The sequence below is a fragment of the Furipterus horrens genome, unplaced genomic scaffold (genome assembly GCF_987537825.1).
Source record: "Furipterus horrens unplaced genomic scaffold, mFurHor1.1.pri manual_scaffold_11, whole genome shotgun sequence".
Taxonomy (NCBI): domain Eukaryota; kingdom Metazoa; phylum Chordata; class Mammalia; order Chiroptera; family Furipteridae; genus Furipterus; species Furipterus horrens.
The window spans coordinates 81,932,027-82,070,051 of NW_028327181.1; the positions used below are offsets into that span (position 1 = coordinate 81,932,027).

The 138,025-nt window shown below is 49.4% G+C and overlaps 4 protein-coding genes and 1 pseudogene across 11 annotated transcripts; 1 reads left to right on the forward strand and 4 right to left on the reverse strand.

Moving 5' to 3' along the window:
- Positions 1–18,093: 18,093 nt before the first annotated feature.
- On the forward strand, positions 18,094–44,499 carry FMNL1 (formin like 1). 8 transcript variants are annotated; one of them, XM_090292613.1, is made up of 28 exons: positions 18,094–18,550; positions 26,931–27,014; positions 28,443–28,556; positions 29,246–29,319; positions 29,695–29,778; positions 30,144–30,281; positions 30,575–30,592; positions 32,069–32,177; positions 32,768–32,844; positions 33,073–33,166; positions 34,301–34,375; positions 34,683–34,793; positions 37,259–37,408; positions 37,955–38,056; positions 38,215–38,467; positions 38,725–39,009; positions 39,186–39,310; positions 40,187–40,389; positions 40,820–41,054; positions 41,221–41,289; positions 41,930–42,010; positions 42,094–42,223; positions 42,381–42,544; positions 42,814–42,915; positions 43,064–43,159; positions 43,412–43,532; positions 43,692–43,790; positions 44,049–44,111. In XM_090292613.1, exons 1-27 carry the CDS (start codon positions 18,422–18,424, stop codon positions 43,781–43,783), a joined length of 3,315 nt encoding a protein of 1,104 aa, XP_090148739.1. In that variant the 5' UTR covers positions 18,094–18,421; the 3' UTR covers positions 43,784–43,790; positions 44,049–44,111. The 8 variants fall into 8 exon arrangements, with proteins under 8 accessions (XP_090148739.1, XP_090148737.1, XP_090148738.1 ...); XM_090292611.1 differs by lacking the exon at positions 43,692–43,790 and having other exon boundaries at positions 44,049–44,499; XM_090292612.1 differs by lacking the exon at positions 43,692–43,790 and having other exon boundaries at positions 38,728–39,009; positions 44,049–44,499.
- Positions 44,500–44,555: 56 nt separating this feature from the next.
- LOC149998602 (uncharacterized) lies at positions 44,556–48,663 on the reverse strand. Its single transcript, XM_090292620.1, has 5 exons — positions 47,133–48,663; positions 46,161–46,304; positions 45,710–45,781; positions 44,859–45,626; positions 44,556–44,692 (listed from the first exon to the last, which is right to left on the reverse strand). Exons 2-5 carry the CDS (start codon positions 46,249–46,251, stop codon positions 44,556–44,558), a joined length of 1,068 nt encoding a protein of 355 aa, XP_090148746.1. The 5' UTR covers positions 46,252–46,304; positions 47,133–48,663.
- A 1,302-nt stretch (positions 48,664–49,965) lies between these two features.
- On the reverse strand, positions 49,966–55,255 carry SPATA32 (spermatogenesis associated 32). Its single transcript, XM_090257566.1, has 3 exons — positions 55,157–55,255; positions 51,348–51,533; positions 49,966–50,965 (listed from the first exon to the last, which is right to left on the reverse strand). The coding sequence occupies exons 1-3, from the start codon at positions 55,253–55,255 to the stop codon at positions 49,970–49,972; spliced, it is 1,281 nt and encodes a 426-aa protein (XP_090113692.1). The 3' UTR covers positions 49,966–49,969.
- A 2,075-nt stretch (positions 55,256–57,330) lies between these two features.
- LOC149998604 (zinc finger CCHC-type and RNA-binding motif-containing protein 1 pseudogene) lies at positions 57,331–57,823 on the reverse strand (annotated as a pseudogene).
- A 2,009-nt stretch (positions 57,824–59,832) lies between these two features.
- On the reverse strand, positions 59,833–100,395 carry MAP3K14 (mitogen-activated protein kinase kinase kinase 14). The gene is made up of 16 exons (XM_090291140.1): positions 100,294–100,395; positions 77,930–78,205; positions 76,653–76,722; positions 74,959–75,169; positions 74,239–74,856; positions 73,196–73,333; positions 68,258–68,387; positions 67,900–68,031; positions 67,300–67,404; positions 65,853–66,016; positions 65,205–65,355; positions 63,608–63,982; positions 63,316–63,422; positions 62,718–62,862; positions 61,797–61,897; positions 59,833–61,458 (listed from the first exon to the last, which is right to left on the reverse strand). The coding sequence occupies exons 2-16, from the start codon at positions 78,183–78,185 to the stop codon at positions 61,294–61,296; spliced, it is 2,868 nt and encodes a 955-aa protein (XP_090147266.1). The 5' UTR covers positions 78,186–78,205; positions 100,294–100,395; the 3' UTR covers positions 59,833–61,293.
- Between the last annotated feature and the right edge of the window lie 37,630 nt (positions 100,396–138,025).

The following is a 138,025-nucleotide window of genomic DNA, read 5'->3' on the forward strand; positions in this document are numbered from 1 at the left end:
GCATGTGAGAGATTTCTAGATGTTACCTAATTTGATATCCTATCTTTAGGCCAGGTTAAATATCTTTCTAAAGTTGTACTCTGTCTCATATTCTATAACCATTATTTATTTATTTATTTATTTATTTATTTATTTATTTTTTAGAGAGAGGGGAAGGGGGGGGAAATAAGAGAAACATTGATGTGCAAGAGACATTGAGAGAAACACGGATCGATTGCCTCTTGCACACCCCCAACTGGGGACCTGGCCCGAAACCCAGGCACGTGCCCTGACTGGGAATCCAACAGGTGACACTTTAGTACGCAAGCCGGTGCTCAATCCCCTGAACCACACCAGCCAGGACTCTATAACCATTTTTAAGTGTACAAATAAACGGCATTAGGTACAGTCACATTGTTGTGTAACAATTATCATCATCTATCTTCAGAACCCTTTTCTTTTCATCTTCCCAAACTGAGACTCTGTACCCATTAAACAATAATTTCCCATTCTCCCTCCCCCCAGTCCCTGGCTGCTACCATTCTTCTTTTCCAGAAGCCTTTTGATATAATTGCATCCCTGCTGCTTTCCATCCGGCTGGAGTCCAGGTTCCCTCTCTTTGCAGAAATCCTTTGTCCAATAAACTATTGCTTCTCAACTTGACTGCCTATTGGAATAACCTAGGGAAAGATTTTTAAAGTTCTGATGTCTGGATGTCACCCCCAGAAGTTCTGATTTAATTCTTCTGGGGTGCAGCCTGGGCACTGGAATTTTCAAGGCTCCCCAAGGGATGCTCCTGTGCAGCCAGGGCTGAGAACACAAGTTCTAACAGTTCCGAATGTTCTCTCTGCCCAGCATGTGTGATCCAGAGCCCCACACGTGGGGTGCCTCTCCTCTGCCCACATCCCTAAGAGGACTTTCAGATGGCACGCCCTCTTAGTGTGCAGCTGCCAGACAGGGAGTCAGGGTGTTTGAGGAGCCTTGGTAGCCAGACTAGGGGATGGACAAAGCCCAGGTTTAAGAGGAAGGAAGAATTTCCACCAATCAGCTGAGAATCAACGCATCTCTGAAGACTCCTGACCTCCATCACTGGTTATACCAGGGCCCATGAGGAAGGGCAGGAGGTGAGACCAGAGGAATGCTGAGGGCATTTTGGAATTCTGTGTGGCAAAGAGCTGTTGCTTCATTACCACAGCAGTACCACCACCCGCACCCAGTGTGTGTGTGATGATGACTTCTACCCATCTGGGCAGGGGGCCTCCGGCTACTGGCATCTTCCTGTGTGCAAGTGCTTCGTGTGAGCCTACCACGTGTTTCAGAATCAAATGCTATTTTTCTTCCCTTTGGCGTGCCTTCTTGATGGTTCCCATTTCTTCTTGCCCACCCAGTGTGGCGGAAGGAAGGGAGGAGGCTGCTTGGAGGCTAGGGCAGGGAGAGTGCTCCAGAGCCATCTGGGCTTCTCTGGTGTAGTGATTAAGAGCACAGGTTCTGGCATTGGGCTACCCAGGTTCAAATCCTGCCTGCTTTATTCTGCCCACTGCTGTTCCCCACACACCGCAGAGCAGGACAGGCACCTTCCCCATTGTCTGCCTGGACACACATACCCTCCATCATTGGTGAATATGCCATATCTCAGTGGGATCACCCACAGCACCATTTCCTCATCCAACAGATACTTAGTGGGTGTATTAGTCTTCTAACGCTGCCATAATGAAGTACCATGGACTGGGTTGCTTGGAAATGATTGTTTCACAATTCTGGAGGCCAGGAATCTGAAATCAAAGTGTGGGCAGGGCCATGTTTCCTCTGAAACCAATAGGGGTAGGAGCCTTCCTTGCCTCTCTTAGCTTCTGGTGGTTTGCTGACAATCTTTGGCATTTCTTAGCTTATAGGGGCATCACTGCAATTCTCTACCTTCCTTCTCTGTGTGTTTGTTTCCATGTCAAATTTGCTCTTTTTATAAGGACACTAGTCCTATTTGATTAGAACCCACCCTAATAACCTTACTTTAACTTGATTACCTACACAAAGACCCTATTTCCAATAAGGTTACACTCTGAGGTGCTGGCGGTTAGGACTTCAACATATCTTTTTTGTTGAGGGGGATACAGTTTGATCCAGAACACTGGGTGTCCACGCTGTGTCTGGCACACTTCTAGGCACTGGAGGTATCACAGTGAGCTCAACAGACACAACCTCTGCCTTCATGGAGCCTACTCTCTCTTGTGGTCTTATAACCTGCAGCTTCTTGTTTAACAGTAACTCTTGTTTATGAATCACTCTGAGCTTTTATTCACATGAGTTTGTTTGGATGATATGATGAGCTCCCCATTTCACAGAGAGGGAGACTGGGTTTTGGAGAACTGATGTGACTTGCTCAAGGTCATGTGACTAATGGGTAATAAAACAAGTAATAACAATATTCAGTACTCGCTAGATACCAACGAGGGCAAGCTTCTCACACTTCATCTCATTTGATCTCCACAAGCATTTTTCAGGATGAGGACATTGAAGTAAGTTGCCCAATGTCTTGAGGCTAATAAAACATTGCACTGGGACTTGAACCTAGATGGCCCAGCTTCAACGTCTCTGCTCTGAGCAACCACCATATAGCTTAGTGCAGGTAGATAGAATATTGTGCCTTTTTTTGCTACTCTTCGCTCTACACCTGCAAGTCCAACCTGATCACTCAGTGGGTCCTCCAGGCCTAGCAAAGAGCCACCCCTTCTACTTTGTCCAACGTCTCTGAAGCTCCTTCTTATTTCCTTCTTTCTTCCTGTCCCTCTCACTCTGGACAGAGTTTCTTTTTCAAGTGTTCAATTTATTCTATAATATTATAGATATAAAACAAGCACCCATGTTCCCACGACTCAGTTTAAGAAAAACAATACTTATTATTGTTGAAGCCCCAGCATCATATCACTCCCCAATTGCATTTCACAACCACCCTAGAGGGACACCAGATTGTGACAATCATTTCCATGAATCTTTAGAAACACAAAGTTGCTTTTGACTGACAGTAAGGAATTTTTGAGCTTGATTTAAAAAACAAAAATTTATTGTTTGATTTGAGAGAGAGAGTGAGAGAGAGAGAGAGACCTTAATTTGTTATTCCACTTATTTATGCATTCATTGGTTGCTTCTTGTCTGTTGAACCTGCAACCTTGGCGTATGGGGGTGACACTAATCAGCTGAGCTACCTGGCCAGACCTGAGCTTGATTCTTGACAAAGAAACATAGCAGGAGCCGGGGATCAAGGTGGAGGAGTATCTTGAACTGAATCTATTTTGAAAATATATGTGATAAAATATTTCAGACAACAGAAAGGCATATAGAATAGTGAGATGAACTGTCTGCTTAAGAAAGAAAACATTAAAAATATTCCCCAGGATTTTCCTCCCTGATCACATCCTCACAGTGGAACCACCCACCTGAATTTGGGGCTTAACATTTTGAGATGGATCTAGGGGGAGGAGCAGGGATTTGGAATCAGGTGGAGGTGGGAAAAGGTGTAACTAGCAGAGAACATCAGGGCAAAGAGTCAGAGGAATCAGTTTGGGCAGAGCGTATTGGGCATTTCCAGTAAGGTTACATTCTGATGTATTGGGGGTTAGGACTTCAACGTACCTTTTTGTTGAGGGGGATACAGTTCGATCCAGAACGCTGGGTGTCCATGCTGTGTCTGGCACACTTCTAGGCACTGGGGGTATCACAGTGAGCTCAATAGACGCAGTCTCTGCCCTCATGGAGCCTGCTCTCTCTTGTAGTCTTTTAACCTGTAGCTTCTTATTTAGTAGTAAATCTTGTTTATGAATCACTCTGAGCTCTCATTCACATGAGTTTATTTGGATGATAACCTGGGGACCTGTGGGGAAGGTGAGAGGGGGGAGTTTAGGGTTGTAGATAAGTGGCCAGCCCTGCTCCTCAGTTATCTTTTGTCACCCGAGCAACACAGTGGGTGGCACAAATGGACTTTATTCAATATTAAATTGATATATGAGTGAACGGTTTAATTGATTTCAGCCTTCCTTGGTGGGGGTGGGGTACTGGCAGCAAGAGGAATAGAAAGTCTGAACAAGAGTGTTTTTGAAGAGAATCGTCTTTTTATTATCACACATAGAGAGGACTTGTTTTAATTTTTTTTTTAATTTATTAATTTTAGAGAGAAAGAGAGGAGAGAGGGAGAGAGAGAGAGACACTGATTTGTTGTTCCACTTATTTATGCACTCATTGGTTGATTCTTGTATGTGCCCTGACTGGGGATGGAATCCATAACCTTGGTGTATCGGGACAATGCTCTAACCAACTGAGCTACTTGGCCAGGGCTGAGACCTTGCTTTAATGTGTGTCATTAAGAATGAGAATCTGCTTGGCAGACAGGTGTGAGATGATGGGATGGATGGCCAGAGGGCTTCTCCCAGCTTCAGCCACCACCAGTGTCATTCACCAAAGTCACTGGCTCTGATTGGACGTATGCCAATAATCAGCTTCCCACAGAAGCAGGACCAATTTTTCCTCCTTAAAATCAATTCTCAGCCCTGGCTGGTGTGGCTCAGTGGATTGAGTGCCGGCCTGCAAACCGAGAGGTCACTGGTTTGATTCCCAGTCAGAGCACATGCCTGGGTTGTGGGCCAGGTCCCCACTCCAGTTAAGGGCGTGTGAGAAGCACATCAACGTTTCTCTCACTCTCTTTCTCCTTCCTTCCCTTCTCTCAAAGATAAATACATAAATAAAAATCTTAAAAAACAAACAAACAATCCCTAAAGCCTATGTGTCCCCTCATGTGTGTTCATTATTTGGCTAACTCTGCTTACGGTTGCAGGGGCAGCCCCTCGTTTGCATGCCTAGAAGCCCCTTTCAGAGCTGGGCATGCTTCCCTGGGTTTGAGCGGTGAGAAGAGCATTTCGCAGAGGCTGCATTCCATGTGGGGCCTAACAGACAGATAAAAGACATCTACAATTAGTGGCATCTCTTTGCAAAGAATTAATGGGCTGAAGGCTGTTTATTCTCTTGCACCAAATATGCCCTGCAATCCTGTTTGACCAAACCTGGGCTTTTCTGTCCCAGGAAGTGTAAAAGTACACTAATAGAAGAAAGAAAAATGAATTGAGCCATTATAGAAATATATCTTAAGGGGTTTTGGATAAAGAGCAACTTATTAAAACATTTTGACAGTATGGTTCATAGAAATTTAGGCCACTACATTCTGAATTTGCAGAGTTCTATTTAATGAAATAATTTTGCTTCTTCTCTGTGCCTTGTAATTTAGCTCAGTTACAGAGAGATAGAGTGAGGCTGGGGCTTTCATTATTGCTACCCCTTCCCAGCTGTCCCAACCAAAGGTGGGGAGCAGTGTGTGTGGCATGCCCTGGACTTGGGATTGGCATGGGAAGACCTAACATTGAACCCTGGCTCTGCTGTCTTTACTGGCAGAGCGATCTTTTTACTCACCACACATTTGTTGAGTACCAGGCACTAGGCTGGTGCTGGAAAGGCAAAAACGAAAGATCCAATTTCCCTCCTCTCCCCCATTTAAAAAGGAAAAAGATCTTATGTATTTATTTTTAGAGAGAGGGGAAAGGAGGAAAAAAGAGAAGGGAAGAAACATAGATAGACACAGATTTATTGGTTGATTCTTGTACTCACCCACCCCGATTGGGCACTGACTGAACCAGCAACCCAGGCATGTGCCCTGACTGGGAATCGAACCCATGGCCTTTGGTTTTGTGGAAGGACATCCAACCAACTGAGCCACACTGGTCAGGGCTCATTTTTTGTTTTTAATGCTGAAATATGTCAGGCAATCAGAAAAGCATAAAGTATACAAAATAATAAAATGAACACCTATGATAAGAGCCAGCTGGATTAAGAAATAAAGCTAGAAAAACATTTGAAGTCCCTGTGCATACTTCAGTTCCTTCTCTCCCATTAAAATGAAAATCTCTGCAGCAAGGTCTATCATCCCCCTGCATGCCTGTTATCTCTACTACCTTAGGTATAAAGGTAGTGATAGGCACTTTTAAAATTTCTATGAGCCCTGGCTAGTGTGGTTCAGTGGATTGTGTGCCAGCCTGCAAACCAAAGGGTCACCAGTTCAATTCCCAGTCAAAGCACATGCCTGGGGTTGCGGGCCAAGTCCCCAGTTGGGGGTGTGTGAGAGGCAAACACACATTGATATTTGTCTCCATCTCTTTCTCCCTCCCTTCCCCTCTCTCTGAAAATAAATAAATAAAATCTTCAAAAAGATAAGTTAAATTTCTATGAATCATAGGAATCAAACCTTTTAACAACTTGCTCTTTACTCAAAAACATTTTAGGATTTAGTTATTGATACAAGTAGTTCGATTCACCTGGCTTTTTTATATTAGTGTAACCTTTTAATTGAAGCATAATATTTATATAAACAAGTGCATAAAATCATAAATGTGCAGCTTAGTGAATTTTCACAAATTCAACACACCTATGTAACCACACCCAACAAAGCAACAGAACACTTCCATCACCCCAGAATTTCCTGAGCCTTGCAGTGGTAGTTCATTCTTTTTCATTGCTCTATATACGAGTATTCATTGCATTAATGTATGAGTATACTTAAATGCATTAATTCTTTCTGCTGCTGCTGGACTTTTCTGATATTTCCAGTTTTGGATTCTTATGGTTAGTGCTGCTATGGAAATCATTTCACATGGCTTTTGGTGCACATGTGTGCACATCCCTCTTGGACATTTATCTAGGAGTGAAATTGTTGGGTCATTCTGTATGCATATATTCAGCTTTAACAGGAACTGCTCAATAGTTTTCCCTCTACGAACCAAATATGAGTTTGCACCACATCCTCGGCCAATACTTAGTTTTGTATTCTTTTTTCATTTCAGCCATTCTGGTGGGGATGAGCTTCCCTTTTTAAAGTTAAATTTACCGTGCTAAGCACTTTATATGCATCTTCTCATTTTACCATCATGTAACCCCATGAGGAGGGTATTGTTGTTAACACTGTTTTACAGATGAGAAAATTAAACTCGAAGAAGTTAAGGCACTTCCTCAAGGCCACATAGTGAGGACTAGAGCAGGGGCCCCAGGCTTCACTGTAATCTTCAGTCCAGTCTGGTGGGAGACCCATGAGGACAATCACTGGAAGCTGGTGAGACAAATACAGTAACTGTGAGGTGCAATGGTGGTCCCAAAGCTGAATGAAACCAGCCCCAATGGATGAGTCAGAAGTCACAGAGAATTGAACTGGATCCTTGGACAGGTCAGCTTAGAGTAACAGCACCCCATCTCCAGTGGTCCTAGTGAGGATTTAAGGTGCTGGCATTAGGTAAAGTTGTGGTACCTTGCACAGAGCTGGTGTTCAGTGAAGGGTTGTTGAAGGAATTAGTGAGCATATAGAAGTGGTAGAACTTCATACAGTTATGGTTCTTCCTGGAACCAGAGGGATGGACAAAATGACCTCTCTAGGACCTCTTCATCCTGAGTCTGTGAGGGCCAGGGGAGAGCTGGAGTAAAGGGCCAGCTCCACCATCCCAGAGAGGGAAGAGCCCCCTGCCCCCACTCCCACCCCCAGCCCACTCTATTGCAGGGGGGCTGTGAGACCAATTCCTTTCTACAGAGGAAGAAATAACGTCAGAGGGCATCTTCCTTCAGCACACTGTCATCTGCACCCTATCTCCATCCTGATCCCAGGACCCAGCAGAAATGACAGGAGTCTGGGAGCGACAGCTCTTGGAGAAGGCCCAGGAAGGCTGGGGATGGGCAGAGGTGTGTGTGTGTGTGTGTGTTTGTTTTGAAGGCCCTATGCAGCTCCAGAGATTTAGAAAAAGGAGGAGGAGGAGGGGAGAGGAGGAGCCAAGGGGGAGGGAAAGAAAAGGGGAGGATTTATTGCTACTCGGACGCTAGGGCCAAGGACTGAAGCCTCTTCCTGCTTTTGCTGTCCCCTCCTCCACCAGACGTTAGGCAAAGGAGTTGCCTTGGGGTATCCAAGGTAGGAGGGGGAGTGCAGGAAAGCTGGGAGTGGCACGCTAGACCGGGGTAAAGATGAGGGAGGATGCTTACTGACCCTGGTGGGCTGGGTTCTGAAAGACAGACACCACACGGGCCAGGCCAACCAGTTCCAGATTCTTCTGAGCCTCGGCCAAGCCTGCCAGACCTGGCTCAACAGCGGCACCTGCTGGCCAGGGCTTTCCCTGCGGGGCGGGGCTCCCCCTCCACCCCAGGACCTCAGCGGGTGAATCACTCCGGCGGCCGCTCCAGCTGCCAGATCAGAAAATGTCGGTGGGCGAGGAATGTCCCCAAGAGGAGGGCCTCGGCCCTTCCGGTCGCCACCTGTTCCCCTAATTTTGCCCTGTACACTCAGGACACCGACCGAGGGTCCGCCCTGGGCCAGTCCGGGGCCACCGCTGGGGGAAAAGAGGAGAAATCAAGGTCCTCAACTTCAGGTGGTTCTTAGTCTGCGTAGAGGTTTTTCTTTCTTTTTTTCTTTTTAAATTTTATCCGGAAAAAGTAGAAGATTACAGAAGAGTTGCAAGAACAATGCAAAGATCCTCCATATACCCCTTACCCAGATTCAACACTTGTTAAAATTTTGTCCCATTTGTGCTCTCATATATATATATATATATATATATATATATATATATATATATATATTTAAATAAACAATATATAAATATTTTTTCCCCTGGTCTGAGGGGATGTGGCAACCATCATGCGCATTTACCCGTAAATACTTAAGTGGGTATTTCCTAAGAACAAGAACATTCTCTTGCATAACCACAGTAGACTTTTCAACTTTGGGGAGTTTAATGTTGATACAACACCTTTACGTAACCTACTGTCCACATCCCAGTTTTATCAATTGACTCAATAAGGGTCCTTTAAGAGTACTTTTTCCTTCTAATGTAGGATTCAGACCAGGATCACACTTTGCATTTAATAATTATGTTTCTTTAGGCTTCTTTAATCTGGAGCAATTTCTCATCTGTTTCATCTTTCATGACTTTTTTCAGAGTAGAGACTCCTTTTATTCTTTTTTATTATTCTTTTTAATTCTTATTCAATGACATTTTTTTCATTGCTTTTAGAGAGAGGAAGAGAGAGAAAGAAACATCCATGCCAGAGAAAGAAACATCTATCGGTTGCCTCCCATAGGCACTCAGACCAGGTATTGAACCCACAACCTAGTCATGTCCCCTGACTGGGAATTAACCCTGCAAACTTTTGGTTACAGGACAACGCTCCAACCAACTGAGCCACACCAGCCAGGGTCTTTCTTAATTCTTTTTAGTGCTCCTGGTTTGGGGTTTCCTGATGTTTCTTTACGCATAGATTCAGGCTACACATCTTTGATGGAAATATTGCATAAGTGATATGTTCTTTTTTTAAATTTTTTTATTTTATAATTTATTTATTTATTTGTTTGTTTATTTTATTTTTAGAGAGAGGGGAAAGGAGAGAGAGAGGGAGAGAAACATCACTGTGTGGTTGCCTCTCACTCGCGCCCCTAACTGGGGACCTTACGTGCAACCTAGTAATGTGCCCTGACTGGGTGGGGATCTAACCAGCGACACTTGGCTCGCAGGCCGAGGATCAAGCCACTGAGCCACAGCAGCCAGGGCTCTGATATTATGTTCTTGGTGTGGAATTCTTCACCTTAAGAGTTCGTGGGACCCTTGAACCTCTAAGGATTAATCCCTGAGTTATCTGTAAAAACTTGAGTCAGATTTTCAACACAGGTTATGAATAGCACCATTAATTATGTGTGTGGTTTCTCTCTGCTGATGGCCAGCTTAGGCTCTGCCTCTCAATTTCTTCCCTTCTCTTCCTCCTGCCACCAAACTTGCCATTGAAATTGAGCAGCTCCTGTTGAAAGCATTATTCTTTTTGAAGGCCACTAGGGATAGCCTAATTGCCCAACTTAATCATCTTCAGCTTCCTTACTCTCTAGACCTCCTCTCAGAGCATGGGACTGGCCCTTCTCCCCAAAACCTCCTGGGGCCAGGCTGCTTTCCCAGTCTCCACCCACCCTCCCTCACCAGCAAATGATTGGATGCTGTCTGGTGCCTGCTGGCTGCTCTGGGAGTCACCTTGCAGGAGATGGTTATCTGGGAAAATCTCCGTGTCCTGGTCTTTCTTGTGCTCTCCCCACACCAGAATGGAGACATCCTCCCAGTATCTGCCCTCAGATGGGGCGGACTTCTCAACATCTCCTCCCTGCACCAACTGAGGAAGGCAGGCCTGAATCTCCACACTCCTGTCTGCACTGGCCTAAGTGGATACCCCTCAGATCCCGGAAATCACAAATGGAGCTGTTTACTTCTCTCAATCTGTGACTCTTCCTTCGTCCTTGTCCCTGTTGTGACCTACCTTCTCTCTGTCACCTGTACTCCAAACATGAGCTGTTTTTCACCTTTTTACATCAAAGCCATGTCTTCCCTTTCAAAGACCTCGCCCTTCTTTCCCTCTGCTTCTCTTTCCTGACCTGTGTTTTGTTTTGAAATCCCTAAGTAGTCTTCAGTTCTTCCCTCTCTTTCTGATGCCCTCAGCTGATCATGTCCCTTCTGCCTCCCTCACGCTGTCAGTCACCAGGCTCAAGTCTCATATACTTTCTTACCATGTTTGCCAGGACCTTGAGGATTGGGCCTGCGAATCCTTCCAGACTTCTACCCTCCTCCTCTAGTCCCACACCCCTCTGCCAGAGTAAGAGGGTAGAATTTATTTATCTTTGTTGGTGTGATTTATAACACCCCCCAGCTGGGGACCTAGCCTGCAGCCCAGGCCTGTGCCCTGAATGGGAATCAAACCAGCAACTTTTCAGTTAACAGGCCGGCATTCAATCTACTGAGCCACACCAGCCAGGGCTGATTTCTAACTTTTAAATATTGAGATTAATTGTAAGTGGGCTCCAGCTGACTTCTGGCCCTGGACCCACAAATGTGAGGAGTAGGGCTGGAGTTAGTTTCTCCCTCCATAGCCCCTGTGGCACCCAGAACCTCCCCTCGGGCCGCCATTCTAGGCTGTGAGCATTTCCCTGCAGGCCTGAGTCTGATTCTTCTCTCTTTCCCCAGTGTCTTGAAAGCTGTTGGCTCACCATAGTTGTTACTACATAGTAAGTGAAGAGGTTCATCTGCTTGCTCAAAGCCTTGCCCTCATCTTGGCTTTTGTCTCAGGGCTTCTAGGTTGGCTGGCTGACCGGCCAGGAAGGAGACCTTTGAAAACTGGCAGTCCCTGGGACAGTAGAGAGAGCTGGGCCCCCAGACCTGGGTTCTTGTCTCTGCTCTGCCATTTTTCTTGACCTTGGACAAGTCACTTAACCTTTCTGAGCCCAGGTTTCCTCATCTGTAAAAAATGGAGTTAATAACACCAACCTCAGCGTGTTATCATGAGGATCAAACTAAACGAGATCCTCTTACGGGCATAATGCCTGGTATTTAGCAGGTCTTCCATAAATGCTCCTTCAGTCAGCATTCATTAAATACCTACTGTGTGCCAGGAGCAATGCTCTGTTTTCCATTGTGAGTGCCCCCTATCACAGAGGATAGGTCTGGGTACTCTCAGGGGCTCCCTCAGCCCACCCTGTCCTCTTAGCTCTGCAGCTCTGGGCACCTGGGAGCCCCATTCAGTTGGTCACTGGCTGGATGAGGGCTCATCTACCCTACTCTGTGTGGGTTTCAGGGCCTTGAAAGGAAAGACCATGTTTTCCACTTCTGGCTGGGTTAGCAGAACTGAGTGAGAAAGACGGTTGGACAGAGATCAACGAAGGTAACAGCTATTGTCTGTGGCCTCTCAGCTCAGCCAGACACCCCAGAGCTTGAGAGGGGATCAAATGCCTCCTTGGCAGAATGTTTAAGGTATTAAGACATCTTAATCTGAAATTTAGATTTAATGTTAACCAAAGAGCTCATTCCTGCCTCCCTCAACTATCCCGTCAAGGTCAAGAAAAGCGAGAGGGCCAGCTTGGGTGTGAATCCCGGCTGTGCCATTTTCTAACTGGGTGACTTGGGTTACCTCATTATTAGCAGCCTCAGTGGCCTCATTAGGAAAATGGGACCTGAACAATCAGCAGCTCACAGGGCTGTGGTTTGTGACTCATCCTTTGGGTTCCCCCTTCCCAGATTATTACCCAAACTCAGTCCTTCAGCCTTTACCCCTTTGACCTCAGAACTGACTACTGCCAAGTGTATCTTACAGACACTCCTCTGAACCCCCCGAGAAGCTTTGGGGCATCTTATCATCATCACCACTTCCACTTTAGGGCACTATCATCATCACCACCACTTCCACTTTAGGGCAGTATGTGATAAGAACTTCATACATAGCACTTTTTAATATTATATTCTAGATATTTTCTAACTTGCATTAGAAATTCTTCATCCCATAAATTTTTTAGACGTGTATTTGACATTTTCAAATGCCTGGGGTTGTCTCTTCTCTTTATGTTGTCTTTTGATGATTAATTTCTAATTTAATTCTATTACTGTCAAATAATGAGGTCTGCATGATTTAAAAAAAATACTGGTTCAAATTTGCCTTATGGTCTGATATGTGGTCACTTTTATAAATATGTGCCTGAAAACAAAAATGTATTTGTCCATTATTGACTAGAGTATTAAAAAGATTCAATTGGATTAATCTTGTCAATTGTACAGTATTGTTTAATTCTTCTATAATGCATCCTGACTGAATTTTTTTGTCTGTTTAAACTTCCAGTTCCAGAGGGAGGTGACTTAAATCTCCCTTTGCATTGGTGGACTTGTCTTTTTTTTCCCACTGTTTCTGCTTTATGATTCTGAAGTCATGTTTTAGGTGCATACAACTGAAGATGCAGTGAAGTATCGTACCATCTCTCTGTGGGTCAGTTTTTTGTTTTTGTTTTTTTAATTTACCCAAGGATATCACCTTCTGGGTGCCCTCAACTTTTGTGAAGGGCAGATTGTCTTCAATCCAACCTCCTACTATCTGAAGACCCAGGTTTTGTCTCATTCCTCTCTGGATTTGTGCATTTGGGAATTTTTCTTTTTCTGCCAGCTCAGCCTTGCACTGAAAAGAACACACACATTTTATCTTTATTTACTTTTCTTTTTTTTTGAGAGAGGGGAAGGGAGGGGGAAAGAGAGGAAGAGAAACATCAACGTGTAAGAGATACATGGATCTGTTGCCTCTCACATGCCCCATCCAGGGACCTGGCCTGCAACTCAGGCATGTGCCCTGACTGGGAATTGAACCAGTGACCCTTTGGTTTGTAGGCCGTAGCTCAATCCACTGAGCCACACCAGCCAGAGCACACATTTTATCTTTTTATCTAGCATTTTTAGCTGCTTTTTATCAGAAGGCTTTCTTTGGAAATAGAGTCCACCTTATTACTAGAAATGAAAGTTTCTGCTAAGCCCTTTACATGAAATTTTATTTACTATTAAAAATAATTCTATGATATCCTATCCCAATTTTTTCAGAATAAGAAAACTGAGGCTCAGAGGCTTTATGACTGGGTTTGGATGCTAGCTCTGACATTTATCAGTTGTGTGGCCTTGGTAAATCAGTCACTCAAGAGGGTCTCTGAGCTGAGAGAGCACAGCAACAAGGTCTGCCTTGCAGGGCTGACATCCAGCTTCAAAGGACATGTGGAAAGTGCCTGCCTCTGCACCTGCTACAGTGTTGGTGCTTGGAAGACTTCAATAGCCATTGCTGTCTACAGGGAAGGGACATATGCCTGGTACTAGGGGCTTGTCCTCTCTTCACTGGAGGTGTTGACAAGGATAGTTCAAGTGTCTGCTTGAGAATTACCTGGGAGACTATAAAAGGCAGTCTTCTTGACCCCACCTCCCATGAGATTCTGATTCTGATGCATGGCCAGGTTTGGATATCTGTGTCACGTAAGGTGTGGTTCATGAAGAACTGTCCATACCATTCCCCTGGGCTGCCCTCTGGTGGGTTACGGAAAGGATGGTGTAGTGGGGTTACTTCCGTCACCTACCACAAGTTGCCAGGAAGAGGGACAGAGCAGCTTTCCTTGGTTAGACAACAAGCAACTTGCTCGTATTTTACTTTAACTTTTGAACAGGTAATCAATGCATATGGTTCAAAAATCAAAATGGTATAGAGAGAAATGCATTGAGAAGTCTTGCTCCCACTGTTGCCTTGTCTGCCCTATTTCCTCAGCGCCTTATAGGCTACCACTTTTATTACCTTCACTATGCAAAGGCAAGCAAATATAAACATTTATTCTTATTTCCACCTCCTTTTTAATGCAAAAGATAACATACTATATAAACTGCTATGCACCATATTTTCTTCAAAATATATCCTGGAGATCTCTCCAAATCACCATATCAGTACCTGAAATTGTCATTTTTTTTTCACAGCTGCATAGTTTTTCATTGTGGGGATATACCATAGTTTATTTAATCCTTCACTGCTCAGTATAGTAGTCACATATGGCTATTTACATTGAATTTAATTACAGTTAATTAAAATTTGAAATTAATTTCCTTATTTGCACTAGCCACATAATGAGTGCTTAGTAGCTACATGTGGCTAGTGGCTACTATATGGAACAGCACAGAGAGAGAGCATTTCCATCATCACAGAAAGTTCTATTGCATTGTTGGTTTCACTGATCCCCTATATCCAGGCAGCTGGCTTGTTTCCAGTCTTTCAGCAATTCAGTGATGATGAGGCCCATCCCTGGGATGCAGGAGGACTGCGTGTCAGCTGTCCTGGGAATGCCAGACCTTCAACCTTAGATGTCGAAATCTGGAGGGCTCCTGTCAGAGCGGGGCTTTTGGGTTGGGGGCCAAGGCTTGACCAGGGTCTGGAAACAAGTGTGGCCCTTAAACACAGGCTTCCTGCTTAAACCTAACCATCTACTCTCCCTCCTCCAGGCCTGCCAAAATGTAGCCCTGTTCGCTTTTACTCAACATTTAAGTCCTGTGCTGAGGCTGCAGGGATGGAAAAGATGACAGAGTCTCTGCCTTGCAGAAAGAAAGAGACAGATCATCACCTGCCTTGTGACAAAGGCTTTCAAAGAGGCCTCACCAAAGATCAAAAGGGCCGTGAATGCCCTGCATTAGTGGGGATGAGGAGAAACAGGCAACTTCACCCATTGTGGGGCGTTGCAAATCAGCGAAAAACTTTTGGGGGGATGATTCCATGAAACTATATCCAAAACTTAAAAGCTCATAACCTTTGATGCAGCAATGTCATATTTATACATTTGTCTTCCAGATACACACCTAAGTGCAAACAAATATATGTACTAAGATATATTCTGCAGGCAACAGGATGTCAGCTAGGAGGGGAATAGTGAAATAAACTGACACACCCATATGATGAGAGACTGTAGATTTTGTAAAGGCAGATATATTTTTAAATGAAAACAACAAGGTTCTATCACTTGTGTCAAACACAGACACATACACACACATATACATACACTGCTTGTATATACCCAAACTATCACTGAAAAGATTCATTAAAACTGTTTTTCTTTTTAACTGTGCACATGTATTACCTTTTTATTTTTAAAGAGGCACCAGCTGAGTAATGGTGAGCAGAAAGTGGGAGGAAGGAGATTCCTGGGGAAACCTGCTCAGTCACCTGAGCTCTGCGTGTACCCAGTGACTGCACAATCTCTGCATTGGAGGTGACAAGGCGACAACAGTCCAGGAATGTCACCCACGCTGTGACTCCATCTTCACCACTGGAAGGCCTCTCCCTATCTTGACTGTAATACTGCCTGTGCCCAGCAGAGGGAAGCACAGACCCACCAAAACATTGGTTCCGAACTTCACCAAGCATCCCTTCTAGGATTTCCTCCTCTGTGGACTGTGATTAGTAAGATATGTTCTGCCAAGCCAACCACATTTCTTAGGTAATGATTGATTAACCGCCCCCCCACCTTTTTGGTAACTCACAGTTCTGATCAGCGCAAGAGACAGACAATATAGGCTTGTTGGGCTGGCTGTTTTCCACACAAGACGTCCTACTTAGCCCAGCCTAATTTCCAGCACACCAGGGGTGAGGGGCGGTTGGCAAGGTCCTGAGCACTCCCAGGTATTGAGGGCACAGGCTGGCAACTATGCATTCAAGCCTCCCGCCCTGCTTGGATTTTCAGCTGCGGGGCACAACTCCTGCCCTTTTCTAGAGGAAGGAAGCATGAACACCTGGCACCATAGGCTTGACTGATGGCAGCCACTGCCCCAGATGTGTTTAGAATCTGCCCCTTGCCAGGCTGTGAGCAGCCCAAGGACAGGGACTCTTCTCATCTGCCACAGAACCTCCAGGAGTGAGCACAGTGCTGGACACACAGCTGGTCCTAAGTAAAAATTTGTTGTTAAATGAAAAGAGACAGCCATTGAGGAGATTAGGGGCTAAGTTCTTTAAAGAGAAAGAAAAGGGGATGAGGTGGGGAAAGAGGTCCTAGCTAATCTCAAGGGCAAGAACCTAAGGGCAAGATTCTGCTCTGTCCTAGGCTAGAGGTGAGGGCAGTGGGTGCAGAATGGATCACCTTCTTAGCATGCCCAAGGAAAATCCTGCTTTGTCTTGCCTTATGGGTCCCTGGCTGGGACAGGAAATAAGTGACTCCCTCTCTCACCCAGCTGAGGTGCTGATGACCTTGGTAGAAGAAAGGTTTACATCCAGGTGACCTAGGGTAAGGTTTGGCTCATTCCAGGGCCCTCCTTAAGATTAGATAGTTAATTTCCCAGCTCCTGTTTAAATTCTTGTCAGATTTATTTAAAAAATGATTTAAATTTGAGGTGGGAGGCAAGAAGGAAGAGGAAGCTATAAGGGGAGGTGACACTTATGGCCGCTGTCCTGTCCTGGAGAAAGTCCAGCGCTCATTAGGGGTCCTCCCTTCTCAATGACTTGGTAGTGCAAGGAGGAACCAATTGGGGATACCCGCAAATTAAATGGGGCATGAGAAGAGCAACTGAAAGAGAAAAGCTTCAAGTTTGGTCTGGAGATTGTGCCCAGATCTGGAGTTCTACACCCCCGAATACTCTCTCATCATCTGGTCCATCCTAAGTGAGAGGAGAGTGGGGCACCAGGTCAGCAGCTCCAAGGCAATGTAGATTTTGAAGGTGAACAGAGAGGAGGCCTGTTTCTGCTTTTTATTAGCTGTGTGCCCTTGGACAAGTCACTTAACCACTCTGAGTCTGTTTCCCCATCTCTAAGATGAGGATATTAATATCTATTATCCATGGTCATAGTCAGGATTAATGAAAGAAGACCTCTTGAAATACTCCTGTAATTGACAGAAATCAGAGATTGTTATTCTCCAAGAGGAGAGGCTACTTTAGGTCCCTGGAGATGGCAGCGTCAAGGAGATTTTTCCCCCCCTCTGCAGTGCCTGCTCCTTTCCCAGCCTGCGTACAAGCTTTAATCCTCCATTCCCAACCCCCACGCTTCTCCTTGAGACTGTCTTGGTGGTCCTCAGATTCTGGAATTCTGCCTTTTTCCATTCTAAAACCACTGGGGATGCCGGCACAGGCGCAGAGTTGGTCCAGGGTGGGACTGGTCGCGGGGGTGGGGGTAGCGTCTTTGCCGGACTGGGTATGCGCCCTGCTTTGGGGTTCTCATTGGCAGATGGTTCCCTCTGGTCCTCAGCTCTTCTCTGGGCTAAACAGAGGAGAGAAACAAGGGGTGGGGGACCTGGAAGGGGGTTCCCACCTTCTCATTCAGGAACCCGAGAGGGGGACCCAGTCCTTGCGTCCCCATGCTGCCCCGTTATGGGTCTCCTAACCGCGGGGGCAGTGACTCACAATTCTCGACTCAGAGGTTTGTCCCCTCGGGCCCCCAGCTATGACACTATTCACCCAGACCCTGCCAATTCCCCGGCTCGGAGCGAGAGAGAGCCTGCGGTTCTAGGACCCGGAGGCGCTGCCTTGCGCGCCACCGCCTCTGCCTAGCCTTGGTAGCCTCCCGCTCCGGCAGGTGAAGCGGCGCCGGCCGCCCCCTCTGCGGCAGGTGAACTGGGTCGGCAACCCCCTCTCCCGCCGCGCCATGGCTGCGGCGGACCCCTGGCCGGCACCCCGCGTCCGCCCCCTCCCTCCAGTCCGCCCCCGTGGGGCTGGGTGCGTAGCGGCGGAGGCGAAACGCGGTTTGCGCGCACGGGGAGTGATAGCAGAAGTTAGAGACTCGCCGAGGGGGGAGCCCGCGCCGCAGCTTCCTGCCCCCGGCCCAGCCCTCTGTCTCTGGCGGCTTGCTGCCTGACTTCCTCCCCCGACCCCGCAGCTCGCTGCCCGACTCCTTGGACGGGGCCGCCAAGATGGGACGCCGCGCCCCGGCCCCAGTGCGCCGCTGAGCCAAGCTCCCGCGTCGCTGAGCCCCCATCACAGCTGCCAGCTGCTGCTCACCTCGACCCCCAGGCCTGGAGCCTTGTCCCCCGCCCCCAGAAAAGCTGGATTTCCTAGGCTTGAGGCGCCTGGCCGGCTGGGTGGGGACCACCATGGGCAACGCGGCCGGCAGCGCGGAACCGCCCGCGGGCTCCGCCGCACCGTCACCCAAGCAGCCCGCGGCACTCAAGCAGCCGATGCCCGCGGCCGGCGAGCTGGAGGAAAGGTTTAACCGGGTCCTGGTGAGTGTGACCTGCCGTGCACAGGGCGCGGGCGGCGGGGGGGCGGGGGGGGAGGGGGCGGCTGGAGCTCGGCACGCGTCCCCGCCCCCGGGGGCTCAGGTACCGCTTGGAGATCTTCGGCCCAGTGGCTGTCTGTCCTCCTCGGGGTGGGACTGACAGTGGCTTCCTTCAGAATGACTTAGCACTCTGCCCCCAAAACTTTCTTCTTTAATCACCCAGTTTCCCTCCCCAAGACACCCCTCTCCCCCAGCGCTCTTGGGTCTAAAGGTATAAGCAAAAATGTCCTGTGAAGAAGTTGGGAGCGGAGCACCGCAAGGGGTTCCCGGGACACCCCTTTCCCCACTGTACACAGGCCCAGACACCAGAAGCGGCTCTGTAGCATCTGCTTGTGTTTCAGGGTCAAAGGTGGAAGGGGTTACATTTCAATTTCCTGGGAGCTGGAGACGGAGTTAAGGTGTTTGGTCCTGATTTGTTGGTGCCTAGGCTGCTGGGAGCTGGGCTGTCAGATCATGCAGAGGGGCTATCTGTGTTTCTAAACCCCTGTAACCCGGAGAGGTTGCCTGTGGGTCCTTATCTTGAGCAGCCCCCTCCTGCCTATTGTAGGGATTAAGGTCAGGAAGGGCGGGGTCAGGGTGGGTTGCTCACTGTGGCTTGGTGTGGAGCAGAAGTCTTGAAGTACCCTACTCTGCCCACTGTCACCTGTCCCCCGGAGGAACTGGTGGGGGGGGTCGGGGGGTGGCTTGGGGACTAGGCCACCGGCGAGGGAGCCATCAGCTCAGGCTGAGCCTAGAGGCAGCCAGGATGTGTTAGGTGGGAGGGGGTTCCAGAGCAAAGTCAGGCTTCCCGAAGACCTGGTGGGAGGCAGAAGTAAGGAGGAAGGGTCACTCATTCTCACTTCCCTTTCCCCACTCCAGCCCTGTCCCAGGCTCCCTTCTCTAACTAATTGCCTGGTGGCCTGTCTACTGTCAGCTCCCTTGCTGGACACTGGCTGACAGGCAAATGAGGCCCAAGGCCGTGCTTTTTCCCAGAGGCACTTCCCAGTCTGAGCAGCTGGCACTGCAGACCTGAGGGTGGGGGCCCGAGAGGCTCAGGCAGCAGAGCAGTGCTGGCTGGCGGCAGCAAGCTCTGTTCTTGTCCTCTCTACCTCCCTGACATCACTTCCCCTCCCCTGGCCATTAGGCCCTACTTGCCAGATCCTCTGCATGGCCCCTCCTAACAGTTCCTGGATTTCTTGGCTGCTGCCCCCTCCCAGGAGGAAGGCTAGGAGGGGTTTGAAGGAGCTGTGGGGTGGGGTCTGGTCTATCCTTGTGAAGGCACTTGCTTGATTAGGGTAGAGGAAAGGACTCTGAGGGACACCTCCCACTAGGCTAGGCCCTGATTACCTTATTCCTCCACTTGCTCCCCCTTCCTCAAACCCATGGCCTGGCAAAGCTGAGTTGAGCTGAGCAGATGGGGAGGGGAGGAGAATGAAGAGAGACAGTGTCTGGGGGCCATCTGGGGAGCCTGAGTTGCTGGTGGATCCCTGAACTTCTGCCAGCCTGATTGGGGGAACCTGAGTCTTCCTTTCCCCCCAAGTATGTGCCTATGGATGGGGATGGGACTGGCTCTCAGGGTGAGGGCAGGCCCCGGTTCCATCTCTGTTACACACTAATGAGGAGGAGCTCTGTGAATAATTCAGACCAGTGGAAAATCCAAAAGTCAAATGGTGAGGTTCTGATGCGTGTGTAGGACTTGATTGCTCTGCTGGCATTTTGGCCTTTGCTCCGATTGGCTGAGTCTGACACTAAATGCCATTGGGAGTCCCTAAGTAGCAGGGTGTGGAGGGTGGAGGCCCCAAGATGGGTCTTAGAGGGTGTCCCAGTGGGGAAAAGGGTGGTGGCCGGGTAGAAATCTAGGGCAGCACCAGCCCAGCCCTCAGGATCCCCAGTGTGTTTACACCTCGCCTTCTTCCTGGGGAGGGATCAGCCTGTCCCTCAGCCTGTAGAGGCAGAATGCATCCAACTCAAGGTCACTTGGCTGATTGCTTGTCTCTTCTCACTCCCCATGCACAGGGGCATGAGTTCCACCATGGGTGACAGCCTTGTTCCTTCCTTGAGGCTGCCCAGGGCTAAAGATTTGGCTAAACCCACAGGCCTGGCAATGAGTATTGCAAGGTATGGCTTCATCTATCTAAGAGGAGAAGAACCTCAGGCTGCTGAGAGTGGTGGGCCATCTCCTTCAGAGACCCCCAGTAAGATTGTCCCATACTGGCATTTAAAAAAAAATAATTTGTTTGTTTACTTATTTATTTTTAGAGAGAGGGGAAAGGAGAAAGAGAGGGAGAGAAACATCACTGTGTGGTTTCCTCTCACTCGTGCCCCCAATTGGGGACCTGACATGCAACCTAGTCATGTGCCCTGACTGGGAATCGAACCAGCGACACTTGGCTCGCAGGCCGACGCAAACCCCCAGTCTTGATGGGAGAAGCACACCCCTCCCCTTGGGATCTAGTCACTTGGCCTCAGGAAACCTCTTCCTTTCACTTAAGCTCAGCCCTTTCATCCCTGGTAGGGAGTAGGATCCTGAAACCCCAAACCACTCCTTGGCTTCTGGCTGTGGGACCCATCTTATGGGTGGGGGAGGGGTGTCGCCACCAGGGCCCACAGCCAGAAAGGAGATGGGGGGCTTGCTCTCCCTTTCCCCATGGGGAGCCTTTCTCCCATGTGGGGGTGGGTGGTGGGGGCTACTTTTTCAAGAAGGCTGTAAGAGAAAGGAGTACCCCTGCTTAAAATGGGGGTGGGGAGAGAGAGCAGGTTGAGCTAGGGTTTCTGGCTGCTGTCTTGGCAACAGAGAAGGAGCAATGGCTGCCCAGCGCCGCGGGCCTGCTGCAATGGTGGGAAACAGCCCGCCAAGCTCTGCACTCCCACCTCTCCTACGCCATGGCCTAGGCTGGGTTCTTCTAGCCCCTTCAGGCCTTCCCCTGCCAGGGCTGGGGTTTGGGATGGCGAGGCACTCCTTCCAGGCCTGCTAGAAGTGCCATGCTTATGGTCAGGCATAGGATATGCCTGGTCTGTCTGGGCAGGGAGGAGCCTGTAACCTTGGGGCAATGGGATCAAGGGAAGGTGCTGAGGATGTTGTGCTTAAGGCCAAGAGTGATGCTGGTGTCCAAGAAGAGGCTGAACCACTTGGAGAAGAATTTGCTGGATGGGCCCTAACACCCAGGAGTGACCTGAGCATGTTCCTAGGTCACAGGCACTGGGCCAGGCTGTGTGGGGAGGTCAGGACAGCCCTAAGCAGGGAGTGGAGGCCAGGATCCTGCTTTCAGCTGGGCCCCTTCCCTGCCAGGGCTGGTGGTAAAGAGCAGAGGTATATACCTCCATTCTGTTGGCCTGTGACAGAGGCGCTGTCTCCTTGGCCAGCTCCCTCCTCTGGACTGGGGCAGATGAAGTATGTGGGCATGTAGCTGTGGGGTCGCTCAGGCCCTGTGCCTACCATCTCTGGGATGTGTGACACAGAGGATCCCAATGGAGTGGTGGCCATGTGGTCAGATGTTGGACTGGGCAGAGGCTTTGGGTTGACATTCCCAGCAGGCAGGGTTGGCACATGCTGACCCTGGAGCCCAGGGATGTGGTAGTCATGATTCACAGTGACATCTGGGGCCAGTTGGCAAAGAGCTGGGTGAGATGGACAGGAGCAGGTGGGGCTGCTGTTGGGGCCACCTCTGCATTTTTCCCAGGAACATGGAGACGTGGAAGGTGGCTTGGGCCTCCTGCATCTGAGAGGGGCAGGCGTTACTGATGGGAAAGGCAGAGGAGCTTTTTGGGCTTTGGAGTCATGAAGCTTAGGGGTTGAATTTTGTCTTTGCCACTCTGAGCCTCGGTTTTCCTCATGTGTGAAAAGAGAATAGTAGTGGTATATGTGACCTTCTAGAACTGTTGAAGGGATTGAGTAGAGTTGCGGGGATTCATAGAGTGTTTAGCACAGTGCCTGACACAGAGCAAGTGCTCAGTAAATACTCTCCACAGTGAGAAAGGGGATGATGATGGAGATGGTCTGGCCCTCTCCATCTTGGAGCCCTTCTCGGTGAAAGAGCCCAGCTCTGCCTCCCTCCTCCCCCCACCCTCATCACCAAGACCAACGAAGGTTGTTGTCTTCAGCCATCGTGGGCCAGGATGCCCTCCCTGCCATCATGCAGGTCAACAACAGTCGGGCCCAGACTGAAAACTGCCTGGTGGCCGGAAACCACGAGAGGGAGGGCCCACCTCTCTTGGAGGGTGGGGCAGCGGTGGTGCTAACGGTAGCTGGTAGCTGTGTGCACATGTGGAGGGGGGAGGGAGGCCTCCACTTCCCTCTGAGAGAGGGTTGCTGTGGGGGGTGTTCCCTAGTGAGTAAGAGCTCAGTGTGGGCAACAACAGGAAGCGTAGGGTGCTGGGTGGCAGGAAGTGGGGCTGGCTGTTCCTGGTTCCTCAGACGGGGGAATGGGGCCAGGCCGTCTGCAGAAGACCCTGGGGGGCCAGCACCCACATTTTTCATAGTCCTCAGTGCTCCTTCTTCAGAGGAAACTGAATCTTCTTACCAGCCTCCCAGCCAGGTCACCTTGAGCAAGCGACTTAACCACTCTGTGCCTCAGTTTCCCATTTGTGAAAGGGAGACTGTAATAGTATTGAATTGTAGGCTTATTGTTGAGGTTTAAATAAGTTAATAGATGTGAAGCACTCAGAATTGAACCTGGCACGGAGTGTTTTGGCAGTATTTATTATTGTTGTTCTTTTCCTGCGAGCCTGGCTTTATGGGTCACCCCTTCTGTCCTGGCTCCCACCCTGCTTGCCCTTGTCCCTGCTGTGGGGACCCTTGAACCCTGATGGGAGAAGCTGTTAGCTTTTGGGGGTTCTCAGTACCTGGTTCTAGGCCTGGGTTACCCCACAACCCTCTCCTGTAAGCCTGGGATTTCTTATAAGAGCCTCAGAAAATCTATATGCCAGAATTTTAAAAAGTGAATAAAACTGATTGTTTTTGGTGATACGCTAAGAGTTCTAAAACCAAGGTTGAGGCCAGATAGATGTGGGTTGGGGGGAGATGGATGGTGAGGTGGGAACTGGGATACAGGGCCACTTCTAGGCCCATCAGACTGTGAACTGCTGCAGAGCTGGTCTGAGACTGGGGATGGTGCCCAGGTTCACGGGCATGTGGGACTTGAAGGGCGGGTCTCAAGGGGAGAGGGTGGGTGGGTGGGTTGGAACTTGTCTCAGCTCAAATGAAAGTGAAACTGGAGGGTGTGGCTGTGTCCTGCGCTAGCCAGAGCCCTTCCAGTCTCAAGGGACACCTCCTGATGTCAACATTGGGAGGGGCATGGTATAAATCTTGCAAAGGGCTGATTTTGGGTGAGCGAGACTCGAGGCCACTCTGGTACTGAGACAGGTAGGGACAGGGAAGGAGGAGACTAATCTCCACATGTTCTAATAGAACTATTGGGACATGAGGTCCTTTTCTTAGCTGTACAGTAGAAGATGAATCCCATCTCCTTCTTCTTCTGACCCAAAGCATTAAGGGCTGCAGGGAAAGGGGGCTGAAGGGTCAGTTCATTCTTGGCCAAGCCTTGGAGACAGACCTGCTTTATCCAGATGTTGTCACTAACTTCTATTCACCAATGATACCTCGCCTTGGCATCACAGATGAACTCCCCTGCACCCCCAGTCTGTGAAATGCCTCTTCATCATGGTGCATCACTAAAGAGCATTATTATTGGACCAGAACACAGCTTCTCATGGGGTATTCCCAGGAGCTCTGTGAGTCCATGAGACAGGAGGGAAGTGTGCCCATTTTATGGAGAAGGAAGCTGAGGCTCAAGGAGTGGGCCCAGAGCTGGGTCTCCCATTTTAGCTACCCCCTCCCCCTCCCCCCTCACAGGGGGCAGATCACACCCACCTGGACTTCCCTATCTGGTCCTGTTCCATTTTAGCTCCGTTAGCGGGACTTCTACTTGTCTCCTAGTGCTCAACCCCACGGTGCTGCCTCCTTACTGAGGGCCCTGGGTCTGGGGTTGGTTCTTGTTTTGCAGGATGGCCTCACCCTACTCAGAGTGCGCGGCATCCACTGGCCCTTCTCCTGCTCCCTAGGGTGCCTGTCTCCTTGGTGGGTACAACCAAAGAACAGCTGCTAATTAGCGCTCAGCACTGTCAGAGCTATTTCTGATTTCCGAGCCTAAATTTAGCCTGACTGTCAGGCTGGATGTGGGCCCTGGGGCCTGAGGAGGCTCAGGTGGGGAAGGGACAAAGGGGCACCCTGTCCTCCACCACTTCTGGGACAGGTGTGCCAGCTCCAGGAGAGGCCTCCCTCTCCCCCTCTGCACTAATAGCCATGGGGCTGTCCTGGACCAAGACGCTGGTTCAGAGTCAGCTTGGGGCTCAAAGCCCACCCAGCTCCCCTCTTACTGGCCTCAGAACCTTGGGCAGGTCCCTGATCTGTGCTTGCACCTGTAAGATGGGAGTGACACCGGTGCTGATGAAGGAGGATGGCAGTCATCTGCGGGCAGGGCTCAGAGCAAAAGCTGGCTCCCACCATTGTTGGGGTCTTATTGTGGTTCGTTGTTGCCTCTCGACGTGCCACTGGGACCATTCTAGGAACCAAACAGGTCCCCAGGGTGGATGAGAGCCCAGAAAGACCCACGTTGGGAAGTGGCTCTCCCCTTGATGGCTCAGCCACCCCCCACACTTCCCCCACTGCCACTTTCCTCTTCTCTGCTTCTGGCTACTGCTCCAGTTTCCCTGTTGTTTCCCTCTCTCCCTGCTTCCTCCTTCCCCCTCAGCCTGCCCTCCCACCTGGCCCTGCCCTACCCTGGGTCTCTGTGCGGTGGGGGTGGATCAGGAGGGACCAGGGAGAGAGAGAGAGAGAGGGAGAAGAGAATGGTACCAGGGAGGCCTCCCTGGCCGGGTAGGACCCTCCCCAAGGCCCCTTCCTGGAGAGCCCCTCCCAAGGTGGCCGGAGCTGTTCTGGCTGTTGTCGGGTTGGGGGAGGTGAGAGACGAGACAGCAGTTTCCTCAGCTGAGACCCACTTTCACAATAGGGGTGAGGAATGACGTACCTCCAGGCCCAGCCGGGCTGGGGCGCTGGTGGAAGGGCAGTCTCACCTCTCCACTGGGGCCCCAGACGGAAAGCTTGGGCAATGGGGGCTGAGCGCACCCAGCTTCCTGTTTGGGGCTGACCAAAGGCAGTGATTTTGGGGATGAGGTCTGGCCAGAGCCCCAGAACAAGGCTCAGCACCCCAGAGAGGAAGCTGGCTGAGGAGCCTCAGGTGGGTGTGGCCCCCTTTGTGCTCCAGCTGTGGCCTCCTCTCAGGGCAGCCTGGGCTGGTGACGGGGGCTTCCTCTCATGTCACCTGAGGAGACTTAGAGCTCCTTGAGGGGAAGAAATGTGTTTTGGGAGTCTGACACATAGTAGACCCTCAGTAAATCTGGGGTTTACTGAATTGGGGTGAATGGGCATCACCTTCTGGGTCTGCTAGGAAGACCTGCTAAGTCCTGGGGGTCTAGGGAGCCAGTTGCTGCCAACACCTAGTGGTTCCACAGCCTGAGGTGGGACCCATGCTCACCCTGTGGGGCAGAAGCTTGACAGGGACACCACTCCCATGTCATGTGTTGTCTGGGGAGGACCCAGGCAGAGCAATGCTGATGATCTGTAGCTCCTGAGGGGAGTCCCAGCCTGGGCCACCAGCACCACAGACCCAGAGTGCTGTCAGCTGTCCCCACGTCCTGTGGCTGGGTGACCTTTCCCTGGAATCCCCCACTTCATCCCCATAGCCATGATGCACCTGCTTGGAACTCCCTGCCCTTCTGACCTCAGCTCCCTAGGCCTGTCTCCACCTCCTCCTTCCAAAAGTGGTGACATGGGGGGAGACTGGAGAGGGATGGGGAAGAAGGCTGCTCTCCACCATTGTTGCAAGATGTTGTCTGGTGTCTGTGAGACACTGGTGTCCTGGGCTGGGATTGTGCACCGTTGGTATCTGGTGGCATGTGGCCACACTTGGGCCTGGCTGCAGATGGCTCCTCTGTTAGCCCTTCACCCAAATGGGAGAAGAGATAATATTCCCTTATTGCACTTGGGAAGGTGAGCCCAGAGGTGCTTGAGGTCCCAAGAAGTTAGGCTGAGAACCTACACTGCTGTCTGCGTGGCAGGTGTGCCGGGGAGGAGGTGGGAGACAGCTTAGGTGCTGCACCTCTGTACCTCAGCTTTCTCCTTGGCTAATGCTACTTATCTCCCAGGGTGAGGGTGATAGGGATTCATGTGTATGACAGACCTACTAGGGAGCTGGCCTCTAGTGGGTTCCCTGAAAATGCCCATGGACCTTTCCCCATCCCATTAGAGCCCCAGGCTCAGGGTCTTTATCTTGTCCTCCCCTTCCCAGAACTGCATGAACTTGCCCCCGGATAAGGTCCAGCTGCTGAGCCAGTATGACAATGAGAAGAAGTGGGAGCTCATCTGTGACCAGGTGGGTACCAGGACCTTTCTGCCATTGGAACTCCCTGCCCTGGCCAGGCTGAGGCTGGCAGGAGAAGGGGCACTTCCCTGCTGCCTGTAGGACTATGACCCTGCCCAGAGGCCAGTACAGTATCTGGGGAGCATGCTGGAATCCCCCTCTCTTGTACATGGGCCTCCCCGGGGACCTTACGAATGCTGAGCAGGGCTGAGTCTGTCCTCTGAAGAGCTGGCAGGGGCTATATCAGACAGTCCAGCTGGGGCTGTGTCACCATCCTCCTTCAGAGCTTCCTGGAGCAGGCTCTGTTGACCCTTCAGCTCTGGGTGGGGGAAGGAAGGGGGTGACCCCAGGGTTGGACATTTTCACTTGACCCCAGGGGAGGTGGGCAGGATCCCTTTCCTCCTTTTACCTTGGGTCCAGAGGAACTGCTATCAACCAGGCAGCCCCCCAAAATCAAACAGTTACCAAGCGGTGGAGCAGGGACTAGAACCCCTGTATCCTGAGGTGCCTGGGCTTGCCATCTGCATGACTCTCTGGCTGCTGGGGCCCTTCCAGCTTTTACGGCTGCTGTCCATGGTAGCAAGAGGACCCCTCCCACTGCTGGGGCACAGCGGGGTCTTGTTGCTGCCCTGATTTAGTGACAGAGGGAGGCAGGCCTGTGGCAGTGGAGGCTAGGGGCGGGGAGTGGGGAGCAGGGAGTCTCCCTTGGGAGCCAGGGCTAGGCCGCTAATGGATGGGAGGAGCTGGCAGGGCAGGAGTCTGGAAGGTGGGGGTAGTAAAAGGGCTGGGCCTTGGGGAGAGGTGGGGAGCTACTACCAGAAGCTTTGAGGCTGTAGGAGGGGTCCCTGCCACTTGGCCTGGTATCTCAGGTTGGGGCTCAAAGGCCTGGGAGAGGTAGGAAGTGGAGAGCTGGGCAGATTTGAGGGGCCTGGTTTGGGAAGGATGGGAGGCCTTTGATGTGCCCCCCCGCCCCCCCTTGTGTGAGTGGCTACTGGAGCACTGGGTGGGGCTGGGGAGTCAGGAGCACAGGAGGTGAGCACACTCACAGGTAATTACCATCCCGGGTGGGTGGATAGCTGTGGTAATGTCCTGGGGAAGGGCCGTAGCTTGCGGAGGACATGGGCTCTCTCACACAGCCCCTCCAAAGTGTTCCTCTTCCCAGTACTCCCAGCTATGGGTTGGGTGTGGGCCAGGGTGGGCAGGCAGGGCATGGGAGGGTGCCACTTACTGGCCTGAGGCCACAGTGGCCAGGAAAGGCTACCCCCCGGGGCCAGGGTCTTTTTAAAGTGGGCTGGATGATTGTTTGGTTGTGCCTTCAGAATTTCCCAGGGGTCTCAAGCAGCCAGGGACCTCAGGTCAAAGCTGAGAATGGGACACTGGGACCTTGGGCTGGTTGTTTTCCCTGGCTGGTTCCCTGTATACCCCCTTCCATCTCCCCAGGAGCGGTTTCAAGTCAAGAATCCCCCTACAGCCTATATCCAGAAGCTGAAGAGCTACCTGGAAACTGGTGGGGTCAGCCGAAAGGTAGCAGCGGATTGGATGTCCAACCTGGGGGTACACGTCTCCCCCTTTTTCTCTGTCCCATTCCCCCTGCACCTTCCAAGCTCTGGAGAGCCAGAGTACCTGTGTGTATGAACTTTCCTGTGGTTGTGTGGGTGCAGGTTGTGAGTGTGTGTGTTCACAGAGGACTGAGAGTGCCCTGGGCAGGCTATTTCACAGCTTCCTCTGCACATCCTGTGTGTGCTTATATGGGCACACATGTGTACTTGTATAGGTGTGTGTGCCCTGTGTGTCTCTGCATGGATGTGCATGTGTGTACTTTTGTGTCCACATATGGATGTGTGTGTGCCCTCGAGTCCAGGTACAGAGTGTGTATGTGTGCCCTGTGCATCTGTATATGTGGGTACCTTATATCTGTGTACCCAGGGTGCTTGTGTCTGGACGTGCATGTGTGTGTGAGTACCTGGGGTGTTCATGTTTGAATGTGTGTGTCCCCAAGTACAGGTATGTGTGTGTATGCTGTATGTCTGTGTATGGGGGTATGTGTGTGTACCCTGAGTGTGCATGGGGGAGTATGTGTAGTCTAAGAATGCTTATTCTGTTGGGCAGGTGTGTGGAGGTGGTGGGGGAGGATGAACGTGAAAGGCCAGTTGTCGGGGGAGGGCTGGCTGCTGCCTCAGGGCTTGGCGGGCCTGTGGGAGGCTGGGCTCCGCCGACCAGACACCTCTGTTCTTGGCCCCCAGTTTAAGAGGCGAGTTCAGGAGTCCACCCAGGTGCTACGGGAGCTGGAGATCTCCCTGAGGACAAACCACATTGGGTGAGCCAGGGCTCAGAGTTCCCTCCAGAGGGCCTGGAGGGGCTCTGCCTCCAGGCAATCCCCGAGGTTTCCCTTGCTAACACCCTGCCCGCCCCTCTCTCCTGGCACAGGCTATGCCTATGGGCCACCTCTGGGGTTGGTGTCCAGGACAGCTTCCCTGCCTCTTCTCCTACCCACCCTGGGTGGAGCCAGGCATGGCTGGGCCCTGGGTCCTGCCTGAACCCCCTAACAACCACAAGCATCGCTGGGTCTGAGACTGGGGCTGCTTGGTGTCTTCCTGTGGGGAGTGCGCCCCAGGGCCCTTGCCTGTTCTGGGTACCCACTCTGGGCAGGGCCTCCTTCCTGGCTGGAACTCAGGGAGCCCTTGCTCTGCAGGTGGGTGCAGGAGTTCCTCAATGAGGAGAACCGCGGCCTGGACGTGCTCCTTGAGTACCTGGCTTTTGCCCAGTGCTCTGTCACGTAAGCCCCCTGCCCTTGCCCTCATGCTGCTCCATCCCTGTACCTTGCCACTCCTCTGGTCACTTCCACACAGTGCAGCCAAAGCCTACCCTGAAACCTGCATGTGGCCTCCAACGATGCCTCTTCCTGAAGGCCTGCCGTGAATAGGGAGGGATGTATCTTGGGGTGGCCAGCTGGGACATGGTCTTACTCTTCTGTTCCACCATTCCCTCTCCCTCTACTATGCCCAGCATAGTGTCAAGAACACAGCTTCCTCCATCTACCCCCTATTTCTCTCCTGTAGAACTCTTTCTCCTCTCAGTTCTCCCCACTCCTCTCTTAAGTACCCCGGCAGTGTTGGCCTTGAACCCCATTCTGACCCCCAGGTATGACATGGAGAGCACAGACAATGGCGCCCCCAGCTCAGAGAAGAGCAGGCCCCTGGAGCAGTCCGTGGAAGATCTCAGCAAGGGCTCCCCCCCATCCTTGGCACCACAGCCCAAGAGTCGTCACCTGACCATCAAGTATGTGGGCCTCATGGTGGGGTGATGGGGAGAATGGAAAAATCACCCCCAGACTGCTGCACCCAGCCAGCCTCACACTGTTCCCTTGAGGATGGGGGGGAGGGGTAGCCTAGCATTGGGGATCAGAGAGTAAGGGGCTCAAACAGAGCTTGGGACATGGCAGTGTTAAGCCTTCAGGGGTGGGCACTTAGAGGGTGGAGTCTGGGTGGGTCTGGAATAAGGAAGGGGTTTCTGGGTCAATGGGACCCCTCTTTTACTCATCCAACCCCCATTTTCTTCCATGTGGCTTCCAGGTGTCCCCCTTCTCCCCGGTATGTAACTGCCTGGGGGCAGGTGCATGCCTGGTGGTCTCCTGGGTGGTGGGGTGAGGCGGGGTGAGGCCTTTGACCAATGCATCTGGGTTTTGCTGTTGGGAATTGTCATCCCACCCTAAGTTAGGGCATCCTGTTGGGAGGTGGGGAGAGGGAAGGAGATGGCCTTGGAGTTTCATGTGGATGCTCAGCTTTCTCCCTTCCTACTTTGGGTCTAGGGGACTAACTTCATATTAAGACCCAAATGCTCACAACGTGTTTCTTCATTCATTCATTCATTCATTGAACTTTTTTTTTTTTTAACATTTACTACGTATCAGGCATACTGATTACCCTGTCCTTGGGACTCTTTGGTCAAGTAGGGGACAGTGAGTGACAAGATGTCATGGAGGTGTGACTGGGAGCTCCGAAAAGAGAGGCGGCCATGGCCTGGGGCACCAGGAAAGCTTCCCAGAAGAGATGGCACTGGAACTATGTCTTATGATATGGACTTTACAATCAGTGATGGGGACAGGGAAGGGCACTCCAGGCAGAAGGAACAGCATGAGCAAAGACTCAGAGGCATAGTTGAGCAATGATGAGAGAAGGGTGATGTGGCAGGCAGAGGGAGTACATGGGGTCTCACAGTGTTGTTGGATGTGTGATAGAACTGTCAAGGGGACCTGATGTGGAAGTCACAATTGGCAAGTTCTGCAACAGTGAAAAAAATCACATTTTTTAGGAAAGAGTTATCAAGCATACGTATAGCACTTACTATGTGCCAGGCACTGTTCTGAGCTCATATCATAGTCCCAACAACCCTATCTGGGAGGTGCTATTATTATCATTCTTGTTTTAAAAATGAGGAAACTGAGGCACAGGGAGATTAAGAAACTTGCCCAGTAAGTGGTGAGCTGGGATTTGAAGCAAGGCAGTCTGATATCAGAGCCAGACTCAAGATGGAAGATAAGCCCATGTGGCCGGAAGCGCCACCTTGTGGAGATCATTTCCGTGGCGGTTTCCAAGTTTTGACTATCTTCTTTCTTTCCTTTTTCTTTTTTTTTTTTTTTAAAGATTTTATTTATTCATTTTTAGAGAGCAGAAGGGAGGGAGAAAGAGAGGGAGAGAAACACCAATGTGCAAGAGATAGGGAATCGAACCAGCGACCTTTCAGTTTGCAGATCGGCACTCAATGCACTGAGCCACACCAGCCAGGGCTGACTCTTTTCTTATAGGCTCTCCATCCCCACAGCACAGTAACCCTTCTGAATGCCAAGTTGCCGTTAATGGTTTTTGTTTTCCTTACCCCCTCCTCACATCCTCCTCAGCATGCCAGGCCCCAGGCCTAGGGACTGAGGACGCCTTTCTGCCCTTAGCCAGCCTCTTTGGTTTGGTAGTGTGCCCCCCTATTGTCCCAGAGGCCATCTGAGTGGTGGGGGGACTGGGAAGCTGGGTTTGGGACTCTGACCCCTGCTGCCTCCTCCACGCCCCACCCAGGTTGACCCCAGCCCACAGCAGGAAGACCCTGCGGAATTCCCGCATCGTCAGCCAGAAGGATGACGTCCACGTCTGCATTATGTGCTTGCGTGCCATCATGAACTACCAGGTTGGTCAGCCAGGCCAGTTCTCACCAGGGCCTGCCTAAGCTGCTGAGGTTCTAGGACAACTGTGTCCTCACCCTGCCCCCCACTGGAGACCCTGGGGGTCTGGGCTGTTGGCTCAGGGTCCTGAGGCTGACAGTCTTGAGGGGAAGCCCGGATTTCTGTCCCTTCCTGGTCAGGTCCCCTGGAATATCCTAGACGTGACTGGGAGCATGGGAATGCCTCACGTGGGGACTTAGGCATACCCATCAAGAAAGGCTGGACACCAGGCCCATGGGGAAAACAGCTCTGGGTTATTTCATTTGGAGGGGTGATTAGCAAAGCGAGTCCCCCCTCATGCAGCCAGACTTTGAGGACTCACTGTGTGCAGGTGCTGAGTCCTGACACTGACTTTTGAAAGACAAAGGTATTTAAAAAGTGGGACCAGGCTTTGGCTGCCACAGAAAAGGTTGTGGGCAGATATACAGAACTTCCTAATTTGAGGGCAGTTAGAGACCAGAATGGTATGGCACTGGCAATCCCAGAAGGTCGGGCAGGAGGGTGCTGGCAGCTCTGGGGGTCTGTCTGGAGTTGCTGACCTCTTCCGTCTCCCCAGTCTGGCTTCAGCCTCGTCATGAACCACCCAGCCTGTGTCAATGAGATTGCTCTGAGTCTCAACAACAAGAACCCCAGGTGAGGTCCAGGCCCCCAACCTTCCTCTATATATAGACTCTCCTGCTACTTAACCCCTTGCCTCCTATATAAACCCCCCACTGCCCTCCCCGCCCCTTTCTCAGGACTGCTGCTCAGGCTCATTCCACCCCACCCATCAGCTTCCCTGTCTGCCATGTGCCAGGCCCCTGCACACCTTTGCTGTGGGGCCTGCTGTTCTTACAGGACAACCTGCCCTTTCCTCCCCAGAACCAAGGCTCTGGTGCTGGAGCTGCTGGCAGCTGTGTGCCTGGTGCGAGGAGGACACGACATCATTCTTGCAGCCTTTGACAACTTCAAGGAGGTACTGCAGGCCCCCACCAAAAGATGTACTTGTCTCCTAGTGTTGCTTAGGCCCTTGATGCTGGCAGTTGTGGCCTCTGCTGGGGGCAGCTGGGGATGTTGGGTGGACATTTGGGGAACACAGGGTAGGGACAATCTGGGATGGGATGGGGAAGCTCTGAAGGGAAGGTGCAGATTCATATAGGGGCACTGCCTGGGGTGACAGGGACAATTATGGACATCTGCTGAACCTCTGACCCTCAGCCTTGTCAGATCTAAATTGGACTTGACCTATACATCTCAGAGTTGCTGCCTCTGGTTAACTGGCTCACAAGAAGTGAATGCTTGAGAATATGATGCAGAAGGCAGCACAGAGCATTCATTCTTTAATGGATATTTTTTGAGCACCTACTGTGTGCCAAACATTGAGTGGGCACATGAGATACATTGGTGATCAGTGGACAAAAGAAATAAGGCAGGGACCCCCGGCCAGTTTGACTCAGTTGGTTGGGAGTTGTCCTGCAAACCGAAAGGTTGCCGGTTCAATTCTAGTTTTGGGGCACAAGCCTGGGTTGCAGTTAGGGCACATGGGGAAGGCAACTGATAGATGATGTTTCTCTTTCTCACACTGATATTTCTTTCCCTCTCTTTCTTCCTCCCTTCCCCTCTATAAAATCAAAAATTAAAATAACATTTAAAAAAACTTTGAAAAAAAAAGAAATAAGGCAGGGAAAGACGGATAATGAACAACTTAATAAATTAGCAAATTACATGTTAGAATGATAAATGCTATGGAGACAAAGTCAGGGCTGCCATTGGGGGAGGGGTAACTGGTTGCAGGGTGGTCACAGAAGCCTCAATGAGAAGGTGGAATTTGAGCAAAGCTGTGAGGGAAGTGAGGGACTTGGTGTGAAGGCTGTCTCAAGTGAAAGCACATCAGCAAGTGCAAATGTCCCGAGGCGGGAATGAGCCAGAGTGGAGTAAGTGAGGGGGAGGGTTGTGAGAGATTGAGAGGAAGTGGAGGTTTTGAACAGAAGAGTGACCTGGCCTTAAATTTAACTTGAGAGGAGCCTATAGAGGCACAAGGGTGGCAGCTGGAAGGTGGCTTAGGAGGTGTGCCACTGGGTCCTCAGTGACAGCCATTCTCCTCACCCAGGTGTGTGGGGAGCAGCACCGCTTTGAAAAACTGATGGAATATTTCCGGAATGAAGACAGCAACATTGACTTCATGGTGAGCTCAGAAGCCTAGCCTGGGCTGGGCCACTCTTGGGTGCAAGGTGCAGCCAGGGGCTTTGAGTATCTGCCCCTGCAAAGTATAATGATGGTTGGTTGGTGGGGGAGGGGGAGGTGTCGAGATGGAGAGGCTGGAGGGAGGACACGGGGTGGGGAGGGGGAGAAATATGGGTAGGGACCAAGCTGGGACAGTGGAGTGAGAAACGTGCAGAAGGAGGAAGACTTGGGAGGTAAGTGGAGGCAGAAGGCACTGAGAACCTCCCACCCAGAGGATCATAGATCTGCTCATGTCTCCCATCCCCCAGGTGGCCTGCATGCAATTCATCAACATTGTGGTACACTCAGTGGAGAACATGAACTTCCGTGTCTTCCTACAGTATGAGTTTACCCATCTAGGCCTGGACATGTACTTGGAGGTGAGCCCTGCACTCTCCCCCAGACTTAACCGTTTGTAGAGTATTGCTCAAATGGCTGGCAGCATGGGTGTTGGGGTCAGGCAGATGTGGGTTCAAATGCTGGCTCTGCCACTTCCTAGCCCATGTGACTTTGGATAGGTCTCTTCTCTCTGAGTCTCAATTTTCCCATCTGCAAAATAGGAGAATCTTAGAGATAATAATGATTCTCAATAGGATGGTATCTGCCACATAATAGGCATCCAGCCCTGGAGCCTGCCACAAGAACAGACTCTAGGTGGCCCTCGGTCTGGCTCTGGGAGCACATAATGGGGAGTGCAGAGATACCAGGCAAAAGTGAGAGCTGGCTCACACTGGATGAGCCCAGGTCATGGAGGAGTCAGTCCTTTGGCCCTGGGGAAGGTGGACAGAAGGGCTTGGTTCTTCCTGGCCTGAGCAGAGAAGCTACAGCTTTCTACTCTAATACCTTTGGGAAGCTTCCTAGAGAAGCAGAGCCTTTGGGATTGGATTGATTTTATTTTATTTTTTACATTTTAAAAGTTATTGTTATTCTATTACAGCTGTCCCAATTTCCCCTCTTTGTTCTCCTCCGCCCAGCCCACGCTCTGCTCCCACAGTCAATCTCCACACTGCTGTCCATGCCCATGGGCCATTCATATGTGTTTTTTGACTGATCTCTTCCTCTTCTTTCCACCATTATTCCCCTCCCCCTTCCCGTCTGGCAGCTATCAGTCTGTTCCTTGTCTCCATGTCTCTGGTTCTATTTTCCTTATTAGTTTGTCTTGTTCATTAGATTCCTCTTATAAGTGAGATCATATGGTGTTTATCTTTCATCAACTGGCTTATTTCACTTAGCATAATAGTCTCCAGTTCCAACCACGCTGTCACAAAAGGTAGGAGTTCCTTTTTTCTTTCTGCTGCATAGTATTCCATTGTGTGAATGTACCACAGTTGTTTAATCCACTCATTTACTGATGGGCACTTCGGCTGCTTCCAGTACTTGGCTATTGTAAATAGTGCTATGAACATAGGGGTGCATAAATTCTTTTGAATTGGTGTTTTGGGCTTTTTAGGGTATACAGTATTCCCTCACTTATTGCGGGTATTACGTTCTAAACGACCCCCCGCCCCCGCAATAGGTGAAAATCTGCGAAGTAGGAACCTTACATTTATTTTAGTATTTATATATATTTTAAGGCTTTATAAACCCTTATCACACACTTATAAACCATTCCCAGTCCCTTATTAACCTTTCCCACTCCCTTATTAACCTTTTCCACACTTTTATAAACACTACTTATGTTCTTAAACATATTCTACACTCTTAAACCTACGTAACTTTAACAACATACATATACAGTACTGCAAAATCCCGCAATATAGTGAAAAATCCATGATAAGTAATTAAATATAATATTTTAAAAAATCCTACGATACAGTGAGGCCACAATAAGTGAACCATGATATAGAGGGACTACTGTATTTCCAGCAGTGGAATCGCTAGGTCAAAAGGGAGTTCCATTTAAAATCTTTTTTGGAGATTCCATACTGCTTTCCACAGTGGCGGCACCAGTCTGCATTCCCACCAACAGTGCACTAGGGTTCCCTTTTCTCCACATCCTCGCCAGCAGGATGATTTATTAATGATGGCCATTCTGACAGGTGTGAAGTGATACCTTACTGTGCTTTTCGTTTGCATCTCTCTGATGGCTAGTAATGTTGAGAAATTTTTTCATATACCTATGGGCCCTCTGCATGTCCTCCTTGGAGAAGTGTCTGTTCAGGTCCTTTGCCCATTTTTTAATTGTATTGTTTGTCTTTCTGGTGTTGAGTCATATAAGCTCTTTCTATATTTTGGAGATTAAACCCTTGTCTGATGTATCATTGGCAAATATGTTCTCCTATACTGTCAGTTCCTTGGGACTGGATTTATTAAAGCCAGAATTAACAGCAGGCTAGGGTACTATATCTACACAGTGGAATATTATTCAGCCATAAACAGTAATGAACTACTAAAAAATGCTACAACATAGATGGGCCTTGAAGACTTTATGATAAGTGAAAGAAGCCAGACACAAAATACCCACAGTGTATGATTCTTTTATATAAAATGTCTAGAATAGGTAAGTCTATAGAGACAGAAAGTAGATTGGTGGTTGTCAATGGCCTGGGGAGGAGAGAATGGGGAATGACTGCTGACAGGGACAGAGTTTCTTTTTGGGGTGATGAAAATTTCTGAAATTAGATAGGAATGGTTGTACAACCTTGTGAATATATTAAAAACTACTGAATTGTATGTACAGTTTAAAATAGTGAACTATGGTGTATGAATTATATCTCAATAAAAACAATAAAGGGAAAAGAGCAGGCTGGGGCCCAGGCCCCTTCCTGTGGGCTCTGGTGGTGATGGGAAGTATTGGAAAGATCCCTCACACCAAGCCTCACCCATCCTTCCATCTGGGAGACAGAGGCTTCGGCTCACAGAGAGCGACAAGCTGCAAGTGCAGATCCAGGCATACTTGGACAATGTTTTTGATGTGGGTGTGCTGCTGGAAGACACTGAGACCAAGAATGCTGTGCTGGAGCACATGGAGGAGCTGCAGGAGCAGGTGACCCTGGTGAGAGCTGCTCCTAAACTTGGCCCAGAACACTGTAGGCCCACAGGTCCCCACACAGCATCAGGCACTGGGCCTAACACTGGTTCTAGGTGTGAATTGGGCATGCCTACCTGGCTCCTGAGTTTGACCTTAAATACAAATCCTAAATCCTCTGGGTGTCTTTCTCAGTGAGTGTTCATGGAGGTCCCACACTGTGCTGGACCTCTGAGCAAGGCCAGCCCCCTCCTCTCCCAGTGCTTAGACCCATGGCCCTGACTTGGGTGAAACATCATGCCTGATGCCCCTCCCAGCTCAGTTTCCTCTTCACCTACCTCCCCCCATCAGTGGTACCTTGGATTCCATTCCCTTCCTGAGAGAACTTTAGTGTCCTCAGTGCGTCACCCATTTGGGTTCAAGTGCCAGGCTCCTGCCCACTCAGCACCCTGGGCTACGCACGTCAGGAAGCCTCCCCCAGCCCTCCAGGCAGGCAGGCCTGATGCCTCCCCCTCACTGGTGGTGCCAGTGCCGGGCAGCGGGTGGGAACTTACCATGTGCCGTGTGCCACAGCTGACAGAGAGGCTTCGGGACGCGGAGAACGAATCCATGGCCAAGATCGCAGAGCTGGAAAAGCAGCTAAGCCAGGCTCGAAAGGAGCTGGAGACCCTGCGGGTGAGGCTGGGGGCATGGGCAGGGCCAGGGGTGATCTGGGCTCCCAAGAACAGAAAAGATGGGGCTTCTAGGCTTGATACCTCCCTCCATTCTGGCAAGAGGATGGGGCTCAGTGCCTGGCCTGTGGGTGGGCACTGACCCCTCCCTGGGGCTTACAGGAGCGCTTCAGTGAATCCACTGCCATGGGCGTCTCCAGGCGTCCGCCTGAGCCTGAGAAAGTACCTGCCCCTGCCCCTGCGAGGCCCTCGGCCCTAGAGCTGAAGGTGGAGGAGCTGGAGGAGAAAGGGTTAATCCGTATCCTGCGGGGGCCTGGAGAAGCAGTCTCCATCGAGATCCTCCCAATCGCTGTGGCAACTCCTAGCAGCAGTGACGCCCCAACTCTGGGAGTGCCCGCCGGTTCCCCCAGCCCAGGTGAGCTGGAGCTCCAAGTCGGGTGGGATAGAGTGGGGGAATTAGGGCCTGGAGAGGGAGCCTAAGGACACCATCTGCCGGGAGAGTTGGGAGAAATAGGTTTGGGTTGTGGGCGCTGCTCAGGTAGGTGCGGATGGGTAGAAAATGGGACCAGTGAGCATGCGTGTGGCGAGGAGGCGGAGATTAGACCACCCAAGGCAAGAAGTTGACACCTCCTTCTCCTTCTCCCTATTTTCGGTACTCCCTCCCACCTGCAGCAGACCTGGTTCCTGGAGCAGCAGCCCCACCCCCCCCACCCCCACTGCCCGGCCTCCCGTTCCAGCAGGAAGCCCCACTCGTGGTGCCCCCGTTGGCCCCGCCCCTCCCAGGCAGCCCGGAGCCCCCCCCACCTCCACCACTGCCAGGAGTCCTATCTCCCCCACCCCCACCACCGCCACCACCACCGCCTCCTGGCACAGATGGGCTGGTGCCTCCGCCACCCCCGCCGCCTCCGGGAGGCCCCTCTGATGCTCCTGGAGGGCCTAGCCCAGAAATGGGCCCAGGTGAGTGGACCACCCACGGCTGGGAGTAGATGGAGGGTGGGGCCCTGGCCTCAGTGTTCTCCAAGACCCTCTTCTACTACCTCCTGCCTGCCCTGTCAGGCCTTGCTGGGCCCTGGTTCCCTCCAGCCACCCCACCCTCTACAGCCTCAGTACTCACCATTCCTTTCTGCTCCCAGGGGTGAAGGCCAAGAAACCCATCCAGACCAAGTTCAGAATGCCACTTTTAAACTGGGTGGCCCTGAAACCCAACCAGATCACGGGCACCGTCTTCACTGAGCTCAATGATGAGAAGGTGCTGCAAGTGAGTACGGCCTCGCTTGTTGCCAGTGTGGGCACCAGAGAAGGAGGGGACTTGCTTGATGATGCTGGGCACTAAGAGTAGTCATCTTTTCCACCCTATTTTACAGATGAGGCCATGGTGGCCTAGGGATGGGCATTAAGCCAAACTGGGTTAGGGACTCTAGGAGGCAGTGTATCCTGACTCCCGTGTAGGCTTTCCCTTCCATCCCCGCAGAGGGGCACGTCCCTCCTCCACATCTGGCCCCTCTCTCCTCTTTCAGGCCCCTCTCCAGCATCTTTCCACAAACAACCAGGGCTTTAGCTCTTCCAATTCCATTTCCAGTTTTTCTTTTTAAAGATTATTTATTTATTTATTTTTAGAGCGAGGAGGAGAGAGGGAGCGAGGGAGAGAAACATCAATGTGTGGTTGCCTCTCGTGTGAGCCCCCAACTGGGGATCTGATCCGCACGCAACCCAGGCATGTGTCCTGACTGGGAATCGAACCAGTGCTCAATCCACTGACCCCACCAGCCAGGGCCACTTTCAGTTTTTCAAAAGGCACCTGTTCTATGGCCTCAAGGTCATTGCTCAAGCTGTTCCCTCTGCCTGGAATGCCCTTCCCCTCCTCTGTTTACCCTTGGCCAATTCAGCTCTTCCTTCAGCTATAACTGCTTGGAGTCTGGGTCCCCTGGGTTCTGTACTGTTTCCCTTCCTCCTAAATGCTCCCTATACTTCCTCTGTATCCCCCATCAGGGCCTGCAGTCAAGTTACTGGTTTGTTTCTCTGCCAGTGGCCAGGCAGGGCTGGATAGGGGGCTCTAGCACCATGCATGGACATCAGCCAGGAACATACTAGATCCCAGTCCACTCAGCCCTGCCTCCTCTTCCTGTGCCCTCAGGAGCTGGACATGAGTGACTTTGAGGAGCAGTTCAAGACTAAGTCCCAAGGTCCCAGCCTAGACCTCACTGCTCTCAAGAGTAAAGCAGCCCAGAAGGCCCCCAGCAAGGCCACGCTCATTGAGGCCAACCGGGCCAAGAACCTGGCCATCACCCTGCGCAAGGGCAACCTGGGGGCTGACCGCATCTGCCAGGCCATTGAGATGTGAGTACCTCTGCCTGGGGCTTGCGGGCAGCCCAGTGCTTCTGCTAGTCCAGGCCTGTAAAAGAGCCCCAATTATGGGACAGAGCCCACCAAGCTTTATATCAACCCTGGTCAGGGACTAGGGTGGGGAACCTTGTTCCTATTTTTAGGCTGAAAAACTGAGGCTGTCCTGTGAGTTAACGCCCAGACTGAGATGTTCCCATTTCCTCCCTGCCTCCTGAGGCTCAGGCATTTACAGCTGGACATCTGCCACCGATGTATAATGGGGACCCCAGGCTTCCCAGTTGCCAGCTTCCCTTGACTCCTACCTCTTGTTCCCTGAAGCTGTTGGCAAATACTGAAGTTTGTTTATTTAATCAAGGAAGGGGAGGGATAGTCCTGCTCTCAAGAACTGGTGGGTGTGGAACAATATGTACCCCTCTGCCTCCAGGTATGACCTCCAGGCCCTTGGCTTGGACTTCCTGGAGCTGCTGACCCGCTTCCTGCCCACGGAGTATGAGCGCAGCCTCATCGCCCGCTTCGAGAAGGAGCAGCGGCCAATGGAGGAGCTGTCAGAGGAAGATCGCTTCATGCTGCGCTTCAGCCGCATCCTGCGCCTGCCAGAGCGCATGACCACGCTAACCTTCCTGGGCAATTTCCCTGACACTGTCCAGCTGCTCATGCCGGTGTGGGCGGGGCAGGCAGGGCGGTGTGGGTGTGGCCTAGGTTGAGGATGGGGCGGAGCCTGCCCCAAACCTGGGCTCCGGGATGGCATTTGGGTGTACTTGAGTCCTCTGTGGGCTTGCTCCTACACAACCCCAATTTACCTTGCCTCCCCATTCCCTCCCCCAGCAACTGAATGCCGTCATTGCAGCCTCAATGTCCATTAAGTCCTCTGACAAACTCCGCCAGATCTTGGAGGTGAGTGAGAGCCCCGGGCAAGAGTCTGGGAGGTAGAGTCTATCCACCCTTAACCTCTGGCCTTAGAGGAAGACTCAGACCCTGCCCCACACACATCTAGGATGCAACAAATATAATATTTCCACCTCTCACATACAGGCTCAGAGTAGGGGTGGGGGCCATCTGTCAGAGTTTATTCTTGTATTATTATTTTATTCAAAAGTGGATAAAACTGTAAACCTACTTTTGTCCCACCCTGTATACAGCATCACACCTCAGCCCCTGCCTGAGGGCTCAGCCCCCCTGGGGGTTACTGTGTAATTAGCAGAGCACCCACACCTGCTCAGTGGAGTCCAGAGAACTGGTAAAAATGGCTGTTAGAAATGTGGTGGTGACTCCACAGCCTAGGAGGAGATGTTGGCAGCACAGCTTTGGGTAGGAGTAGCAGAGGACAAAATTGGGTGTGCCATGGTGTTAGCCATGCGCATGGGTCAAACACATACATATGCATGTACATGTGTCATGGACCTGAGGGGTCCATATAGGACTGCAGTGGGGGCTGAGTTTGGGGCTTGCTCTTTGCCACCTTTTATTGTGCAATTTATACTTCAGGGGCTTCCTCAGCCCAGTACCCTGCTGAGCTCTCCCTGGCCTCTCCTAGATTGTCCTGGCCTTTGGCAACTACATGAACAGCAGCAAGCGTGGAGCAGCCTATGGCTTCCGGCTCCAGAGTCTGGATGCGGTGAGGGGCAAGAGAAGGGGTCCCTTGGCTTGGGAGATGGGGGAAGACTGGTGGCCTGTGGCTTACAACAGGTCCTCATGCAGCTACTGGAGATGAAGTCAACTGACCGAAAGCAGACCCTGCTGCACTACCTGGTGAAGGTCATTGCTGAGAAGTATCCACAGCTCACAGGCTTCTACAGTGAACTGCACTTCCTGGACAAGGCAGGCTCAGGTATGCATGGGCAGTGACCCCATCCCCCATTCCCCGTCCCCCTGCCCCATCCTTGGGAGGGGCTCATGAGTTGGGAGAAAGCAAGGGGCCACAGGATGTAAATGGAGGGGACTGCTGTCTCTCTGATTCCCTGCCTCTCTACTGCCCCATCCCCCAGTGTCCCTGGACAGTGTCCTAGGGGATGTGCGCGCCCTGCAACGAGGCATGGAGTTGACCCAGCGGGAGTTCGTGCGGCAGGATGACTGTGTGGTGCTCAAGGAGTTCCTGAGGGCCAACTCACCTACCATGGATAAGCTTCTGGCAGACAGCAAGACAGCTCAGGTGGGCTGGGGTTGGCCAGACTCTGAAGGTGGGGAGGGTGGGGGTAGGTTATGAAGGGCTACCTAGGTAGGGTTGAGTAACCAAGGCTTGGGGTGGTGTGGCCACAGCTGGGATACCTTGGGGGATGGAGTAGGAATGAGAGGCCACCTACTGGAGGAGCAGAGATGAAGTGGCTGGTATCTTAATGGTGGTGGTGGTGGGGTCAGTACAGAGCAGTGGTCGGGCTCTGAGCGGTCCATACTGAGGGGGCTGACAAGCTGTGTCTGCAGGAGGCCTACGAGTCTGTGGTGGAGTACTTCGGAGAAAACCCCAAGACCACATCCCCCTCCATGTTCTTTTCCTTTTTTAGCCGCTTCATCAAGGCCTACAAGGTACATGTTTCTGGTAGGGAGGTGGGACCACTGCTGGGCACTGCAGCCTATCCATGTGGGCAGAGGGCGGGGTGGGGGCTGCTTCTGTCTGGGGATCCAGAGAGGTGAGGGGGACCTCAGCTCATGGAGACCAACCTTCACCCCTCAGAAAGCTGAGCAAGAGGTGGAACAGTGGAAGAAAGAAGCAGCTGCTCAGGAGGCAGGCATGGAAACTCCGGGCAGAGGGGAACCCCCAGCACCCAAGGTAGGCCGCTGCCCCTGAGCTTGGCCCTGGGATGCAGGGATGCTTGGTGTCCCCATCCTAAAAGTCTGGCCCTTTTCTACACCCTCATTTTTACTGACAGGCTCTGCCCAAAGCTAGTAGCCTGGGATGGGAATGGGTTTCTTCTGCTCAAGCCAGAAGTGGGGGCTTGCTGTGGGGGGCCAGACAGACAGTGTTTGGTGGTGTGGTGGGGAGGGATCCTGAAACGAACTACATACTCTCCCCCAACCCCAGTCCCCACCCAAGATCCGGCGGCAACAAATGGACCTTATCTCTGAGCTGAAACGGAAACAGCAGAAGGAGCCACTCATCTATGACAGTGATCGTGATGGGGCCATTGAAGATATCATCACAGGTGAGGGCTTGGCCAGGACTTGTGCTTGGTCTGTCCTTCTGTGCTGTCCTCCATCCACCTCCTCGCCCCGGGGTCTGGCTGCCTCACTGCCTCTTTGCTACTTTTTCTGTCTTTTTTCTTTCTCCTTTCTCTCCCCTCCTTCCCCTTCCTAACCCTCAGTGCTCAAGACAGTGCCCTTCACGGCCCGCACTGGCAAACGGACATCCAGGCTCCTCTGTGAGGCCAGCCTGGGAGAGGAGATCCCCCTCTAGCTCTCAGGTACTTGGATGGCCTGGCTTCTGATTCCAGTGGCTGCCCATAGCACTGAGGGCCCTTGGGGGGACTGGGTCCTGCTGCCCTGTCCTAGGCTATGCATGCTGGGATGTTTCTGAGAGGGTCTGGTAAACATAAACAGGCCGCCTCCCACAATGCACACAACCTGGGTCCCTAGAAGGGTAAGGTCTGTGCCCTGTAGTGGTAGCCCCAACCCTGGCAGACTCCTTCCTGAAGGGTAAATGTCTGTCTCCTCTCTGCCAGATCTTCGGAACCAGCCCTACATCCGCGCAGACACAGGCCGCCGCAGCGCTCGCCGGCGACCCCCGGGACCCCCCCTGCAGGTCACCTCAGACCTTTCGCTGTAGCTGCTATTTCTGCAGATGGACTTTGGGGTGGGGGAGGGGCTAACCGGGGCACAGGGAAGGTGGTCCTCAGCTCGGCTGGGCCGGGCAACCCTTCTGCCACTGTCCCCTGCTGTGGGGCCCACTTCAAATGGGCAGGTGCACCCTCATCTTGGAAGGGGGCAGGATTGCTGGCCCCTTCCCCCAAATGCTGCTTGCAGCACCCCTAACCCCCCCAATAGCCATACTGTATTTAGCCTCAGCGGGAGACTGGCCCGTAACTTATAAAGTGCAACCTTGCCCCACCCACCTCCGGGGACTGTTCATGGAACTTATTTTTATACAAGATTAATAAAGATGTTTGCAAAAGATCTGCATCCGTTCCGTGCCCCCCACACACTCTAGCCTGTTTCATTCAGTAAATGCTTTACTTGTACAAGTTCTTCATAGTAGGTATCCGCGAACAGGCTGGCGAAGGGGAAAAGGGATGCTTCTGTACTAGAGTTGGGGGGGAGGGAGCCAGCTTCGAGGGGCGTACATCCTCTAGTGGCTGGTCCGAGAACCCTTCGGGAGGTGGAGGGGGCGGGTGGACGGTCCAGCCAGTTATTCGTGTTAGAGACGCTGGATTAGCTCCCCCACCAGTCCCACTTCCCGCCTGGGTACCGACCCTATTCTCCCCTCGAGTGGCCCGCCCCGCCCGCCGGCCCCGCCTCCTTCCTCCGGCTCTCACCTCGGCTGCGCTGCCTCGGTTTAGTCCGGAGCCAAGAGTGGCTGGAGGTGTAGGACTTGGGATATCGCACTTCAGAGCTCGGAGCCAGGTTAGGTATCTGAGAGTAGGGGCTGCATGAACCTGAGGCGGGGAAGCCGGGAGGAGAGAAAGGAGGGGCCCGTCCTGAGAGCCGGTCCTGAGTGAGAGTCCTCCTCTCCCGGGTCCCCCCAGCCCCACAAAGAGGCGCACCCGCTTTGTGCAGTCTGTGCAGAAAGCTTGCCAGCTGGGCGTTCGAGAGGCCGCTGAGCCGTGCGGCCTGGCAGAAAAAGTTGAGGCCATGGTTACCGCGCGCCGTGCAGCCTCGGCCCCAGGACCTGCCCTTGCAGCCTGCGTTCAGCGGCAGAACCCGCTGCGAGTAGTAGCTTGAAGGAGAAAAGCGGAGCAGCCACCTCAGACACCACCTCCACACTCCCCTCCATCTCACAGGTGGGGAAACCAAAGCAGGACAGGCAGGCACTTGTCTCTGGCCTGGGGCTGGTGGGGCCCTGGAAACTGACCCAGAATTCAGGGCCCCTGTCTCTGGGGCAGAAACATCAGGGAACCCCTGCAGGGGGCAGAGTCTGCTCCCCACCACCCTGGGCCCTGAAGCTGGATACAGTGGTGCCCACCTCATCACCTCCTGCACTGACTTGTAGGGCACAAAGCCCTGCCTCATCAGCTTGAACAGTATCTCTAAGAAGAGGGTCTGCAGGCCTTGGGGGTCCCAGACCCGGGTGTTTCTCACCTGGCCTGGTGTCAAAGAACATGGGGGAGGGTAAGGAGGAGTCTCCCTCAAGCCAGGTCCATCTTGCCCCACCAGCCCTGCCATTTACCCAAGCACTGAGCGAGGCGGTGGCTCTCAATGAAGACACCCAGGAAATCTTTGAAGCCTACAGTTCCATCACCTGGGAAGAGAGAGGAGGGGGTGCTGTGGGTGCCTGCCCCTGCAGAAGGCCTACCCTGCATCAGCATTAGGGGCTTGCCAGAAGTTCCAGGCATTAGAGGAGCCAATCCTGACTTCAGCCAGGTATCAGCCCTGGCGGAAAAGTGTAAGGCCATGGTGACCATGGAGAGTAGCCCTTTGCTCAAGGGAAGTCCCAAGTCAGATGAGGATTAACACAGCAGAAATGTTTAGAGGTTATGGGATAGGCATGTTGATCAGGGCAGGCTTCCTGGAAGAAGAAACTTTAAAATAGGACCAGGCTAGGGATTCTGTGGGCAAGGGAGGCGTTCTTCAGGGCTAGAGGTGGGAGAGGATGAGAAGACAGAGAATGGGGTACCCACCATCCAAGTCTGCCTGCCGCAGAGCCTCGCACATCTTCTGTGGGCTCAGCTGGATACCCACGGTGCACAGGGCAGCTTTCATGCTGCGCATGTCCACAGTGCCAGTCGGACTGGAGCTGAACAGTTTGAAGATATCCTGAAATGCTGAGGGTGGGAAGAAGGGCAGACAACAAAGTGAACCGCACATACGAGAACCCTGAGATCTGTCCACTCTAGCTCAGATGGGACTGAAGACTTGGGTCATTCCAACCTCCTGGGTACTATAACTTTCAATATAAGGAGTAACAGTGGCTCCTGTGTGTTGACAGTTGTTTAGTGCCCATTCCATTCTCCTGTCCAAAACCCATGTTTGGACATGTATGAAAAACATTCAAAACTCATGTCCAAGGTCACACCACGAGTAGGGGCAATGCTGGGCTTTGGACTTCGGCAGCCTGGCTCTGGAGCTACAATGCTTTGAGGCTGCAGGAGCCCTGCTGGCACCTGGCAAGTAGCAGGCACAGAAAATTATTGATGAATAAAATGATTCTGCTTTGCAGGACCTCTGCCAATATCAAGTCATGATCTTCAGGGAGCACTGGGGTCCCCAAATATCAAAGGAGTTTCTTCTACCCCAACTTCCACAGCCCCAGACCCAAGGGGTGTAGGGGACTCAGGTTCTTTCTTTTCCATCATTTACCCCAATATTCCTCTTCCTTTCCTTCTTCCATCCTATTTTTCATCCATCCATCCACCTACCACTCAAATACTTTGCTGTTCACCAGTCCATCCCTCCCTTTGTCCTACACACACACACACACACCAGTGAACCCTGGGGTTGTAGAGATGAGCAAATTACAATGGCACTGAGGGAAGGTTAGAGTACAATCACTGTTCTTTGCAGTAACCCCAGCTTCTGCGAAGGCAATCCTTATAGTTGTACTCTGAGCACCCCCTAATTGTTCTCCCTGCTCCCAGCCATGGGGCCCTTACCTGACAGCTGCCGGGATGTCAGTGGTAGCAGGTTCTTATCTGTGAAGCTGCCTCAGAGAAAGAGGTTGAAAAGGCCTTTGTACCTGCTGCAGAGAGGTGCCAGGGCCAGGCGGACCTTACTCCAAGCCCAGCACCTCAGGCCTGGCCTCTAGTCCCTGCCCTCACCTGAGACCCAGCACCTGAGCCCGACTCTACTGAATGGGTAGCTGCAAGGCCTTTGAACTCCTTGGCCTTCCGTGAGACCTGCTCAGTCCCCATGGCCATGGCAGCTGCTGGCTCTATCTGGGTCAGCAGGGCCACGTGCTGCTGCAGCCTCCTGTTCTGTGTCTTGCGGGCCTGCTCCTCTCCTGGGTCTCGTGTGAGCAGTCTTCGAGGCTTCTGTGGAGGCCTTGGAGGTGGGGAGAACACATTCCCCACCAGACTGCAGGGGACCTGGGACCAGGCCTGTGGGTACATAGCTTCACCTCCTCCCAGGAACCCCCACACCAGCTGTGTGCACCCACTATTCAGGGGGTTTTAGGGACAGTAGCTTGTAGTACTAGTGGACCCTCCCCTAGCCTTAGTCACCTGTGCATTCTCTGTACCAATGGGGGTCTCTTGATCTCCTGCCGTCTGCTATCTGAAAGGCAGAGCCATAGGCTCTGAGGCTGGTCTAATTCTCCAGGCCCGAAGCTCCCAGGAGGGCCTTTGGGGTGGATTTTAACATCTTTTGGCAGGGGTGCCCTCTCTCCCTCACCGTAGGCCTGCTCCTCCTGCTGCTTTATTCCTTTGAGTTTCTGACTCTCTTAAGGCATCTGGATTTGCAACTCCACTCTGGAAGCTAACACAGGAGGCAGAGGCCCAGAGGGAGGAAGAAGCAAGTCCCAGAGTCCTGAAATCAGAGCATGGGAGGGTGGGGTCCAGCCCAAGGTGAGGCTCTGGCCTATCTTACCACAGCTCCTGCGGGAGGAAAGGGTCTTGTTCTACAAACTGCAAATCCACAAACCACATGAAAAAAAAAAAAAGTCCACGAAGATTGGTCTCAACAGCTGGGTGACACCTCTGACCGCCCCCACCACCACACACTCACCTCTGCATATCCTCCTCCTCCCTCCTTCCAGCCTCCTGCCCCTTTCTCCTGCATCCTCCTGCCCATTCTTAACTGATCACCCCTTCATAACCCCACTCTCCCAGACCCAGGGTACCTCTCTTCCCATTTTCCTCTCAAGGTGGTCCAGGCCCATTAGAATCTGCAAGGCTGGGCTTTCCCTTGACAGCGGGCCTTGGCCCAGAGTGGGTCTTAAGGCTAACCAGGGCACTGTCTCCCCCTTTTCTCTCCCCGACTTCTCTCTTCATGTCCATGTCCATTCCAGCACTCAGAATTCCCTTTCCTCCTTTGCTGCCATTTCTCTCCTCTTCCAGAACCTTCTCCACATGGTCTACCTTCCCTTGATTTGGGGAGGCTCATGCATTTGTGTGCATGTTTAGTGCCTGTCTGTGTTTATGTTGTTTGTGTGCATGGCATGTGTGTGTGTTCTATGTGTGGATGTGTTATGTGCCTGTCTGTATGACAATCCAGTCAGTTGATGGGGTGTCTGCGTGTGCTCATGGATGTGTCTGGGTTGCCAGCACTATTACACATGGCTCTCCCCTACATTTTGAGGTACCTCCCACTCAAGGCTGTGGAACCCTGGAGGGCAATTCCTCTGGCTTCATTCCTTCTCTCCTTCCAGGACACCACCCCTTCCCCTGCCAGGCCTTCCCCACGGAGAGAAGCAAGAAGAAAGAACTCCCTTTGGACTCGCCTTCTTGCCTGCCCAGCCCACCCCCAGGAGGCTCTCTCCTCAGGTGACCCCAGCGGGTCCCTGGCTTCAGGCTGAGAGGAAGCCCTGCTTTATGACCTGAGACACTGAAGCCTCAGAGAGGGCACTGAGTCCTCCCCAAGACTAGTCAGGAGTCTCTGTTGCTGGCATGGAGGTCTAGTGGAGTGGGGCAAACAGGGCTGACACAGACAGCCTCAGGGGGCAAGGTGGGGCCAGTGGGGCTGGAGTAGATAAAAAATGGGGGTGGCATCCCTAAAAAGCTGTGACCAGGACTTCGCCGCCAGGTGAGCTTTCTGGCCCAGGAGTGCCTGCACCAAAAGTCTGAGGGGACCAGCACTGGAGGCTTTATTGGTTTTGCCTAAGTCATTTCTATGGAGACGAGGGGGCTGACATCTTAAAATGGATTTTCATCAATAATGGACTCCCTTTCTTGGTTCTTGGCACGGAGCTGTAATGCAAAAGAGAGAGTGTCACTTGGGTCCCAGTGGGAGGGGCAGGGGAGAGGGATGAGCCCAGAGGCCACCCTGAGGAGGGCACTAGAGTAAGAGGACCTATTCCTGCTGCATGCTGATGGGCAGCTGACATTCTGTTGTGGCCATTCACCTAGGAAGCAGGGGTGCTGGGGAGCCTTGTTTCCTCTTTTGCCACTCAGTGGAAGAGTCCTGGGCTCAGGGCTGGAGCCATCAGATTCTCAGCAGGGCAGACACTGAGGGAACTCAGTGAGGGAGGGGTCATCTGCGCTGTGGGTGAGAAGCTTTCTAATGCTAGCATGGCCCTTCCCATTTTGAGCCCAGGTCCCTGCCCGAGCCCTGAAGTGCTCACTCTCCATGGGTCCCAGGTCTCCTCCAGCCCTGGCCCTGGCACTACACCTCAGTCCACCAGAACCTTGTTTTCAGCAGCCCTTATCAGGTCACTGAGACTGAGGTGGTGACATCACAGCCCACTCCACCCCCCACCCAGCTCCTCATTCCACTGTTCCCCACCCATGCGTCCTAGCACGGCCTCCTCTTGTGGGGAGCTGTGTGCCAGCCTGACTTACTCTTTCTTGTCTGCATTTGGGGGAGAGGCCATGGCTGGGGTCTGGAGAAATTTCACTTTCCCTTCAAAGGTAGCCCTCTGGAACCCTGGCTTGTTAACGTCAAAGAAAGGGTGAAGGAAGTTCTTGTCTTTCTGCTTGCAAGCTTTCTCTGGCTCCCCAGCTTCCAGCTGTTTCTCTGGTGGCTTCTCTAGCAACTCAGAGAGCGTTTCTTGCTCTGGCTCCTCCTTGTCAGGTGGGGTAGAGCTCTCCACCACAGGAGGGGCAGCACTTCTCACCACGGAGGGCGCTGGAGAGGGCTTCACAGTTCTCTTCATGTGCTCCAAATTTGGCAAGTCCCCTGTGCTGGAGGAGGCTATGGCTAGGGAAGTTGCTAAGTTGATCAAATCCCCGAGGCTGATAGTTGGTGGGAGACTGCAGGAGGATGAGTGGGTGCTTGGTGGCTGCTGTGAGCCAGTGTCTGGAAGCTCTGGCTGGGTGCTGGGGTCCTGGAGCTGCTTCTCAGAGCACAGGGTGTCCTTGGGGACTGACTCCTGGTTCAGGTGGCTGGTGATCTTATCTGTGCTCTTCTTGCCGGGCTGCCTGCTGATCTCCCTCTGCAGGCTCTGTTCTGAGGCCTGGATGAGCTTGTCTGCCCAGAAGAGGTGCTGGGAGGTCTGCACAGGGATGGAGCCCTGGGCACTGGACACTTGTTCCTCCTCCGTGGGGCTCAGGGAGCTGGAGTCCGACCCCATGCTCCACTGGCAGGTGTTCTGCTGCATTAGCTCCTCCATGTAGGGCTGGATGGATTCTATCCTGTACCTCTGTTCCTCCAGGTCTTCATTGCAGGCCTCCACGTTGGAGTCCAGCTTGGCCTCAGGCTCGAGCATGGATACCGGGCACCACTCCAGCGGCGGCACAGCCTTGTCCTCCAGTTCCATCTCCTGCTCCAATCCTGTGTCTAGGTCCAGGTCCACTTCATTTGGGGGCTCCAGCTCTACCAATTTGTTCTCTAGCTGAAAAGTTTCAATTGAAAGCTGAGGAGGCCCCTGCCCCTCAGGTCCTCCCTCGCATTTATTCCTGCCCTTTTCCCCCATTCTCACCCTCTGCCCCCCCACACTGCTCACTTCTTTCCCCACTCTTCCTTCTTTGCAGAGACCTGCTTGGGGCAGGAAGGCGATGTGAGTATATGTGTGTGGGGGGAGGGCGGGCGGTGGGGGGGGGGGAAGGGGAGAGAGAGAGAGAGAGACAGCATATGCCAACAATGGCCTGGTACTAGGGTCCCAGAACTGTCAAGGGTCGGGGTTGGTCAGAATTTAGGGAAGATGGATCTGGCCTCAAGGAACCCCGCCCTTTGCCTACCCCCTCCCTATAAGAGGTGACCCTGCCCACCATTACCTTTGTCTCATCTTCCTTTTGTGTTTGCTGGAGCTGGTGTTGGTTTATGTCAATCCTAAGACAGGACAAAGAGTGGGTGACAGGGTTCCATGGGGTTGGTGGGTTGGCTTCAGGGGGAAGGGGGCCTCTAGGGCCTCCAAGGCCCCCTGCCTTATACAGGGGCTGGCAAGATGCCCCCCAGCTTATCTACTGTCTCCACTCCCACAAAGAGTTCTGGAGTTGTATTCTCAAACTTGAGTAAGTTTAGAAAGTGCATGGAGAGCTTGCCAAATCGTTCCCCTCCCCCCACAAGGAAGGATCCAGTTGGTTGGAGGTGAGGCCCAGGAATGGTCATTTTAGTCAAGCATTCCAGCGACTTGATGCAGCTCTCATGGAGAACCAGTGCCCAGAATGTGGCTCCTCACAGAAGAAAAAGCCCAGAGACTTCCGGCCAAGATGGAGACCTAGACAGACACACTGCATCTCCCTCCACAACTAAGAAGAAATACAACTACCTCAAAACTAGAGACAACCAGAAGTTCCAGAAAACTGAGCTGCATGGAAGTCCAACAAACAAAGATATAAAGAAGAAATACTCATCCAGACAGGTAGGAGGGGCAGAGCTGGGGTGGAAAGGACGTGGTGTGGTGGTGGCAGCAGCGGCAGCAGCAGGGGCAGCAGCAGGTCAGTAGAAAGCACAGTCACACATTTAAAAAGTTGGGAGGGACACCTGGGGAGCGCTCCCAGCACCAGACCAGACTGCGCAGCTCATGGTCCCAGCAATAGGGAAAATAGAGCCTTATTGCTTTTGACTGCGCAAACGAGTGGGGATTGGAGCAGAGGAAGAAACTGCCGGTCTCTCAGCAGAGTATGCTTATTTAAAGGGCACCCACAGTCCTAGAACATCTGCAGACCTACCCACTCTGGGAACGACGGCCAGGGCAGCAGATGGAGAGGCGCCAGTCCCATATGGAAGTGGGAGAAGCACCTGGAAAAGGAGAGAGTGCTGAGCAAGTGGCATTGTTCCCTCTCAGACCCCTTCCCCACAAACAGCGCCACAAAGTGGTGAAACAGGTGGCTCTGTACTGACCAATACCTAAGGCTCCACCCCTTACAACGTAACAGATGCGACAGCTCTACTTAAGACACAAAGGCAAATAAACACAGGAGCCTGTCAAGATGAGGAGACAGAGAAGTATGGCCCAAAAGGGGGAACAGATCAAGGTTCCAGTGGGAGAACTAAGCAATGAGGAGACAGCCAACCTAACAAACAAGGAGATGGCCAACCTAACATATGCAGAGTTCAAAACACCAATGAGAAAGATGCTCACAGACCTGACAGATATGCTTAAGTATGGCAAATGTGTAAGGGAAGAAGTAAAGGCTATGCTAAATGAAACAAAGGAAAATCCACATAAACCAATGGTGAAGGGAAGGCAACTGGGGTTCAAATCAATGATTTGGAATATAAGGAAGAAAAAAACAGTCAGCCAGTACAGAATGAGGAAACAAGAATTGAAAAAAATGAGAAGAGGCTTAGGAACCTCTGGGACAACTTTAAATGTGCCAACATTCGATCCATAGGGGTGTCAGAAGGAGAAGAGGAAGAGCAAGAAGTTGAAAACTTATGTGAGAAAATAATGAAGGAAAACTCTCCAAATTTGGCAGAGGAAATAGACATACAAGGTCCAGAAAGCACAGAGAGTCCCAAACAAGCTAGATCCAAAAAGGACCACACCAAGACACATCATAATTAAAATGCCAAAGGTTAAAGACAAAGAGAGAATCTTAAAAGCAGCAAGAGAAAAGCAGAGAGTTTCCTACAAAGAGGTGCTTATAAAGCTATCAGCTGATTTCTGAAAAGGAACTTTGCAGGCCAGAAAGGGCTGGCAAGTATTCAAGGTGATGAAAAGCAAGGACCTACAACCAAGATTACTCTATCCAGCAAAGCTAGCATTTAGAATGGAAGGGCAGATAAAGTGCTTCCCAGATAAGGTAAATCTAAAGGAGTTCATCATCACCAAGCTATTATTATATGAAATGTCAAAGGGACTTACTTAGGAAAAAGATCAAAATTATGAACATTAAAATGACAACAAACTCACAACTATCAACAACTGAATCTAAAAAATAAAAAAAAATCCAACTAAGCAAAAAAAAAAAAAAAAAAAAAAAAAAAGAAAAGAAAAGAGAAAAAGCCCAGAGCACTGCCCTCCCCCTGACCTGCTCAGTCCCAGCTCAGCAGATGTGAAAAGCAGAGTGGGGTGGGGGTGTATGTGTGCATGTAAAGGGTTCCCTCAGTTTTTGTTGGCAGTGTGTTGCCATCTTGGTCCTTGCCTTCAGTACTCAGCTTGTTTGACCCCCTCTCCTTCCTTAGGAACCTGCTCACCCCCAACTTGGACAGCTTTGTTCTTAGAGAAGGGTGGATCTAAGGGGTCAAGTCCCACCCATGTCCCTGGGTGTGTGCCCCTCTATCCCTCAGTCTTCCTCTAAGGCTGGTGACTGCAGGCAGAAGCCCCTGCCAAGGCCTTCTGGGCTGGATACTACCCTTGGGGAGATTTTGAAAACAGGCAAGATGGAGGGAGATCCTGGGTTGGGGGATACTTGGAAAACTAGCAGTGGTGGCAGGGGGTAAGGTAAAGGCTGGCAGTCCTGGAAGGTGGAGGAGAGGTCCTCCGATGATGGGGGACTGGTTCTCACTGTGTGTCTATAACGTCCACGGAGTCCTTGATACAGCAGGGAAATCCATTGGCACCTGGCAGAGAGAAGGAGGTGAGGGCAGGGGAGCAGCAGGTGTGGAATGATCCCCGAGGGGTTCTGTAGCCTGCGCTGGTGGTGGTGCTTCAGCCACCCCCTCCCTCCCTCCCCGTCCCTCACCTTGAACTATATGCCATTCCCTCTCCCATCTTATCCCTTGTCTCCTCACTCTCCCCACCCAGTGCCAGCAGTCCTAGCCTTCCTGTCTGCTCCCCTCTACTTTCCAGGCTGGTCTGTGCTGGCTCTCTGTAAGGGTAGATGTTAACAGTACTCATGTCCGTTTACTGAGTACTACTAACCCAGGCATTATGTGGAGCACTTTCTGTGCTTTATCTCATTGATTGAACACAATAAAGAGGTTCTTTTGCCCAAGGTCCTTCAGCTGATCATTCAGGAAGCCAGCACTTGAATGCAGATTGGACTCAGGAAATGTAACTGCTGTTCTATCCAGGAACCTGGAACCGTGTGGGGTTCCCTGTTATGCCCACATGAACCTTGCTCATGTTCCTCCATTCCTGCCCCTCTGTCCCTTTATCCACTTTCTCTGGCCAGGCTTCAGACCCTGGCCCCTTCTACCCTAAAGCCTATCCTCTCTTTCCCTGGCTCCTCACCCCATCACCCTGGGATCACCCAGGGCTCTCACCCCAGGTGCTTGTTCTGAGGTGATGCTGACATGGATCTGGTGGCTTATGAGCCTGGACAACCCTCCACAGAGGAGTCTGACTCCTTGGGGAGGCCTCCCCACCCCAAGTACCCTCCTGGAAGCTTGTATCTTTCATGCTCTGGGGGTGGGAGGCACCAGGCTGTCGCATTCTTTGCTCCCTTTGGGTAATGGATAGAGGTTGATGGTGAGGTCATCATGGCAATGGGTAAGCTGGGTCCCCATGAGCCTGGAGTGTAGCAGGAAGTGACAACCTTGGCTCTGGCTGAGCAGAATCGCTCCCAGGATTATATCAGAAGGATCAGAACATGCTGTGGCCTCTTTCCAGAAGTGTAGAAGCTGAGGAGGGTCCTTGAATGACTGGTCCTGGGATTCAGCATCTGTGTTCAGCCTGGGGCATGGGATCCTGGACCAGCTGGTTGCTGGGTGAGGAGTCTGGGCACCACTGTGGACAGGCTCCCGGGGGTAGCTCAGTGGTCTCTTCAGAAGCCTCCACCTCCTTGATTACCATGACTACCACACTCTCTTGGCTTTCTCCCCATCTGTCTCTTCATCTCCAACTCTACCAAGTGCTGCTCCTCCCCAGGCTTGACCTCACAGCCTTCCTTGTTTGTTTACAAAGTTTCCCAGGCAATTGAATCAACATCCGCAGCCTTAACCCTTCTGTGAACAGCAGCTGGGTGTGGACAGAAGGAGAAATAATTATGGCGTGAACCTCACAGCAGCACTGGGGGTTGGAAACCAAAGTCTGATGTTGACTGAACTTGGGGCTTTTGTGACATTCTGTAGTATGTGAAGTAATTTCAATTTCCAATTGCTGGTTATTAGTATATAGAAATGTAGTGATCTGGTATCTTACAACGGTCCCAAAATCCTATTAGTTCTAGTTTTATTTGTTTTTTTATAGATTCCATAAGGTTTTCTCCATAAACAATAATGTGTGTGACTCAAGACAGTCCTACCTCTTCCTTTCCAATCTGGATATCTATTTCCTTTGCTTGCCTTATTGAACAATCTCTAGCACACTGTTGAATGGAGCGGTGGGTGGGCATCTTGCTTTCTTCCTGAGCCGAAGGGGAAAGCATTCAGTATATCACCATCAAGTATGATGTTACCTGTAATTTTTCTCACGGATGACTTTTACTGAGTTGATGATGTTCCCTTCTATTCCTAGTTTATTTAGTTTTTAATTAGGAAGGGATACTGGATTTTGTTTGATGATTTCTCTGCATTACTGATATGATCACATGGTTTCAATTTTATATCCTGTTAACATATCACACGTCATACACAACATGTTATATATTAACATACAAATACTGTTACATGTTATTCTGCTAATAATTCTTTTTATGGTAAAATACATTGATTTTTTAAAAAATGTTAAATCAATCTTATATTCCTGGAATAAATCTCATTAGGTATTTTTATACTGTTGAGTTTGATTTGCTCTTTTTCTTTTTTTTAGAATTTTCACATATATGTTCATGAGGTATTCTAGTGTGTGATTTTATTTTGTTGTAAGATTTTTGTCAGGTTTTGATATTAGAGTAATGCTGGCCTCATAGAATGAGTTGAGAAGTATTTCCTCTTCAATTTTCTGAGTTTGTGTAAAATTGGTATTATTTTTCTCTTTATGTTTGGTAGAATTCATGAGTGAAGCTTGTGAACCTGGGCCTGAAGTTTCCTTGGAGAAGTTCAATTACAAATTCAACTTTCAAAAAATAGATATGGGACTATCCAGCCTATCTATTTTTATTGTGGTAAGTATACATAACATAAAATTATTTATTTAAACTATTTTTGTTTTGTTTTATCCTCACCCGAGTACATTTTTTCGTTGCTTTTAGTGAGCGAGGAGGGAAGAGGGGGTTTAGAGAGAGGGGAAAGGAGGGAGAAAGAGAGGCTCCCCCATGAGAGCCTGAGCTGTCTTCTGTCTCTGGAATTCCCTTGTTTCCTACTGTGATGATGTTTAAGGCTCACCTCTTCCTGGAGACCTTCCGAGTCCACCTCATGGTCCTGGGCTTCTCTTCCAGTCACCCCACCTGGCCTCTGCAGACCTCAATTTGAGCGTATGGCCTCTTGCTGATCCTCAATTTGGGGATAGGGAGGGTATGTGCATTGCTTGTTTTGCATCTCTGATCCCCCGCACAGTCTGGCACAAGGTGATGCTCAGCAAAAGTCTGTGCAAAGAAATGAATTCCTTCTCCTCCTCACTCTGCCAAACCCTGCAGCTTAGCCTCCATTTCTTACCTCAAGTTCACACCCTGTGTGTCCAGATTGTAGTGTGGCCAATGAGGTTCTGCATGTCTGACCCTTCCTCCTTTGCAATCTCTCATCTCTTTATAACCTCCTCTACCTGATTCATCCTTCATCCTACCATGCAAATTAGAACTCTGGTCATTTGCAACCCCCTCAGCTCCCCAGCTCCTGATCTCCTTACTGCTGATGCTGACCTTGTGCACAGCTCCTTCTCCACCCCACTGCCTCTCTCCTCATCTCCCAACACCCGAGTCAAGACAAACCCAGGACTTACTACCTGCTGACACTCAGTGCTGAGTGCTTCGCACACATTCAATCCTTATAATGCTTTTCTTTATCCTTGGGTGTCTTTAGGGACCTCCTGAACTGGGCTTCCAGTTTTTTTGTTCTTCTTCAATTCTGGCCTTGCTGGAAAGCTATGGCCTGACTGAGGCTGCCAAGGGCAGGGTCATCTCCTTCATCTTCACTTTCTTCTACTTCTTCACTCACATTCATAACACTTCGATTTATCAAGGTAATTTTGTCTTCAGATGAACTCAGCTGCTCTTTCATTGGCAATAACAATGCTTGCTTTTAACACTCTGCCAAACAGCTATTTGTAGTTTATTGCCCTGGTACAGTTTTGTGCAAAGCCTTTACCCAAAATTAAAATAAATGCAACACCTTTACTCTCCCTGGTAGCTTTATCTTTCATTATAGTAACTTTTATAACTTTGCCATACTTGGAAAATATCCGGTATAAGTCATTGCTGGTCAGGGAAAAGTACAAGTTGGATACATACACTGTGCTCTTACTTGGGGCCAATCCACGTCTCATTTCTTCAGGTGGAGTGAGCCCTCTGCTCAGCTGGGGCTCAACCCCGACTATCCCCTGCCTCCTACGGCAGCCTTGGCATCATGGGTACTGGGAAGGGCCTGGCACTGCAGATGAGAAGGAAGCTGCAGCAACGCCTTTTCCTCCCTTAGTCCCAGGCTCCGTAGGTGGGTCCAGAGGCAGGTGCTTTGGCTGACCTACATTTTAACTTTAGTCAACTCATCTGACCCAGGGCCTAGCTAGCATACGAATAAGCCCTGAAGGAGGTGCAGTAAATGTTGCACACATTTGTTATCCCAAAAATTTGGGAAAAGAGATCAGCTGCTCTCTGGTTATTGGGTTTTTTTGCACATTTAAAAAATGCTGGCCCATGTATGTCTTCCTGGGAGAGGAGGTCCTGATTTCAGTGGGGATTTGAGCCCCCATTATTAGAAACCGGGAAGACCCAGGGCCCTGAGGGGCACACATCTTTGTTCCTTGGTACAGAGAAGAGTGCAAAGCACAAAGGAGGTGCTCATTGAATATTTGTTGAAGTGGGTTGCTTTCTGCTTTCTGCTTTCTGCAAAAGCTCCCAGCGTTAGCCAGCGACAACTGGCCGTGATTTTAGCGGTTATCTTAAGTTTGGATAATTCATGAGTCGCTTCCTGGGCACAAGGCCACTGCTCTTTAGGTATGCCCCGAAGCCCTGGGCAAGATCCCTCTGTATCTGTAGCCTTAATCCCGAGGTGTGCATCCGCGCCTGAGCACACGCGCTCGGGCACCGCGTAGGGCCGAGGCAGGGGGTGGGAATTAGGAAGCAGGCGCCCCCTGCGGGGATGGCGAGGGCTTTGGGGTCCCCCTTCCTCAGGACCCAATACCATGCCCCCTCGGCGCCCCCCCCTCATTTTCACTTTTCCCCCGCCCTGTCCCTGCTCCGCTGTCCCTCCGTACCCCTCCCCGACCCCGCTCCAGCTCCCACCTGTCACCCCCATGCTGACGGAGGAGGCTTTGTCAGGGAGGCAGGGAGAGTGGTCGCGGGCCGGTGCCCCGCCGCCTCCAGTGTACTCTTTGGTCGAGGGCTGTGGGGGACGGTGGAGATGCTGGGGGCGCCAGCGCCTGTGATGTCGCTGGCTCTGTGACGTCTGTGCAGCGAGTCCGCTGGGCCGGGAACAGCGCTCAGGATTTCCGGCGCTTGGGTAGGAGCGGCCTCTCGGGGGCAATCTCCGGAGAAGGCGGCCCCACCTCGTTCAGAAGCCAGAGCCCCTCTCTGGAGACCTCAGGCAGCTCTTGCTCCTCCACAGCAGGTGCAGGGCGGTGAGGACTGCGGTGTGGGTACGCCTGGGGTCTTCTGGACTGGCCCTTGCGCCTGCCCCGGACACACTGGCACAAGGCCGCTGCCCTTTCCGTGTGCCCAGGACCCCTCCAAGAACCCACTGAACCGTCGGCCTTTACCCCAAGGCATGCATGTATGTCCCTGCATGCTCACCCTTGTGCACAGCTTCAGGCGGTATGGAGCCAGGTGAGAGGAGGCACCCACCCTCAGACAGGCCTCTGTCCCATGACCAAGGTACTCACTCTGAGAAGCCATTTCTGATCACGTGCAGGCATTCAGGTGGGGGCTGGAAGGGCTGGGAGCCCAGGCCCACTGGAAACCTGGCCGCAGGGACAGGAGCAGTGGTTGGGGCAGCCCTTTTCTGGGTGTGTGGTATGCACCCCTATCCATGCCCGGTCAGTGCGAGGCCTTCCCTTTGTTGTGTTCCTCCCCTCAGCCTGGCTGTTTGGCAGGGACTTCCCTGCTGCCACCAGGCAGGGCATCTTGCCGAACTGGTCGGAATGGATAGCTCAGAGGTGGGACTGAAAGTGCCCACTGGGAGTTGTGGGAAAAGCAGTCCCAATCAAGGACTGAAAACTGCCGGTGCCCCAAACAAGGGGCGGATTTGCCAAGATCCCACCATGAAGGCAAAGGGAAGCCGCTGTTAGGATCTGAGTTTCAGCAAGCAGGCAGACAAGAATGGAGACAGCCATGGCCTAGATACGTGTCATCACAATTTTATTGCTTACAGAGTTCTCTACAACTCAAACTCTGCAGTACCAAGGCTGCAGTTCTTCATGTGCTGGGGGCCGGGGTCTCTCCCTGGGGAGCGATATGGCTCCATGGAGATAGCTGGACAAAGGGCACCTGGGCAATTCAAGGGGACAAGCTTTTCCCAAGGAGGAACCTAGCAGGCCCCTCAACCCCCAGCAATTCACAGCTTATTAATGCTATATGAGTCCTGATTAACTCCCCCCACACCCCCACCAAAAGAGGCTGGGGCAATAGAGAGGAATTAGGGTGGCTTCATTTTAAAATCTGGAGGTTTGAAAGGGTCACATGGGTGGAGACAGGTCAAGACTTGAGTCCTTTACCCCATCTCCTAGTCGGCTTGTGCTCATGCAGAACCACTGACCTGCCCTTCTGGAGGGCAGCCAAAAAAGTGCTTTGAGGTCATCAGAGTGCAAAGTGCAGCTGGCAGGGCTCCTGTGAGCAGGGGCAGGGTGGGGCCCGTGTGGGCATGATGCCCGAGCTGTGTCTCAGGAAGCTGCTGTGCGAGGCATTGAAAGCCATGGCTCGGGTAACAGTGGTGCCTATACCTGCTGCATTCTTTGCCATCTATCCTGCCGTATCCGCAGACAGCTCCTGTCAGGAAGTTCTCACGTCACTCACCCTTCACTTTTACAGACGAGGGGACTGAGTGCCAACTAGTTGGGAGGCAGTGCTGGGCCTGCAGTAGGGCAGAGTGCCTGCTGCTCTGGGGGAGACTGGTGGCCAGCAGCAAAGGAACATTCACTTGGAGACTGAGAAGCGCAGCACTTAACACCTTCTTCAGTCCTTCGCTGATGCTGAGTTCAGCGCCAGGCCTGGGTTGTAACACCATGAACAGTGTGGTGTCTTCTCCCAGGGAGACTTCCCAGTGTCAGGTGTTCCTACCTCCCTGACTCTGTCTGAAGAGTTCTTGATCTAAGAGGGGTTGATGGCCGGGCAAGGCCAGGAAAGGGGGTCAGAAGGCCCCCTGTTTACCCATGGGTGGGCACACCTGCTGCCTGGCCCTGTGCTGGACACTTGACACCTCACACCTGCCTGGAGGCCGAGTGGCTGGTCCACCCCTCCCTGACCTGGGCTGGAACCTGCTCTCCCCTGACTGCCAGTTAAGCAGTCACTGATGCAAAGGGGTCAGGCCAGGTTGTTTGGGCCAGGGCAGAGAAGACCCTCTCTGTTCCCCGTGGGAAGCCTCCTGCCTTCCTCCCCCTCCTCACGTGGGCACAGGGTGTTCTCTTGGTGGGTCCAGCAGGACACAGGTGGGAAATTCCTGGAGGCATTTTGCTGGTGCCCACTTTGTCCCTGGCCCCACGGCTGAGGTCCCTGGGAGCAGCCCAAGCCTGTGTCTCAGTGGCGGCATTGGGCACTGAGGAGCAAGGCTGCTTCTGGCTGAGCGGAGCCAGTGGCAGAGACTGGATTAGGGTCTGTTCTCCAGCTGGCCATGCTTGACCCTCCAGCTCCAGGCGAAGCTGCCGTCTGGGGCCAGGGTGCATTGCAGGTCAATGCCCGAGTCTGGCACCTCCATGTCATAGCGCACAGGCTGCCCGTCCTTGGTCACCAAGCTGAAGGCTGCAGCTGGGATCTAGGGCAGAGCAGAGCAGTGGGCCTGAGACAGTGGCCTGGGGCTCAGAAGCGACCTAGAAGTACAAAGCTGCTGGTCTCCTCTGGCTCTGGGAGACATCTCCCTCCACCAAGCAGGCATCCCTGAGGGCACTATCTGCCTTTCACCTGGTCGAAGTGTGGGTCCTGAGAACCCCTCCTTTACCCCTGCCAGTGTTGCCCTGAGACCCTGGGGGACATCCAAGGCCAACTATTCTCTATGGGGCCATTTCTACTTATTCAGAAACCTTCCTCTAGGAGGGCTGGCCCAGGTGCACTGGTTTCTGGGACTCTACCCCTAAGTGTGTACCTGCTCCTTACCTGGCTGCTGATGCCTGTTGCGATGTCTCCCACCTTGACCCGGTGAAACTCCCGGATGTGCAGGTGTTCGCCATTGAGAGACTGTATTTGGACTTTCACACCTAGAAGGCAAGCAAGACGACCATCAGGAAAGTGGCTGCTGGCTCTTTAAGGAGCCCTAAGTAGAGGAAAGCAGGTTGGCTGAGGAAGCTGCACAGATGATATTTAGTCTGCAGTCGCCCTAAAGTTATATATACACCTGGTAGCTCTTCCTGGCCATTTTCTGTCATCACCAGCATTTGGCCTGCACAAAGCAAAGAGCTAAGGTTGGCTTCTATGGGGAAGTAGTACCCCAGTGTGCACACAAAGCAGAAAGGAACTGGAAACAAAGAGTCTTAAATTAGACTGCAGGCAACTTAGAGTGTGATGTTCCCTGAGCTGGAGTGGCCTCTGGCCTGGTGGTGTAGGCTTAATGCCATGAGTCATACTGCCCTGGGGAGGGCCAGGGAACTGTGAGCTGATGAAACCCTTTTCTTTTGAAATCACAACATAACTTGTGGACCCACGCTTGAAAACTAATTTTTGTGTATATTCTTTCTCCAATTCTGACTTCAGATCCCATGGGTCCTATTCTTCCTTGTCCCTTCAGAAGACAGTCATTGCTCAATTTCTTGACTGTAGGCGAGACTCTTGACTCTTGACCTCTGAGACTCCATCAGCAGCCCTTGAGGGGAAATGGTCCCTCTGCCCCACCAGGAAAGGGCAATCAGGGCTTTTGCTCTAAACTGACTCAGTGGCCAGGTACTTCAAGTTCTGGGTGCCAGATGCCTTTCTTTCCCTTTCCCATGTGCCAGAGGAAGGGAGACCTAAACCTCTCAGGCTCCCTAGTCCCAGATGGGTCAGGTGCTGGGGGCTGTTGAGCAGGTATGTGTTGGACTGTACCATTGAAATAGCTTGGAGTGTCAGTGGGCCGTCCCCGGGCCAGCACCATGTTCCAGCTGGAGCTGCGAGCCTCGGCCTGGCTGCTCCACGAGTGCACGCCGGAACTCAGGGTGTCCCGCGAGTTCTGAGAGGCCTTTGATGGGTTCTGAAACAGCAAGGGTGGGCACAGGCTCAGGGCCCTGGGCTCGGGCCTTGGTCTGCTTTGGGGCAAAGGGGCCCTGGGCCTCCCCTGCCGTGAGGAACTGCTCTTGTCCTAGGCTGGTACGTGGCTCCACTCGGCATTTCTGTGGCTAAGAAGGGAGCTGAGGTCATGAGGAGCCCCTGGGCTGGAAGCAGGTGAGGAGTATTTCTAGGGGAACAAGACCCAAGTCTCCTTCCCCATAGCCAAACCATTCCTTAATTCCTGGGAGTGCTGAAGATGGATGGTCTCACTCTGAGAAACCCAAACTTCCTGCCCCCAGTGAGGACCTCTCCCAGGAGGAAGGGGTGATCCCATCACCCTCCCTTTCCTTACTCACTACTTGGAGACGGCCCTTTCACCAGCTAGACAGGAAGCCACCTGCTCTGCGCCCTGGCCCCTGGTCCGTGGCTGACTCACCTTTTCGCTGTCATCTGATAGGGAAAGGCTGTCGACGCTGAGGCATGAGAGAATTTGCTCCTGTTCCTCCAGAGAAAATGGCTGGGACAGGCTATTCAGAAATAATTCTGCAGAGAGAAGCAGAAGATGGCTGTGAAAACCTGGAAGGGCCCTGGCTGTGCTGTCAGGCCCTTTCTACACAGACCGTAGGAGCTGATCTCCGGGGAAGGAGCTGGCTGGAAAGAGGAGGAAGCCCAGGCCGTGGTGGGGCCCAGCCTGGAGCCCAGGGCCCCAGAGGCTGCAGCACCCGTACCTATTTCCAGCTGCTGCAGTTCCTGCTCAGGGAAGGTCGCCTTCCGTTCTGGTGAGCTGGGGTTTCTGATGGGGGCTGGGTCCAAAGAGGACAGAGGCAAGGGTTCCCACGTCCCAGACTCCTCCTTGCCCCAGTTCAGGCTTGGACACTTGTTTCGCTCTGGGGGATCTGGAGGTAGAGGTGGTTGGAGCTTGGGGCCTCCCCCTGTCGTGTCCTCGGCTGGCTGGGGCCCTGGGGCACCTGGTGAGTGCTCCCTGGGCTGGGCTCGAAGGGTCTGGTGAGAGTAAGCTGGGCTTGGTGGCGGATGGGCTTGGTGTGACGGCAGATGTCTTGGCTCTTTATATTCTCCCCTCCAAGGGCTCTTCAGACCTCCCACTAGAAAACAGAGAGTACACGTGGTGAGGGACACGGGACTAAGCCGGGCCAGGCGGCCTTTCCTGAGCAGTGAGGGAGGACTCTTGCCTCACTAAGGGACACGTGTTAGGAGTGCAGTGTGTGGTCCACGGGGGACGCCTCTTCCATGAGATGGCTTCCTAGAATGGGGACAGGATAGTCTTTCTGGTTTTTATTCCATTTTCCTCTTAGGTAACAGAAGCAAAATTTAAAAAAGGACTTTGTTACCATTCATAGTTAAGAGAAGATTTAAAAACCATTCTGGGGTAACACCAACTCAGAGTTCCCAGCTAAAGTGGCCTCTCTGACCCTCTGTCCCTCTCAGTCAGGCTTCCCGAGGGCACATTCCTCTGGAGTAGGGGGCACCCAGCCCCAGGCCATCCTTAATAATTTCTGTTTATATCTGGGGTCAGGGGCTACGTAGGTCTTTCTCCTGTTTTATTTATTCCCTTTTCATTCCCATAACCATGGCCTTTCTCCTGCTTACCCCCAGGTAACATTCTATTATGTTCAGTGTGTCATTTTGGGTTTGATCTTGTTCTTGCAAAGTATTTGTTTTACTTGTTTTTTTTTTTAATTTATAAAAAAAGGCATTGTGTTGTAGGCCTCGCTCTGTTGGTCCTCTTTTCACCCAGCACTACGGTTTTAGCCGCCAGGTTGCTCTGTGAATGTGGAGTTGCTTTAACGGCTGCGTGGTTCTCTGTGGGACATCCCCAACCCTCGGCCTCTCCACTCCTCCAGGGAGGGACACCCAACTGCACCCGCTCCCCTCCCACAAATGATGCTGCAATGCGTGTCCTCAGCGTATCCCCCTTGTGGATCTGGTAAGAATTCCTTCGGCGGCGCACCCGCGAGTGGAGTGTGGCTCACAGGGGTGCGGCGTCTGCCCGAGGGCTGCCAGGTGCCCTCAGCAGAGCCTTGGCGCTACCAACTTACAGATTTTCCCCACTCAGACGGCTGGGGAGTGACAGCTGGCTTTGTTGCACATTCCTGAAGAGTTGGAACCCCCCTTTAGGTGTAACCCTGGTTCCCCATCTCTTGAGCACTGCCTCTGCACAGTACGAAGCACTTTTATTCACATTGCCTCAGTCTTGCCAACAAGCTTGAAGTTGGTGTCATTGCCAAGATCCAAGTGGGGAAACTGAGGCTCTGGCAGGTTGAGCACCTTGTTCCTGACCACCACGCTACACCACAGGGTTCTTACCATGCTGCAGCGCCAGGCCGACCTTCCGCCACAGCTCCACTGCAGATGCTCGGTGGACGGGCTCCTTCCTCAGCCCCTCCTTGATGGCCTGGGCGGTGAGAGGGGTGCAGGAAGGCGGGATCTCCCTCACAGGCGGAGGCTCGCTGGCAATCTGGGGGTCAAAAGGCAACATGGGAGGCCTGCCTCCCCCTCATTCCCGGCACCCAGATTTCTGTTCTTGCTTCCCCCTACTCTCCCCTACTCTGCTGTGCTGAGGTTGGCCACAGGACTGCAGTGGCCTCAGGGGGAGTGAGGGCTGGGACTTTTCCCAGAAAAGGGAAAGGAGGACAGGTAGGACAGGCCAGAGCCAGGCAGCAAGACACCTGGGACCTCCAGGCCCAGCCTGTCAGGAGGCAGGCAGAAATGGCCCAGGGTGTGGACCTGCCAGGAACTCAAGGAGATCCCTCACCTAGGACCTCCCTTTGGATCCTTCAATTTTGGGGACACATATTTTAGTCAGGATCCCACATTTATGATGAGGCCTCTTCCTGTTCCCTGCTCCCATCTGCTACTGAAGAGCACCTAAAATGCAAGGCCACCTCAAGCCTGCAGCTGGGGCCCGGGGCCCTGCAGGCTTTTCCTCCTGGCTGCTCAGGTGCTGTGACTGACCTTGAGGCAGAGTGGCCCTCGGAAGTACTGGGTCCAGGGGTGGCGGCCGTTGAGCATATGCAGCATCATGCAACAGCTGCTCCACACATCCACCTTGGCGTCACAGGGCTTGCCCATCACCACCTCGGGAGCCATGTGGGTCTCCGTGCCGGGGATGTAGTCCCCTGCAGAGGCGAGGGAGACGGAAAAGTCACCAGTGGCCTCTGATAGGCTAGAGCTTTGGCAATGACCACCTCAGTCCATTCCTCGGATGCCTTGAATTTGTCTCTGTTGAAGTGCTTTACATAGAGATAAGGCCTCCACATCAAACCTGCTGGGGATGAGCTAAGTCAGGCGTTCTGCTGGGGACTGGTACGAAGAATACATCATCCAGATACAAATTCTGCCCTTTGGACCAAACCCTTAAAGTGCGTTTTAAAAATGGGGAGGGGTCTGGACATTGAAAATTAGGTTGTAGAAGACTAATTAATGTATCATGTTCCTGAAATTTTAGTAAGTGAAAAACAAAATAGACAATTTGTGCACATAAAAGACTAGAAGGCTTGATACCAGATGTAAACAGTATATTTTTCCTGGTGATCTACAGTTTTTATTTTTTCTTAGCTCTACTTTCTGCAAATATATTAGAAAATAAATTATTTTTGTAACAAGAAAAAACATTATTTTAAAGTGGAGGGCAGGGGTCTCTGTTCAACTCACACCTTCAGAATTACCTTTACAGGCCTTTAATAACAAATGATCACTTCTAAAAGGTGGTTTTTCCTTTCACCAAAATAAAATCATTTTATGCTTAATGCTATAAATGAAAAAAGCAGGACACAAAATTGGGTTATAACGGCCTTAACTTTGTACAGAAAACAAAAAGACCTAGAAGGCATTATCTAAAATATTCATGATTATCTCTCTGAGCCAGAGAAATTGTGAGAATTCTTTTTTTTCTCTCCTTCTATACCATCTAACTCGGTAGTTGCCAAACATCTTTCAATGGGTGTGGATTACTTTAATAATCAGAAAAATGTAAGTTAAAACCAGATCTTTCTCCAGCTACAGAGCCCAAGCCTTTGTGCCCTGAGAAACTGAGCTCTCAGAGGTGCGGGAGGCTGAGGTCACAGGCTGGGAGTGCAGCTCCCCCAAAAAGGCTGGACAAGAGGGATGGAGCCATGGAAGCTCTTGGGAGAGGACCTGGGACCTAGGGCAAGGCGTGCAGCCTTTCCATTCTTCTCTGTGTAAGGGGAACATCAGAAATGAGTAGCTGACAGGCATTATTGCCTTTAAGCCTAACAACAAAAGCCTTATGATACTCCAGGGTTGTTGTGAGGCTGAAGTATATTGGTGATCAGAGTGCTCACATCTCTGATTGCCATTATGAAAGGTACAGAAGACATAGGGCTAATGCTTACTAAGGCTACTGGGTATCACCATCATGGGAAGGGATGGGGGAGCTTACCTGTGAGCAATGAATTCCCCAGGCCATCAGGTCGAAGGCACACAGCATGGCCAAAGTCACAGAGGGCTGCACGGCTCCCATCATTGGACAGGAGCACATTGTCAGCTGCCAGGCGCCCCAGGGAAGAAGAGGAACAGGTGAGTTGCTTATAAGCCCTAGCCCAACCTGGACCTCCAGTGAGGCAATTTTCTGACTGACCCTACAAGGCAGCAGCTGCTTCTGATTAGTTTCATTAGTCATGGAGGAAGGGAGGAGAGTATCTGTTCAGGCTTGAGGCAGGCAGCAGGCAGGAGTTCCAAAAGTGATGGCGCAGGAGCAGAGTTTAGTCCTGGGGATGCTACCACTCAGCTCTGCTGCCCCCACCCTCCCCCAGTGGTCACCAGTGTGTAAGAGCTTGAGCTGTAGTTCTCTGTGGCACCACCCATTGGAATTACAGTCTCAGGCTAAGGGCTAAATGAATACTTCCCCTTCCCATGGGCACAGCCCTGTCAACCTGACTCAGGCCCTGCCACTGGAGAGGACCAGGGAGGCCCAGCAGATGGAGCAGGAATTTGGGCAGGATGGGGAGAGGAAGCAGCCCACTGGGGACCAGGGCCTCACCTTTGACATCACCGTGCAGAATCCTGCGGGTGTGGAGGTATTCCAGCCCTTCCAGGGCCTGGCCCAGGTAGTAGAGGGCTCGGTCCTCCGGCAGACAGCCCTTCTGCTTTATGAGCTGGCCCAGTGAGCCACCTAGGAGACCAATGGCCAGTCTTTAAATGGGGCTCTTCCAGGCCTTCAAGCCAAGGGCAAGGGCCCTCAAAGGGCAGGTGGTGGAAAAGCAGGTCTTTCCTGCCAATGTCACAGGGTCAAGAGGTTAAAAATGGTTTGACTTGGGATCAAGGTCAACCTGGGCAAGACTTGGGGAAAGCTTTGACTCTGAATTTTGGGGGAGAAAAAGTGGGACCTAGCTCTTTACCTTCCAGAAGTTCCATGAAGATGTTGACCCAAGGACCCTCCTTCACGGCTCCATACAAAGGGACGATTCTGGGCGAAGTCAATCCTGCACATGATATCAACTCCTCTGCCCGAAACACTTCAACTCGCACCTGGAAGGGCCCAGAGGTGGCTGCGAGTCAGGGTGAGGGACCAGGGCTGGCTCCCCGTTATCCTGTCACGACTCTTGATGCTCCCTGCACAGAGACTGCTGATGTTTCCAGTGACGATTCTGGGGCCAGGCAGGGCCCTGGTGGGCCTGCAGGACCCTCAGAGGCTAAACTGCACACTCAGGGACAGGGGCAACTCCCAGGGCTTGATTCAAGCTCCGCAGGGCTGATGCGTATGAAAACACAAAACCCTGCAATCCTTATCCAGGCTCCTGGCATGCTGCCCACCCTCCAATCTGCCAAACACAGAATTTTTTCCCCCAACGCAAACATCTGGGCAATTTCTAGGACATAGGACCTCTCGTTCATCAACATCCACACCACCGTTCAGATGCTGGGTTTCTGACTTATCTAATGCCAGAGTGGATGCTGCCAAGATTCTGACTCTGCCAGTACCTCAGAATCCTCAGCACTCTTCTCTTCTGATTGTCTTTCTCCTCTGAGAACTAAAATGTCCACGTAGACAGTGTAGTGCTCTTTATTCTGTTTGCAGCTGTTTCCCTAGCATCTGGGCAGAGGACAGGCTTCTAGGGAGGGGTTTGGCCACGGACCCTCTCGCTGTGGAATTGCAGGCCTGAGAATACCCACTCCTTTTTGCAGCAACCAGTATGGCATGGCAGGAAGAAATAGACCCTGGATACAAACATCCTGGCCAGAGACCCTGGCCGAGCCACTCCTAAAGGTAGATCAATTCCCCTAAGCTATGTGTTTCCATAAGTGACAGTGACATCTGCTCCTGGGCAGAGCGAAGATTTGAAAGGGTTGATAACCAGCACTGGGCCTGGCAAACCAGTGGGTGCTCATGAAATGCTGGCTCCCCACCTTCTCCCTTCAACTCAAATAAGAGCAGCTTCCTCAATAGACTTGTTCTCCTTCCTGGCTGCCATGGGTTGTCATGTTGGCTTTAAGAGATACCACCAGGGGGCACCAGTGGTAGCAAAACCAGCTTGGAAGAAATTAGTCAGGACCTGGCAGTTTTCTTTGGAGACCTGCTGACTTGGCAAACTGGGAGCTCTGAGATGTGGGGTTTTGGGACTTTTGCCTATCAGTGGAAAAAGTCTCTCTTCTGATTACGTAAAGGATGTCTGGTTTTGTTAATCAACTCGCATGAACTTCGACTCTGTCGGTGTTTCCAGCTCTGAACCTGAATTGAAACTAATTTACCAACAGGACTCGTATTAGCAAATGTCTGTAACCTTTCTGCTCCCAAGCCGTTAGCCTAAGCACCTTGGGGCATCGCAGAGCACTCAGAAGGGCACCCCAGGACATTTTTACTCCAGGGAAACTGCAGTGAAGTACATCTGTGGGACACTGTGTCAACTGCTAGCACGAGATCATTCACTTTCAACGCTAGATTGCGCAGCATTCTTTTTGATGATATATCTTTATGAAACTAGGTTTTAGGAGGGTGTTGTGATAAATACTTGAGGCAGATCTTGAGCAGGAAATGAAGGTGATGTGGTGTCCAATCTGATTTCAAAGTTTGAGAAGCTGTGCAGTCCCAATAAGGAGTGTGTCCTATTAGTAATTATGGTTGTTTAAGAACAGAAGAAAAAAATTGCTTTCAAGTTATGTGTATTGTTATTTAAATGGCTACTAAGTTGTTAGGATAAAGACATCATTTGACCCAATTAGTTAATAAATGGAACTGTTAGGTACTTGTTTTGGCCTGGGTGCCATGAAAAAATTACTGAGCCATTACAAGCTGTGAACCAAGAAAGTTTGCAAACCTCTAGAGATCCATAAGTCCTCTAGAGTAGCCCGAAAATGCTAAAAACATTCCCACTCACCAACCAAAGGGGGTCGAAGGAGACTCTTCAAAACACAAGGTGCTTTAGAAATCCATGCCAGCTCAGGGAGAGAAGCTGAAAGGGCAGTACCGAGGGAGCCAGGTCGGGGAGAACACATAGGCTACGTAGCCCAGGCCAGCTGCCCCTCTGGCCCACCTCCCCTCTCTGGACTTCAGTGTCCTCATCTGGAAAGTGAGGGGCTGGACTGTGATAAGGATGTTAATGAGAACTAATATTTAATGCACACTTAACACATGTTAGGCCTATTGGTTATTTACACCTTACAACAGCCTGGGAGGTGATATTATCTCCACAGAGCAGGTGCTTGGTTAACAGCTGGTTTTACTTGGCCAAGGCCACACTATCCCAAATCAGTGGCAGGGTCAAAAGGAGACTCCCAGAACTCAGTGCTTGAGCCAGATGTTCTTAAATGAATAGTTCTTAACCCTCTTTGGGCCATAGATTCCTTTGAAAATCTGATCAATGGCATGGACCCTTCCCCATCAAAAAAGTGTGCATCCATACATGCCACACACACACACACACACACACACACACACACATATACTTTAGAATAAAGTTCCAGGAGTTCATGGGTCCTATGAAGTCATCCATTGACAAGGATGAGAACTTCTACGTTGGTCGTTAAAAAGCACTATGCAATGCATATGTACCAGTAAGGAAATCTGTCCATGATATACTATTACATGAAAAAAAATGTGGTACAGAGTAAACTTTAGGGTACAATCTCACTTTAATAAAGGAAACAACTACATGTTTATATGTGCATGACAAGTCTAAAAAGATTTATGCCAAAGAATGGGACTGGGGGACAGAGTTTTGCTTTTTGGGTAGCGTTTGAATTCTTTTATAACAAGCCTGTATTTATTTGCAATAAGATCAAACAAAACCTTAAAAAAAAACTCCCAAAGCAAAAACTCTACATTAAACCCTGGACTCACGACCAATCAGCATCTGACCTGTGGCTGTAAGTACTCTAAAAGCAGGAGCGAGGAAGTGCTGTTCTCATCATGTGCTGGATGCTCCCCAGGGAGCAGTGGAGGCGGCAAAGACTTGCTCTGACGCTATGTGCAGCCTGACCTCTGATTCCTACCCCTGCCGCCCGCCCATCCTACCCCCTTAGCAGGTAACTGTTTCTCAGATCTTCCAGCTGAACATCCTAAAGGACCCCACTGTCTGCCCTACCCTTTCCCCGGAGAAAGGAAAGGAGGGGCTGTCTGCCCAGCCGAGGGCAGCTGTGTGGGCCGCCAACGAGTCATCCCCACTGAGACCTTGGACAGCGGCAGAGTTCCGAGAGTGGATGCTCTGGTGGGCCGCAGCAGAGGCGGAAAGCTGTGCTGACGGGTGGGAAGTCAGAGTAGTTCTTGGAGCTTTCCTCACTGCCCTGGGGAAGTGAGAAATGGAGTATTTGCCTCTTCTACTATATTAGGGTTGTTTACCTTGTTGCCTGGGTCTCTGAGAACTTCAGCAGCAGGGAACAGCTGCGAAGCTGGTGACTAAGCTCCCAGCACTGGCCATTCATCTCCAGGGCACTTCACACCCTCTCGCTCTCCTCCCACCCGCCTCTCAGGAGGGACAGCTGAGCCTTCTCCGATGGCCCTGGGAGGGAGCTGCAGCTGAGGAGGTCAGGCACGTGGCCTTGGCATCCCAGTGGAAGATGACCCATGCTGGCAGGAACTCTGCATGTGTTTTGGTCAGTGGGGGTCTATGAGGGTGGAGCTTGATTATTTAACACAGTATGTCTGAAGTTTGGGGTAATACCTATGGATAGTCCCCCCTGTTGTCCTATCACCTGAGGCTCAAACTCTAGAACTCTTAACACCCTGGCCCATGTACAAGCCAGGGAAGCCAGGTTTATTAACATCACAATTTGTACTTCAACCCTTAAAGCCACAGGCACCCGTGACAGTGGCAGAGTTGATGTTCACTCTGCACAGGGCCTGGTCTGGCTATTTGGTTCCTTTCCACATGGGGATCAGAATATCCTTGACAAAAGCCTCTTGAAAGCAAGGTCCGTCTCTGAGCTAGTTTATGTCACCTTGCCAACGGGCCAAGGAAATGTTTCTGATTTCTGGCTTCAGAGGTCCTGGATGCTGGCCTTGGGCCAGGGTCAAGGTGGCTCCCAGTCAAGGTGAGAGCTGAGAGAGGGAGGAGAAAAGGTGGCTGAGGGGAGCAGGGGCGACATGTTCCAGGTCTGTGGATGTGCAGCTGGTGGGCCTGTGTGTCACTGAAGAGGAGGAGGCCTCAGTTCCAGGCCCAGCTGTGTGGCTTTGGCAAGGCACACGACTCTCTCTGGTCTCCAGTTTCAGTATCAGGGAAATGGGAGAGTGGAGAGGTGATTGATACCTCTGTCTCTAATCGAAATCCTGTGACCATAAGTCCTTCTGCCCACATTCCCGGAAAAGTGGTCCAAAGGCAGGCTCTAGTCAGACAAACCTGGGTCTCTTGCTAAGTCTTATTTCCTCATAATGTTCATCTCCCAGGACCTATCATATCTGGATGACAGGAGGCAGAACCTGAACTCAAACCAGATATGACTCGTCATACGCACAGCCTCCTCCAGCAAACACCTATTTGGTTAGGTGGAGGCTATTGCTCTTGGGATTACCTTCTGGTCCAGGTGTGGGCTGGCCCCACTATGTGATTAGGGACCCATCTTCCAGGTTGACTTGCCCCTGGCACAGCATCAGGAGTGGCCCAGGTTACTTGCACACTCTCAGATTCCCTCTCACATACACACATACCAAGTGCACCTCCCAGGCTGGGACATGTGACTGAAACTGACCCAGGGCTGCTAGGACGGCCAGGCTCAATTAGCAAGTTAGACTCATGGCCACCCTGTGACTATCCTTGAAGGGAAGCCGAGGCAGTGCACCAGGCCACCTGGCTCCCCTCGTCAGACCCTGGAGCTCTGGCACACTTTTTTTTTTTTTTGCATACCTTTTTGACAGCACACTGGAAACCAGTCTGCTTGTCCTCCATCCTGTGTACCTCTCCGAAGGAGCCTCTACCCAGGCAGGGCTGGCGTGTGGCCCAGTGGACCTCCTCTCGGTACTCATAATCCACCGGCTTCAGTTTCTGGAGTTGGCAGGAGAGAGCTCGTTTCAGCGGCCAGGGAAGAGGAGTTCCAGTTAGGAAGGCTCTCCAGCTAGCGGTCCTCACCAGGCTGCTGGGGCTGAGCCCTCACAGCCAGAGATGCCACTGAGCTGGGGATTGGGAGGGCAGGACCCAGAGAAGGGGTATGGGCATAAGGTGAAGGCAAAGGCAGGCCTCTTGTGCAGACTGGTCCTCGTGATGAAAAACCTCCCAGACTTGTGGTTGTGGGACAGAAATGGAATTGTCAACAATCTTGACAATGAAAAAACAGAACTCAGCAGCTAAAAGGTAGAAGAAAGGGAAGGACAGTAAAGGGGGCAGGCTCCAAGGGATAATGTCAAAGATGGATGGAGTACAGCCCAGAAATATAAGCGTGCAAAATCATTTAAAGTTACAAGATTATCCAGAAAGAAAACTAGAGGAAAAAGGGAAAGAAGGGTAAAATCCTCATGTTTCATACCAGGGGTATTCATTGGGTAAGTTCTAAAGTTGGCAGTTGCTTATTCCAGTTTCTCAGCATATGTATTATTCATAACACACACACTTCAGCAATAATGAGGTAACCAACCAGAACTAAAACCAGAAATAGCTAAAGAGATGGCAAAGTGAGCTGGAGGTTGAGTGGGAGATTACTGCTTTTCATCAATAAGTGATTTGCTATGATTTGATTTTTTAATCATATGCATGAGTGATTTTGATAAACAGAAAATCATCCCCCTAAAGGGTGTGAACTTGACAGTGGGTCTGGCAGGTTTCCAACGATGCCCCTTCTCCCATAGCAGACTGTCTCCCACCCCCCGCTCCCCTGATTCCCAGCTGCTGCCCTTGACCCAGAACTTGGTGGTAGTGGTAGCGGTATGTGTACATGTGTTTGGGGGATTACTTACCTCTGTAAGTAGGACCCCCTCACTGTCCTCAGTTTTGGGGCTGGGTTCCTGGGGCCTGGAGCCACGCGCTGTCCAGGTCTTGGCTAGGCTGGCCAGGCTGTGGGGCTGGCCGGAGCTCACGCTACCTTGCAGAGCATGCACCAAGTACTCCTCCACAGAAAACTTCTCATGAGTGCCATGAGGTGGGCCGCTGGGCTCCACGGGTGGTCCAGGTAGGGGCTTATGACTGTCTATACAGGCCAGTTTGCCCAGGGGTGGGCCAGGCAGGGGCTGGTGGCTATCTACCCAGGCCAGTTTGCCCAGGAAGAAGGACTCTAGGGGGTGAGGCTTCCAGGGCTGGAGAGGGTGGAATGGGAAGGGATGGGGAAGTCCGCTGTAGGGGAAGGGGTGAGCGGGCTGGGGCAGGGGGCCTACATCCTGGGGGTGGTGGAGTTTCCACACATGGTTCAGACATTGCAAGGGGCTGATAAGTTTGTGGAGTTCTGATCGAGGCAGTGCTGGACGCGGTCCCTCCCCGAGTTTCTTAAAACAGAGTTGGCCAAGGCCTGGCTGCTTCAGAGGATTGGTGAACTGGGGGGAATTTCTAATATATGGGGTGCCAAGTGGGGACTCATCCTCCTGTGGGGAAAACACAGGCATTAGGACATAGGGCCAGGGCCAAGGCACGGGTGTTGTCCCAAAGGTCCCAGGAGCTGGTTCAGGGGTGATGGTGGGTCTCACCTGTACAGGGACTGTGCAGCTCTCCTGCTCAGGGGTTCTGGGAAGGGGTCTGGCCAAGGCCACTCCTGCCTGAGCCAGGGACTTTGAGCTCTTCTTCTTGCGTTTCTTCCGGGCTTTGCTGCGACGCTTCCCCTTCCAGCACACACGGGCCATTTTGCCCTCAGTTGCATGGGCCACATTGTTGGGGATTTGATCAAGGCTCTCAGACTGGCTGTCAAAAAGGGGACAGATATGCATTTTGAGAGTGAGGAGGTGGGAAGACACAACTGCTTGGGTAACTGTGGTTAGAGTCATAGACAAATCCCAGCATACTTCATACTTGTGTGAATATGGGAACGTTCCTAGAACCCCAGGAACCTCAGTTTCCTCATTTATAAAATGGGTGTGGCATTTTCTGCCATGTAGGTGGAGAGGTTTAAAGAAACAGCTCATTAAAAAAGCCTGCCTTGGTGCCTGGCCGCAAAGGTTAGCTTCTGATAAACAATATTACTATTGCGACAGGATGCACACTGCTCTTCTGGACACACATACCTATGCCTGCTCTCCAAGCCGGGCTGCTCCTGAGGTCCCAGAAGGTGGCGTGTGACTCTGAAGGTCACACTCCATGTTGGGCATTCTTAGCTCTAACTGACAAGAGTTTGTTTCTGCCATCTCCAGAAGAAGGGACAGTTGAGGTTGGCCACCTCTGATACCTGGTGGCTATAGGAATGTGAGGAGCCACAGAAACAGAGACATCTTGCCTGGGCTGGTGACCAGGGACTAGGAGAGCCTGGCCTTCTCTGATGGCCTGAGGCTCACCACCACCATGGCTCTCACTCGCTTTTCCCCTTGCCAGGTCAGAGCATGGCCTCACCTGCCCTCCCACGGCCTCATCTTCTGACTCCCACTAAGGAGGCAGATTCACCGCAGCCCTGGGAGGCTGCTAGAGGCCTGCATGCTTCTCCCAGGTAGCTGAAAGAAGTGGGTCTGCCAGAAACCCCCTACCCTAGGCAAAAGGCTTCAGGGGTAGCGTGAGGAATTTGAATAAACACTGAGCATTTCGGGATTTGAGGGTAGCAGCCCTCCCCACAACCTTTTTATCACTAGCAGTTTCCAAATCCCAATTATAAAAAGTCCGCCTGGTGGTAGAGGAGGAAGTTGTTTCCAGGCTCAGCTTTCAGCTGCCAAAAGTCACCTTTGGGGATGGGGAGCCTGGGAACAGACTGAGCCTCACTTGGCCTCCTTCCCACAGGGCCACAGAGCTGTGAGTCTGTCCGTCCCACCTGTTTCCAAACGTTCACCCCTCCTCAGGTGTGTCTCCCAGGAGAAAAGAAACAGCAGGTTTCTCCCACAGTGACAGTGGCCCCCCTGGGCCTGCACTCATGGTCACACACCAGCGAAAAAGTGACTCCTGTTCCCAGCACCCTCCCTAATTGATGGGAAACGAGGGGGAGCAGCAAGGACTCAAGAGAATAAAAATAAAACGTCAAGCTGGTGTGACCCAGAGGCAGTCATCCACACACCGTGAAAGCTTTTGAAAAGCTTATTTGGCTGAGAGAGCAGCTCAGCCAGGAAAGCCTGGGCGGCTTCCAAGAGCTGCCCCACAGGTGCTGAAGGAGGGAGCCAGGGGTTGCTGGGGAGCGGCCTGGGCCCGCAGCTGCAGGAGGGAGGACGCTGGCTTTGTTCCCTGTGTCCCACCGAGCTCACCTCCTTACCTGTATTGTTTCGACCCAGCGATGAAAATCCGTTCTGAAAAGGTGGGGCTGAACTCTTGGCTATTCTCACCTTTTAAGTAAAGAAAAAGGGGTTGAACAAGCAGAAGGGAGAAGAGGAGGAAGGGGAAGTCAGCACTTAGGAGAGAGGCATTTTACAGACACCCCCTTGGACCACCTTCCTCTTCCTTTGCAGACCACCTCCATCAGTCTGGTGGCCCGCCTCCTTACCCATGCCAGCTCATCTCACGGACTGTCCCACCCCACCCTTCCAGTTTAGGGGTCAAGAGCAGAAGGCATGCTTATAATATGGGGTCATACGGTGCCCACCTCACTTCATTTACTGTGAAACTTGAGATGATCTATACAAAATCAGCACAGTGCCTGGCACATATAATAGCTCAATATATAAGCTATCATATATTTACATATATATATATATGTGTGTGTGTGTGTATTTATGTGTGCATTATTACATTATGTCACTCACTCCACTTCAGTTTTTATTCTCTTATCTCTCCTCAAAAACCAGACAGAAGGCAGTGGAAGATGAGAAAGATTTAAGTGGGCAGGTGCCACCACCAACTGCCTGTGTCTGCCCCAAGAAATCACCTGGGCTGGAGGTTGGGTGGGGGAAGAGAGGAGCCTTCTGGCCCTACCCCGCCCTCCTGGGAGTTTCTCAGGCTCTGGTGGCAGCCATCATTTCAAGTCATTTAGAGGTATTGTAAGTGCAAGCAGAAAGGACCAGCCAGCCTTCATCCTGCAGCAGCCTGCGGCCTGCCAGCTTGCCCAGTAGGCCCAAGAGCAGGTGTTCATTCTTTGGGGTGGGGCCTCCTGAAGGTGGAAGAGAATCAAGCCCCAGAGGGGCTTTCCAGGAGACCTGGCCTTTCCTGTCGGGGCCTCCAGAGATGCTTAGGCTGCCCAAGATCACAATAGAAGCCTAAGGGCCTGCTTGATGATCCTGCAGAGTCCCCAGGACCTGTAAAGCCCACAATGCCTTGCCTCCCAGCTCTCTTCCCTGCTCATGTGCAAAAGCCTCCATGGCTTCTCCCTCCTTCTGTCTCACTCCTTGGCATTGTTATAGCTCCCCCTTCACACTCGTTCTTGGCTTAACCCCCTAGTTGTGTCTTCTGAGAATCACATAGTTACTCTGATCTCCCTCTTTCATAGGGCGACCCCAAACCTCCTGTGACATCCACCCTTGCACAAGGACTGCACCCACCTGCAGACCCACCCACCTGTCCTCTCTGCCAACACCTTCCCAACCCAGGGCCCCTTACATTCAGCCTGGGCAATGATGGAGATGGCGGCTGGCCCTCCCTCGGAGCCTTCCTTGGCTGTGCCTTTGGTAATCACATCGTTCAGGATCTCCCACTTCCCGCAGAACACGGGGTTCTTCTCCACAGCCTCCAGCTTGTTGATGGAGCTTTGCTTCTTCCCCATGGCCTGTGTCTTCTCCTTGGCTTTGGCAAACTCCTTCTGCTGCCCGACTGCCGAGCCAGGAGTGCCCGGGCAGGCCATTTCCATCACTGCCATCTCCCAGGCTCACGCTCACCCTGCAGGAGGGACCAAACCCAGAGAAGGTCACTCACCCTTGAGGGGCCCAGGTCAGGCTTGGGTGGAGGAGAAAATATACTACACATATTTATCCTCTAAATGTCCCAAATGGCAAAGAAGTCCACCTCTCAGTACCTACACTGGTCCCATGAGCTGTGAGCCCCCAGTCTGACCTGCACACCTCCATAAACAGACTCTTCCACACTGCCCAACAAAGAAGCTTCCAGGCCACTTCCTCCAGACAGCCATGGAACTAACGTCTGGGTTGGTTTGTTCTTGCCTTTATAAATAATGTCTGAATCTTCTGTTGTTTGTTTTATGGCAAAGTTTGCTTCCCCAGAAGAGGGTGGTGGATCCTGTATTCCAGAACCATTAGTCACAGCACAGACTACTCCAGCCTTGTCTTCTGAGAGAACATGCCTATACCATCCACAATGGCTTTTGTCCAACAGGGGAGAATTAAGGTTTTGTTCCCTAACAGGAGGTAGATATATGTATGCATATGTGTGTGTGCATGTGTATGTATGTGTGTGTGTGTATATATATATATATATACACACACACATATATATATGAAATCTAACAAAGTCTAAAACTCAACATGCAAATGGCAGCACCAGCACTTGGCTCCTGTCCCAAGAAGCATCTGTTTGTGGCTCTCCAGGAGGATCTGATGAGTTTCCTTCTGTAATGTTCAAATTCATTTGCTGAAAACCTCTCCTAGGTATCATTTTTCTTTCAGACAACATTAGTAGTGGAATTTATGTTAGAGCATCCAATGTCAACCTACACCTCTAGAAATATGAGGACAAAGCCCAAGAAATCACCTCTCTCTGGGTTGTGTCTCCACTAGCCCTGTGTGCTACCAGGAAGCTGCAGGGTGAGCACAGTGTGGGGACAATCTGTGTAAGCAGCATGTGGACTAGAATTGCCATGAAACAGAACAGTACCAACCTGAGATTGTGATAATTTGGGAACCTTTTCAAAGACTGAGACTGTGAACTCCCAAAGCCTGAGAAGGCACCAAATGCAAATAGGCCTTTAGTAAGTGTTCTCTGGCCCTGGCAGGTGTGGCTCAGTTGATTGGAGCACTGTCTTGTGTACTGAAAGGTTGCAGGTTCCACTCCCAGTCAGGGCACATACCAAGGTTGTGGGTTTGTCCCCAGGGTCCTAAGGTGGGGTGTGTATAGGAGGAAACCACTCGATATTTCTCTCTCACATTGATGTTTTTCTCTCTCCTTCTATCTTTCACTCTCAAAAAATGGATGTATCCTTGGGCAATGATTTAAAAAAAAAGTGCTGCCTGACTGGTGTGACTCAGTGCATTGAGTGCCGGCCTGCGAACCAAAAAGCCGCTGGTTCGATTCCCTGTCAGGACCTGTGCCTGGGTTATGGGCCAGGTCCCCAGTTGGGGGGCGTGTGAGAGGCAACCGATCCATGTTTCTCTTGCACATCATTGATGTTTCTCTCCCTCTCTTACTCCATCCCTTCTCCTCTCTCTACAAATAAATAAAGAAAATCTTTAAAAAAAAAAGTGCTCTCTGGTGGCAGGCTGGTCTTAAAGCTGTTACTAACAGATGTAGTCTTCCGTGCTGTAGCTCCACTCATCCTGAATCATGGGTTACGCCTCCATTTGCTCTTGGGGCAGAAAGGCAGACCATGTGAATGAAGCCAAACCTCTAACGCCTCTGGCCTTTTGCCCTGTCAGGCTTAAACGAGACAGCGAGACAGCGGGAAGCTGGGAGACATTAGGCTGACACCTTCCTACTGACTCTGCCTCAGCACAACGGCTATGAAAGACTGAGCCAGTCTGACTGGGGTGGGGTGAGGGCGATGGGTGTGTTGGTGGTCACTGCTAATTTGATCCTTACATCTGTGCCTTCAAGGGCTTCCTGGCTTTGGACTCAGAGTGGCTACAGCTTTCAGCACGAATGCCTGGGTTTGGTCCTGAGGGCCAGATGCTGAAGAGGCCGAATGGGCAACCGCATTGTTACGTGATGACCTTAGGAAGTCCAAGGAGTGTTCTGACTTCAATGAGGCAAAAGCCCGTCCAGGCAGGCTATTTTCCTTGTGACCATACTTTCTCCCCACCCCACACCTCCTCAACCCCTGGAACTTCCAAAAAGGAATTGATGACAGTACTTCCTTCCTTTCTCAGATTCTTTACCAGGGGAATTGAGATCTTAAAAACAAACCAAAACCTCCAAACCTAACAGTCTCAGAGGTCTGCTTGCAGGGGTCTCCACGTTACTTTAACTTCTTTGTTTTCACTTGAAGAAACTGAAGCCTAATTTGGCAGTGACTTGCCCAAGGTCATCTAGACTGCGTTAGGCAGTGCAGGGCCAGGACCTAGAACCCCAGCTCTTGGCTGTACTGCCTGCTCTCCAAGTCATGTGGGTCACAGGCAAACACAAGGCGGGGAACTCACAGTCCTCCCTGGTCAGAGGGCTCCTGGGGGCACAGTGAGGCACAGACAACACAGCTGATGCTGGCTGAAGGAGGGACTCCAAGGGTGGGTTCCAGGACAGGGTGATCCTGAGCATGGGGGATGAAGAGGGTGTTCCATCTGATGACGGAGAGAAACGAGGCCAAGTGGTCAGTGGTTGCTCCGAGGGCACCCAGCTGTTCAAGATCTGGCTGTTCTGGGGCTCCCATAGCCTGTCTCTGCTTCACATGGCTCACACTGAGCTAGAGCTCCACTAGAGAGGCTACAGGGGACCCTCGCACCCCCAGCAGCCACCCTTTCCCTTGGTGGTTAGGTGGGCCACTGGCCAGGGTCCCTGATCCTCCCTCCATGAGCATGTCAGGCTCCCTTGCCCCGGAGAAGCTGAGGCAGAGGCAGCCGAGCTCAGGGCCTCTGCAGTTAGTTCCCTGGTGACTCATCCAACAGCCTGGTAGGCAGAGAGAGGAACAAGGAGTCTGTTGAAAAGCTAACCCAGCAGCTGGCAGATGAATCTGTGAAGGGCACAGGGAAAACAGGCTGATCCTCACCTCCCAGGGGCACGAAATCACTGCCCCGGAACTGTACAGCTTCTTCTGTGGCTGGCTTTCCTTGGCCACATGACCATGACTCAGGCTCTCACCGACAGACTCCAAGTTCAAGAGGCTATTCTCGGGATACTTTGGCCTGACAGCAGCTCGCTCTTACACACATACACACATGCGTGTGCACACACACACACACACACACACACACACTTGCTCCTTCCACCTTTCCCTGCTTCTATTCCCTACTTCTATACTGGTTCCAATCTACAAAAACTGGTTGTGCATTAAGCCTGGGACTGCAAGCCAGGGGGCCTTCCCAGCCCTGGGATTTGGTCCCTGGCTTGTCACCCCAAGCTCATAGCCCCACAGCTCTGCTGCTTCTTCTCTCTCCTGCAGCTTATGGAGAGTGAGGACTAAGTGGGAACCAGTTTTGTCTCTGCCTTTGAAGGCAGGTCAGAATTCTGATCCATTACTCAGCCTGGACTCTCCCCCCAGCTCCACTCATATCTCAGATGCATTCAGGCCTCTGCTCTGTCAGAGCTGAGGATGTATGTGAGCAGGGGCCATCGCCAAATCCACTCAGCTCATCCATAAGGCCATGAAAACAAAAGTGGAAGGGAAAGGGTGGAATTCATTCAGTTTCCTTTAGGGCCTGATGCAGGCATATTGCCTGTTTTCTCTTCTGTGGTGCCTTGATGAGCGCCTGGGGAGGTCTGGGGGTAGGAACCACTGGATGATAGCAGATCAACCCTTGGGCAGGTTTGTCTGACAGGCTGGCTGTGGACAAGGCTCCTAGACGCTGAGACTCAAACTTGGCTCCCTTACCAGGTGGTAAAGATCTTCTGTCCAAGGTGAGTAGTTCTTAATGTGGGTTCAAGGATGGCTTCTGGATGGTCTGTGAACCCCAGGAACTATATATAGTTTGAATTTTTTTTCCAGGGAAGAGGTCCATAGCTTTATCACATTCTCCAAGGGTCTGACATTTCCCCAGAAGGTTGCTGTAATCCCCCAAAAGATCAAGGCCAGGGCTAAATGTCTGATGCTGGCTCTGCTCTCCCACCCCAGGGAAGAGGGCTGCCTGCTAAGACAGCACTTTCCAACCTGACTGCAAGTTAGAATAACCAGATGAGTTCTTAAAATGGACTCACCCTAGACTTACTGAATCAGTCACTGGGCATTAGGCCCAGAATCTGTACTTTTGACAAGTTCTCTGGATGATTCTGATTCCAAGGGCACAGGGATTACCATTTCACCCCCTCTCTGTACTGTAAGGTCACACTGTCCATTATGGCAGCCACTAGCCACATGTAGCTATTTACATTTAAATCAATTAAAATTAAATAAAATTTAAAAATCAGTTCCTCAGTTACCCTAGCTACTATGTTGGACAGTGCAGCTAGAGGACACCTCCATCACTGCAGATAGTTCTGATCTAAGGCTATGACAGCAATGTTTTCTCGACAGCAAAATTTCTGTTCCTAGGATTTTGAGACAGGAATGGGGTTTAGAGTAAATAAATTTTTTATTAACTGGAGGGTACAAAAATATGTTTTAAATTTCATCTTCAGTGTTGATAACCTTTCTAAAATATATCATATTTCACTTCCCTGTTTTAGTAAGTATGTTCAAAACACCAGACTAGGAACCAGAAGGTATGGGTTTTGGCCTTGGCAACTTAAAAAGAAAAAGCAGTGGGATCGTTTTTGTCAAATGAAATCATACCTCAACTCCCAATACACAGAAGAGCTAGAAGCACCCAACTGCTATGTAACTCAAATTAGAATCAGCTGCTCTGCTAGAAGGTGAGCAAGGGTCATGCATACTTAGCGTCCCTTCACCCACCAAGGACTTCTGTGGAATCCTAGGTTTTCCAAGGAAAAGAGTTTGCAAACCAGTAACCTAGGAAATCTTTCGAGGTTCCTTCTAGTTCCCCAAATGTCACTGATTTGTCTTAATTATTTGAGGGCCAGATGACTCCAATTCAGAATAATTGTCAGTATTTAGTTAGCACCTATCTGATTAATTTCATTTTCAGATGTGAATATTGAGGCTTGGAGAAGCTCAGTAGTCCACCAGAATAGTCACGCAATCACAAGTTGCAGAGGTGGGGCTGACCCCATGCTGCCGCCTCCCGAGCCTGCACGCTAAACCTCAAGGAGGACAACCAGTTTTTTTTCTTAGTGTCTTCGGAGTTATTTTGAGGACTAAATGAGGCAGAGTACAGAAATGCGAATTGATTTGCCTGGCCAACAGAAAACGCTAAATGAAAGTTTACTCCCTTACCCTTCACCAAGCCCATAAATGCCACCACTGAGACAATGGGACTTCTCTGTTCCAGCACCATGTAGTCAAGGTATTGAGGCTTACTTAAGCCATTCAACACACTAAGCCTTGGTTCTCTGTATATAAAGGAGATAAAAACCTCCATCTTACAGGGTCACCTTGAAAATGTCCACTGAGGGGCCAGGGCAGACCAGGGCAAATCCCTCTCATGACTATTTCATCTGGAAGTAAAATCTGCCCTTCTCTGAATGCCCAGAGGGGACAAATAGCAGAAGTAGAATGACTCAACTTCCTTAATAAGATATTAGTTGAAAAGCAATCTTATTCTGATGCTTCCTCTTTTAAGCCCCAGTTTGCCTGGCCACTAGGCCACACTGGGCCAGCCTCTGCCTATCAAGAACGAGGGGCTGTTCAGGAAGGGGAACCAAGGGCCAGAGCCAGGCAGAGCAAGCTGGCCTGGCAAGAACAGCCATCTGGCTAGGCAGACACAGAGCTCCCCACGCATGCTCAGCCCTGGCTCCCTTTCTGCCCTGCCTGCCCTCCCCAAACCCCAACCCCAGCTTCTGTGCCAGTCAGATGGCTCCTTTCATTGGTCTAAACAGGGCAGCAATGGGGTAGCCTCAGACTCTTGTCCTCTGCTCACCCTGTTGCTCCCATAGAGAATGTCCTCTTTCTTAATGAGTATCTGTCCGGATCTCACCTATCCTTTATAACCTATCTCGTCAATGGAGCCTTTTATGGTATAGGCACCTGCATTCATTCCACAAGTGTTCGACGAGTGTCTCCTAAGGGCCAGGAACTGTAATAACCATGACCAGTCATCAAACGTCTTCTCTGGGCTGGGCGTGTGCCAGGTGCTTTGTCTACATTACTGATGAACCTCACGGCAACCTGGCAAGGTTGGTAATATTATTCCCATTTTACAGATAAAGAAACTAAGCTTCCAAGATACAAGTTACCTGTAGAAATAAATGAAGCCAATTTATACAACTAGAACATCTAACATGGTCTAAAGCTAGGACATGCCTGGCCCTTTCCCCTGGGACTCGAGGATCCTCAGTTCCTTTCTAGAATAAAAGCTTGTTGGTAGAGTTACCTAGAACAACCAGGAACTGAGCAGTATTACTACTTAATTGGATATTTACCCTTATTTTACCCACAGGATCTACCCACTGTTGGTAATAATTTCTCAGCCTGGGGACACACAAGAACTAAAAATGAGGGGTTTCATCAGTAAGGGCTGAATCAACAAAAAATTGGTCAGATTCCTACTTGACTTACACTAGTACATGTTCCTGGGGTGTTACGATTTTAATTTGATTAGCTTTAACAGGTCATTTCATTTTCTTAAAACAATTAAAAAGAAAGTCATACACAATACACACACACAAACAAGAGTTCCAGGAAAGATGGTGCTACCTTCATTGAAAGAACCACTGACAGCATCATCCCAATAAATTCAATAAAAAGGTTAAAAAAAAAAAAAAGGCCCTGGCTGGTGTGGCTCAGTTGGATTGAGTGCCGGACTGCAAACCAAAGGCCTGCTGGTTCAATTCCCAGTCAGGGCACATGCCTGGGTTGTGGCCAGGTCCCCTGTTGGGGCCATGTGAGAGGCAGCCACACACTAATGTTTCTCTTCCTCTCTTTCTCCCTCCCATCCCTCTCTCTAAAAATAAATAAATAAAATCTTAAAAAAAAAAAAAAGAAAGGAAAGAATCACTGAAGGATGTATTTTGACAAGTAGAAAAGTAAACCAGAGAAGAAATGGGATACAAGAAACAATGGTAGGCAGAGAAATCAATACGATATTCTGATCAACTTAATTAACATTTAATTTCAATGAATGTTTTAAAAAACATTAAGTTCTAGACCATATAAATAAGGAAGAAGAGTAGAGTGGGTTGTTCCATAGATAAAGAGTGAAAAGAGCCTTGTCTTTAGGTGGAATTTACATATCAAAATGTTCATACCTCATTAGAAAAAATTATAGTTATATACATATGTTAAAATACAATTCAGAGTTTCCAAACCAGAAGGGTAAAGAAGGAAAAACAGAAAATTTGATCGCTCTAACAAAAGGTAAGGAGAGGAAGAAAAAAGAAGTAAAGAAAAAGGATAGTAAGTATAAATGGAAACACAAGTTAAGGTGGCAGAGATAAGCTGAAATATTAATATATCATTAACCACAACAGACATGAATAGATTAAGCCCACCTATTAAAACAATCAGGATTTTAAAAGATCCAGCTAGACAGTGACTAAAAGAGACGAAACAAAATTTTACAGAAAGGTTGAAAATAACAGATAGAAAGAGATATCCAGGTCAATACAAAAACATGTAATATTAACATCAGACAAAATACTTAAGACAAAAAGAAATAACAATCACTTATATGCACACCCAATAAAGAGCCTCGAAATCCAGAGACAGGTGTCAGGCTGAGGCTATACGGATGAGTAAGGTCTTGGCTTCAGAGCGTCCAGTCACACTGCAGAGAACTGCAGGGTCTTGTAACACAGCGTTCTTTGAGCATGCATTAGGTCTGCTGGGCACTGGGCCCTGCGCTGAGCACTGGGGGTGCACGGAGGAAGAAGATGCAGTCCCCTGAGAAGCTTACAGTGTACTGGGGGGAAAGAGACAAGTAGTCAGGAAGTTACAATACCGTACAGTAATGCAACAACAGGTACAGACACATAGCAGATACAGTGGGAACACACGGAGCAACATCTAACCCAGCCTGGCAGGTGTTAGGAAAAGCTTCCTGACATGATGTTCATGCTGAGTCTCAACCGTGAGCAAAAATTTCCCAAGAAAACAGAGAGGGTATTTCAGGCAGAGGGAATGGCTGAAGTTAAGGCACAGTGAGTCTACACAGGAATCACAAATTGCTCGAAGTCACTGGTGGGCAACTTAGGTCAGGAAGCCGCAGAGATGAGGCTGCAGATGGAGTTCACGGACCAGAAAATGGAAATGTGCTTGGTCCTGATACCCACGCAGGGGTTAAATTCTCAGGAGAGAGAGGCGGGTATATAATTCAGGGGCAGGGTTTCAGATGGAGGAGCCTACGAGGTAGAGGCAGATGTGGGTGCTGGGGCATTAAACAAAAACCCTGCTATTGCAACAGAATCTCCCCCCACCTTCCTGGCCTGGGCTAACAATATCGCAAGTTATAGGCATCTGAGAGGGTTTAATTCTTTCCCTTAAGAGAGACTGAGTGGGCACTGGGACCTAGAAACAGACATCTGAGGAAGGAGGAAGGAGCACTCTGATGAAACTCAGCTCGAGGAATCTCAAAACCTGCCTCACTTGCCAGCTTGAGGCCTGCTTCCCAGGAGAGCGATTTCTGCGTAAGCATTTCCCATTAAGGAGGCTATGAAATGTGAATGTGCATTAAGCATTAAAATCTTACAGATCAATGACAAAAAAGAAGACTGCCATGCCCACAAAAATGCAGTCTCACTGCCAATTCCATAGGTCAAACTGCCCGGTAAATGAAATGTATGGAGTAAAACGTATGACTGTTCTTCAATTCCCACCACGTGCCTGTCAGTATCGGCTAGCCCCACACATGCAGGAACACTGGCCGACAGGCCCCTTCACATGTTTAAGGCAATCATCTGACATCTACTCTATTAGCATAGGTTTTACCCACTTGCAGCTTCTCCCTGATACTCTCCCATCCCACACTGATGCTGAGCTAATCTTAAAGCATCATGTCCTTAAGATAACCTGAAGCTCAAAGACATCTATTGGCTCTGCACTGCTTATGGGCCCAGTTCCAACTCTGTGGTCCATAATCTCTCTGACCACTCTTTCCCTAAACATGAGGTTTGGCTCTGGCCAGTTTGATCTTTTCACACCCTGCTAGCTACTCAAATCCACAGGTCTCTAGAGGACTGTGCCACCTTCTAGTGTGGGCCGCCCTGCCCATCCTACATGTCCTCCACAAGTGAAGTTTAGGCCTTCCACCTCCAGGAAGTCCCTCCCACCAGCTCCACTGCATGGGCTCCTTTTTCTGGCTGCGTGCAGCATTGGGTCTCCTCACTTTTCTCACCCTCACCCTGGCCCTTAACCACACCCTTACTTCCTTTTATCACCACGTGAAATAATGTAGATGAAAGAGCTCTGGAAAAGATAAGGTATCATGCCAAGAGAAGATAGCCATTTCTGTGTGCACAGCTCAGATCTGCAATCTAGGTACGGAGCAAACTGTACGACAGAAAAAGATGCACAAAGATGCTCAGTGTATTTTTTGAATGATAAAAATCTGGAAAAACAATCCCTAATTTTAGGGGAAGGATAATTATTAAATAAATCCTGGTACATCCATTAAAATTGCTTATAAATAATTTTTAACTATAAAGAGAAACACTAATGGGATACAATGTTTGCAGGAAAAGGATACAGAATTGTATCTCAAGTGTGATCCCGCTGATCCTAGGTCTGTATGTTATATCAGCGTTTATAGAACTGCAGACAGCTGCCACAGACATGCAGCAATGCTTCTCTCTTGGAGGTGTTTATTATTCTTTATACTTTAAAAAATTTCCCACATTCTTTCAGTGAGCATGTATTCCTTTTCTTAGTTTTCATTTTTTTTCACAGCTATTTCCAAGTGGTTACAAAATACAGAAAGGATATACAGTGACAGGCGTAAGCCCTTCCTACCCTCCTCCCATTCCTCTGAGGGGGTCTCTGCTACCAGTTTCTTGTACATATATTTCTCCAGAGAAGTTCTCTGAATGTTACTTTTATAGTAAAACAAACAAACAAACAAACAAAAGGAGCTGAACTAGGAGAGGGGCCTCTTGGTGTGGGATGAGAATTTAGGAGGCGCCTGGTCCACCTTTGTGAATGGGGCTTAATAAGTAGTAAGATGACTGTCCCCCCACCCCCAACACACACCACTCACACAGGAAGCCTCCCCAGCATCTCTGTGGCCGGTCGATGAGTTCTGGCAGCGGGCCCACTGAAACAGAAGGCTGGAGACTGGCAGGCTCATCCCTCCGGTTTTGGTTGTCATTTCACTACCTTTCTTGTTCTCCCCTGGGGACTGTGGGTTTTATCAGTTATGACTCAAAAAGTAGGAAGGTGGTCAAAGATGGCTCTGGCAGCTGTCCTCAATTCTGCTGGCCACTGCTTCTCTGCTTTTCTTCATCACCATCCACTGACAATGTATACAGTGGAGGAAGAAATGCTTGTGGGCACAAGGGGCCCTGTGAAGAAGAGTGGGAAACAGCAGAACTGGACCTAAGAGAAAACCCCCAGCTCCTCCCCTGATGCTTCTGTCAAGGGGTGGGATTTGAGGGCTGGTCCCAAGCTGGGAAAACTGGAAGGGGCAAGTTTTTCTGGCTAGTCTCTCCTACCTTCCTTATATAATATCTGACCCTGCTTTTAAAAAAACACTTTGTTTTCAAACACAAAAGTAATTACCTGCTCACTGTAAACATTTAAACAGTACAAAAGTAGACAGAGAAATGAATTCCTGTACCGCTCCCTCCTCCCCACAACATAAGACATACTTAAATTTGATATAAATTTTTTAGTTTCATTACTATACATATACAAACATATAATTTGGGACTACTTTAAAAATAAACACAAGATTATACATACATGATATTGTATAGTTACTAGGGGGTAAATTCCCAGAATCAAAATTTCTGGGTGACCCTTTTCTCAGTGGGTTCTCTCTTCTCTCCTCTATGTGTCAGGGAATTAGGCAGCATCCATCAGCCAAGGACAGTTGGCTCCCAAACATTATATTAGTTATTTGCTAGAAAGATATCCTTGCCCTTAAGGTGCTTATAATCCAGTACGGGAAAAGGGGTGGACGGATAAATAAATGATGAATCACAAAATGATCTTGGGATCAGAGGGCCCTAGAAGTCATTTATTCCAATACAGTGATCCCTCACTTATGGCGGTTATTATGTTCTAGACCCCCCTGCGATAGGTGAAAATCTGAGAAGTAGAAACTTTACATTTATTTTAGTATTTATACATATTTTAAGGCTTTATAAGCCCTTCCCACACACTTATAAACTGTTCCCAGTCCCTTATTAACCTTTCCCACTCTCTTATTAACCTTTTCCACACTTTTATAAACACTTCTTATGTTCTTAAACATATTCTACACTCTTAAACCTATGTAACTTTAACAACATACATATACAGTACCGCAAAATCCCGCGATATAGAGAAAAATCCGCGATAAATAATTAAATATAATATTTTTAAAAATCCCACAATGCAGTGAGGCCGCAATAAGTGAAGCGCGATATAGAGGGACTACTGTATATCACTTAATAATCCTGAGGGATGGCTACCCAGCTATGTAACTGGATGGGCTTGAAGTCAAAAGATCTCGTTTGAATCTTTGTCTTTTAACACTCTGATGTGTGACCATAAACAGGTCACTAATCTGAGACCCAACGGTCTCATCTATTAATCAGGGATCCTGAAACTTACATAAAAGGACTTAATAGGACAATTAAATGTAAGAAACAATGTTTCCATGCCCAGTAAAGTGCCTGGCACATAGTGGGTGCCCTGTAAACATCAGCAGAACCTCCAGAGAGACGGAAGCTCTTATAAGATGAGAAGTCCTTTTCATGACTTAAGTGCCAGTCCTAAGAAAGTCCTTGCCTATGCAAAGCTGAAATGCTCCTCCCACAGCTTCCAACCAGCAGCCCTAGTGTCAGAAGGGAGATCTGGAACAAACACTGTCAAAGAAGGAGGGGAGAAACCCGAGAGCAGAGGGACAGAAGCAGTTGGGAAGGAAAGGACAGCCCAGGAAGAAGAATGCTCTTTGAAGAACATCTGCGCACGCCATCCAGCTTCTCTCTCTACTGGCAGTGCCTCAGCTCTAATGGACTGAGGAATGACCCGCTGGTGCAGGATGAACCAGCACCCAGAATGCCTTGGCAGCTAGAACTGGAATTAGTTGTCTTGTGGACATCTTTGGGTATTTTCAATCATCTGCTGCTATATGCATACACAATTACATACTTGTTGTCAGTAATAATAAAAATAATAATGACAGCTATTATTGGTTGCTATGAATTAGGTCATACATACATTATTTCTAGAATCCTCACAATAACTCTGTGGGCAAGGCACTAATATTACTCCCTTTACGTGGAGGAAAACTCTGAGGCTCAGTAGGTCAAGTAATTTGTCCAAGGCCACACTGCAAGGAAGTGCCAGAAACAGGATTTGCACATGGGGACTCTTTTATGTCGAAGCCCATACTCTCAGCCATGACACTGTATCCCCTTTCAAATGATCTAAGTTTTAAAAATTGGGACCCAAATGGAGATGCCGCCAAAAGACAAAGGTTTATTAGTGAGAAACCCAGGGACTGACCCAGGAGGAAGCATCTCAGTTAGGAAGCATAAATGCAGCCAGCCTATGTTCTGGGAAGAGCAACTTTAAAATGGCAATGGGGAGCACAAGCTCCAAGCCAGACATGTAGCAGGCCTCTGTTCCTTAGTCTGTGCTCATTAGCCCATCCAGCAGAGCTGGGCCCATCCCAGGGACCAATTCTATGAAAAAACTTCAAATTTACCCTTCATTTTATAAAGCCTGCCTCCGGGCTTTTTAAGTCTATTTTACTGGTTTTTGTTTTGATTTTCAAATATTTTATTTACATCAACTGGTTGCCTCTCGCATGCCCCTAACCAGGGATCTGGCCCACAACCCAGGCATGTGCTCTGACTGGGAATCGAACCAATTATCCTTTAGTTCATAGGCCAGCACTCAATCCACTGAGCCACACCAGCCAGGACTTCTTTTATTATTATTTTTAAATAGCAAAGCCTTGAGTATCAGCTACTATCTTCATAAATATGGCCAGTACTTGGTCTCCAGGCCCCTGATTTGGGAATTGTACAAGCTTTAAAAGAGAAGTGTGACAATGGCATTTTCAATGTAACTTTCAAATCCTTTGCACGAGGAGAGCCAATAGCATATAGAAAAGATGCCACTGGGGCATCATTGATCCACGGAGACAATTATGCAATTGGTATGCAGGAGAATGGGGGAGGAAGTAGTACTGAGGAAAAAAATCCAACCACATACATACTTCATTTCATACAATAAGCAACAGGGAATTTTTAATGCATGTTATATAAAAAAATGTCAAGTGTCACTGAAATCTATAGATTGGGGTATATTGTGTAACTTAATATTCTGGGCTGCAGTGTATATTGGTTAGTAATGACCAATTTCCAAAGATTACAGTGCCACAAAGTGCCCTAAACGTGACATAGAATTAGGCCAGACATAGCCAGCTTTCTTTGATGAGTCAAAATGCATTCTGGATCTTGCCAGCCTGAGGTCATCATTACAAGCAGTGTTTGTGAAAAAAATCCTCTCCTTATGTAACCTTGCGGACTGGATTCTGAGCAAGGGGCAGTTACCTGGGCTATGGTCAATTCACTGTGACACAACCACTCCCCTCCTCTCTCGGTCTGTAACTCTGGTTTCTCCAGGTGGGACTGGCTGAAAGCAGGGTCTACCTGTATTCAGAGAAGATGGGGAAAGACAGGCCCAGCCTTCCTGTAAGGGAGGAGGCTTCAAGTTCATTGTAGTCACTGGTGACTGGTCCTGAAATTGAGGAACTAGTTTGAGGAACTTCAGAACAAACAAGAAACCCAAACACCTCAGCTTTCCACAGAAGACACCCAACACTTGGAGACAAATGGAAGGAGGCACACGGTCCAGTTCTGCCCTTTGTCCGTGGAACCCTGACCACGGCCTGTTCACCCTTTGACAGACCTTGCCTGAGTGACCAGCTGGAGGACATGAGCAGCAGGGGTGCATTTGACATGTCCCTCTACAACAGAGGTTCACATTCTTGTCCTCCCCCAGAAGGGAGAAAGCGCTTGGGACCTGTGGTGTGACAGAATAGTCACAGAGGATCTCGGGCCAATTCCTTGGTAAAAGAGGGGGAACCATGAAACAGCCTGTGGTTCTCTCACCCTCTCAGGCCAGCAGGGCCTAGAAGGAATGTGGATTCTGGACTTGTACTTTCACTTAGCCACAACTCCGTAGCCAGTCCCATGCTCCGGGTGCTGGGCTGATCACAGCAGATGTGATGGTGACATGAGAGACAAGGTCCTTGCCCTCCCAGAGCTTTCACCACTGTAATCCTGGAAAGGCCTTCCTGGAATGCTGACCCCAGACTAGGAGGCATGGTCATGGGTCAGGCCATCTGCCTGTGAATCTGTCTCAGAGTGGCACCACGCACATGGATTTGCCAGTCTGGTCACTGCCCTCTCTATGTGACCCTGGAAGCCTGGGATAAGTCGGCCATGTCTTTAATGGTTGGCTACTCATTCTCTGCTTCTGCTCTGAACTATGCTTAAGCACATTTCTACTAACAGTGCCTACACTGCTGCAAATGACTCCTTTCCCCCAGAGTGCTGAAGTTTCCAGACTGTTCTCAAGCTCCTATTCCAAGCTGACAAGCAGTATAAAGCCCCACGATGAGAGAAACGCTGAGGGTGTTCCCGCCCAGCCAGACACCTGCAGGATGGGGAGGGGGTGCTCTTTCTCTCTGAGGAGTTGCGTGTGTGACAGTCAGTGCTGGGTCAGACTGGAAATGGGGGTAGGGGCGGGCACTGGGCGTGGCGCCTTCCTCGCTCCTCTCCAGCTCCCCAAGTCGTGGTTCATGATTCAGCACCTGTAACATGTCTGCTTCCACATCTGTCTTTCCCCCCGCCACTGCGAGCTCCTCAAGGGCAGCATCTCAGTTGTCCTCATTTTTATACTCAAGCACCTAGCAGAGCCTGCCACATTTGATACGCTCGACCAGTGCTCACTGAACAAAAGAATGAGCGACGTGCTCCTGAGGAGTGAGTGAGTGCCGTGGCCCCGAGAGCGCGCTGGGCTGCGAGTGTCCAGGCTGTCCAATCACCTAGAGGGCTGGTGGGGATGAGGCCAGCCCCCTGTATAAGGTGTCACAGCATGATGTATTGTGACTGCAGCCCGGCAAGAAGGTATCATGCAAGCTGGTTACTGAGCTACCCTGTCCTTCCCTTTCCTACATGCTGACTGCTGACCTAGAGACCTAGTTATTTCCACTTCCTTGAGAAATGACCCTTCTGAACTGAATGATATCCATCTGGGCTCAGATTTGGATATACTGTACACGCTAGGTAGGAGGTGGTACACAAATCTCTGCCTTTGACTTTCATCTCTATAAAGCTATTCCCACCTCTCAAAGTTCAGCATTTGTCAGCTGGGATTGTTGAGCCTGGTCCCAAGGAGACTAGTTCATCCAACTAACTTCCTGAGCCAAAGGGATCTATTTCTAATCTTAATGGGAAAAAGCATCCTCACTGGAGGTTGGCTAAGCCCCCCTTCCTTCCCAAGCCTCTCAGCTCTCCCTGGTATTGACCAGCAGATTGATTCTGGCCCAGTAAAAGAAAATGTCAATGTCAGCAGGTGGGTGGCTGGTGGACCTCAGATACAATAGCTCTTTGTACTTGCAGAGGCCACCATCCAGATATGACATCATGCTTTGCCCTCAGGAAGAGCCTCTTCACTGAGAGGGGCTGGATGGATCCAGCTGGGATGACACTGACTTCTCTGGCTCTTCTGGCCACCTGCATGCCACTGGCAACATGTCTGCTTCACGGGACAAAAATGCAGAAGAGGTTCTTGGTGCCCAGTGGGTCTGTACCCTTACAATCAATCATTCATAGTAACTGAATGCCCACTTTAGGTAAGATACTACTTGGTGAAGTAGGAAAGTGCCCTACAGGTGTGGGTAACCTTTGAGACTTCTGGGTAACCCTGCCCAGAATTGTATTTTCTTATCAACCTTGACCTTCTTTTAGTTACATGAACTTCATGGTGCAAGAGTGCGCCAAATAAATAGCTTTCTGTTTACTTTTTCTTAGACCCAGAGCAGCTGCTGCTTTGACTCCACCCTTCCCAGGTCTGCCAGAGCTCACAGAAAGGCCAACGGTGATGGGGTTGGGGTTGGGGAACAAAGGAGGAACAAAATACAGTTCCTTTGTACAGTGGCAGCACAGCACGGTGAAAAGAGCCTGGACTTTAGTCACTTTTAGTCATTAACTAGCTGTGTGGCTTTGGACAACTCAGTTTCCTTGGGTCACCATTCTCTCTTTTGTTAAAAAAAAGGAGCATGCAACCTGTAATTATTATTTCCAGTCTGTAATTCTAATAGCACTTTCTTGACAAGAGTACTTAAAGCCTAAGGTCACTTGGCCATGCCTGCCCGAAGTGACTGCTGGTTAGTCCAGATTGTTGGGGTGTGAACCTGGGGCCAGGAAAAGCGTGCTGACCACTTGCAAGGTAATACTAGTTCTCTCCCTGCGGTTTCAATAAAGTGAAGCCCACTCTGTGGGTGACCCCGGATGTAGATTACAGATGTCCCCGACTATCAGCTATCAGCAGTCAAGCTCAACAACAACCGCACTGATCTAGAACAGATTCTTTGCCTTGATGGATACCTGGTCATGGCTTTAGTGGCAAGAGGGTCAGCAAAAGCCATAGCAACCAGACACTATGAAAGGGATGGCCAGGAGTTCCTCTGCTGCCTCTTTTTGAGTCCAAACAGTGGATCTCGAAGTGTAGAGGGGGTGGCAGGCTTGAAATTTCAAAGTTTCTGGAAATGCAGGGTTTAATCTAGCCTTTCCAATTACTGGAGCTCATCAGAGCCTCCAACTCAGGTGGTGAAAAGCGAGGCAGGTAGAAAAAGTTCCCCAAAAGGTCTTTCACACCAAAGTATAATTTATATCTCTCTGCTCTTTGCTAAGGGGTTCCCCAGCTGCATGGAGACAGAGCTCCCCTCCTGCTTCTTTGCTGACTGTCACTGGAAGCAGGCCATTTTCCACCCACGAGGTGGCTGGACTCAGGAGTGCAGTGACACTGCTGATCTGGGCTCTGTGCCCTATCCACATGGCCCCACACCAGGGGATACATCTCTGTCAGGGGGCGAGACCTGGGAACCTACGCTTGCTTCTGTGTCCCTGCCTCTGATGCCCTTGGGCCAAAATGAACATGATCTTTGGCAGAGAACTTCTCCACAAGGTCTGCTCAAGACTTCCTCTGCAATTGTGTTCGGTGAATAAATTGCCTGTCACCTCCACCCCTGCATGTGTGACTCACCTTCCAGAGAAAGTACTCTGCTCACCTAAGCAAAGCTGCCTGGAAAATGACGAAGGTACCTATCAAATGCAGCCTGTGAGGCCAACCAGCTACTGAGCTGGGTCAAGACACACTCTGCCTCTCACCTCTAGCCGGAAGTCAAGTGTGGAGCTGCCACTGTAGGCCTGCTGGTTTCATTTTCATCTGAACATGATGCTTGACATCCGGTGATCTATTTTTTCTAAAAAGTAAGTTCATTTTAGAAATGACTCTTTGGCCATCGGGACAGCTTCCCCAGGAGAAAAAAAAAAAAAGTTATTTAAAGGGAACATCAGCCTGGTGGGAGCCTACATTTTTGTTTTGTATTAAAAAAAGGGAAAAATAATTTAGAATGTAATGTGAAACCATCATTCCCTCCACTTGGAGTGATTTAAAGGGAACTGTGCAAACCCCTGACTCTTAGATCAGAGCCCCCAGAGATGGGACCAGTGGTAAGTTGACAAAAAGGCATATTTGTAAGAGGAAAGGATGGTGAGCTGGAGGTGCCATGTGGTGGTAGGAACCCTACCACACAGAACCAAAAATTCCTCCTAGTCCCTCAAACAAAGAGGAACAAGTCCTTGTCAACTTATCTTCTACACAACATTTTCCTTTTTCACCCCCAGATTTAAGGCTGGGACCCACCTCACCACATGAAGGACTCAAGGAAGCCCTGGAAAGGCCCAGCTCTGCCTGGGGCTCAGCGGCCTGAGAGTGCCGAGGGTACCCCTGATTCAGAATCACCAACTCCGACCAGGCAGAGCCTGGGCTTTTTGGGGCTCCTTTGGAGGGTGGTGAGGGCAATATTTAGTGTGAGACAGGGAGAACTTGAAAGCTAAAACCTCTTGACAGAGGAAATGTGCCCCTGGAGGTCCTACTGAGAAAATGACTTTGCCCTGTCAGGCAGTCTGATCCATCCTGACATCATCTTACAGAAAACAGGTCTAGTCAATGTGGTAATTGGCAACTACTACTACTGCTATTACTACTACTACTATCACCAACAATGTTTACAGCCAGGCAACAACACCATTTACAGCTGTCCTGTTCTGTGGCTTATTATGTGCCAGGCACTGAGTTCAGCACTTAACAGATATCCTCTCATTTTCTACTCAAAACAACCTGATGAAGTGTTTCTGATCCCATTTACAGTGGAGGCACCCCACGCTTAGAGAAGTGAAGTGATTTGCCTGAGGTCACACAGATAGCGGCAGACCTGGACCTGACCCAGGTCTGTCTGCCTTGACAACCGAAACCCCCACATTTGACCCAGAGACACCATGGACCTCCTCTACTGCTTTGGATAAATCATTTCACCACTGTGCCTTAATTTCTGCATCTGTAAAATGAGGGTGAGTAGATCCATCCAGAAGGTGTGCTATTTATCTTCTAGCTTTTAAAATAATTATGAATAAATGATATCTATTAATAATTGTTAATGACACATATTAATATTAATTAATACTTGTTAACGTAAATAAAGAAGCTACCCTGATTTAGTTACATTAGAAATTGACATGTTGTGGGGAGAGACGCAATTTATCCTTTCATGAGTTAGTTAGAAAAAGCAGTGAACTAGATGTCAAGAAACTTGAGTTTAGATTCTGGGTATAACACTGATTTTCTGAGTAATCTTGTCCACTTTATTTTTCCTTACAAGGCTTTACTGTCTTTTCTTATAAGAATATTGTGAGACAATACAAAACGTAGCTACAAAGTAGCCATATAATTTCAAGGGATTTAATCAGGCAGGCAACGGATTAAAGGACATAAAATAGCAGGAAGGTAAGAGTCATTTAAACTAGAATACACAGACCACTGAGGAAAAATGACTTTTCTCTGCATTGTCACTCAGGTAGTAAGGCCAGCCCACAGCGAAGGACTGCTACCCAACACACTTCAATGTCTTGCTCAGCTCAACTGGAATGTCCTACTCCACAATTTGCCCTGTGTTTGGCCTTCCATTTCTAATCTACTGTTTTCGACATTTCAGTCAGCATCACCAAGGGCATGCAAAGCCTTCACACATGCATCACTTCGATTGCTCACCGTCTCCACGGAAGAGGCTCACCCCCACTCCTTCCCCTTAGTGTGCAGAGGCCAGAGGGGCTGGCTGGTCCTTAGAGGTCCCCAAATCCACTCACGTGGAATTGTTCCCCTCCCCACCAACTTCACACCAGTGCCATCAAAAGCGCCCATAATACTCAGATGTTTCCAGTTTAACTGAAATACTAAAATGGGGCAAACAGGAAGCATCAGACACAACTGCGGTAGTGACTTATTAATCACGAAAGCAGAATGTTAGTTGCATTTTAACCTTTTGCCAGGAAAAAAAAAACAGCTTTGAGATGATGAAAGCCATTGGTACAAACATGCTGCCTATATGTGTATCAAGCTGACTTTTACTTTTAATTTAGGACTGAATTTGGTTTTCAGATTTCTTAACTATCCACCCAGAAAGACATTCATCAAGTCAGCCACCATGAATCTGTCAGATCTTCATCACTGTAGGCAGGCCTGTTAGAAAAGCTCATCTGCTGTCCATTGAGACAGGAAAAAAATAGGAAATTCAGAGTGACTTCACAGGCCAAAGTGATAAGACACTCTTAAGAGGGTGCCAACAATGAAGAAAACAACCGTGGAAGAAGATTTACCTAATTCACACATCTCTACAGATCTCTCTCACCAGACCCCTGCCAAGATGTACTATTATCATGCACAAAAAAAAAAAAAAAAAAAAAATCACATCAGTTGCCTGGAGTTGGACAACCAATCAGGGCAAGCCTGCTTCTCAACATTAAATGATATACAAACATTCCAAGCATATCACAAAGAAGTCAGTGTTCAACAGGAGAATCAAAATGAGGAAGCAAACCTCCATCTGTTGAGGCGAAACGGCCAACCAGACATTTTTGTTTAATAGATGAAGGCTCATTTGGCAAGGTCTCTTGTCTGCAGTGCCACTCCCACAAACTCTAACAGACAATACCAGGGGCAAAAAAGCCCCTTTAAAACTGCTCCTTATATTCTGAAAACAGAAGATGACCTAGAGTTCAGCAACTTATTGCTGTCTGATTTCACAAAAGTGCTAGGACATATACCTGGATACCTATTTCTAAAACTAAAGTCAGAGACTATTACTTTTATTTTGAGAACCCCTGAGAAGTTCACCACACCCTTCAAAATAAATGAGGATGTCCTGAAGGTATCTGAGAAACTCAGAGGTCTGGCATCGCTGTGCCAAAGGAACTGACTTGGACATCACTTAAAAAACACATCATAAGTGGAGTAAATCCAAACACATTATAAGCAAGACAAGCACCTGACCATCTTTCTCTCACACTAAGAGCATAATTCCACACCAAACACCTCTCCCTCTTTTCTGCATCCAAGGCCCAGAATGAAAATGAGGAGCCTGGAGAAGAGGCCAGTGGCCTAGGCTTGAGTCCTCACCCTTAGTCCTAGCTACTAGGCTTTAGCAAGATACAAACCACTCCTCCCCTCAGGTGCCTTACCTATAAAACAAGACAATACCAACACAAGTCTGAAGGAAAAAGGAGGTTACGGGCACTAAGATACTAAGTAAAAAACACATCACTAATGTTAAGATACCATCTCCTTCTAATCTTTCAGAAGGACCATGTTTCTAGTCAAGGGGTTTTCAACATTTTTCCTGGAATAAACTTCAGACTGCTATTTTGAATTAGGTTCCAGCTCTCATCATTTCATTTCACTTGCTTTTAGAGTTCTTAATCAAGTCTCTGGTGTTCACCGTCTCCATTTAACAAACACTGATTTCTGTTACCTTTACTCCACTCATCCTCTCTCTCACCCATACTCATTTCCCATTCCGTCATTTAGGACTGAGAGCAACATTTTAACTGTAATAAGAAAGGAAACGCTTTTTCTTAAATTACCCAGAACCAAGGAGGCTCCTGAGCAGGTGGGACTCTATGCACTGTGTAAGTGGTCTTTTTCTGCTTAGTGCCCAGTGGCTTCAGGTTGCTAGGGGCCACAATGCAAATACATTTGAGCCGACACATCAAGTCCCAAGTGGAGCGGCCAGAAGAATCACACAGGAGTCAGGGAAGCAGGATGCTGCTGCAAGTGTCCAGCATGCTCCTCTGAATGCCAAGGGCAGGCTCTGATCTCCTCCCCGCCTCGGGATGTGTGAGCCCGAGAACTTCCCAACAAAAGCTAGAGGGCTTCACTGACAGGGCAGGTGCGAGGGCTCACAGACAGGGCGCACTTGTGTTTTATACACCTTCTGCCCCGAGCCGAGGGGAGCCCCTATCCAACGGAGCACCCAGGGACCGGGGCAGGAGGGGCAGGCCTGGCGGTGGGGGCAGCTGAGCACTGGGGAACTGGGATGTTGGGAAGGGGAAGCAGGGCGCCCCCGAGCGCGCTGCTGGTGAGCGTGTCGCCTGCGGGGGTGCGGGGCGAGCGCGGCGTGCGACCGTGGCCCTGGCAGCGTGCGTGAGGGTGCGCCGGCGGTAAGACTCTACGGCCGAAGGCCCGCGCGCGAGTGGACTCATTCGACCGGCCGCGCCGCTGACCCCACTATTCTCGGGCTGTGGGCCAGGCCGCATTCCGGTCCCGGGGTGAGAGGCAACCCATCCCTCCCCGAGACTCCGGGTCCCGCCCAATCACCTACCGGCCGAGCGCCGATCTCCCCAAGCAGCGACTGTCGCGCTCCCCTCGCCCACGATCTCCCGCTGCCGGTCGCCGACCGCTGTGCTCTGGGCCCACGGTAGTCCAGCCCCACGGTCGCCCCGCCCCGGCCTCGGGCCCCACCCCCTTATCGCCTTCCCGGCCACCCCCGGGCCACGCCTCCCCCGGCGGCGGCAAATTCGCCTTGGTTCGCACCTCCTACCTTTGGCCGCACCTCGACCTTTGCCCCGCCCACTTCACCGATATAACCAACGAGCTGGAGCGTGTCAGTTCCGTCGTACGGCCCCTAGCAACCATTGGTTAATGAGGCCTCGCTTCCAGAAATGGGCACTGTTTCCGGACAATGTTTATAGTAAAGACATTGCTGGCCGGACGGATTGACAGAAGGCGGAGGCGGCCGAGGTTTGGTCTAACCACACAGGCGCGCTCAGCTTCTGGCAATTTTTTATGGGTTGAGTTCTTCTGGAAGTTACGGGAAGTAAGAGTCACTGTGCGCATGCGTGGGAACTCCCAGCTTCGGATTTAAGTTACCTTGGAGACGGCGAGGCGCTCTCTCTACTTAGCTAAATTCTGCTCCCTATTTGCCCGAGGCCTTGACAGCTAAGGCAGGTGGGACGGAGGGGTGGGCGCCCGGAAGGTGGTTAGAAACATTTTTATTGAGCACTTACTCTGCGCTCAGTGCTGTAGAGTCCCTGAGCACTAGTAAGACAGGTTCTAGTTCCTGCCCTCGAGAAACTTGGGGAGCCAAGGGCCTACACAGGTCAGACCTATGTGTTGAAACCCAAAACTGATGAGAGCGGGTGGGTGGCATAGTGCGACCCCTTCCCACAACCAGAGAAGCAACGTGGTGCCAGCGCTGCACGAAGCATCTCCTCGGTGTGTTTACAGGTTTCAGAGCCAGAAAGACTATAACTTGATCTATGCATAAAAGGACCTGGAGTCTGAATATGCACCAAGATGTCAACAGTGCTTCTTTCTGAATGTGGGGATGGGCGGCTGGGGGTCCAGGGGACCAGTTAAGGAGAGTATGGATATTTAATATTTGCTTATCTGTATGAGCTTTTATTTTATTTGCAATAAAGAAAAAAATCCAAACTTTATAAGTTTGCAAAATAAAAAAGATATGTCCCCACTTGGCTCCATCAGTGGTCCACAGCAGAAGTGTGATAACTGGCTCTAGAGGTAGGGGTAGGTGTGCCCCACCCAGAGCTGTTTTGGGAATAAGGATCATCTCATCGCTGAAAGTGTTGGAGCAAAGAGCTGCTCAGGACCACTTTTCAGATAACCCTTGGTAGTTCAAAGTCTATTTCTGGAGATCTGCACCCAACAGACATCTGTCTTGTTGGAGAGTAGGGAAGACCATTCATTTAGGCAGGGGTCAAAAATTCACAACCTAAGGGCCTCACCCACTCAGTCATGCTATTGATATCCTTTGTTTGGCTGACCCAATACTTTATTTATTTATTTATTTATTTTAGAGAAGGGAGAGGAGAAAGAGAGAGAAACATTGGTGTTTGAGAGAAACATCCATCAGTTGCCTCTCGTACGCTCCCAGCTGGGCACCTGGCCCTCAACCCAGGCATGTGCCCTGACTGGGAATCAAACCAGCGACCCTTTGGTTCGCAGGCAGGCACTCAGTCCACTGAGCCACACCAGCCAGGGCTGGTTTTTAAAATTTGAATTTGAATGCATTAGGGCAGAGCCTGCAGTTTCTCACAGCCCCTGCCCCTGTTGTCTTACATCTGACATTTAACCTTATGTCATCTGTCTGACCCCTGAAGCATTCCAGGTTGTGGCCCTGATAGAGCCTTGCCTTGGAGCTGAACAGTCTCTGGTGCATAAACTGGCTGTGCCATTGATCAGCTTGCAAGATGGTGGGCCGGAAAGAAGCTGGTGACCCTTATAGCTACTTCCAACTCCAGGATTTTTCATTTTAGTGACTCAGGGAGAGGTGGAGCTTGGCCAGGTGGTAGGTTACAGGTTGGTATCGGCAAGCCTGGATGCAGGGCTTGCCTCTTCTACCACCTGTTTGCCTCTGGGCATACCACTTCTCAGGAAAGACGTGGGCACAGGCCCAGAGTCTGCAGATGCTCCCTGGCTTGCCTTTGCCTTTTCCCTCTGTCACCCTTCCTTCTTTAGGATACCCAGTGCCCACATACTTGACCCAGCTTCCTTGACACTTCCCTGCCTGCGCACATCCGCCCTATCAAGATTATCTGCCTTTATTTATTTTTTAGGATTTTATTTATTTATTTTTAGAGAGAGGGGAAGGGAGGGAGAAAGAGAGGGAGAGATACATCAATGTGTGTCTGCCTCTTGTGCACCCCCAACCTGGGACCTGGCCTGCAACCCAGGCATGTGCCCTGACTGGGGATCGAACCAGTGACCCTTTGGTTCACAGGCCAGTGCTCAATCCACTGTGCCGCACCAGCCAGGGCAAGATTATCTGCCTTTAAATCGACTTGTTAAAACTAATGTGTATTAGTGAGAGAGAGTGAATCGATGACTCAAAAATGCAGCTCTCAAGAAGGAATTTCACAGCAGGCTGTAGAGGAGGAAGAAACCACTACTTACTAGTGAGGAAGGTAATATGGGATAAGAAAGTTCTCCTAATTTCAGCTATTTTTCTCAGGCTTTTCCAAGCCCCACCATGTGTGAGGTGAGGTGAGAAACAGTATAACACCCGTTCTGAGCGAGCACTGTGGAATCTCTAAGCCTCGACATGCTTGCACCTTCTGGAAGGAGAGCTTCAGGGCAAAGTTACTTCCTCCCAGTACAGCCAGTGAAGTCACTGACAACATGAGAAGGCTTCTAGCCCTGAATCACTTGTGCAGCATCGGCTTTGCTTTAAGTAAAACTAAATCGGCATTTACTGAGTGACTCACACCCGGAACAGTGATCCGGGTTCTTGGCACCCAAGGATTTCCACATCCCACCTCCATGGTTCAAGTCTGGAAATAGAAGGGTAAGACTGTGTCCTTCCAAAAAGAATAGCAGCTTCTGTTTTTTGAGAGCTTACAAAAAATAAACCAGACATTTCTAAGTGCTTTTTGTGCATAACCCCAGAATATTCACTCTAGTCCAGGGTTTCCCAAACTGGCACTACTGACATTTTAAATTAGATAAGTTTTTTAGCATGGGTTGGGGCAGCTCTCATGTACATTGTAGGATGGTTAAAAGCATCCCTGGCCTTTGCTCACTAGATGCCGTCACCCCTCCAAACCCAGTTGTGACAACAAAACACGTCTCCAGACATTGCTAAATGTCCCCAAGGGAACAAAATTACCCTCAGTTGAGAACCCTTACAGTCTAACCCCATGGAGTAGGTACTATTACTATCATCCCCACTTCACAAGAGGAGCAAACTGAGGCTCAGAAAGAAGTAACCTTCCAAAGGTCATTTTGCTGTAACAGAAGACCTGAGATTCAAACTAGGTGTGACCCCAGGGTTCCTGCTGTCCTACATACAGGATTCTACAAAGGGGCTTTGGGCCTCAAGGAGCCAATTGCCCATCAGTTCTGTAGAACAGTGACGAAGAGTGAGTGAATATTGTACATCAGTGAGAGAATGCTTTCCTTGGATCAGTTTTCCTTTTCTGTCTCCTTTGGAAGAAAAGAAATTATCTTCTGGTTTTTACTGCCTAAGCACGTTCATGGTGTCCATCCATGTTTAGTGAGAAAGTGACTAGTAAATCATCTGAGTGCTTGTGGACCTCAGGCCCCGAACTCCTGTGAGATCCTGAAGCTACACTTGAGAAGAACTCAGATATGAGGCTGAGTAAGATCAGAGATCACTGGAGGCTGAAGGTGGATGTTCCTGAAGGAGAGGCCATTTTACTTTCCCCATCAGGGGCCTCCTTGAGGCTGCAGCTGTGAAACTGTCACTGTCCTCCATGGCTTGGACCTGCCCCTCTGTTGCCACCCAGTCTGGAATTATATGGAGGGACCAGGGAGGCAGGAGAGAAGATGGATTCAGGCATTGGTATCCTAGAGCTCTCTTCCTACTCTTCAATCAGTGACAATTTCATGTTGGTAACTTGACATCGAAAATGATGGGAGTATTTACACCGTGGAAATGGGCAGAGTATAAACCAGAGCTAACCACCCTCCATCTGGTTGTTAAACATCTACCAGCACACCATTGCATGCAGGGTCTGGGCCCTGACTGTTCCCTGATGTGGGTTAGAAGAAGAGATGCCAATCTCCACAAAGGATGGAGTTGCCAGGGTGGAAGGTCTCTGTGGGCACTTGGAAAAACTGACCTTACTGCAACCAAGTCCTGGACATACTGCCTGACACCTCTCCCAACTTTGAAGCCTTCTTAGGGAGTCCTCGGTTAAGACTTCACTCAAATTCTTCCCATTTTCTGATTGGATATCCCCTTCTAATTCATGTCACTGCCTCCAGTCTCCTCTCCACACCATCCCCAACCTTTGTGGTGGATTTAATCCTCCTAAGAGACCACTTAGGTGATATGTTCCACCCCCAATTTCCCCACAACTCCTCCTCTTTAGCTTCTTCCTCTCAACCTCCAAATGTGACCAAGTCTCTGCAGCCTAAAAACAAACAAATAAAGAAAAAATCCTCCTTCTGTCCTGGCTTTCCCTAACACCGTTGGCCCAACCTCTTTTCCCTCTTCTCAACTCCCAAACGTCTTGGTCCTCTTTGTGTCTGTTTCATCTGCCACTTTCATGTACCCTTTATAGTCTGGTTTCTGCCCACCACTCCTTCTCCCCACGGACACCCACTAATGGCCTCCTATCAGATGACCTCATCTCAGCCCTCACGTGCAGTCAGCCACAAATGCGATGCTTTGAGCACCTACTATGTCATGCCCTGGGGAGGGAGTGTGGAACCTCCACACCAGTCCTTGCCCTTAGGGAGTTCCCAGTGTAGTGGGTGGGTGGATCTTGAACAAGTGACTACTCATGAGGACTAGGTCACTTCAGGTGATGAGGGTGATGTGCGGATGGGTAGAGTGTATTGTATCAGGCAGGGACCAACCAGGGCAGCAGAACTCACTCTGAGTCTTTATACATGTAATTAGTTTTTTAAACGGTGAATAGTAATAGTTCTTTCTATTTTTATTTTTTAAGGATTTCTAAAAATCCTCACACAAGGATATGTTTTATTGATTAGAGAGAGAGAGAGAGAGAGAGAGAGAGAGAGAGAGAGAGAGAGAAACATCAATGTGAGAAACATCAGTTGGTTGGCTCCCCCATGCCCAACCTAGGTATGTGCCCTGACTGGGGATAGAACCCACAACTTTTGGTGTATGGGTTAATGCTCCAACCAACTGAGCCACTTGACCAGGGCTATACATGGAATTTAATGCAAGGATTGATCACACAGAGGATGGAAGAGCTGAGAAGCTCAGCAGGAGGAGATGGTAAGGTAACCAGGGATCCACTACTATCTCTAGGGTGGAGGGATTTCAGGGGGAAGCAGTGTAATCAAGTGGCTGGAGGCTGGAGCCACTTGGAAGAAGTTGGAACCACCGAGGAGACACAATCTCTTCCATAGACACCACTCAAGACTGAGAGGGGTGAAGATTTTCCTTTCCTTCCACCCTCTCATCTCCTGCCAGAGCTTCTCATTGGCCTGGGAGGCTGCAGGGGTCAGTCACCTGCAGTACAGAGCAGAGCAGAGAAGGTGAGGACCGATGGGAGGACACACAACCCAAAACTAGCACAGGTATGGGATAGGAGAGGATAATGGGGGAACAAGGGGCTAAGTTAGTGGAGAGGGCTCAGAGAAGGCCTGAAAGGTGAAGGGGAGAGATAGAGGGGAAAACATTCTTGGCAATCAACTGGCATTTTTTAATTGGATATATTGGGGTTACACTGGTTAATAAAGTAATACAGGTTTCAAGTGTACAATCCTATAATACACCATCTGTATATTGTATTGTGTTTTTTAAGACTATTTTTTAGAGCATTTTTAGGTTCACAGTAAAACTTAGCAGAAGGTACAGAAATTTCCCATATACCCCGATTCCCCCTCACAAACATAGCCTCCTGCTATCAACATCCCCCACCAGAGTGATACCTTTGTTACACATGATAAACTTACATTAACACATTATATCACCCAAAGTCCATAGTTTACATTAGGGTTCACTCTTGGTATTGTACATTCTATGGATTTGAACAAATGTATGATGACATCTATCCATCATTGTAGTATCATACAGAGTATTCTTACTGCCCTAAAAATCCTCCCTGCTCTGCATATTCATTCCTTCTTTCCCTGTAAACCCCTGGCAACCAATGGTCTTCTTACTGTCTTCATAGTGATGAGTTAAGTGTGATCCATCCAGACAATGAAATGTTACCCAGTACTAAAAATAAATGAGCTATTAAGCCATGAAAAGACATGGAGAAATCTTAAAGGCATTTCTAAGTGAAAGAAGCCAATGTGAAAAGGCTACATACTGTATGATTCCAACTCTATGATATTCTGGAAAAGGCAAAACTATGGAGACAGTAAAAAGATCACTGACATTTTGGGCCAATCCTCTTGCTGAGGCTTTGGAGATACTATATTTTCTGTCTTTGTTTTTTTCTCTCATTCTTAAAGATTGAGGCACTCCCCAAATTTCAATCTTAAGCCCCCTCATTTCTATACACATTCTCCCTGGCAGTTCTCATTCACTCCTGATTTCACTTAATCATTAAACATACATTAATTAAATACTGATGATGTGCCAGGTACTTGATTAGACCCCAGTGACAAAGAGAGATGAATGAGTCAGAAGGCCTGCTCTCAAGGAAGGAAATGGACAAGGTTTCAATACAATGTATAGGGTAGAAGGAAGCCCTGGGTGAGGTAAGAACACATGTAAGTGATTAAAGAAGGCTGCCTGGAGGAGGTGGTGCTCAAGCTGATTGCTGCTAGGTACACTAGCAGTAAGTCAGGTGTATGAGGCAGGAAGAACATTCTGGCAGAAGGAATAAAATGTGTATAATACATGGAGACAAGGAAGAGCCATTGTCAATATAACAGAGATTTGTGTGACATTGACATAACATGGCAGCCAAGGAGAGTGGACTGGAATACGCATGTGTGAACAATGATGACTTCACTGTACTAGTCAGTGGGGGAGGTAGATGTCATTGAGTGAGCATGTGTACTGTGTGGCCATAGCATTCAAAATGACCGAGCAAGTTAGAGCAACGAATCTGCACCAAACTTTGTGTTAACCTTGAACATTCCTCCATTGAAACTATTCAGTTGATTCAGTAGGCTTTCAGGGATGATGCAATGAGAGCAGTACAATTAAAAGTGTGACACAAACACTTCAGAGGTGGCTGAGAATCTGTTGAAAGTGATCCAGGTTCTGGAAGGCCTGCAACAAGCAGAACACCTGGGAATGTTGAACATGTACGGGCCCCAATCAACAAAGATCAGCAACTGACAATGAGAGAACTAGAAGCTGAACTGTGTCCGAGATTTTGATGCAAGATCTTGGCATGAAACGTGTCATCGCAAAATTCATTCCACAGTTCCTGCAACCAGAGCAGAAGCAACATTGTGCTGCAGTTGCTAATGACTTGATTCAAACCACTACCAATGAACCAGATTTCCTCCAGAAGGTCATAGCCAGAGGTGACTGGTGCGTCTACAGCTATGATCTGGAAATGAAAGCCCTGTCGTCCCAATGGAAGTTGCCTGGTTCTCCATCCCCAAAGAAGGTGCAGCAAAGTTGCAGCAAGATTAAGACCATGTTAACTGTATTTTATAATTGGGAAGGTGTTGTCCATCACAAGTGTGCCCTTCCAGACCAAACAATTAATAAGGACCCCTACCTCAATGTTCTTCATCAGCTGAAAGATGGAATATGATGAAAACAGCCACAGCTGTGAACAACTGGTGATGGGCAGCTTCATCACGACAACATGCCCGCTCATGCATCATGCCTTGTGCAGAGTTTTTTGGTGAAATATCAAATCACCCAGGTGACTCAGCATCGCTACAACCCAGATTTGGCGCCCTACACCTTTGAAAGGGGAGAGATTTTAGACCATCAGTGAGATTCAGGAAAATATGATGGGTAGCTGATGGTGATTTCAACAAAGGATTTTGCAGAGTGTTTTCAACAGTGGAAGACCACTCTGAAAGAACTGTGTGAAGTCCCAAGGTGCCTACTTTGAAGGGTACTGAGGCGTCATTGTCCTAGGTACAATGTTTCTTGTATCTTCTATCTTCTTCAATAAATGTCTCAATTTTTCATATTACGTGGCTGGATGCTTTCTGGACATTTTGGGGAATTGGGTGTAGGATATAAGGGACGAGGTAAGAGAGATCCTCAGGCTAGCCCTGCAGGCTGTGATCGGGATTGTGGAGGACCTTGTAGGCCATACTTAGTAGATTGAGCTGGGGAAAAGACAAATAAACTTTCTAAAATGGAGTTTCAGAGACATTTCTCTGAAGTGTAAACGGGTTGTGTGTTGGGGCACGGGGTGCAGGCTACAGTTGTGAGGCTTTGCAGGAAACCAGGTGAGAGGTGATGGAGGCTGGACTAGGGCAGTGCAAGGGGAGGGCGTGCCCAGACAGATTAGCAAAAGACAGCGAGATTCAGAAATGAGAAAATAAGTCAGATGACAGGGTATGGATGGAGGCTGGGAGGGGCGAGTATGGGCTGCTGCTGCTTCTGAGGGCAGGCACCATAGACGGACAAGGTTCGGAAAGAAGAGAAGTGTCAGCTTTGGACACAGTGTATCCTTCTGGGCTGTTGACTTGCAAGTTCATACCGTCATCTCTGACCTCTAATCTGAACTAGAATTTCCAGGGGCCCATGACGTATTTCCACTTCTAGACACCTGTCATCTCCAGCACTGCAGTCTCCCAAATGTGTTCCCCGCCCACCTCTCTCTGTTAATGACGTCACCATGGAGCCCAGGGGTCGTCACTGACTCCTCTTGCCATCTCACCCCAAGCCGTGTGGATACTACCCCACGGAGCCCTTTGTGTCTGTGGCCTCCTGTGTCTCCCCTTTCTGCCAGCGCCCTCAGGGTGTCTCACTGTTTCCTCTTGCTTTCTATCATTTCCATCCCAATCCTTCCTATTCTCTGTTTTGTCACTCCCTCCCTCAGAACTTCCAGTGGCTCCCATTGCCTACTGATGGCTCTCAAGGCCGTCACAGCCCAGCACCAGCTGACTTCTGGCTCTTACTTTTCACAGCTTTCCTGCAGACGCCCCTCTGTACTAATGACTTACCACTGCCCCAAACCACTGTGTATTGTGCATCCAGACCACAGACTGTCCTGCAGACTGAAATACACCCCTCCGCCTCTGTCTGTCAAAGCACACCCATCCCTGAAGACCCTGATGAGATGCTTCCTCTCCAAACATCACATTTCCCAGTTCACCGTCTGCCTTATCTCTCTTAACAGGTAGTAGGCACCTTGTGGGCAGCTTATAAACACCACATGGTGAGTTGGTACTCAGTAAAAGGGTGTTGAACTGAATTGGCTAAACAAACAAACGAACAAAAACACTCCTATCGAGAACCTACTGTGACTTCCCTATTGTCAAACATCACAGAAGTCTGTTCCCGTGGCTCCCCAGGCTTCATCTTAGATATACAAACTTACTCTTCCACTGTTTCCCCAAATATGTCCCACGCTCAATTTCAGCTCTATGCTAGAAGTGTGAAAGATAAAAGTTAATAAAATACATCTTCCCTGCCTTCCCTTTCCTTACTCTCAGGTGGATGAGCTATGCATACTAATAGCTAATATAATGCTAGTCTAAATTCTACAATGTCTTTCACTCATGGGTCCTCCTGACTATCCTTTAAGACAGTAAGTCTAATTTTGTTCATAGGGGTAACCTGTGCAGTTTTAAATGCTTCCCCAGACTCCTTTGCAGATAGATTGGCCATGTGACAAAATTCTTGCCAGTGAGACATTCGTGGAAGTCCTAGGTGAGGCTTCAGGAAAAACTTGCTAAAGAGGGCCAACCCAGCTGGCACAAATGCATTTTATTATATCATCCTTCTTCAGTGTGGAATGTGGACCCACTGCCAGGAGGTGTAGCAGCCAGTGTTTGAACATGGAATGATAGCCTCATTCTCTGATGGCAGAACAGAAAGCTAGATGGGCCTAGTGTCCCCGAGGGTCTCGTAAAACCGGGATACAACCAGGTACTGCTCACTCCCAGCTTCTGGCTACATCATGAAGCCACTCCAATTGGGTTTCTGTTACATGCATTACTGACTGGTATGGTGAGATTTGTAAAATTTATATAACTTGAGAATTCCCAACAGTGAAAAATGGCTCCAGAATGAAATCACACTGTATTAAGCCTTAATATGTAGTGAGCTTTTGATTATGAGGGATTGTGTAACACGTGGAAACAGTAAAGAAAGCTAGGTCTGCTGCCCAGGTCAGCTGAGAGCACCACTCCCATTTTCTAAGGAACCTCACCTGGAGAAAGCTGTGGAAAGAATGAATGACTTAATGGCTGGCGAAGGTGCCAGAGATGTCATTCAAGGACTACGTGACTTCTTTGCTGATAGGCTGATCAGGACCAAGATGTTTTACCCAATTAAAATAAAAGATGCTCAGATTCGGTAGAGGGAAAACCCAGGTGTTAAAATGCAGAGATTAGAACAGATGTCAGTCTAAGCTTTCATAAAATCTGTGTCATCCTTACAGAACTTTCCTATAAACCACGGCTTCCCAAAGAGGGGGCACGTGGTCCCCAGTGGTCCCCAGACAGTATGTGGTAGTTCACAGCACTAAATAGCTCTAGACCTCACGCCAAGAAATTGTTCTCTTTCCAGTTCCCTGTTTGTTTGTTTTTACGTTGTCTATTCCTTGAATAGTTGTTGTGTGCATTTGTACACATTTCAAAAGTATGTGCTTTTCCCACCTCTGGCCTAGTTTCTCCTCTTTTGAGGCAACCATTCTTACTATTTTGTCATGTATTTTTCCAGGTATGTTTTATGTATTTATAAACACATAAATTCATATAACCTCTTTTTAAAAATTAATAGAAGCATGCTATACACAGTTTCTTTGTACCTTCCTTAGCTTACTTTACATTTTAGTTAGTTCCATATAGTACATACAGAGCTGCTCCATCCTACTCCATTGTATAGCTTGTACACAATTTACCTGGTCCTCTACTGATGGACTTGCCTGATTTCAGCCACTTCCTGTTATAAGAATTGTTGCAGTAGCCCTGGCTAGTGTGGCTCAGTGGGTTGAGCACTGGCCTGCGAAGTGAAGGGTTGTCGGTTCAATTCCTGGTCAGGGCACATGCCTGGGTTGTGGGCTGGGTTCCCAGTTGGTGGCGTGTGAAAGGCAACCAGTCAATGTAGCTCTCACACACTGATGTCTTAAAAAAAAGAAAAAAGAATTGTTGCAGTAAATATCCTTGTACCTATTATCATTTTGAATGTAAATTAATCCATGCATTCAACAAATTCTTATTGAGCAATTATTATTTGCCAGGCCAGCTCTAGGCACTGGGGATATAGATCAGTGAACACAACAGACCTTGCAACATGGAGCCACCCTAGAATAAATCCCTAGAAGCAGGCCAGGCTTTCCTTCAGTCCTCCTTCTAATGAAGTCAAGAAGAAACTCTCACTTTGGTGAGGAAGTCTCACTTTAGTGCCAGAGGTCTTTAACACCTCTCTCTAACTCTTGGTAATCCCTTTAAGACAGAGTGTTGTCTCAGGATTAGAATCTTTTGCCGGCCACAGAGCCTAGCTAGAGTTTAAGAACAATGCTTGTTTTTTATTGGATTTATTTTTACATAGCAAACGATACTAATGTTTCATCTATTGTCACATCAAAACATGAAGATTCCTTTCAAAGTATGAAGGTTCCTTTCAAGATAATTTAAGTTTAAAAAAAAAAAGTGAGTCGCCCTGGCTGGTGTGGCTCAGTGGATTGAGCACTGGCCTGAGAACAGAAAGGTTGCTGGCTTGATTCCTGGTCAGGGCACATGCCTGGTCAGGGGCCGGGGTTGGGGCGCTTGGGAGCTTGTGAGAGGCAACCGATGGATGTTTCTCTGGCACATTGCACACTGGTGTTTCTCTCCCTCTCTTTTTCCCCTCCCTTCCCCTCTCTCTAAAAAATAAATAAATAAAATCTTAAGAAAAAAAGTGAGTCAATTTAAAGAATGTTAAGTAATTAACATAAGAGAATTTGGAGATGGAAAAAACCCAGGAAGGTGATATTCAAATGACTGAGGCTAGAAAATTGCTGATGTAAACAAAGATAGGAGATTAAATGAGATCCTCTATCCTGTAGTTGATGTTTATTTTTGTATCTTCACTCATCTTTGGGGTTGAAATGATCTTGCCTCTATATTTCTTCCTAAGCAGCTTACTTGTTTGTCGTTTATTATTTTTACTTGCTTGATAATTCTGATGCGTAGAATTCATTGAGTTTTGGGTCATGAGAGGATTTTTTTTTTTTTTTTTAATGAACTGTAATCAATTAATATTCTCTCAGAAAATCTCTTTCTCTTGAATTCCCCAGATGCTCCAGCCTCTTTGTCATCGCTGGCTCTGGAGATATTTGGAGCCGCCTCTGCCGGGAGTATTCAGGCAGCACCCTTAGATTTTCGTAATCTGGCTGAGGCTTGCTCAGTGATTCTCTTAAAGTACAATATAATGAAACCGCCAAGCCCAAATAGGCCTTCGAGGAGGTTTCAAAGCCAGACCCTTCTGAACCATCCCCACAACCACCGTGGGCCTGTAATTACCCACTACTTTTTAGCTAAAGACAATTAGCTTGGTGGTTGTAAATGTAAGTGCTTTCCTTACCTGGGTTCTTTATGCCAAGTAGGTGTAATAAGTTGTTAGTGCCGTTAGCCAGCTGTGGTCAGAGGGTTGGGGGTGCCTTAAGGCCACAGGCAGAGAACATTTGTGGTGGGAGATAAGAGGGGCCAGGGTCCAATGGAGGGAGACTGTTGTGGGCAAGCAGAGATACAGGCACCAAAGGAACATCTGGGTGCTTGGAAAATGAGCAACAACAAGAAGTAAGGCCATCCATTAGCAGTTAAATCTTCAAGGTTTGAAATCTGATGGAGTTTAACTGTGAGTCATTAACTACTGAGGACCTACCATGTACCAGGCACCGATTTAAGGATTTTATAAGTATGAACTCAGTGGTTTTCAAAAATTTTGGCTCACTCTTAAAATTTTTGGAGGATCCCCAAAGAGCTTTTGTCTCTGTAGATTATATCTGGTGGTGTGATGTTTAACTGGGAGAAATCCTGATTTGTGGCATTTGCCAATTCCCGTGGTGCAAAGACTTCTACCATGGCCAGTTTCAAGATTACAAACTGATATAATAAAATGTGAAGTGTGAAAAGAGGTGCACAGTTAACTCTTCCAAACTGGTGCAAGCTGACTTTAGTACATTGCTGGAATATTTATTGATATTTAAGTTATGAGAAGTTAAGACTGAGAAAATAAAAATATGCATTCATTAAAAATACTAATAACAAACACATTACATGTTAGTATAACATTCTTTGTGAAAATAACTATATTTTCCAAAATAAAAAATATTTAGTTAAAAAGGTAACTTTTTAGGCCCTGGCTGGGTATCTCAGCTCGTTAGAGCATTGTCCAGGTATGCGAAGGTGGTGGGTTCCATCCTCAGTCAGGGCACATACAAGAAGCAACCAATGAGTGCGTAAAGAAGTGGAACAGCAAATCGCTATTTCTTTCTCTCTCTCTCTCTCTCTCTCTCTCCTTCCCTCTAAAATCAATCAATAACTTTTGTTTCTAAAAAATGACTTTTTAAAATATATGTTTGCAACTTCCTTTACTGTCTAGTTTGATTAAAGACAGCTGGATTCATACCTCTTCTGCATTCAGTCTGTTATGCTATATACGTCTCTGGGTAACACTGTAGAGTAATAAAGGTGAATAATGTCTTACTATTACGATGAAAATAGCTTTCACATTATGGACACTCAGAAAGAGTCCTGGGGACTTCTAGGGGTCCCTGGACCACACTTTGAGAATTGCTTTACTAATGCACTTAATTTTTCAAAGAGCCCAAAGACGTCGGTTTTTAATTATCCTGACTTTACAGATGGGGAAGCTGAGGCACAGAGAAGTTAAGAAACTTTCTCAAGGGCACTTAGCTAGAAAGTGGCAGTCAGAATTCAAACAAAGTCAGTTTATAAGAGATGGGATTGAATTGGTGACTGCCACTAGATGTGTGATCTTGGAGAAAATCAGCCTCTCTGAGCTTGAGGTATTGTCATTTGATTAATGCATTGTCATCCCTTAGGTTATGCCCTGGCTGGTTTAGCTCAGTGGATTGAGCGTCGGCCTGCGAGCTAAGTGTCGCTGGTTCGATCTTCCAGTCAGGGTACATCAGAGAAGGAAAACTCTGACTCCAAAAAACCTCCGCTGCCTTGCGGCATACCTCTTCAGGGGAAAGGCTAAGGGAGTAAACCCCGACAGAAAATCCGGAGCCGGAGTCCCTAAGGCGGTTTGACGTTGTAGTCAACACCGGCAACTCCTGCGGCGCACCTGAAGCCAAGCTGTATTGACTCCGTCTTTCCCTTGGATCCTTCAGCTGCGAAGAGAGGGGGGGTCTGCTGCATGGGCAACAGCAGACCCTCCATATTACCCTGCCCAGGCTCTGTAGCTTCAGCGTCATCGCAAGATGTCGATTCAACACGGGAGGAGACAGATACTACCATGTCACTCCCGAGTCGGACTGCACAGCCATTCTCGGCGGTGCAGATAGACTCTTAAGAAGCTACACCATCGTCTCTCGAGACAGACGGCTGCCGACCATCCCTTAGGTTGGATTTGACTTGACTTCCTTTGTGATGGGTTCCTTATCTGAGCATCCTAAGCATTCTCTTTTTTTCTGCCCACCCAGCGCTACCGTGGCACTGTTTAGTCGTTCCCTTTGGACTGTACACTCCATGAGGACAGACACCACATCTACCTTAATTATAATTGTCTCATTGGGGTCTGGAACAGGTGATGGAAAACCTTTGCTGAAGAAAGAAATGAATAAATAAATGCAGAAGGCAGGATGCAGTCCATTCTACTCAGAATTATCTGTGGCCCCAGGGAGGGAGGGAGAAGCAAGGATAGGGGAGGAGAAGGGGATTGTGGTGCACTTGCATACACTTGCCCAAGCCTATCACATCATCATAATCACAGAATTAATCGAAGACTAAAAAGAACCTCCTCCTAAATTCTGCAAAGCATTCTGATTATCTCTCTTTTGCCTGCAGTCACTTCTACTCAATGTGCTCATCACTTGGCACGCAGACACTCAATTTAGCAGTCCCTCCAGATATTCTTTATTATTCTAGAAAATCCTGCATCTTCCCCTCTGCTGCTGGAGGGTAGGATGAGGGAGCTCTCTGCTTTTTTCCTTTATATCCTGGGCTTTGTATGTTATCAGCGACTTCCCTACCCTTTTCTAGAATAGTTAAATCTTTTATCTCATCACCTCTAGAAAGAGTCAAGCATGAAAGGATGAGTTGTTCTTGCTCCAGTGTCCCACATCGCTTGGCGCCTAACTAATGGCTGCACTTCTGAGGCTGGAGACCCTGGCGAGAAAGCTGCCTGGCAGGGGGGAACAGTTAGATGGAGGCCATCTCCCTGGGCTGAAGCCTCTCAGCTTCCTCTTTCACTATCCGTACGGTCCTTTCCAGCAGTGACCTTCTAGGATTCTCAGAAGCCCCTGAGGAGAAGTGTGATTGTGGAGGAGGGAAGGAGACGGAGCAGAGACAATCAACCAGGGTTCTGCCTGGAAGGTCATGTGGCTGAGCTCCGGCACCAGAAACCTTTAAGAAGATGCGAAAAGGAACTGAGAAAACAGCCAGGAGTCTGTCCAGCACGAAGTTCCTGGAATCCTGCTTTGTGTGTGAGCTTCCAGAGGCAGCCTCAGCACCTCTGAAAACAGGAGATGAGATTGGGAAGTGAGAGGGAGGGTGGAGAGACAGCCAGGCCTGACAGCTCTCCCAGGCACTGCCGGCCCCACAGACTGGCTCCAGGTTTCCTCTGGAAGCTGATGGGTCTACCTGGAACCTCACCCAGGAGGGCGGGCGGCTGACTGCCCGCTGTACAAGAGGCCAGCCAAATCACTAAGTCAGGTTCATTTCCCACTCAGGATCAAGCTCTTTGCCCACCTGATCTAGAGCAGGTGACCAAACTGAGGCTGTTATCTCTAGAAGGCCATCTTTAAAACATGACCCTGACCCAGGAAGGAACACCTGACCCCACACCCATTTTAATGATTTGCTAGTTGTCATCTTGGAAGGCACTGTGAGCTTGACCTGGGCCGCAGAACTGATGGATTTTAGCAGGAGGGTGGAGGAGGTGGGAGTGGGAAAAGCAGTGGAGTAGGGGTGGGGGTGGGGTTCTTAAGGAATAGGTACAATTGGAATCAGAGCGATGCCCCAAGGTTGCGGACAAACTCAAGGATCCCATTCATTTCCTCCCTCCAGCCAACATTAGTGCAGGTGATATCTTGCTAAAATAAAAATCAAGGGTAGCCTTGGTATATTCTTGTCTTCTCACACTGTATCACAAGAGTGATTCACATGCCTGTCTCCCATCTAACCTGGGAGCTCCTAGAGGACAGAAGGCTGGGTTGTACTCACCTCTGTATCCCTCTGTCCTGCACTGGGCCTGGCACACAGGGAGAGCTCAATAGGCATCACATGAATGAATAAATGAATGAGAATGAACCCTCAAATGTGGAGACTATAGTCAGGGGTAAGCTCTTGTTAGGAGGAGGCAATACATCCAGGAGGAGCTAAAAGCAAAGGCAGATTGGGGAGGGGAGTAGATGCATCTGTTCTGCTGCTACTTACTTTGTTTTAAGGGCTTAGAGCAGCTACCTCCTCCTCCTCCTCCCCTCCCTGACAGCTTCCCTGGTCTCTAAACACTCAGATAAGGTGGTTAATTCATCCATTCAACAAATATTTATTGAGCACCTGCCGTGACAAGCCCTGGGTTCTGAATAATTGGGAAGGAGACAGACCTACACATTGCCTGCCTCAGGGAGCTCCCAGTCGAGTGCCAGTAAATAATTATAATGAGCTGTGACAAGTTCTGTGACCTGGTAGGCCTCCTAGAGCTAGGGTGACTGTATAATTTATTATCCTAATTGGGACACTCTTGAGAGTTAAAGTGATAGTTGCAGGTTGAGTTCCCCAAGAAGCAGATTCTGAGAATGAGATTTGTGTGCAGAAAAATCATGGGGATGGACACCTGTGGAAAGGAAGGGACAGAAGCCAGATTGGGCAGAGGGAGAAGCTGAGATGTGACACAGCCTCAACGAAGGCCTCAGTCAACCCACCATGGAGCCCGGAGCTGAGATGGCCCTGCATCCTCATCTCCAGGTGGGTGAGGTAGCCTTGCTCCTATACCATCAAGATGATCAGTCATTGGATATTGGCTGCCTCTGGAAGGAGGAGTGGCCTTGGGTTGAGGCTGTTTTCTTCAATCCCCAAAGAGGGCTGACAGCTGAAGTCATCTTCTGGGAGCATCCCGACAGCTGTGGACCTAGGTGTTGCCTCACAGCATCTGCCACTGGGGCACTGGTAACAACCATGGGCAGACAATAGACGTAAACCAGGCTGTGTCAGGCACCCACAGCGGGAGCACCTGCTGGGTCTTCTGGCGGGAACCCTGTGTCAGTGCAGGGTAGCATCACGCTCCAGGCAACAGGAACAAGCTCAGGGCTTGTTCAATCTGCAACTTTTTCATTGGTAGCTCTCCTCCTTTCCCTTACCCCTTTCCTGCTTTTTAGGACCACTTGTGGCTTTGTATGCATTACTCATTTAATTTGCAGTGAGGTGGGTGTAATTATTATTCTTATCCCCACATCCAAACTCTCAGGGAGCCCTTTCATTGTTACATCCAAAAACAGAGCCCCAGATTACTTGCTCCATCTTCACCACTTCCACCCTGGTGCAGGCCACCACCACCTCTCTGCTAACTGCTGACATCGATTTGGTTGTGAACCAAAGTGGCCAACTGTGTAAAGCTGCTGAAAAGACGGGTGACAATGTGAACAACAACAACAACAAAAGAATAACAAAAAAAGAACACCAAGTAGAGCACATGCACTAAAAGTCATCAGAGAGGCCAAATTTGATCTGAAAAACATCAGCACAGGACCTTAGTGTTGGGGATATTCTCTCTTAAGAATAAATTGAGAGGCGGGAGAGTGCAGTGGTTAGCAGCATGGCCCCTGAGACCAGAGTGTGACCAAAGGCCAGCTTCTTGATTTCTCTATGTCTCAGTTTCCTTGTCTGTAAAACAAGGTGATGATAACAGAACTATTATACAGGGTTGTTAGGAGAAGTAATGAGTCACATGGGTAAGACATTTAGAAGAGTGCTAGGGCCACACGGGAAGCGATCTACCAGGGCTGGGTAGTGGTGTTACCTTATGAGCTACTATCTTGTTCCACATTCAGCATGGCAGGTGTGGCTCTTGGTGTCCCTTCTCGTCCCTGTCTTCCTCCTGTTCCTGTCTCTAACATTCTCTACCCCACTCCCACATGAAGTCATTCATCCATTCAGCAAATATTTATTGCGTGTCTACCCATGTGCCAGGCACTGAACTCTTGTTTTCTTCTTCTACATCCCACAAATCCTTGAGCTAGTGAACAGGCTGTCCTGGGCTTGCTTTTGCTAGAGATGGGAGGTTCTGTCCCGTTATTTCTTGTTGATGCTCAGGGTCACCCAGATGAAAAGCCAGCTTCTGTGGGGCTCAGCTGCCACTCTCCTACCTTTTGGACCTTCCTCTTGGACTCAAAAGGGCTCAGTGGATGAGGAGATTCTTGAAACCTGCTCTCTCATGTGGCTGCATTCTCCACATGGTTCTGACCTTGGCTGTGGCCTTATGTGCTCCCAGCCTGTGCCTCCTCTTTTTGGATGTCCCTCCCAGTCACCATAAGGCCCTGGAAGGGATGAAGGAGAAGTAAACCAGAGAGAGCAGGGGGCAGAGCAAGTGGAAGAAAGGAGTGAGGCCAAGTGAGACAAGAGGAATTGAGAGGGAAGAAGGGTGAGAGAATGCTGATGATGAGGGAACACATTTGATGCCTTAATTCACATAATTGCTCCATGAGGTCAGTTCTATTATCCCCATTTCAAAGGGGAGGGGTCTAAGGCAAAGATGGTTTATGAAACTTACTCAAAGCCTTATGGCTTGTAAATGGCAAGGCTGAAATTTGAACTCAAAAGTGCCCTTGAAGGGGAAGGGCGCAAAGGTCCCAAAGGGGCCCTGGCCAGTGTGGTTCAGTTGGTTGGAGCATTGTCCTGTAGACCTAAGGGTTCAATACCTGGTCAGAGCACATACCCAGGTTGTGGGTTCGATCCCCGGTTGGGGTGTATGCAAGAAGGCAGCTGATGTCTCTCTCTCTCTCTCTCTCTCTCAAAGCAGTTGGGGGAGGGGGAGTCTCTCAAAGGGCCATTCAGAGGGCAGGCACCTGGCATATAGTCAGTAGGCAATTAATACTGTTGAATGAATGGTGGTTCAGGGGTTAGGGCTGTTGGCACTAGCCAGTGAAGCACTGTTCTTTGCACCCAGGAATTCCTCAGCCACCTCAGTCAGGGGGAGACCTAGACTCACCAGTTCTGTGTCGGCTCTGCTGACACCATTTGTGTGAGGAGGAGATGGCTGTTGTGTGGGCACAGCTTGACATTGGTCACTTCCTACCCCTGGGACCAGAGACAAGGAGGCACTTAGGCTCCCTTTCATCCACTGCAAAATAGGAGTAATGGGTCTGTTGTCAAGGGGTCACTGTGAAGGTGAAATTGCGCAGGACAGAGCCCCGCAAGGCAGGGAAGTGGCAAACAGACTGTTATTACGGCCCCCGGCCACCAGCTCTGCCACGCTGGTGGCTGAGGAGTCTTCATGGTTGACAAAGCCATTTCTGCTCCCTTCTCAGCCTCACTTGGGTCCCCTTAGCAGGGGGGCAGGCACTGCAGAACCTCCTTGTTTTGTAGATGAGCAAACAGAAGCCCAGGAGGTCAGAGAGGAAGAGGAGGCCCTGCTGAAGTCAGTAGGAGGCCTGCAAGGGCGTCAGGAAGAGAGGGCCGCCTCTGGGTCCTGGCGTCCAGTGTGGCTTGCCTGCCTGCCCCTCCTCCCTCAGCCTCGGAGCCCATCAGCGTGGCTAGGATCTGTTGGCTCGTATCTGGTCCCCATGTCCCTTTCCAGCAGCAGCCTGACCTTGTCCACTTGGAAAAAAAACAGGAAGCTGGGCTCTGCCAGGAATCGGAACACACCCTTCCTCAGCCCTAGGCTGTGAGGACACTGCCATGGTGGGGGGCTCTAGGGGCAGGACACGGGACAGGGTGTGGGGTAGGGGCTCTGAGGCCAAGCCAGGGCAGCCTGGGCCTTGCTTCCTTGCTGAAGAGTTTGACTTTATAGCTGGGTCTGCTCTGACCTGGCCTTGCCGAGCCCCCCAGGGGCCAGCAGGACTCAGCAAGGTGGGGAGTCAGGACGAGGAATTCCTGGCTTTCCTCTCCTGTGTGGGGACAGAATTCTGGGGCACCAGGGCCACCTAAGACTTTTGCCTTTGTGGACCCTTTCCATAAAAAATATTAAAAAGTATATTATACAATTGCATTGGTATAAAGACAAATATAATACGAGCTGGATTCATGATTATAGACTCATTATTATTTTATTCCGTTTATCTTCTGATTTTACAAGAAATTAAAATGAAAACATTTCATGAGCCCCTAAAAGCATAGTGGGCCCTGTGCCGCAGGATAAGCCAGCCCTGTGGGGGAAACTCCTGCCGCTTTCCTGTCCCGAAGAAGCCGTGTTCCCCCTCCACAGCCACCTAGCACAGGGATTAGCACTCAGACTGTAGAGGTGAAAGCCTGGCATAGAACCTCACCAAGCCTCTGTTTGCTCTTTTGTGGAATGAAAGCATCTGCTTCTTTATGCTCTTACAAGATAATCCCGTAAAAAGTGTCTGGCCCAGAGCCTGCTCTGAAAGGTCCCTATTGTTTTCACAGCCTCAGGGAGACCACAGCAGCTGCAAGATACCAGGCATGGGTTTAGGGACACCCTCAGGGTTCCTACATCTTAAAAAAAAAAAATCCTCACTAAAGGATATGTTTATTGATTTTCGAGAGAGAAGAAGGGAGAGAGAAAGAGAGAAAAATATCAATGTGAGGAGAAACATTGATTGGTTGCCTCCCATTTGGTATGTGCCCCAACTGGGGATTGAACCCTCAACCTAGGTATGTGCCCTAACTGGGAATTGGACTGCAACCTTTTTGGTGCATGGAACGACACTAACCAGCTGAACCACCAGCCAGGACGGGTTCCTACATCTTTAACTTTTTTCTCTTCTTTGGACCCTTTAGAGTCTGACTGAAGGCAACAATAAACTAATGAATTGTGTGGGTCCAGCCCACCAACCACTTCCACCCCATCTCCTTATCAATCCTCTTAGGAGTCTCTTATGTGGTTATTCACCCTGTTTGCTCTGAGAGGATACTGACCATCAGAGAAGTTAGGTGCCTTGTCCAAGGTCACACAGCTTGCAGGGACAGAGCTGGGATAAGAGTTTAGATTTCACTCTGGCTGGTGTGGCTCACTGGATTGAGCACTGGTTTGTGAACCAAAGGGTCACTGGCTCCATTCCCAGTCAAGGAACATGCCTGGGTGGCGGGCCAGGTCTCCAGTTGGGGGTGCATGAGAGGCAACCACACATTAATATTTCTCTCCCTCTCTTTCTCCCTCCCTTACCCTCTCTCTAAAAATAAATACATAAAATATTTTTAAAAAAGAGTTTATATCTGATACCTCAAGATGTTCACGCCAATCAGTATGTGTCTGTTGTGGGGGGGGCTCTTGTGACAAGGATTTCAGTGACTGTGGAAAGGCTCAGGACCTTGCTGGGGTTTGCTGACAGGGGCTCATAAGTGCAGCAGGTCTCTAGCTGTCCCCCACAGGGGTCCCTGAGGAGCTGGGCTTTGTGCGCAGCACTCCCCTCCCTGCCTCCTGGGCTCTTGCTCCTCTTCACTAGCTGTTGCCTTCCTGGCAGCATAGGTTAGGTACTTCCTGGGTGCAAAACTCATGGAGGAAAGTGGCTTAGGAGAACAGCCATATTTTACACCAGAGTTCAGAGTCATCTTTAATTTTAAACTTTTTATTGGAAAATAATTTACTATCTTTAAATATACACACTCTTACAAAAAGAAATATACTGAAAAGCTGGTATTCATGTTAGAATTCAGTGAAGGAGATTGAGGCCCCAGATAAAGAACTCCACACCCACAAATGTTGTTTAAGCACAAAAAGTAATCCCTATGTAGTGTCCAGAGGACTCTTTTTAAAACCCTTGAAGGAGAGACTGAATTTCCAGCTGGCAGGGAAACATTTTTGTAATATTCCTAATCAAAACCTTCTAGTTCCTCTGGCTGAATTAGGCCACATTAGGCTCTTGTTATTTTGGTATTTCCTAAGAATCTGAGCTGGGGCTGGTTAAAAAATGTGCTCCTCAGCCCTGTCCCCATGGACTCCATGGGCTGGTGGCCTGAAATGCCACTGGTCTAGTGTCTCCTTTGCCAGAGGAGGATGAGGGACAGGTCACCCAGCTGGTAGGTGCTGAGACTGACAGTGAATCCTCTTGCTGGGAGGTGGTATTTTAATGACCCAAATCTAATCCTGTCACCACTCTTACTGAAACCCTCCGGGGCCTTCTCTGGCTCTCCTAATAGAGGGGGAGGCTGGGTCACCCACTCTGGCCCAGCAGAGTAAGGCCCACTGCCTGCTGGAACTAGGCTGATTCGTTCTCCAGTTCTCACTTCGTCGCTTCCAACCACTCTGGTTGAAGCAGGTCCTGCTACCCATTACCCTCCACTCCAGTCTCCTGTTGGCCTCCTTCACAGCCCGCCGCATCTGAAAACGACCCATTTATTTAGGTGCACAAATGTTTGAGTAGAGTCTTTGAATAGAGACCCACTATGTTGTAAACTCCACGAGGGCAGGACCTTGGCTGGTCTTGCTCATCACTCTACACCCAGCGCACTACTTGGTGCTTAGCCCACAGAACCACCTAGAAACTATTTGTTGAAGCCATTATTGCATGGAAGCATACAGTAGGAATCCATAATAATGACTTCAACAAACATTTACTGGAAACAGGCTTAGGGGTCTTACAGACTGGGGTTCGTGTTCCATCTCAGGTTTGTCATCTTCAAAGTGCAGATAATAAGTGCACTTGGCTTGCTGGGCCACTGTGGGGAAAAGGAAGCCAAGAACGGGAACGCCTGGTAGGCAGAGCGCACACTCAACACACACAAGCTGCTATGATGAAGATTCCCTCCTGTAACAGGGGTGGGTGAGGGTGAGGGCTCAGGACCCATTGCACAAGATCCCACGGCCTTGTCTACATAAATGGTGGACACTCATCACAGCAGTTCCGTCCCTTGTTGGCCTCGTCTGATTTACAATGCTGTTACCAGCATGGTTCATAAACTTGGCTGAGGGTTTTTTTTTAAAGAAGCCCTAATAATGCCTAAATTCAGCCCCCTGGGGTATGGCCTGGGCACCAGGACTTTTATTATTATTATTTAAAAAATTTTAGTCCTCACCCAAGGATATGCTTATTGATTTGAGAGAGAGAGAGAGAGAGAGAGAGAGAGAGAGAGAGAGAGAAATATTGATGTGAGAGAAGAATATTAATTGGTTGCCTCCCATAATGTGCCGTGACTGGGAAGTGAACGTGCAGCCTAGGCATGTGTCCTGACCGGGAATCAAACCTGCAGCCTTTTGGTGTACTGGACGATCTTCCAACCAACACAGCCACCCCTCCAGGGCTGCACATCAGGACTTTTAAATGACCCCAGGCGATTCTACAGTGCAGCCAAGAGCTACTTCAGGTGTTATCACTTCAGGAGCCTCCTAACTTCTCACCACTTTCTTCTCACCCTCCTGAAATTCATCTGATACAGTATAGTAAAGACAAATGACTTAAAAATGTTTCCTCTTTTGGGCAGGTCACTGTGGAGCCGCTATAATCATTTTCTCCTGACCAGAGAAATGGCTGAATCTCTTTCCCACACATGCTCCATCAATCAGCTGTCAGATTCTTTTCTGCTTTCCTAGCAGGAAGGGGATTAGAGCAGAGGGACTTGGTCCTGGGAGTGGGGAGGGAAGAGGAGACCCATATCCTAACCTCAGCTTTTCCACTGTGTACATGTGGACAAATCACCCCTCTCTCCCCACCCTGGGTCTCAGTATCCCGTCCATGAAGTGACATTCCCTTGACAGCCAGCATGCTAGAACGAGGGCCAGTTCCACAATTCCTGAGAACCAGCCTGCCAGCGATCCCCAAGCCTGCACATACGCAGCTCCCCTGGACTCTAGCTTGCCCCTGCTTTATGAAATTTATTTGTTTAACACAATCAAGTTAGTATGAAGCTGAATTCCCAGAAGACATCATTGTGCTTTTGAGGTTATGAAACAACTCAAAGTAAACTTATGAGGTGGTGACAAGCAGAGGTTGTGGGGGATCAGCTTTTGATTGCATAGATGAGAATCTTTTATAATCAGCTGGAGGCTTATCAGGAGTTAGACGTTGCCTAAGAGGGTAAAGATGCTTCCTCTTTGAGCAGGCCACTGCGGAGCCGCTGTAATCATTTTTGTACACAACTTGTTTAAAGGGAACCCTGTTCTTATTCCTGTGGTTGCCAATTAATTGGCGAGATTTTATAGTTCTTGGAAGAAAGAAAATGGCAATTCCAAGGAAAAGACAGGAGTCCTATAAAGCACTTTTAATGAGACACAGAAAGGAGTAGGGCTGAGGTAGGGGAATGTCCTGGAACCAACTTAAAGGGTGGGTCCAGGAAGACACCCCTGGGCAACCACTCTTGGCTTTCAGACTTCTTTTCCAGGGTCAGGGCTGAGGGCCTCCCAGCTACGAAGCCCAATCAGGCCACGACGGTTGCACAAATCACAACCATCTAGCACCAGCCCAACCAGGCCCAAGTCCAATTTTTTTGAATGTTAGAACTTGCACATTTGAGGTCAAACTCTGTTGGACACAGAAAGAAAAGGGTATTCAGGAAAGGACAGACTTTTTCCAGAAACTGTCTGGCACTCAGCCCCCTACCCCCCAATTCAGAGATGGGAGCGCATCCAAAGCAAGGCAATCTCTTGAAGACTACGCAGATACACTGGGAAAACTTTCCAGATGAAATCTACTCAATCACCTCACAATATGCATTGGATAAATTTCCTTGTGCCTAGCACTGGGTTAGATGCTCAAATCAGAGTTGGGAGGTAAGTAAACCTGACATTATCCATGTGCTCTCCCTGCGAGGGAGTTGAACAATTCTGTGTTCCAGGCACTGTGAATTCAGACTGGGGATTGAGAGGTTGCAGAAGACCTGCCCCTATTCTGGAGGGGTTCACAGTCCCTGGGGGAGACAGACAACAGACCTAGCTTGACTATGCTGCTGCCCTGGGACTGGACCTCACCTGGACAGATACTAGCTCTTGATTCCACTCATAGTAATCCTTAAGTACCCACATCCCATTGGCTGTCTGATGAGCTATCTGGTCAACCCAGCCTCCAAATAATAATTTATCTTGATTATTGAGTTTTTTGGCAACTCTTGATATTTTTGCTCTTGAGGTAAATGTCTAACTCATCAAACCCTAATTGAGGCCCTGACAGACCTCTGACTGATGGCCACACATATATAAGCAGCTGGAGGCTAGAGGGGTGAGTGCTTGGAACAAAGCCCCATGAGAATTTACAGGGACATTTGAGTAATCCTGGGGACAGTATTTACCAAAGTGCTCTGTGAAACATTAGTCCTATGAGGTGCTCCTCCAAAAATAAAATATTCTGTGGAAAAATGTGTTTGGGAAATGGTGCATACTCTAGCTTTCCATTTAGATATTTACAATTGGCATGAATACACTGATGGTTCTGAGATCCCTGCATGAAAAAACATTACTTTTCTGGCCCCTCAGCTGTGGCTCCTTAGCTGGGTCAGCTCAGGCAAGTTATTAATGTTTCTTATTTATTTATTTATTTTTATTTTTATTTTTATTTTTATTTTTTAGAGAGAGGGGAAAGGAGAAAGAGAGGGAGAGAAACATCACTGTGTGGTTGCCTCTCACTCGCGCCCCTAACTGGGGACCTGACGTGCAACCTAGTAATGTGCCCTGACTGGGAATCGAACCAGTGAAACTTGGCTTGCAGGCTGACGCTCAATCCACTGAGCCACAGCAGCCAGCGCTCTATTAATGTTTCTTAAAGTGAAATGAGAGGGCTCTTATCTCACAATCTCTTGGGGGTGCTCGTCAGAAATACGGAGTCCCCAGCCCTGCTACAGACTTTCCGAGTCAGTCTCTGGAGCCAGGACCCAGGACTCTGCTTTGAAGAGCTCCCAGTTGATTGTGATTCATGCTCAAGCTGAGATCTCCAGATAAATCTTCCCAGGCCTTGGCTTTTTCTCAGAATGTAAAGATCAAGACATAAATTTGACCAAAATATTAGTCAAAAAGAAACCTAGACACTTCCCAATTTATTCTATGATGATAGAATTACCCTGATAACAAAACTAGGCAAAGACATCACAAGAACAGAAAATTACAGACCAGTACACATGTAATAAATATAGATGCAAAACTCCTCAACAAAATACTAGCACATCAAATCCAGCAACATATCAAAAGGATTAGACACCATGACCAAGTAAGATTTATCCCAGAAATGCAAGGTTGGGTTAGCATTCAAAAATCAATGAATATAATATACTATAATAATAGAATAAAAGACAAAAACCATATGATTATCTTGATACATATGGAAGAAGCATTTGACAAAATCCAACATCCCTTTATGCTAAAAACACTCAAAGTAGGCATAGTAAAGAAATTCCTCAACTTGATTAAAGGTATTTTTAACCAAAGTTAACACATTTAAGGGTGACAGAGTGAGTGATTTCTCTCTAAGATTAGGAATAAACAAAACAAGGATGTCTACTCTTGTTACTTCTATTCAATATTGTACTGAGCAAAGAGCAGAATGGTAATTGCTTGGGGCTGGGAGAGGGAAAAATGGGTAGCTATTGTTCAATGGGTGCAAAGTTTCATTTATGCAAGATGAATAAGTTCTAGAGATATGCTGCACAACATAGTGACTATGCTTAACAATACTGTATTGTGCATTTCAAAAAATATTTTAAGCCCTGGCTCAGTGGATTGAGTGCCAGCCTGTGAACCAAGGGGTCGCCAGTTCGATTCCCAGTCAGGGCACATGCCTAGGTTGCAGGCCAGGTCCCCAGTTGGGGGCAAGTGTGAGGCAACCACACAGTGATGTTTCTCTCCCTCTCTTTCTCCCTCCCTTGCCCTCTCTCTAAAAATAAATAAATAAAATATTTAAAATACATATTTTAAGAGGGTACATACATCTCATGTTAACTGTTTTTACCACCAAAACCAAAGCAAAACAAAAAGACACGAAGAAACCTTTTGAAAGTGATGGATATATTTATTACTTTGATTGTGGTGATATTTTCAGAAGTTATGCATATATATAAACTCATCTAACTGTATACATTAAATATCTGCAGTTTTTTTGTATATCAATTATATCAATATATTCTGTGTATAAGTCCTTTGTCAGATATATTTTATAAATATTTTATTTCAGTCAGGCTTGCTATAATTTTCTTTACAGCATATTTTGATGAGCAGAAGTTTTTAATTTTTTCATTTTGAGAAGTTTTTAGTTTTTATCAAGTCCAGTTTATGAATCTCTTTAAAAGTTATTGCTTTCTAGGATCTCTTTTAAATTAACTTTGCCTGCCTCTAGGTCCCAAAGATATTATCCTGTTTCCTTCTAGAAGCTTTATGGTTTTAATTTTTGATTGAGGTCTATGATCCATCTCAAATCAACTTTTCTGAATGGTGTGAGAGAGGAATGACAGTTTACTTTTTTCTGTATGGTTATTCAGTTGTTTTAGCACCATTCATTGGAAAGACTTTCATTTTCTCATTGGATTGTTTTGGTGGCTTTGTAAAAAATCAAATGACTATTTAATTGTAGGTCTATTTTTGGGTTCTCTATTCTGTTCCATTGATCAATTTATTTATCCTTTTGATAGTGACACAATATCTTGATTGCTACAGCCTTATAATAAGTCATGAAATCAGATAAGGTAAATTCTTCAATTTTGTTCTTCTTTCTCAAAATGCTTTGGATATTCTAGGTCATTTTCATTTTCATAAAAGTTTAGAATCAACATATCAATTTCTACAAAAGCATCTACTGGGGTTATGATTGAAATTGAGTTGCATTTAAAGATCATTTGAGAGAGAACTGACATCTCAACAATATTGAGTCTTCCAACCCATGAACATACCTCTCCATTTCCCTAGATCTTGAATTTCTCTCAGCAATATTTTGTAGTCTTTAGTACAGAGGTTCTACACATATTTTGTGAATTTTCCTAAGTACTTCGTGATTTTTTTAATGCTATTACAAATATGTTTTTTTCAAATTTTATTTTTTATTGCTGGCAGCAGAGCTGAATGCCAGGACAGTGACAGAAAAGACAGTCTATCAGGAGATCCTACATGTAGAAAATGGGGATGGGGGAGGTGCCATTTATTTACAGACAATTGTAGAGGGTCTGAGAGGGTCAAATATCGTGTGGCCATGTGATGGGAGGGAGCTTAGATGCACAATATAATCTGGAAAACAGACTTTCCCCCCCTCTATTCTGTTCCTGTGAAGGGACATCCTTCCTCAACATTCTCCCAAGATGGGAAGGCGGGGCAATGCCAAGGGGCCTTGGGAAGACACTCCTGTGTCCCTCCTCCCCAACCTCCAGAGCTGCATCATTCAACCAGCCCTCTGGTGGGGCTGCTGCCACAGTGGTTTGAAATGGCTGTGTCCCTCTGTGGACAAGTACTTTGGCCTTGGTGGTGTAGGTGGCAAATCATGCTCTCTCTCCGAGAAGCTGCCATAGCCTCTGGTCCTTAGCTGGCTTAGCCTGTAGGAAGGAGATGGAGGCTGGAACACCTAGGATTTACTCTTTCAGGACTATCGCAGCCGAACTGCTGGCTGCGGTCTGCTCTCCCCTATTGACTGCCACACTCAATGGTTTCTCCAGCCCTGTTTCCCCATGTCACCCCACCCAGTTACAGAGTCAGCTGCCCACACCCCTCACAAGGGCCAAAACTTCCAACTCACGCTCTGAGAAAAGATTCTCAGAAGCATAAAACCGGACAAACCCAAACACCACCCATCCTGGGTCTGTCTCTGTTTCATCAGGAAGAGTGTGTGTGGTGGTGGGAATGGGGGAGGAAGTCTGGGAGCTCCTTATTTAGGCAACGGGCTGTGTGTGTGTGGGGGGGGTGACAGCCCACTGGGCACTGCCATCTCTCTCTACTTCCCATAATGATCCCAAAACCCCTTCAAAGAAAGGTATACCCTCTATGCTTTAAGATAATGCTAGTTGCTGTAGCAAGTAAACTTTCAAATATATTGTTTTTCCTCATTTATGTACCAGTTCATAGCAGCTATTCCTGGTTTTACAGGCAGCTTTCTTCAATGCAGCCATTTAGAGACCAGGCTTTTTGCCTTTGAGGCCTTACCATCCCCTGGTCTAACTGTCCTTCTTGGCACACCCAGCTAGCAGGAGAGGAAAGGAATCCTGCGGAAGGCATAACCACTTCTCAAAACCTTTGGCATAGAAGTGGCGCCTATATTTTGCTCGCATTCCACTGGTGAAAACCTGTCATGGGGCCACACTTAAATGCCAGGGAGCCTGGGAAATGTGGCCCCGGCTCGGCAGCTGTTTCCCTGTGACAATTCGACCCTGGAAAGGAGGGCTTGGGTTCTCCTGTCCCTGCTGCTGATTCCTGCTGAGTTTTAACCAGTTCTGTGAGCAGGTGGGATTGTACCCAACCTGGGTTTCTCATGGTTTCCTCTGTGTCTGAAGTTGCTTTCCACCTCACTCAGCTACTTCAAGTTCCCCTGCTTCAAGACACTTGTCAAAACGTGACCTCCTCCAAGAAGCTTTTCAGAGACCTTAATATCCACTCTAAGGTCTTCCATTCTCTGGGCCAAAAACATGAGCTGAAGCAACGTTTGGGAGTAGGTACTTCCCCTTTCTCATCTGCTCCTTACGTTTGTACTCCCTTCAGCCGAGGACCAAGACTTCCTCCCACAGTCACCACTGAATCTTCAGATAAACATGCCTGGGAGAAGGGCAGAATTCTCACACCCTGAGGGTCCTTCTAGAGGGGAGGGAGGGAGAGCAAGGGTTGCGCAGAGAAGGGCAAGGGGAGCTGTAGAGAGTCTGACACAAGATTTGCTGAGGTCTTAGCTATCTGTTTCAATCAGAGGTTGAGTATCTTTGGCTTTTTCTAAACAAAACGAGACTAATCAAGTAGTGCCCATTTATTAGTACTTACTCTGTGATAAGCATCGCTAAGCATGTTTTATGAGCATTATCTTTAAATTTTCTTTAAATTTTTATTTATTTATTTTTAGAGTGAGAGAGGAAAGCAAGGTGGGGGTGGAGAGGGAGAGAGATTTGTTTTTCTACTTATTTATGCAATTTCTTGATTGATTCTTGTATGTGTCGTAACTGGAGATCGAACCCTCAGCCTTGGTGTATTGGGACAATGCTCTAACCTAATTGAGCTACCCGGCCAGGGCTATAAGCATTATCTGATTAACCTTCCCTCATGAAGTAGGGGCTTTTACTTTATCTCCACTTTGCAGATGAGGAAAGTTAGGCTTAGAGAAATAAACTTTCCCAGGGTCACATAGCTAATGAATAGAAGAGCTTGGGTTTGAATCTGGATTTCCAACTTTGAAGTTTGCTAACTCCTCTGTCCCGATGTCTCCCTCTTCCCTGGGACACCCCATGTGATAGAGGCACCTAATGCTGGCTGAAGAGCCATGTGCTCCTCCAGCCTTCCTTGCAGTCATGTCAGGGTCATGTGACTAACTCTGCTCAATGGGCTATGAACAGAAGTGGCATATGTCATTTCTGGACCAAAGCATTTAAGTGCTAGAATCCAACCCCCTTGTTCTCTTTTTTCCTTTAGCAGTGACTATAAAGCCCAAGGCTTGAAATGGAGGTGCCTCTAGAAGGCATTAGTCTGGATCACTGAGTCATGGTACAAAGGGCAGTTGACGTGTAGCAGCCTTGTGTGAATGAGAAATACACCTCTGTTGTGTTAGGCCACTGAGATTTGGAGATTCACTTATTATTGCAGAAAACTATATAAGCAAATAATACACCAGAAGAGGGTAGCATATATATCACTGTTTCACCAGTTAGCTACTGATAAGGTAGTGTCCCTCAGACACTTGGTTTTGTGAACTGTATAGTCCCCCAGAGTAAGAATGGCTGCCCAAAGACAAGCTGCCAGGTGGGAGAATATTGAGGGTCTTCCTGAGCCCCCCTGAGCAGCAGGGGCCCCCAGGCCTGGCCTCTTGTTCTGGTTCTTCCTCCGCCAGGCATCAGGCTTCTCTGTGTTGCTGGTTTCCAAAGCTGCGGGACTTTGGCACCAGCCCTCTGACTCCACCCCCAGCAGACAGCTTCCAGAAGCCAAGGCCAAGATGCCACTGGCCCCTATCCAGGTGCCGGCCAAAGTGCCTGGAAGTCTTCTGGAGCCTCACATTGTCTTTCAGATATATCCCTGGGGACGCAGCACTCTTGCAATCCAGGCAATCACTGAAACTCTTGTTTCCGTTCCTGCCCCCCAGCCACTGGCACCTACCTCTCTCCACTTTCTGGTTCTGTGAACTTGACCACTCCAGGCACCTTACACAAGCGGAATCATGCAGTATTTGCCTTTTTATCTTTGCCTTCTTTCACATAGCATAGTATCCTCAAGGTTCATCCATATTGTAACATGGGTCAGAATTTCCTTTTTAGGGAATAATATTCCAGTGTGTACGAGGCCTGTCCAGAAATAGTCGAGTCATTGTAAATATAATGAGAACCTGGCAGCAAGGAGAATGGACTGGAATGCACATGTGTGAACAATGATGCCTTCACTGTGCTAGTCGGTGGGGACAGTAGACACCGTTGAGTGAGCATGTGTACTGTATGGCCCTTGTATTCAAATGACTGAGAGAGTAGAGCAACGAATCTGCATCAGATTTTGCGTTAAGCTTGACCATTCCTCTGTGGGAACTGTTCGGATGGTTCAGAAGGCTGCAGCTGTGGGAGACTGGTGATTGTGCACAGTTTTCTGGTGAAACATCGAATCACCCAGGTGACTCAGCACCCTACAGCCCAGATTTGGTGCCCTGCAACTTCCAGCTTTTCCCAAAACCACTATCACCTTTGAAAGGGAAGAGATTTCAGACTGTTGATGAGATTTGGGAAAATACGACGGGGCAGCTGATGGTGACTGGGAGAACTGTGTGAGGTCCCAAGGTGCCTACTTCGAAGGGGACTGAGGCGTCATTGTCCTAGGTACAATGTTTCTTGTATCTTCTTCAATAAATGTCTCTATTTTTTCATATTCCATGGCTGGATCCCTTCTGGACAGACCTCGTATACTACATTTTATCTATTCCTCCCCCGTGGACACCTTTACTTCCACCTTTTTGCTATTGCGAAGAATGTTGCTATAAATATTTCTCTGAAATCCTTGCATCTTTACATTTTTAAATCATATGAATGAGCCCTGGCTGGTGTGGCTCAGTGGATTTAGCGTCAGCCTGTGAACCAAAGGTTCGCTGGTTTGATTCCCGGTCAGGAAACATGCCTGGGTTGTGGGCCAGATCCCCTGTTGGGGGTGCATGAGAAGCAACCACACATTGATGTTTCTCTCACTCTCTCTTCCCATCCGCTCTCTAAAAATAAATAAATAAATAAGTATTAAAAAATTAATTTATTATGTGATAAAATAATAAATTAAACTTTCAAAGGGTGAACAAATCAATAGAAATAGAAGTTGTACTATTTCCTCCCACATCCTTTTTGAAAGCCCCTGTGTAGCCTCCAAGGGTACATTTGCCTGGGGTGTCCTCTTTCCCTCATCCCCACACCCTACCCCATGCTGGCAGGGCAACAGCCAGCTGCTGAGACTGGCAGGGGTCCTCAGACAGGGTCTTTCTTAGTCCAGGGCAGTGGCTCAGCAGAGCCTTGCCCTTCTTGCCCACCCCTACCCCCTGCCAGACAGTTGGCTGGCACATGTTCCTAAAGTCGGGGTGCTGCACAGTGGGTGACTCAAGGCCCAGGTTGCCCAGGAATGCCTGCCTGGGTCATTGCAGGGCCTGCAGCCACTGGTTTTCTGTTTGGAAATTTCTTTGCTGCCACTGCTCCAACCAGCTCAGTCTCCTTCCTGGTCCCCAGCATGTGGGGAAGGAGGGGAAGGAAGTTTTGGCACAAACACCCTCTCAGAATGTGCAGTGACCCACAAGCTTAGAGACAAAGGATCCACCCTCCTTTATCCCCAATTCCAGAATCCCAAATGCCTGAAAACTAAATGTGCAGGATGGCAAAACATGACCTGAACTGACAGAAACTAAGTTATAGTCTTTATCCTGTTGAGTGTGCACCTCATATGTTTTGCTGCAAAAATATACATGCCTGATTCCAGGAGACTGTTCCAGGCCCCCTGGAGGTGCCGTATCACATACAATCTATGCATTGACTTTTCTTTCTAAAAACTGAAAAATTATGGCCCTGGCCTGGTTACTCAGTTGGTTAGAGCATCATCCCAATACACCAACGTTACGGATCTGGTCCCCTGTCCGGTCACATAGAAGAATCAATCAAAGAATGCATAAATAAGTGAAACAACAAATAGGTGCCCCCCTTCCTCTCTAAAATAAATAAATAATTTTTTTTCTTTTTTAAAGAGGGAGAGAAACATCAATATGTGGTTGCCTCTTGTGCACCCCCAACCTGAGACCTGGCCCGCCACCCAGGCATGTGCCCTGACTGGGAATTGAACCAGTGACTCTTTGGTTTGCATGCCGGCACTCAATCCACTGAGCCACACCAGCCAGGGCAAAAAAATTTTTTTTAATCTGAAAAATTCTGAATTCCAAAACACAGCTGGCTCCCAGGATTTTAGGTGGTGAAGGAGTTTCCAAATAGGAAAACTGACTGTGGATCTGTGTTGCACCCATTTTACTGAGCAGGGTCAGGACTCAAAGAGGTCAGCCACAGCTGGGAATGGGCTGGTGGGTCTACTAAGGGAGGTGGTATCTCCCTAACCCACCTCCCTCAAGAATTCCTCACCCTCTCTGTCTCATCCCCTCTCCCGACCCTCCCCTGGGGAGCTTTTCTTGTTCACTCAGCCAAAGCTATTGCTCTTCTTGGCAAACGACCTTTCCCTGTTGACTCCCAGAGTCCAGTCCAATGCCCACCACTTATGAGCATTTTGTTGGGAGGCCAGAGAGTACAGCAACTACAGGCTGCTCCAACTACACAGGACCCAGCCTTGGTTTGGCCATTTTTCAGATGTGTGACATTGGCGGGTTACTTATCCCTCTATGTCTCAGCTCCCTCATCTGCAAAGGGGCCTAGTAATAATAATCCCCCTGCCACAAGGTTGGTGTGAGGATAGGAGAGTGTGGCCTGCCAGATAAAATGCAGGAGGCCCATGTTGGATGGGCCATACTTATGATAAAACATTATTCAAATCTGGCAACTTTATCCTGGCACAGAACTAGTCCCCATTATATGTTAACTGATATATTAATGATAAATGTTGAATAACACAAGGGGCTTTTTATCATAGTATTTGTATAGGCCTAATCTTCTAGGACTAAAACCACTTCAAAAGCATTCATTCATTCATTCACTCACTCACTTAACAATTATTTGTTGGGCACCTACTATAGGCAAGTCAGAGATCCAAGCTTTGGGGATAAAGCAGTGAACAGCCCTGATCCCTGCCCTCTTGAAGCTTCCAGTTCGTCAAGAAAGATGAGTATTAATTACCCAAAATGGTTAATAACCATTGTGACAAGCTCCAAAGAGAAGTCTTAGCTGCAAGGACAGTCTATGACAGGAGCCTGAGCTGGTCTGTGGTGGGTCCTAAGCCTTGAATTTTCCAGCTCCTCCTTCACACTCCTGCTCTCAGCGTCCCTCCCACCTGGTGGGTGGCTGGATGGTGGTGCTGATGGAGGAGGGCTTGGAGAGGATGCTCCTGGGGGAGGAGGACTGATGTGTCCAGCGATGTCCCCGCAGTGGTGCTGGCCCACCCTCAGCTATCCACACTCTCCCTGTGAGTGGAACGAGCTGAGAGGGCAGGTCTAGTTGAAGGCTCAGCCTGAGATCAAGATGGGTCTGGGCTGAATCCATGCCCTCATTTTTAGGAACATCTTCCTATGTGTGTGTCCAGTGAGCAGGCTCCTGGTGGGGGCTAAGAGAACGGGTTTGGGGTGAGTGATGTCTCTTGAGGCTGTGACAATCAGCTGATGATGTCAGGGGAGGGAAGCGGCCTTAAAGATCAACTGATCTGACATTTGATGGATGAGGAAACTGAGCCCTCAGAGAGGGAAGTGATTTCTGAAGGTTACACAGATCTTTCCTGGCCGAGCTGCCACCAAAACCCAGGCTGACTCCCAGGCCACAGTCCCTGCCCATTCCATTTTCCCTCCCCCACCACACACACAATGGTGTTAAAGGAGAAGAAACCCTGTGAGTTCACTACCCTCCCCCCAACTGGGAATCCCCAAAAGGGGTCACCTGGGAGTCCACAGCACCCCTTTTCCCACATCCCCCAGGCAAGTTTCGGTGCATTTTCACGCCTCTGACCAGGGACTCCTGGTCTCTGCCTGCAGCTCTGAGCAGCGGAGCCACTGAAAGCCAACCTCAAATAACAGATGAGAAAGTTGGTCTGAAAAAGTTTCACTTCTCAAGTTTTACTGTGGTAGCTGCGTTCTGGGCCGTGATATCTGACATCCCTAATGCTCCCTCACCGGCTCCGTGCAACACCCTGAGGCATTTGGCCTGTGACGCATTCAGGCTCACTGAGTACAGGACCCCCTCCTCCCTCCTCCCCAGTGGTAGATACTGATTCAGGTCCCCAGCCCTGGAGAAGGAGCTCTCTGCACATGCACACCCCAACCCCCAAAACCACCTGTCCAGCCTGGTGGTCCCCAGTCCTCTGCATGTCAGGCTGAGATGGCCATAAGGGACAGGGCAGAGCTTTCACCTTTTTAGCATCACTGCTCTCTGTCCCCTCTCTATGACCACCTCTACTGCCTTAGTGAAGACCCTTCCCTGTTTTCCCTGGTAGCCTGGCATCACGTGACATTCTGTGGTCTAATGTATGGACTCTGCCATCAGACATCCCAAGTTCACCTTCTGATGCCACCACTCTTAGCTGTGTGGGGAAGTTCTAAAACATATCCACCAATTCTTTGGCACTCTGCCCATTGAGAAGTGGGGTCATGTCTCCTCTCCTTGAAGCTAAGCCAATCTTACAGAATATGGTGACAATAGGGTATGGCAGAAGTGTTGTGATGTGACTTCCAAGGCTAGATTTTCAGGACAATCAGCTTCCTTCAAGTTCTTTAGGGACAATCACCATCGGACCCCTGAGCTCCATGTAAATAGCTCAAGGCTGCCATGTTGTGCTGAAGCTGGGACCATGGACAGGTGCCTGGCCAACAGTCCCAGCCAAGGTTTATGCCAACAGCCAGCATCAATGGCAGACAGTGAGGGATGCTTCATGTACAGAGAAGTGGATGAGCTGGGGGTTCCTGCTAGGGATTCTGGCAACGTCTCAGTCAGGACCCACTAACAGATGAAACTCTGACTGGTCCCAAATCTGGCCTACAGATCCAGAAACTAAATATTGTCAGGGCCTCCAGAGATTGGTGGAATGGGGGGGCCAGGCCTCTCTACTCCCTGGGCTCACGGTGATGAGAGACACTGGCTCTAGGGGTTTGCCCCCAGCTCATAAGCCGTCACGCTCATGCCTCTGGGCTGCAGCCCAGACAGGGTGCTCTCGCAGTCACTGGATTGGAAGGGGTCAGTGGTCTGGACTGGTAAATCACACCAACTCTCTAATCTATGTTTCCTTGACTTCTTTGTTTAGTATTTAGCGCTCTCCCCAGTAGAGTGTGAACTCCATGAAGGCAGGAGCCCGCAGGAGTTTATCAGTGTGGTCATCTGCGTCTCCAGCACTTACAGCAGCACCTGGCACATAGTCACTTATTCCGTGAATAAGTGAATGGATGGATGGTTAGTCTGTCACTGAGAGGCCAGACCGGCTGCAGACTAGGCACTGCCCCCTCCTCCATGACATGGGGGGCACGAGGAGGCCCAGCAGTCAGGGGTGTTGGGAGATGACTTGAGAGGACAGGTTAGCTTTCCTGCCTAGTGTGTCACTAAAACTGAAGCGAGGATTACTGGGATGGTTACTACTGTCAGTTACCACGAGGCCTCTAGTGAGCCCCCTCTGACCAGGAGACATATTCAGGCTTTCTGACCCCTTGACCCAGGTTCCAAGAGGACTCCTGACCGAGGAGCACATTTGGGCTTCTGACTCCCCAAGCAGACGAGGCAGCGCCTTGGGGCTCCCATAACTCTCCTCTCCCAGCACTGTCAGGTGTACTCCAATTCCAACTCTGGGGCACTGATCACTTGTGAAATTCCAGGGTCTGGGACCTAGCCTCGTCCCCTGGATCGCAGGTCTAGCCCCACTCCTGCCTGGTGCTGGGAGTGGATAATGAGGGGACTGAGTTGGTCAGAGCTTCCTCTAAAAT

Bases quoted from the DNA above. Each gene is read 5' to 3' on its own strand.
- MAP3K14 (XM_090291140.1), bottom strand. From the start codon at position 78,185: ATGGCAGTGATGGAAATGGCCTGCCCGGGCACTCCTGGCTCGGCAGTC. The intron at 68,032-68,257 runs GTAAAGAGCTAG...TTGGTCTCCTAG, and splicing joins CTTCATGGAACTTCTGGAAG to GTGGCTCACTGGGCCAGCTC. The intron at 61,459-61,796 runs GTAAGGAGCAGG...GCTCTGCCCTAG, and splicing joins CAACAGGCATCAGCAGCCAG to ATCCCAGCTGCAGCCTTCAG.
- FMNL1 (XM_090292611.1), top strand. From the start codon at position 18,422: ATGGGCAACGCGGCCGGCAGCGCGGAACCGCCCGCGGGCTCCGCCGCA. The intron at 18,551-26,930 runs GTGAGTGTGACC...TCCCCTTCCCAG, and splicing joins AAAGGTTTAACCGGGTCCTG to AACTGCATGAACTTGCCCCC. The intron at 32,178-32,767 runs GTTGGTCAGCCA...CCGTCTCCCCAG, and splicing joins GTGCCATCATGAACTACCAG to TCTGGCTTCAGCCTCGTCAT.
- LOC149998602 (XM_090292620.1), bottom strand. From the start codon at position 46,251: ATGCGCAGCATGAAAGCTGCCCTGTGCACCGTGGGTATCCAGCTGAGC. The intron at 45,627-45,709 runs GTAAATGGCAGG...CTTTGACACCAG, and splicing joins CCGCCTCGCTCAGTGCTTGG to GCCAGGTGAGAAACACCCGG. The intron at 44,693-44,858 runs GTGAGAGCCGGA...CACCTCCCGAAG, and splicing joins ACCGAGGCAGCGCAGCCGAG to GGTTCTCGGACCAGCCACTA.
- SPATA32 (XM_090257566.1), bottom strand. From the start codon at position 55,255: ATGGTAATCAAGGAGGTGGAGGCTTCTGAAGAGACCACTGAGCTACCC. The intron at 51,534-55,156 runs GTCCAGGATCCC...TGGAGACAGTAG, and splicing joins CCTCACCCAGCAACCAGCTG to ATAAGCTGGGGGGCATCTTG. The intron at 50,966-51,347 runs GTAATGGTGGGC...GAAACTTTTCAG, and splicing joins AAAAGGAAGATGAGACAAAG to CTAGAGAACAAATTGGTAGA.